Consider the following 143,615-nt stretch of genomic DNA (forward strand, 5'->3'; position numbering starts at 1 on the left):
TCACTTCTCAGGCACTTCCCTCTGGGCATAGGTCACTAACTCAAACACAGACCAGTCCCTCTGCTCACCATGTGCTATAGCTCCCAGATGATTTTCCCCCTGACTTCTCTCAGTGCTGCAGGGAAAGCACAACCCACCTGTTTTCTGTAGCTCCTCTCCAACTGAGCCACTTGCTAAGGTTGCTGGCTTTTGTAATCATTCCATCCCTGCCCAGCTGGGTCTGATAATTGACCAGGGTTGGCTGGCCCCAGGCCCCCTTACCCCCTTTGCCTGGCCATTAAAGGGCTGACCACCCTGTTACACCAGAGTTGTAATTAATGCTAACAAAAATGTTAGAAGGGATATTAATTAAACCTAATTTTTCTGGGCTAAAGTTAATCCAGAACTAGTAGAGCTCAGCAGTCACAGATTTCAAGGCCAGAAGGGACCATTGTGATTAGCTCACCTGATCTCTAGGGTAAGACCTAAACTGCGGGGAAGGTTATTCTAGCTCTGCCTCCTTTGTGATTCTTACACCTTCTCCTGAAACATCTGTCTGAGAAAGGATACTGGCATGGCTGGAGCCTGGACCTCAGGTCTGATCCAGGCTGGCAAATCCTTCGTACGGAAAACACCAAACGCAGTGTAGATGTTACTGCAAACAAATAACAAATCTGATGACTACCATTACCACTACTACTAATCCACCCTCTCAGGCCCCAACAGTTTATGCATAGAGAAAAGATGAGAAGCCAGTTCACTATTCCCTGTAGTTCATTAAAACACCATCCTTCGTCTTTCAGACAAGACGATCCGTCGCAGAAAGAGACGATCATAACTCATTTGTTGCACTTGTTAAATGGAAGGAAAAGCTTGGTTTGGGTTAGTTCCAATGCTGTGTCAGCTTGTATTTTATCTGAACTGTTTCATTCATTCCCTATACAAAGTATGCCTGTCACCCGGTACTTAAAGCCCAAACCTAAAGATGAAGACAGCTGCAGAGGTAGCGGTATTCCTGCAAGAGTTCATAGACTGTAATGCAATAAGATTTCTGAATGGAAAGCATCCTGCAGTGCAATCTGTGGCTCTACAAGTCCCAAAGCATAACAGCCCATATCTGCTAATAGTGTTCCTCTCAACTGTCCCTCCTTCCATTCCATCCCACAGTACCTACATTCCAGACCAACCTGGTGTCTCCTCACTTTTGTTGTGGTAAATGGATTACATCAGAAATGCAGAACTCCGAGGTTATAGTCATTCATATTAAAGGAAGGGATTCATGCAGGACACAGCCGTCAGTGTCCTGCATGAATGATTTATTTATGCGCCTCATTTTGGATCTTTGTCACACACTGCGTTCTATGTTTGGGCCTTGGCAGGCAGAGGGGTATGACTTGGGGGGGTATAGTTCTGCCCTGGCTGGATAAAGAATATTGGGTTAGAACCTTCAGTCCAGCTGAGCTGAGCTTGGTGCAGGGCTCCAGGAGGAGAGTAAAGGTGATGTTCCTCCACCTCTCAGCTCCCCTGATCCTAGGCAAAGATGAGGGGGGGCCAGTTCATTCCCTGGCTTAAGCTGGAACAGCTTCAGGGCTGCTTTAATTTACACTGGCTGGTAACAGCCCACTCGATTGCAGCCTAGGATAGTTAGAGTGCAAGTCACTCTCACCACACTCCCAGCTGATCCTTGTCATGCCCTCAGAATGCTCCCTACTCCAAGGACACCAGAAACATGTGACTACATTAGACAGGATAAAAAGGATGAAGGCTATAAACCCCCAGGCTTTGCTTCAGGGAATGAGCCAACTAGGAAATGGCAGAGGTCAGGGAAGCAACATGAGCTCTGGGCAGATTGTTCCATAACTGTTCACTACAGGGATTCTTACACCTTCCTCTGAGGCATCTCATGCTGCCTTAGGCTGTCAGAGACCAGAGCTGTGTGAATAAGGACTTTACATGTGAAATGTTAACAGTGGCACAGCTGTATTGGTGTCGTACTTCAGTGTAGATGCTACCTGTGCTGATGGGAGGAGTACTCCCTGAGAGGAGGTAGCTAGCACTGTGTACACCCAGGGTTAGGTGGGCTTAACTACACCACTCAGGAGAATGAATTTTTCACACCCCTGAGAGATGTAGTTAAGCCGACTTAATTTTCTAGTGCAGTGGTTCTCAAACTGTGGGTCGGATCCCTGGGGTCGCCAGGGCTGGCTCAGACTTGTTGGGGATGGGGCCAAAGCCAAAGCCTGAGCCCCGCCGCCTGGGACTGAAGCCAAAGCCCAAGGGGCTTCAGGGGCTTAGATTACAGGCCCCCTGCTTGGGACTGAAGCCCTTGGCCTTCAGCTTTGCCCCCACCCCCTGCCTGGGATGGTGGGGCTCAGGCTATGGCCCTGCCACCCGGGGCAGCTGAGCTCAGGCTTTGGTCCCCCCTCCTGGGGTCATGTAGTAATTTTTGTTGTCAGAAGGGGATGGCAGTGCAATGAAGTTGGAGAACCCCTGTTTGAGTGTAACCCAAGCCTAACACATTTTTCAGTTTTTCTGGCTGTTTTGAATGTTGTTTTTAAAAAGCATTTGGGGTTGACTGGAGACAAGACAATATTTTGGCAAGCCAAAAAGGAAAAAAAAAGGAAAAAAGAATCATATTGGGTCCAAGGCAACACTTTGTTCGACCCAAAGTGAAATGTCTTGTTTTGTTTTTGAGCTTTTTTTAAAGGGTTTAAAATAAATTAAAAAAACACCTGAAGTAAATATTGACATAAAAAGACATTTCAAATAGAAAAAAAAATCAAACGGGTTGTTTGGAAAATGTTGAAATGAAATGCGCTGTCGTTTTCAGGTGTGTGTGTGAAACAATTTGGCAGATTTGACAGGAATCAGTGAAATGTTTCAGTTCACCTCAATCTGCATTTTTTTTGGTGAAAAAGGGTTTTGGGTTGAAAAAGTTCACCAAGTTCTCTCAGAGACAGGATAATAGTGTTGATGGACCTGTGGGCTAAGTCAGTATCACCAATTTCTTCTTGTCAAGCAGGAAGGTAGATGGCTCAGGTTACTAATGGACTTCCATCTCTAGGTTATCCATTCAAATGCTGCCCAGGCTAAAGCTGGAGCATATTGGCAGGACATTAGAGAGAAGCTGGAAGAGCTGAGCTGTAACTAGACTTTATTCTCCAGTTTGGTCAATCTGGTGCCTTTAAAAGAGTGATACAGTCACTTTAGACCAGAACCCGGAATTGTCTGAGAAGAAGCTGCATGGAAGGGGCTCTGGTGTGATCGTTCATGCAAAGGCTATGGGTAATCTTACTGGATTCTACCAGAATGCATTTTATAGCAATTGTACACGGCATTGTTATGAGCATAACAGAGCACTCTTGCTCAGGAAGGCTAATGAAGGTGGTCTAATTAAGTTTTCAGCAAGGTACCCTTTCGTGGTCTATTGGTTTGGCCATTTCAGTCTTAATAGCACAGCAGCGGCGTTGTGCTGATATGATTGAACAATTAGAAAAGAAAGACCCATCCCATTAGTGGCTTGGGCACCTAGCGTGCAGGCGTGAATTCGTGTTGTACCTTGATTTCCTGCTCCTGGCGATGATGAGTCTGACCCAGATGCCCATGGGTCCTTTAGTTCCCAGCTTGAATCAGCATCTTGTCTCCATTAGGGATTTTTGCACTGCTGGAATGTACAGTAGTTAGAATGTTAAGACTGGCTCTGCTTGTTAAAATGATCAGCTCTCTCCAAGGCTGGGGCAGTGCCATGGGCATAGCCACGATTGCCGGGGCACCTGCTGGTAAAGGAACACCCCTCCTGCATCCTCCCACCAGTCCATGGGGGTTTATCACATGGGTCCCCTCCACCAGCCACTGCACGAGGCAGAGGAGACAGGACTGAGGAGTGGCAGCATTGAGTGGGAGCCTTGCAGGCTGCATCTCCCCAGCACACATGTCCCTGTCTGAAGTTTGAAGAGCTGGTACTGGGGGGGCAGCCTGGAGCTGGGAACCCCATCCTGAGCCCCACCACAAGCATCATGGGGAAACTCCCTCCAATTCCACACTGGCTAGCGGAGACTGGAAACAAACAGGGGAGACATTGGAACACAGGAATTTCTATATTGGATCAGACCCAAAGTCCATCTAGTCCAGTAGCCTGTCTCAGACAGCGGTCAGCACCAGATACTTCAGAGGAAGGTGTAAGAGCCCTGCAGTAGGCAGATGTGGGATAATCTCCTCCCCCTCCCGCAACTATAGGTCTCAATTCAGGGCTCGAATAGTTCTCAACAAAGAAGATCCATTCCCACCCAGGGAACCCACTGTGCATCCAGCCAATCATTGCATGCCCACAGGATAATTCACCCGCCATCTCCACTCCAGGCAGAGGTGGCAAGACACCTGCCTGCCTCGGCTGCTGCTGTGTGGAACAGCTGCTAGTCCGAGATGCCACTTGGTGGTGCTCGTGTTTCTATGACGTGCTGGAAGGGCACGGGTCAAAAGGGGTGGGCGGTGGAAGGATTGATGGGTTCGGAGAGGTGGATGATTTTCAGTGGAAAGCACATTTGACCCAGGGAATGTAACGTTTCCAGCTGAGCAAGGTGGAATGTTCTTAAGGGAGCTCCTTTGTTAAACTCTCAGCAGCGTATCACCATCACTGGAATTAAGACATTTTCCAGTCCATGTACTCCAGAGCGGCATGTCCTCACTAGGATGGGGATGAACTTCACATGTGCCTGGTCAGGGGATTTAGAAGCCCCCAGATTTCCCCTAGCTCCTGGCACCTCTTTCCTCCCCTCTCCCAACTCCAGTCCCAACATTTTGCGGATTCACAAGGTGGGAATTCTTACCTCCACTGGGTTCTAACCGGCACCATCCCCTCCCATGCCTGCCACTGTGGTTGCTGCTTGTGTGTCAGTCCCCTATTGCACTGCCTGTCAAGCTGCTCCCTGCCTGTTATTTAACTTTCTTTCACTTTAAGTGAGGCTGCCCATTACTCCAGGCCCATCCACGTAGCCATCAAAGGTAGGGGATTATGGCTGTAGAGGCAAGTTATAGTGTCCAACAGGAGTCTTAATTCTCTTCTCTGCCCCTCATTGGATTAATATGGGAGCGAAGGGGGAAAACCCCCTAATCTGTGGCAATCTGTGAAAGTAACCAGAATGGCATCGGATGGGCAGAGGTATTATCATCTTTATTGAAAGTTTACAGAAATACAGTAAGAGTCGGTATACAGGATATATGCAAGTTCTCCAAAGGTTGCCTACGTTCTCAGCATTTGCAGGAGATTCCATGGAGGAGTTTTGTTTTGTTTTGTTTTAAATCTTTGGGGTTTATCGGGAGGCTTCAGGATTCTCCACTATGAACTCCCAAGGATAAAGCTCTCTGGGGACGGGGAATGGTAAGCTATTCTGGCCTTCAAATGAAATTCTATGAAAAAAATGTATAAAAAGAAGAAAAGAACAAAATATCCATGGGACTGAGGGGAAGGGGAGAAGAGAGAGAGAGAGAGAGAGGACGTGGTAGCAGCCTGAACACATTTGATATGTCCTGAATCTGCCCTGCATTACTCCTCAGTTTTATCTCGCAGAAGCAGGCATTTTTCCTCCCTCTCTTGAGCTCTAAATCAGCGCACATACTTCCCGGTAGATCCACAGTTCAGCTCTCCCAATAGGGCTATTTGCTGTTTTCCATCTAAAACACAGCTCAGTGCTTGGGCTGCTTATGTAACTTTCATCAGCGGCTCGTCGATGACACAACGTTCTCTCTGACTCCTCGGCCGCCACCGTGATTGCCGTGTCTAGCTACGCAGCTATTGGCTCATGTTGTGGTTAGTTCTAAGCTTTGCATGTTATCACATACTTTTGTTTATCATGAAAATAAATATTTTTCTGTAAAAAATGTAAAAGTAATTTCTTTTTCTACAGAAGTTCAAACACCAGTCAGGATTGGGGGGGTGGGGTTTGCTTGGTGGGGTTTATTTTGTATTTATTTTTTTGCAATCAAGATGGATTGTTGTTTCATATCCTTGCTGGAGGAAATTCGGTGGACACTTCTGGCACTGAGGCATTTCGGCAGCGGCTGCTGGCCTCGCTCTAATAGTCAGTGAGCGGGTAGCGCAGGAAGATGAAGACGAGGATGATGCAGAAAGTGGCGAGTGCCGAGCTGGTGATGTTAAAAAGCCGGGCTGTCTTGGCATCTTCGACAGCTCCATTCAGGTCATTGAGGAGTTTCTTATCCCGGACCTGAGACAAAAAGAATTTGGAGAGACATATATATATATATATATAAAAAAAAAAAGACAAGCAAACTAACCAGCTTAAAGTGATATAAACAGGGGTTAGTGCATGTGGACGCTTTGTACCTGTTTCTACTGCATTCAGAGCTTGAGTGTAATTCCTGGCACTATCGTGCATTCAGGTATGGATCCTGGGTGCACTATAGGGTGAATTCTAGCACTAGTGCATGCTTCCTATTGTATTCCGAAGGTAGGAGTGTGAATCCCAACACTGATGTGCTGGGGTTTGGGTCCCACTGCCTTTAGAGTGGGAACGCTGGCACTTGTTCCATTGTGAATGTGCTTTCTACTGCATTCAGAGGCTGGGAGTGTGAAATCTGGCATTGGCTCCCACTGCAGTTAAAAGCCATGCACAATCCTACAGCACATTAATATGGCTGGGTTAACGCTCTCCTTTGGCAGGTCCTATGCAGTTTACACCTACCAAGGCTACAACTGGCAGTTTTCAGCTGTAATGTCGTGGTCTGATGTGCACCCTATTTCAGAGGCCGTGACTTTAAACGTGTCCGTGTTGGGGGAGGACAGGATGGCTCTGAAGATTGGTAATGACCTTGTACACTCCTGAGTTTGACAACAGTCCACGCTGATAGTGACCGAATGGTGTTATCGCCCAGCAGCTGGTCAGTAGTTTATGATACACTGGTGCTCTCAGTCCAGTTTGTAGCTGATGCATGTCCACACCACAAAACCACCACCACAACTGACACTGATTAGACCCTGGCCGGCAGTCTCAGCAAACAGGATAGGGACAGAATGGGCCTGGAGATTTACCTCTTCACTCCCAGAGGTGGTCAGAGCGGAGCAGCATGGGAACGCTGTCCTTATTGCACCTGTTCCGTGGATGGAGGATTTCAGCCTCCAGTGCCTGCTGCTTCCGGCAGACCCTAAATTTGCTCTCAGAATGTGAACACGGTTACGGTGCTCCTGTCTGAACACCAGATGTCGCTGGCAAGCCACATAAACCCCTGAGCCTGCACCACAGTCCTACCTAGAAAGAATCTAATGCCTTTATCGACCAAGAGTTTTCCAAAAATATACCAGGATTGATTTAAGTCATTTTTCAGTGATTTGCTCTGTAACTCTTGCAGCACTTACAACCCGACGCTGTCCTGGGAGCTTGACACGACTCACTGGACACAAGGCGGTAACGGCCTCCTCAGTCCCAGCAAATTGCTGTGTGATTCCAGCTCATGGAGGCCTGAAGCTCATTCCAGACCTTGGAGTAACGTCCCATGCATTCTAATATGTGGACTCTTCCACTCTGTTGCCCTGGAGGGGAGGGTCCTTTGCGAACGCACTCCCTGCTTTTATAACGCTTCCCCCGGGCTTCTGGGAAGGAGTCTTTCGCTGACATAAGGGTGCATGCGAGAATCTACGGCGGCGGTCAGTCAAACACGTGGCACATGTATGGTAAGTATCTGTACCTTACTCCCCCACCCCCCACGGTGCATCTAGACCTGGAGAGCGTCTCGTGCCACAACCGGACTGTCGCCCACACCCAGCAGCAACAACTGAGAACAGCAGCAGCCAGATGGAGAATAGTGCACCCAGAGCTGGGAAGTGAGCCACTCTCTCATGGGGCCTGTTGCTCTCCCTGCAGAGCACAGTAAGCACAAGAAAGCTCCTCCTTTTCAGTGCAGGGCCCTATGCAAAATCAGGGTGTGGGGCTTAAGGCAGACAAGCCCTAGTCGCTGCACACCTGAGGTCTGGGGAAGGAGGATTGTGCAGGTTAAGAATACAGGTTTCATTATCTTGGGCAGAAGGGAGTAGGTGTGGGAATCAAGCCCCAAAACACCATGTAATGAGCACCAGAGCCCGCCACGGAGACAATCCTAATCGGTTGGGAAAGCTGCCAGCAGGGATCTCCCCATTATGAAGGGAGCTGGGCAGTATCCCACGGGGTCAGCCCCGCTCACCAGAATGAAAATCATTCAAGGAAGGTCCCAGGCAGAGCTACACTCCTGAGAGGCCAAGGGGGAGAGGGGACAAGTATTCATTGCATGAGACAAACTCCTCCAGGGACACTTCTGCTCCTCCACCTCCCTCCTACTGGCCTCCCCTCACCATTCTTCTCTATTTCTCTCCAGGCCTCTGTCTCCTTCCCCTTCACCTCCCTATCCCCATTCAGATGCTTCCCACTAGTCTCCTCTCCCTCACCTCCCTTTCCCCATTTTTTCTTTCCTCCTTTTCTTCCTGCCCTTCCCCCTCCGACCCCGTCTCAGCTTCAAACTTCTCTCCTTCATTCAGCTCCCATCTTCCCCCTCACCCAGAGCTGCCCTTTCCTCTCTTCCCCACCCTTGGCTCTTCCCTGCCTTTGCTTCTTCCGCTCCAGTTCTTGCACCGCTGAGCACTTTCACAGAGAGTCCCATGACTGCACAGATTACTGTTCTTCTTCCACCTCTGCCCTCCTCCCAGCTCACAAGATCTGCTTCTTCTCCCTTGCCAATTTCTGTGCTCCCAGCCCCTCTCCTCACACTCCCCTGTACCAGGAACGCCCTCCTGGATCCCTCTTCCCAGCACCTTCCCTCCTCCACTTCATCCTCAGCCCCGGATCTTACCAGCTTGCGCATGTGTTCCGAGTGAGAATATCCATCAAGGACGCTCTTCTGCCACCTTCCCCAACCCTTCCACCACCCGTCCCACACTCTCCTCCTTCACCCTTGTTTCTGACTCTGATGTCTAACCCTCAGTGTGCCTTTGATCACAGCCTGTCCTCCTGTCCCCATCTAGTCCTCTTCATCCTGGTTACGTCTCTGATTCCCTCCCTTATCACACTCTCCCCTCTGTCTCCTTCCCCCAGAGTACTATTGATTCTACAGTCCCAGCTGCTTCTCTAATGTCCATCTTCTCCTGAAAACTCCGCCAGCGTGCCCATGATCTTGCCCTCTCCACTCTGGCTTGTGCCCTCTCTGCTCCACCAAAAATGTCTTGAGGGGTGGCATAATATGACCGACCTTCTCCGAGCAAATTCACAGGGAGTCTTTTCTAGCCATACTTTGCTTGAGCTCGCTACCGCCTTCGAAATATCTGAGCTTTCTTTTGCCTTCCGCTTTCTCCCCAAGTTCTCTTCTGACTTCTTTGATGGCTGCTTTGGCCTCCCCTTTGTTGGCACCTCATCCTCCCCTCTCCCTCTGCCTGTTGGACTCTTTCAGGGTTCTGTCCTTGGTCCCCTCCTCTTTTCCCATATGCTCCTGTGGCATCAGCTAGCACCTCTATTCAAACGATTCATTGTTATTCATTATCATTTATACTGTGGTAAAGCCGAGAGGCTCCAACCAACAGTCAGGGCCCCACTGGGATGGGTACTATATTCACATATAACGAAAAGACAGTCTCTGCCCCAAATTGTTTATAGTCTGATTAAGCTTCCTACAGCTTTCTGTCCTGGCCTCTCCTCTTCTGTCTGGGCTCACATCTCCAATGCCCACTTGGCCATAGCCCCTGGCAGCACATCAAAGTCAAGCTCTCTAAGAGTAGATGGACATTTCCTCCCCTTCCCTTCTCTGTCACCAGTAAGGAGTTGCCCATCCTCCTTGTATCCCGGCCTCACCACTGTCTCTCTCAATACTCACATGACCATTACTATGATATTTCAGTGCTCCACAAACATTAAAGCCTGTATCCTCACAACCCCTCTGGAAGGCAGAAGAACAGCATCTCGGAGGCACAGAGATGCTAAGTGACTTGCCCAAGACCACATAGGAAGGCTGGGGGTAGAGACAGGAATTAAAGTCAGAGCTCTTTTGTTCCCATCCAGTTCCTTAATCACAAGTCCATCCCTTCTCCATGTCACTTTATGAATGATAACAGCAATTCTAGAAGGGATTCTACCACAGGCCTTAAACCAACCTCTAATTATTGGAGATTCGGATAAGACCTAATGTGGCGGGCAGATTATCCCACATCTGCCTGCTGTGTGGTCCCTATTCCTTCCTTTGAAGCATCTGGTGGCTAGCACTGTTAGAGATGGGATACTGCACTAGATGGGCCTTAGATCTGATCCAATATGTCAATTCCTACGTTTCTCTCTCCTTCCTCCCCACACCTCCATAGCCAGCCTTTTGTTAAATCCAGTCTTGCACTTTAACTTCACCAGATCCAGGGTCTCCTCTCCAGCTCCACTAATGGAACTTGTACCTGCCTTGGCCAACTTCCCCCCGGACAGTTGTCACCGCCTTCCCAGGCAGCTGCTCACCTCTCTCCCTTCAGCATATCCAGAATGCCAGCACTAATCATCTTACTCTTCTGCTGTTCTGACCACATCATCGTCTGTCCTCTTCCGCTCCTGTTCCTGGCTTCCTGTCTCATAGTTCATCAGCTCCAAGCTCCAATATCTCTGATCTCATTTTCTCCTACTGCCCAACTTTCTCCTATGTGCCTCCCAATACTCTCTCCTCATCTCTCCCCTTTGTCTCTTTCTTGCACTCAGGCTTTGCACCTTCATGTGTTCTGGACTTGGAAGTCTCTTGTCTACTTGTTTGCTTAGTGTCCACTATCTTCTCTTTTTGACACTCCCTTTCTTCCAAGGATCTTTCCTGCCTTGGTTTCCTCAGCAACACTCTCTCCACAAACTCCTTTCCCTGATTTTCGGCCAGGCCTTGTCCCCCTCAGATCCTCAGGAGCAGGGGACAAGTCACATTGTACGGCTGTCAAGTACTGTGTCAGCGTACCATGCAGATACATGCATTTTAATAATAATAATAATTCTGATATGACCGTATCTAATGCTGCTTTGGCTTTGCTATCCAACCTGCTGCTGGTTGCATGTAGGCTGTGTGCACTGGCTGGGGGGGGGGGGGGGGGCTGTAGACCCATCTCCTCCATATAGTAACCAATTTCTGCTTCCCTGCACACAAATAACTTCCCATGTAGGAAAGGAGGGAGAGTCTTGGGTTGCTCTACAAATTGGTTGTAAGACCTCCAGCTCGTGAGCACTTCTGGTACAGACTCTCCTCATGGACTTAACACTAGGATCTTGTCTCATTGGCTCACTCTGTCACGGTACTGCTTGGGAAGCAGCTGGATTTAATTTTAATTCCTGAAAACTGTTGGTCTTCTAAGACAGTTTTTCTCAACGACCAATCCCTGAGATCTTCAGGACTGGCAGGCACTGGTCCCTGAGATCTCCCTGACACCGTTTAGGCAGGCAGCAAGCCGGTCCCTGGTGTCAAAAAGGTTGAGAAACACTGTTCTAAGAGAATAAGAGAGGCTGATGTCTTTTCTCCTGGAGTCGTTACTTCCATACACCTGCCTGGGAACTCAGGAGCTGCAACCTCTCTCATTCCACAGAATCCCAGGAGCTAGACCTCTTCGGCCATTCTAATGCCTTTCCCTCAAATGCAAAGACGCAACAGTCACACCCCTGTCCCCAGCTGCTTACACTCTAAATAGACAAGACTGACAAAATGTGGGAGGGGAGACAGAGAAAGGAAGTGCCCCAAATCACCCACCGGGGCAGAGCCAGGAATAAGACCTAGGTTTCCTGATTCCCAGCCTTGTACCTACTCACTACACCTCACTGCCTCCCTATGGTTAGATGTGCACTAAAACCTGATCTCCACTGGGAAGGAAAGAGGCTCCACAAAGTAAGCTCTTCGTCAGACACAGGTGTTGCTGCACCACTGTTGTTCTATTCATTTTCCTTTCCACTTTAAACTGCCATTAGTAGAGTTGGAGCAGTAAAAGGTACAATCAATATGGCTCCAACACATACATTACTCATATGCAGAACTTATGTTCATTTAAAATGGAAAACAGGCTATATAAATGCAAGGATCTCAGATGCCCTGTAGCTCCCACATGCTCAGTGTGATGCATCTTTTGGCGGTAGCATAGGATCACCTCATGTAACACACACATGGGAAGATATTTTTTTAAATCAGTAAAACCCTGGAACTACGGGTGGACACAGAAAGGAGTCTAGGTTCCTCATTTTCCTGATGTCCATATATGCATCCTGAAATTAGACGTCTAGAATAAAAATGGACTGTGATCCCGGCCTCCCTGATCTACTGCCTTTTTGTGTAATTGGTACATTGAAGGATTTGGCTTTCCCCAAAGGTCTCTTGTGATAAAACTGCTGGTGATTGATCTCTTAACAGGAAGTGCTGATGCATCATTTATTAGTGCTTAGAGCTGGGAAATAGGAGAGAGGGGGGAAGCAAGCTGAATATCCTGGGCAAAAGTCAAGGCCACAAAATTTGCTTTTGAAAAAACAAAACAAAACTCGTCTTCCTAGCCAAGTTTTTCAGGCAGTCAACAAAGCGAGACCGATGTACACCAGCTGAGGATCTGGCCCCCTATGGGTTAGAAAGAGGGGGTATAAGTAAAGACCAGGTGTGCAGATACAAAGCTTATATCAAATCCTTGGCTTGTATGTTGTAGCCCGGGCCCCCTCCCCACTTGGTACGTTTCTCTGACTGAAAATGTAAGCTCTTTGGTGCAGGGACCAATGCACATTTTGGAGCTATTGCAGTCTAACAATCTACACACAGCGAGAGATCTATAGAGCTCTCTCTCCACATGCACCCTGGGAGGCATGAAGACAAAGAAAGATCAGAAGTGAGTGTATTATTTTCGAAACATTTTTAAAGGCAATATTAAAGCACACTAAAGGCCCTGATTCATCAAGGTACTTAAACATGGGCTTAGCTTTCAGCACAAGTAGTCTTAATGAAGCCAACGGGATGCTGCATTTTTGTTATTTAAAACAATGTTTCTTAGGGTTTTAAAAATATTTACACTATTTGAAGTAAGTTTAAAGAACAAAATCTGGGGACCCTAAAGCCTTTAGCGCATTGGCTGCACCCTAGCCAGGAAATCACACAGCTGCGGTTCCCAATGAAGAAACACCTTGGTTTTATTCATAATAGCAGCCCTGGTCCCGCAGCCTCATTGACTCCACTGGGTCTCTACTCAGCATGGTACTCCTTGAAGGACTGGGGCCTAAATCTGCATTGCTAAACTTTGTTTCAGGGGACAAGAAGAAGGTCTAACTAATGACATTTTTCCCAGATATTTTCCTCATTCCAGTCTTTTGTTACCTTATGGGAAAGCCCTACAAAATGTAACAGAGATAGAAATGAAACCAATAGGGCTCTGTAGAAATGACTAACATTCTACAGCAACCAATAAAGAGTGTAGGTCTTTTACACACTCGTGCGTACACACACACACACTCAAAATAATTCCACAGCAGGGATATCATTCTCTATTAAATTCTATAGGATGGTTAAGACAATAGAAATGAACACATTTTCTCTTCCATTCTACAGGCCTTTCCTAGGGGAGTACTTTTGCTACATCCAGATATTCCCCCATTTTCTCTCGTATGCTGTCGTCCCCATCATGGCCTGAAATATCATGGTCACTCTCTCCTTGCCATTCCCTGACTCTGTCCTGTATCTCTGAGGAACGTTATGTTTGCCGTTTTTATTCTGCCAAAGAACTGAAGCTAGCAGAGATAGGAAAGACCTGTTGGGTCATCAAGTCCAGTGTTTCTCAATGACTGGTCCATGGACTGGTGCCAGTCTCCAAGATCTCCCTGACACAGTTTAGGAAGGCAGCAAGCTGGTTCTTGGTATCAAAAAGGTTGAGAAACCCTGGTCTAGTCCATCCCCTGCCGGAGCAGGACTGTGCCCTACAGCTAATTTACCACTGTCTGGTTCAGTTTAGTTGTATATTTCTCAAGTGATGGGGATTACCCCACTTCCAGCAGGAGACTGTTCCACAGACTGATAGACCATGGATTCCAGTAGAGAGTGCCGTCTCCTGATCTTCAGCTTATATTTTCCTTTTCCTGAGTTCAGCCTAATTCTCTTAGTCATTCCTCCCCGCCCCACCAATGTTTCCCTTGTTGGGGAAAAGCATCCATGTTATTAAAGCAAATTTAAGCTAATGAACACATGGGGGGGGCAGGGGAGAGGGGAAAATCCTATTTCTTGCCCTATAGTGGTGTGCCCATCCCACGGAGTGTTATGTGGTAAGCGAGCCTTCCATACCATCCTTGTCTGATGTTGGCAGTGGCCCTAACTGTCCTTGGGACAGCCCTGGCAATGGTAATGCTCAGCACTTGCATAGTCCTTTACAGTCAATGCACTTCACAAACAGCAGTGAGTTAAGCCTCCTGACACCCCTGCAAGGAAGGTGAGTGAGCATTCTCATCCCCATTTCGTGGATGGGGAAACTGAGGCATAGCGAAGGTAAGGGACTTCCCAAGGTCACCCAGTGAGTGGCAATCTGAGTCCCTGTGCTCAGTGGTCTAGGCCACACTGCCTCTGCTATAACAGAGCCCCAGGGCCTGGCTGGTTCAGAAACAGCCTCCTTGTATTCTTGTGGAAATCACAGTCACTGAAGTTAGATGGGGTTAATTGATCTGTTTCTGTGATGAAATCCCTCTGTACACTGGCCTTCCTGTAAATGCTGCCTGCCAAAACACATCCACTAGATTCCTGTCCCTGAGGCAACCCAAATGATGACACATTCAGGGCCACCCAGGAGCCTGGGGCTTGGTCTCATTTACATATATAATTATCTAATTGCTTTTATGAAAAACAACAACAACAACAAAAAACCCTCCAAACCCTCAGACCCTCTCTTCCTTGACAGATGATTGGATACTGCTTGCTGGCTCAGTTCACCAGCAATGAAATCCTGCAGCCCAGCTGGTCTGTTCTGATCGGCAGTTACAGGGAATAATTAAGGAAGGTTTCATGGACTCAAAGGATAGCGTTACCTTATGAGAGTGTTACCTTACAGACACGCAGAGGTCTGGAGCCCTCAGAGAAGAGTAGCAGACTGGGGCAACTGGCCTCTTAGAATCAGACTGACTCCATTTCGAGGGTGATCCAGAAAACAGAGAGCAGGATACAGGCTGGACACCCTTGAACTACACAGGTCCCATTCTCCGTGAGCTGCACACTACATGCCGGCTCCCAGTTCATTCATGCATCTATTTCCATTCCTCCCTTATGAAGCCCTCCACGGTCTTCCCTCACCTTAGTTAGCAGACCTTATTTTCACATTCCTGGCAGGTCTCCAAGGCTGGCCTTATGATTTAGGGGACCCTGGGGAGAATCAGGCCATGAGCTGCTTTCCTCACTGCTGCTTTAGCCAGAGCCAAGGAAGGAAACAAGTTGTTTCATGCCTTTCTGGTCCCACTGCTAGAAGAGGAGGTGGGGCCGTGCTCTGAGTGGCAGAACTTGTAGAGGATAGGATGGGGGGAGACACAAAAAGAGCTGGGGCACAAGTGGCTGCTTGGTGTGTTTGGGCTTAAAGCCAGTCCCATCGGTCTCACAGGTCCTCCAGTTTGCACAGTTGCTTCTCTTTGGAGCCCTCACTATCCCCATACTCCAGAAAGCACTCACTAAGGACCTGATCCAAAGCCTGCTGAAATCAACGGAAGGACTCCCATTGAGTCCCGATTTAATCAGGCCCCCAAGGACTTCTTAAAAGACTGACTTCCTTTTCCAGTATTGGGCCAGATCTTTGACTTAGCATAAGTCACCAGAGCTCCACCACAGTCAGTGAGTCACTGATTTACACCATTTGAGGATCTGGCCCAGTGCCTTTAGCTAAACCACCTTACGCAGAGCCTCAGCATGCTGGTACCAGACTGATGTGAGAGGCTTTAGTGCGCTGAACACAGGACTGCCAGCCAGGATTTCCAGGAGTCTATTCCAAGCTCTCACATGGACTTCTTCTGGGACCATCACCAAGTCGCCACAGTGTTCCTGTCTGCAAGATGGGGAGAATACTATCTCCCCCTTGCCCCCCCACAGAAACATTGCCAGGCTGAATTAAGTTTGATCTGTAAAGTACGGGGAGGATGTAAAGTGCTTATCATCATCATACACCTGGGAGCCCTCAGTAGCCTATGCATTCAGGATGCCTGTGCATTCAGTAGCCTACGCATCCAGTTGAAGCCCTCTCCTATGACGATGGGGGTTGCTCCACGCAGGTCTCCAGATGCTGAGGGATTCTGGCTACCTGGGGAGGAAGTTGTTTGTCCTCCTGTTAGAAAATTCAACTGTTTCTAATTCTCAGAATTACGCTATAACCAACCCCCAGATGAGTGAGAATTGTCAATCTCCAGTCACAATAAAAGCCAATTCAGAGCCATTGTCACTGATTCCTCTCATCTCTCTATCTCAGTTCTTCTGTGGTGCCCATTACCTTGGTATCTGAGTGCCATGGATACCCACACCACGCACAAAACAACATTTCCATTCCCAAGATCTCCCCTGACAATGCGTATTAACATGACAGGGCCCGATCCTCCGCAGGGGTAAACTGGCATTGCTCTGCTGACTTCAACAGCCACGACACCGATTTACCCCAGCTGTGGCTCTGGCTCAGTGCGTTCCCCACAGGGTGGCTTGCAATCAGTACTTACTTTCAAAGAATAGGCCAAGGCGATGAAGCCGAGACAGCAGAAGTTGAGGTATACAAAGTTGAAGATGGACCAGAGATAATAATCATTCACCTCGGTGGTGTCTGGGTAGATCTCAATCACCGTCGTAGGGTTAGTCATTGTCTTCTTCTCGACAGAGTGTTTGCACTGGACAGCTGGCCGCAGGCTGTCCCCTTTGCAGCTCTTGTTCTCCATGAAGCAAACAGCAGAAGAGGGAGATAGGGCAGGTGAAGCTTGCGGGATGGCGGGGGGCTTGGGAATGCCAGCAAAGCAACCCTGCTGGGGGGGTCTCTGAATCCAGAATGCTCCGTCAAAGGGACACGGTGGGCCCAACGGGGGTTCCTGTGTTCTCTCCGTGGTGGCTGTTGCAAATTTACCAGATTGTATCCTGGCAAAGTGAAATCCCCTGTGAAAGATTGGGGGTGGGGAGGGGAGACGGTGAATGACGGGGATGGAATAAAGCAGGGGGGGACCAAGGAGACAGAGGGGGCGAAATGGAGGAGAGAGAGAGGAGAGACAGAAGGATAGAGGAGAGATTGGGGAGAAGAGAGAGGGAGTAGGTGGAGGGGAGGGAGGAGAGCAGGGTAGAGGAGGGGGAGGAGACAGAGAGTAGTATTTACACTCGTGTACCACAAAGGAGCATTCTCCTGCACACTGAGCAGCCTGTAATGAATGCAGCAGTGGAGCAGGGTGTCCCAGCTCCTGCAGCATGCTCCGTCTCCCCCCCCTTGCAGAATAGCCGGAGAGGTCGAGGAGCTTCTGACATCTGTCACCCTCTTCCTCTGCTCCCACTGTTCTACATTATCGTTGCCAAAACCCCCAGCAATAACGTATGTGGCTCTTGCCTCACTTGGCCCCCAATCTCCCCCACCCCCCATGAGCTGGAATGGGAGACAGTGTCTGCTTTCGTCTCTTTATAAGAAAGAAAGAAAGAAAGAAAGAAAGAACAACACGTCTGAAGAAAGGGGAGGGGAGGTTCCGAAGAGAGTTTCCAAACAGATGCCGTTCCAGCGTTTCCCTCCCCCCCAGCCCTGTCCATCCATCCAGCCATCCATCCGGGCCCTGCTGCTCTCTGTCCCATTTCAGGATCGAAGCTGGTTGCTGGGGGGAGGTTAAATGATTGTCAATCCAGCCGGCCGTTCAGCCGCAGCAGAGCTTCTCTCTCTGCTTTTCTCTCTTTTTCTTTTTTTTTTGCTGAGTCCTCATCTCCCTGGGATTCCTGATGTAACTGAATTTCCCATTTCCTTTTGCCTGTCAGCAGTTTTTCCTGCTTGGCCAACCCCGAGGCGAGAGGCGGAAGAACGGGCGAGGACAGAGGGTGGGCTGGGAAGAGGCTGTCTGCTGCTCCCCACCCCATTAGCTGTGTAATTAGCAGGAACCATCTGCCTCTAGCCACCCGCCTGTCCATCCATCCGTCTCCTTGGGAAAGGCGCAAGAGCAGAGAGCGAGGGATACTCACAAGAAGGAATGCAGGGAGTTGCTGCATCTCTGGCTCAGGACTGCCTCCGGCTCTTCTTTCTTAATAACTGGAGTTGGTGAAGGAGGGGAAGCAGGGGGTGGACAGTGGGGGGCTGGGGAGGAAAGAGGTCAACTAGCGTCCCCTGAAACAAACAGTTCAAGGCGCACTTGCTCATTACAGCCTTTGGGCAGGAGAGCACCACGTAATCTCAGTCACCGATGCTCTTTTCCCTCCCGGCCCAGGAGCATGACCTTCTGGTTCACGTTTCCTTGCACCTACCTGCCAGGAAGGCACATCTCCCAGGTGCATGGCTCAAGGGCATGGGCATTGGTGCCCGCGCTCGCCGGGAAGATCACCTCAGACAGATGCCATCCACAACCCCCATCGAGATACTGAAGGAGAGATTTCGATGCAGCCTTAACTATGGAGTCGCTGCCGAGGCCTTGGTAACCTAGACCAAACATATACACGCCGTACAGGGCTGTCTGGTCAACCAAATGCTGGGAGCACAAGCCTAATGTGGGGAGGGTGTTCGGCGGCGTTTGCGCTCCAGTCACGGGGAATGGAGAGATTCTGCATGCAGGGAGAGACACATGCACACGCAATCAAAACAAGAGAGAAGCACCCCCAGGCCAACAGCGGCTGGAAGCACACAGGAAACAGTGCGCTCAGCTGCAGAGAGGAGGAGATGGATGGACGTCATTAAGGGTGGGAAAAGCCAGGAAGGGTTGGGATCTGGGTCCGGTTTTCTGTGCATCCCTGTTGTTGGCAGGGGTTCAATTAAACGGTTCCCATCTCTGCTTTCTACCTATCCCCAAAGCTACATTGAAACAACCCAGCTCACCCAACTTCACAACCTAACGACCTCACTTTGTGGGGTGCCCAATGCAGCAAGGAAACAATTTTCAGATTGTGCCAGAGGGGACAAACCTAAAGATGGTGCCCAACAAGGCCACTAACGGCCCCCTGCAGTGGTGGATCATGATGAAAACAGATTGCATCCGGTCCTCTTTGGCTGGAAGGCTGGTGGCTCCAATTTGTGGCACTGGGTAGGGTAGGGAAAGCAGTAAAAACGAGGGGATGCTTGTGTTGAAATGATAATTAAAGAAAGGACTGTAAGACACATGAGTGGCTAGGTTATGAGAAAAGAAAAGGAGTACTTGTGGCACCTTAGAGACTAACAAATTTATTTGAGCTTAAGCTTTCGTGAGCTACAGCTCACTTCATCGGATGCATTCAGTGGAAAATACAGTGGGGAGATTTATATACATAGAGAATATGAAACAGTGTGTATGGTAACACTCATTGTTTCATGTTCTCTGTGTATATAAATGAGCTGTAGCTCACAAAAGCTTATGCTCAAATAAATTTGTTAGTCTCTAAGGTGCCACAAGTCCTCCTTTTCTTTTTGCGGATACAGACTAACACGGCTGCTACTCTGAAACCTGTCATAGGTTATGAGAGTGGTTCACAAGCACGGCTTCTGAGGTAAAGTTCTCCTGAGGATAACATAATGGCTAACAGAGAGAAAACAAAGAGAAAGAATAGTCTATTTTCAAGATGGTGAAAAATTAACAGCAGGGAGCCACAATTTTCCATGTAAGGATTTGTGCCTTTAATATTATCATTTACAATCTGGGAAAGGGAATGAACAATAAGGTGGGAAAATATTGCAGTGACACGCAATTATTTAGGTAAATCAAGATGAGAGAAGGTACTTGAGACCTAGAAAGCGAGGTGAATGGGCAGATGATTACCACTATTGATCAATGTAACGTACTTTGCAGTGTTGTAACTATGTTGGTCCCATGATTTTTCAGGTCTGAAGAAGCGCTCAGTGTAAGCTCAAAAGCTTCTCTTTCGCTGACAAAAGTTGGTCAAATATTCCCTCACTCACCTTGTCTCTCAGTGCAACGTAATGTACATAGAAAGGGAAACTCTGTACATAGAAAGGGATACTCTGAAGTACTCATACACATTGCTGGGTTCTAAATTAACTTGACATCTGGAAAAATACCTGCGGATAACGACAGTTGAATCAAAACCTCTGCTCAACGAAGAGTGGAAACAAAATGTTGTGATGTATAAGGAAAGGAGTGAAAAATAATATTCAAACTATTGTTATGTTGAAAGGTGCTAAAGGCTGCCACCATGTGAGTCTCAGGCTCTGTCTACACCAACACTTTTATCGGCCAAACTCTTGCCGATCGGGGGGTGTGTGTGTGGAAAAAACACTCCCCTGACCGACATAAGTTTCACCAACAAAAGCACTGGTGTAGACAGTGCCACATCAACAGGAGACGCTCTCCCACCAACATAGCTACTGCTGCTTGTTGGGGGTGGTTTAATTATGCCGGCAGGAGAACTCTCTCCCATCGGCATAGAGTGGCTACACGGGAGACCTTATAGTGGCAGAACTGCAGAGGTACAGCTGCAGCTCAGTAAGCTCTCTAGTATAGCCATAGCCTTAGATCCAAAGGCAATCACAGACCTCAATTAAAGCCAATGGGTGTACTCTCAACAGAAGGAGCAATCAAGCCGCTTTATGTACTAAAAACTACTGCAGACTATTAGGGGTGGAAGACCCAAGGCACTAGGCAGGTCAGAGCGAAGCCATGTGAATTGGGGGTTGCTCCTTCTGTATTCAGGGGAACAGGACTTTTGTGCACACTTTTGGAAATAAACAGGATTGCTCCATCGATACCCGAGTCCTATCATCAATTTCTCCCCCTAATAGAAAACCACCTGCAAAGTCCCAAATACTGGGCCAAGGGCAACAATATTATAGTGCCATTATATACATGAGTGGGATGTCCTCATTTTGAATACTGTGCTCAATTCTGGTCAATCCATTTCAAAAAGTATAAATAGAAGGGGAGGAAATACAGGCAAGGAAAATTATTTGACATATGGGGAGACTTCAGTAGGAGAAAATATTGGAAAGACTAGGATAGTTTAAAAGTATACAGAATAAATTGATCAAAGGAAATACTTTTTCATACTATGTACAATTAAACTATGGAACTCACTGCCACAAGATGTTACTGTGGCAGGATTCATAAAAGGATTAGACATTTATATGGCTAATGAGAACATCTACAGACACATTAGATGGGGAAAAATTATACGGGATATAAACTGGCAAGGGTTAAAAAGAAACTTCCCGTTTCATAATTGTCCTTTATAGCATTATTTGCACCTTGCTCTGAAGCAGCTGGTACTTGCAGTTGTTGGAGGCAGGATGCTAGACTAGATGAAACATAGCTCTGATCTGGTGATGTAGTCCTTATGTTTCTATACAGACAGGGCCATCAGTTCACCTGCATTTGGAGTGCAACACACCAAAAATTACTCCATCACCCACTCCTCCTGTGAAACCTGGAACTTGTTCTGAGGAACAAGTAAGTAGGTGAGGCAAGAAAACTGGAGAGAAATGATAGTGCTGTGGAGAGGGGACTGGTGCAGAGACAGGACCAACAAGACTGCTTTAGAAGTTGAGAGGAGAGAATCAAAAGTGTGGGGGCTGAGGGAGAGGGGAAGAGGCTGGCACCGAGAAAGGAGAATAGGCGGAAAGAAAAAAACACAGAAGGTGAAAAATGGACTGGGGAAGAGAGGCCAGATCCAAACATGTTAGAAAGCGAGGGAGAGAAAGATGGGCCTTTAATCAAAAATAATCAACTAACGGAAATACGGGCACTGAGAACTACTGAATTAAAACCTGAGATGGAGAAGAAAACCTAATGAATAGGAAGAATAAAAGGAAAGAAGAGGAAAGAGCACAGCTAGGGAGACATGACAGGATCTCCTGTCTAAATATCATGGTCTGTTTGCTTTATCCAATATTCTGGCCCAGTAGCTGGATACTGTTAGAAGCCGAGGCTGGTTCCCCCAAAGAAGCGAGTCTGATGTGACGTTGAAGGTAAATCAGGGAAACTGGTTTATTTCTGTGAACAGCCTAGACAGAGAAAGGGCTGAGGTCTGCAAGACAGGGGTGCGAGCCGCCCACGCTCCACAACCACAGCTACCACCCCTTCATCAGACAGGCTGAACCCTTATGCTGCCTGGCAGGCAATGAGTTAGTGCCCCTCCAGGCAGGGCTTCTCAGGTGTTGCACTATCAGGTGTGATCACAGCGAAGGAGTTTAGGCCCAGTGTTCCTGTGCGCTGGAGACAACGTTCATACAGAGCAGCTGTTGATGAGGAAGGAGAATTCTGAAGTGTACATAGCTACAGCAGCTCAGCGTTACCCTGGCGCACTCCAGAGGGACGCTGGAGCTTGTTTGTGGTTGCAGAGATTATCCAGACTGGACTGAGCCAGACTATAATTGGACAGTGACCTGTCAATCTCCCCGGGGCTCAAGTGGGTACAGGATGTGGCAGGGGAGGAAGAGGCTCAAGGAGATAGCCTCCATTCCCCCTTGAGCTCCTCGCCACAGTGCTGCCTGCGGGCAAGGCTTGGAGACTACTGCTTTCGCCTCCCCCTGGTGGCTGGGTGGGCACCTGTGGGAGAAGCATTGAGGGCAGATCAGGAGAGAGTCTCCCTGCCCTCAGGGCCAGCCCCCACCAGCAGGGAGGAGTGACTGCCAGGGAATCCCTGATCCCTGCAGCCCTAACTGGATGCACGAGAAACCAGCTGCAGCTGGAACACACACACACACAGAGACACACACACACGTACATACATACATACGTATGTTTGTATCTGACAAAAAATATTCCTCAGGTAGCCATTTGCATTTTCTTATTTTCCAGATTCTAACAAAAAAGTAAGGCAAGAAATTCAGGCCCCACCAGGGGGACTCAGTCCCATGGCCTGGGAAAACCTGCTTAGGGGATCATTATGGCACGACTGTTTACGACAACAGCAAGAGAGAACATTTACCTGGGTGTGGCTGGGAAGGTGTGCGGAGGAGTGGGGTGACACCGCCTGTCCAGATCTGACTCCATTCCTTTGCTATCCACCTCCCTGGTTTTCTTTTGTGTAAAGTTGACAGCTGACCTATGCTCTGAGATTTATGTGGAAAGCCTCACAAGGAGAAAGCAGCGAACAGCAGCCATGGAATATCAGGCCATATTTCCGTTCCGAAGCAGGTGTGGATGCCATCACAAACTATGGGAGCAGAGTCTGAGTCATGGTAGCCCCTGAGCTGCAATCTCCTCTTCTGTCACTGCTGCAGCTCTCATTTCCTCCTTTCACTAATATAAAGGCCAGCGTGTTTCCCTCAGAGAGTTAGGTTTCCTTTAACAATCTATTGCTTATTGCTATGGAACTGAACGTTTACATTTTACAAGAGTCCCTAATTTGCCATTGTGCCAGAAGATGCATAAAACTCTATAGGCTCTCTGGAACCACAGGTTCAATTGCCAGCAGCATCGACTCATGCCTCCTAAAGACTCCATAGGCCTGATTCTCAGTTACCCTCTCCCTGTGCTTAAGGCAGGGCTGGAGGAGAAGGAGCATAGGTGGCTTTACGCTGTATTCACACACTCGGTCCTCTAGGGTTATTCTGGGGCCTACCTGGCCACCAATGTACGTCAGAGCAGCCTCAGGGTTGCTTGACTTACACCTCTGCTTGCCAGGGCCTTCTATGGTGTTTGAGAAGCAGAGAATAGCCGGAGAGGGTAGTGCACCTTGGCCATTCCCCTTCCCTGCCCTCCACACTGAGAGCTGGGAGTGAGACAGCAGCAAAACTCTGATGCCAGGCCCCCCCCCGCCGCACAGTGGGTATTCTCAGAGGGCTCTTTCCATCCCCTGTAAGGTCCCTTTATGCTGCCAGCGTGCACCTAAGAATGGGGTCCAATGGAGTTTACTACATACATGTGGCTCTTTTAGATGAGACTTTAAAAAACAAGGTCCTGTCTGCTCTGCCTAGGTACCACAGCACCACATACGTCTGCTCATTGGCTCTAGATTCCTGGCCAAAAAAATCCTAGTCACTGCTGTATAGTACACTAGCACCAGCTGGCTGTCTCCAGCCCACGCCAGAGGTGGCAGCTTTTCAACGATGCTGTGTGTCCTGTAAACAAGGCTTGAGCCAAAGCCCACTGAAGCCACTGCTGTGTTTCCTCCCCTGAAAACTTGACCAGTTCAGTCCTTCATAACTCTGCCCAAGAGAGTTATGTAGGATTGAACTGCTCAACTTTTCAGGGGAGGAAACACAGCAGCAATCCTATGGCACCCCTTTCCTAGCCCCACTCTTTGAAATTCTCCCTATTGAATGCTAAGCAAGCTGAACAATAATATTGTTTGACGTTTGGAAGGGTGAGGCCTCCTCCCCCATGCTTTCTCTCTCCTGTCTTCTAGCTTTTAAGCTGCATTCCACTTCTCTTCCCCTCCCAAAGGAACCTAAAAATAAAATAAAATAAAAAAATCAGAGGAAAAAGAAAACAACTAACCCCGAGACAAAAGTGCTTCATCATTTGTTTTTAGTAAAAAGAGTTTCTAAAAGTAAGAGATTGTCTTCTAGATCCTGCCTGAGTGTCTGAGAGTGTTGCCTCCATGACCATGGGGCCAGATCTTCCATTCATTTACATGAGCTCTACACTGGTGTAATTGCATTGACTTCAGCTGATTCGTTGCTTAGTATTTACTAATTCACGGCTTTGCAGCAGGGTCAGCAAGAGGAGAATTGGACTCTTGGAACTAGAGTATCATATTTGCTGTTCTGTACATGTTGTGTGTACTGTTTATCTTCTCTGTGTTAAGTGGAAAATTTTAATACAGATGAAGTTATCAACTAAGTCAAATGAATTTAGTTGTGGAGAGACAATGCAGTAAGTGGAGGGAGGTGGCAGGGGAAGGGCAAATGAAGCAGGTTGTTAATGTTAAAATTGCATTGCAGAAATTAATGAAATAATGTTGCAGTGCAGGACACAGGTTGAGAGTGGTGGTGGGCACTGAGCCACCTGGCCAGCAGGGTAGAGAACCTTGCCCCAGGTGTAAATGAGGTGCAGAGTACTGGAGAATCAGACATCGTGTGGGCATTCTGGTGAATTTCAGGGTGTTTTGATATGAATATGGGAATGATCAGGGCCTCCCAGTGATGGGCTGCAGTGATTGTTAAAGGTTGGCTCCTCTACAAGACCAAAACTGCACTAACCTCCGCTGCCTTGGTGCTGTGGCCCAATGCAAGTTGCACACATGTTTTAAAGCATGAGCTCAGCATGCCACTGGCACAACACTACACCTGGGAGCACCCCAGTGGGGTGAGGAAACATCCAAAAACCTCTGCTGGGGGGGCACCAGGCTGCACAACTTTCCTATCTCCTCCCGCAACGGGCCCCATCTCCTTCTTACCTCATGTCTCCGGAAGGCAGGCTGGTGTGCAAGCGTGAGACAGGCAGCGGCCCTCTGGCCCCTTCCAAGGTGATCCGAGGACAGGCCTGTTCTCCTCTCCTATAGCTTTGTGAGCCCTCCACTCTGCTCTCCCCATCCTGTCACTTTAATGGCCTGATTTTCAGAGGGGCTGAAAATGGGATGGCAGTGGGAGCTGAGCACCTTTGAAAATCAGGCCATTGTTGTGACTCCCCTTCCCTTCTCCCTCAGCCAGCTGTGCCCCCCTCGTCCTTTCCTGTCTTGAGTTTCTCTTCCCCTTCCTTCTCTGCCCTTTCCCACTTCCCTGAAGGAAGCTGAAATCCCACTAGCTGCTGAGGATGAAGAAAGCACTCAGAGCAGTACAACCAGCCACGGAGCAGTAATTACTGCCAGCCTCTGGAGGCTACCGCAGTGAAAACAGCATCTCCTAGTGGCACGATGAGCAAATTGCTGTGGGGAAAACCTGTGTTTTCAGGCCTAGCTGCCTGGAATAAACAGCCTGATCAGAGGACAGCTGCAAAAACCCAGTGCCCACCAAATGGAGCCTGTTAGCTCATATACACTCTGGCATCTAGGGGTAAAGATGAGCCGGGCAGAAAAAAGGGAAAAGGAGGAGCTGTGCTGCTTGGCTAGGTTGTTTTTCACTGGCTCATCCTTTTTATCAATTATTGTTATTTATTTGTGTTGTGGGACTACGTTGGAGTCCCAGGACCAGGACCACGACCGCATTGGGCTCAGCGCCGTACAAACAGACAGTCCCTACCTCAAAGCGTTTACAATCTCTTTTGTAGCAAAGGGCTCCACCAGCTTGACAATCCCATTTCAAAAGTCAAACATCATTCCCTTTGTCACTAATTACACCAGAAATAATTAAAACCAACCACCCAACCAAAACAAGAACCAATCAACCAACCCCCATAAAAATAAAATAAATCTAATTCCCCATTTCCTTTACTGTGTGTTTAATTTTTTCCATTTCTCGCCATGTAGACTCTGAAATGAGTTTAGGCCCAGATTCTGCAGCTAGATCCATGCAAGCAGGCTCTGGTGCCTGTACTAATCCCCAACGGATCGGTTCTAACCTTGTTTATAGCTAGTTTTGTAATTTAGCTCTCATCAAAGGCTAAAAAGATCAGGAAACCATTTCTAGTCACGTTAGGTTTTGTTTCCACTTTTTTTTTTTCAATCTAAATTTTGGGCCTATTCTTAAAGTACGCGCCAGACAGTCCCTTTTTAGGTGAGTTATTTTCTTCAGCAAGGCCTAGCAATCCTACCTCTCCCCTTAATGTTAACTAAGTAGAGGGTGACCAGTAGGAGAAAGATCAAAATGAAACCATGGACCCAATAAGGCATGTTAACATCACTTCCGTCACTTCCTTCCATCTTTCCTTCAAAATGTAACTGCTTTGGCCCCACTTCTGCATGAGTTCACCTGAGGAGCTCTTTTTAGGCTTAGGGCTTTAAAAGGTCTTTGAGGCAGGTACCTTGCCCTCATATTTATATTAATAAACATTTGGCAATTGAGTAAATCTTTTTTCCTGGGCTGAGCATTGTGTGTTTGATAGGTATTTATGGGGACTCCTTTCATACTATAGATGCTAATTTAGGGAAAAAGTTGATTTTGTGGTTAAGGCACACAGCCTTCCTGTGTGACCTTCGCCAAGTCACTTAATCTCTTTGTACCTCAATTTCTTATCTGTAAAATGGGGATAATGCTTCCCTTTGTCTGTCATGGCTGTTTAGATAATAAACTCTTCAGGGCAGAGATTGACTCTTATTTTGTTTGTACAGCACCAAGCACAGAGGCGCTTCATTTTTCGTTGGGGTGTCTAGGCACCACCATAATACAAAAAGTAATAATATGGGCAAGAGGCTTAGATCATACGTTGGATTTTTTATAAAGCTGAAAAAATGAATAGTGCTCTTCCTAGATCTGAATCCCTTAGTGTCATCCCCATTTCATACATCGTTCAACTGAGGCACAAAGACGTTGGTGTGTGACTTATCTATAGGCACACAGTGCTTCATTGATAGAGCCAGGATTATAAACTTGGGCTCTGATCTGTGGCCATTGGGGGTGTGTGTGTCTGTGTGGGTCTGCTTTATGACATATCTCCAACACAATTAGGTCCTAACGCTGGTACAGCTGGTCACGAGAGGATTATCTTACGGTAGGTGGCTCCTTCATTGTGTACTGCCTGTGTTATATTTGCTGTACTGCCCCTCTTCCTGAGGACCACACAGTCGGGGTGCCTGGGCATTCCCTTCCTCTTGACCGTTATGTGACCGAGAAGCTCAAGAAATGGATTATGGCAGTTCTGTTCCCAGCTCTACTACTCGCCTGGTGGGTGACCTTGGCAAGACTCATCGCCACTCTGCACCTCAGTTTCCCAATCTGTAAAATGGACACAACCACACTGCCATCCTTTGCAAAGCACTGTGAGATCTACTGCTGCTAAGAGCTAGGAGTTAGTGTTATAATGGTCAGGGGGAGTGGATGTAAATTAAAGCAGGCATTATGTCAAGCAGAACGGTGCCTACTGTGGTGGTTTCAGAGCTCCAACTTGGCTAGGTCGGGGTGGGCAAACTTTTTGGCTTGAGGGCCACATCTGGGTATGGAAATTGTGTGGCGGGCCATGAATGCTCGTGAATTTGGGGGTTGGAGTGTGGGAGGGGGTGAGGGCTCTGGGGTTGAGCCAGAAACGAGGCGTTCAGGGTGCAGGAGGGGGCTCTGGCCTGGGGCAGGGGTTGGTGTGTGTGTGTGGGGGTGCTGACTCTGGGATGGGGCTGGGGAGGAGTGGTTTGGGATACAGGAGGGTTCTCTGGGCTGGGACCGAGGGGTTCAGAGAGCGGGAGTGGGTCAGGGGTGCAGGCTCTGGATGGTGCTTACCTCAAGCAGCTCCCAGAAGCAGCAGCATATCGTCCCACCTTGACTCCTACGCAGAAGCATGGCCAGGCGGCTCTACACGCTGCCCCATTTGCAGGCACCGCCCCTACAGCTCCCATTGGCCATGGTTCCCGGCCAATGGGAGCTGGAGAGGCAGCGTGTGGAGCCCCCTGGCTGCCCCTACATGTAGGAGCCGGAGGGTGGATATGCCACTGCTTCTGGGAGCTGCATGGAGTCACGGCACGCGCAGAGCGGGGCAAGCCCCCAACCCCGCTCCCCAGCTGGAGCTCTCAAGGGCCGGATTAAAACATCTGAAGGGCCCGATGAGGCCCCGTGGCCGTAGTTCAGCCACCCCTGGGCTAGGTTGTATTGGGTCAGCGCTAGGAGGTTAGCATATTGTTCTACAGAATCTCAACCTAACATTTTAATAATTTAAAAATTCAGGACAGTATGGTTCTATCCCTAGTGGCTGAGAGGTAAACCTTCTGTAACTGACACCGTTCTGTCTGCCTCTGTTTGCAGAGAGCCTGAACCAACAGGTCTGAGATGTGCACTGGCCCCTGCATCTCAAAGGCGTGTTACCTCAGATTCCCAGTGAAGATAATACAAATGTCAGCAGTGTTAAATATTTCACTCCTGCTTGAACTCACGTAAGGAAGGCGAGTAAGGAGCCCATTGCGATGCTCTGCACAATCTGCTCGGATTGACATTTCATAGCAGTGCCACAAGTGGAGTTATCACAGTTTCCTCTGCCCCACTCCTCACTCCCACTCTGACCTGTGGAACTAGAAGGTCAGAGGGGAAGAGCAAAGCCCAGGCGGGCCTCTGAGCACCTTTAAAGGGCAGCCACGCCTGAAGACCCCAGTGGGACATTCAACCCCCAGCATGGGGAGCCTAGCCGGAGAAGCCCACCTGAACATATTTTGAACATACACACAACGTACTCGCAAAAAGAAAAGGAGTACTTGGGGCACCTTAGAGACTAACCAATTTATTTGAGCATGAGCTTTCGTGAGCTACAGCTCACTTCATCGGATGCATACTGTGGAAAATACAGAAGATGTTTTCATACTCACAGACCATGAAAAAATGGCTGTTTATCACTACAAAAGGTTTTCTCTCCCCCCACCCCACTCTCCTGCTGGTAACAGCTTATCTAAAGTGATCACTCGCCTTACAATGTGTATGATAATCAAGGTGGGCCATTTCCAGCACAAATCCAGGTTTTCTCCCCCCCCAGCCCCCCAACCCACTCTCCTGTTGGTAATAGCTTATCTAAAGCTATTACCAACAGGAGAGTGGGTTTTTGTTGACCTAAGTGAAATGTTCACTACACCTTGGCAATTCCAAACCACTTGAAAGAAAACAGCAACACGGTAAAGGGGAGAAAAGACGTTTTCATTTCAATTTTCTATAATAAATCTAGAGACAGGAATTCTGACAGCACGTCAGATTGCCCCAAAAATAAAGTCAAAAAGCATTTCAAGCTCCGGTTGAAAAACACAAGTAAAACAACAAGGGAAAGAGACTGATTTCAGAAGCGCCACAATCTTTGCATTGCAAATGTGTTACATCAAATAAACCACTCCCCCGAGCCTGTCTTAAGATGTGTCTTTTAGGGCATCACTATGGACCAAATTCTTCCCTCAGGTATAAACGTCCTAGGGCATTATATGTTTAACAGCAACTAATGTACAATGGCTCCTTCATATAATGCACTCTGCCTGCTTTGGAAGGGGTTAAAAATAGATCCTTAATAAAATCTAACCTTGCAGTCAATTCCCTGCTAGAGATTTTACCTTCCACCAAATCTAATTAACGGACATCTAAAAAAAGTTCTATGTTTAAGTCACTGTATGGGATAAATTCTTCAGCTCAGAAAGGATTTAACTTCAAACTTTAAACTTTAAAGAGCTCTGGGCACTTGATCAATTTGCGAATGGGACTCTCTGGAGGGCAGCTGAGGATTTGTGTTTGATGGTTTTGGGGAACACACTGTTGTTCCCTAGCTAGGTCTTTAGGCTGTAACAGATGCCTTCAGCTTCTAATCCGAGGCTGCAGCCGAAGAGCATGCACAGACGGCAGGCCATGGTGGGAACAGCGTATTTATCACTCCTGGGGCTGTGCAGACCGACACATATATTAGCGTTACTTCATTCACACCAGTCACAGCTGCCTCAGGCAGCCCCTTCCAGGTGTCTGAGTAACAGTAATGATTGTGAGCATTAACTATGCACCAACGAAACCCCTCCCAGTCTGAGCAGCAGAGGTTGTTATTAAAGCCTGAGTCAACGTTAGCAAACTCATCACAGGGGGTGCAATGGACTGGAAAAGGGTGGCGCTCAGCAGGCTTATGTGATGGGAATCATTTTAGATCTTCTCCACCCCATTCTCTCTGAACATCCTGATGAAGTGGCAGCCCTTTTCTCTCCCCAGATGGCAGGCTCAATGTTGGCTTGGTCCTGGGGAAAAGTGTATGTTCCCTAGTGTGACTAGCTTCCCCCAGGCACATTACTGTTCTCACTGCCTGCTGCTCCCTGGGGGAAATCCTGGCTCCATTAAAGTCAGGGGCCAAACTCCCATTGACTTCAGGGGGGTCAGGATTTCACTCTCTACATTACTCTCAATCCTCTCACCTTACTGCTAACATTGGTGTTACACTGGCTCACACCAGGGCATGATCTGGGTCTTTGCTTTTCTTTTTCACCGTCTGTATTGTGCTCATGCTGCATTATACACCCACTGAAGGCAATGAGAGTCTCCCTGTTCACTTCAGTGGGCTTTGGATCAAAGCCTTGAATAACTCTACCAAGCTCACTCTCTCCCACTTACTCAAAACCCTACTTAAAAATCCACTTTATCCTCCTTCCATCCACCACTTGCTCCTTGCAGTCCCTCCCCTGGACTACTGCCCCATGTTTGTCTTGTCTAAGGGCCCAACTGGGTGAACAGTTTTGTATACATAGCTGATGGCTCTTAACTGGATGAGTGTGGGTCTGTGCGCATGACTGTAAGCTCTCTAGAGCGGGCAATGTGCCTCACTCTATATTTGTATAGCACGGTGTACGTTTACGTGGTTTTTAACAAGAAAAGTAAGCCAGGGTTCAGAAAAGGGAGCGTAGAGTAGAAATGAATTGGCTTCCAGAGGTTCAGAGGCTTGGTAAAGAGAAACACCTGGAACTTGAGATGCTTCCCCAAACCTCTTTGATCTGGAAGTCTTGCAAGTCTCTCGTCTGACTGCTAATAGGCTGGTTTGATCAGATCAAAAATGCCATGAGTAAAATTTTCAAAAGCATCTAAAGAAAAAGCATTCAAAAGCTACTCTGAAAAAAGCATCTAAGTGACTTGAAAGCACCTAAGCCCCATTAACTGTCAGTAGGACCTAAGGCTTCTAGGTAACTTAAATGCTTTAAAAAAAAATGTTACCTCCCAGATCAATAGCTCTGGACAAATTTTCCCAAACCGTAGGACTTTAAGAAAAAACCCCAACCAACCAAACTATTTCAAACCTAAGAAAAGTTTGGGTCATCTCTTATTTATCTGATCTGGTTTGCTCAGCCTTAAGCATAAAGATAGGCCGTTGCAGACATGAACTCAAAGACCATTATCAAATCCTACCATGGTCCCCTTCCCGCTCCCTGAGGGTTCTACCGGCTGGAGCCCCTGTTGTCATCCCTGCCAGGTGAGACACTTCAACAGGGATGGTCACACCACGCCAAGTGCTCCCATTGTGCTGCCGCACAAGAAACTCGGCTAATGTACTTTGATTCTAAACTGTCCCTTGTGCGTTTTAAGGGATGGCTCATGCAGCCATCACTTGACCACCCTCCTCAGCTCCACAAGAAAGCACATTAAAGCAGCACAAGCTCATTGAGAGCCACCAGACTATTGTTTTTCTTCCTCACGTGACTCGGAGCAGCCGTAAGATGAACTTAGCTCCCGCACCCGGTCATTGGTTAGAGAAGAGGAATAAGGAGAAAGTTTTCTGCATGTACATGGAATCCAGAGACTGTTACCAATGTGGGTTCTCTGCAGGAGGAGTGGAATCATCGCATGGATCTCATAAGCTGGCTCTCCTATTTGCGAGACCAGTGCTTGGAGTCATGAGTGGGCATTGTGCAGCTTCAATAGCGAATATTTAAAATGGAGCTGGAAGATCTAACAAGGCAGGGGCTGCTCTAGATTGAGTGATCCGCTACAGCTCTGATTATCACTTATTCAAGAGACGGCAAAGGGTCATTAAAAGGGCACGAATATTGTTTCCTTTTTAATTTTAAATCTATTTCCATTTCTTTTATTTCCTCATTTACTTCCTAATCCTGGTACTCACTCTCTACAGTGCATGCGTGTGGCAGGGGTGGTGGGGCAGGTACTCAGACACATTTGGCAAAGCCAACAGAGTCATTATCACGGTCAAACACTGTGTAGTAGGGGCCAATGAATACATCTCCCAGGATCCACAGCGGGCCCCCGGGAGGTGGGACGTCCAGGGCTGAAAATCCACTCAGGCAGATGGTCTCTCCCTGTACAGAAATCTACAGGAAAGAGTGAGAAGGTCAGTAGAAGGACGAGTCTTTCATCCCTTCCCCTGCCCTCCCACAAGCTCTGCTCTAGGGCACTGATTGGTGGAACTGACTCTACGTGGGGTGAGGTATTAACCGTGATCATCATCATGATCTATCACGACAAGGACTGGCCCTGAGCTCTCCAAACCTGGTGGCAGATGGACTACAATAGTAGGAATCACATGACCTCCTGTCCATTATTGCTCACTCTGCCTCCCTAGTTTCACCCACTGCAGGGGCTGATGGCTTTACTCAGTCGTGTCTTACTACTGCAACAAACCAGTGGAGGTCTCCATTGCTGTCTACAGACCTAGCAGCATGACAACATCCTGATTCTTCAGACTCATGCTTCTCCTCAAGTCTGGCATGCAGGGGTCTCAGCTGGAACCATAGTGCATGGAACCAATTCTGACCACACACACACCGTGGTCTCACTCTCTGTAGAGTTACTCCTGATTTAGACCAGAGTGAGCAAGGTGAGTGTCAGACTCTGTGACTGAAGCTCTGGGCTGATCCTGCTCCACGGATCATGCTTTGGAGTCTTGCCTGCTCTCTTCAAGAGAGCAGGTTATGATGCGGACTCAGAGATAGGACTGGCAAACTGCTAACCTTGCAGCAGTGAACAGGCACTATCCTGGCAGGACTCACGTGGCCACTGGGGTGAAACCCCTGCTCCACTGAAGTGATAAGACTACCACTGACTTCAGAGGGGCCAGGATTTCACCACGAAAGCCCGGCCTCCTACATCTAGGTAAGAACAGCTAGCGTAGGAAAGGGAGCTGGGTAGAAGCTGCTCTGGACTCACCTTGAAGGTGTACTGTTCTCCTGTGAGCCCATAGGGCTTTCCTCCTAGCATGAGAGTGACGACGGGAAGGGACGGCACTTTATCGCAGGGGATCACGTACTGAAAAGGAAACAGCAGCAGTACACTGAAGCATAAGACCCCATGGGCACAGAAAGGCAGCTGGCTGGCAGGCTTAAGGAAAAGGGGGGTCACTAGGGGAGATGGTCAGGCCTCTCCTTCTGTGCTCAGACAACAGCCTTCTGCGGGTTAAGGGGAAAAAAAAAAAAAAAGGAAAGGAGGCAGCCTATGGTAATTAGCACCCTCCAGCCTTAAATCAAATCCGAATGGGTTCCTTGCTGAGGCATGGGCCCCTTACGATCAGCAGGGCTCAGCGCAGTTCAGCGTGCAGAGTTTCAGACAGCCAGTGGGAAGACTAGATCAAGAGGCGGTGTGGACCTGGGGGTAGCACACTGGAGTGAGAGTCAGAAGACCTTGGTTCCACTCCCAGCTCTGCCACGGATCCGCGGTGAGACTTGTGGCAAGTCACTCCATGACTCTGCCTGGCTCTCCTCCCACCCTTTGTCTGCGGTGTCTCTTATGCCGATTCAATGGGAAATGGGACTAGAATGCAGTTGGGCTCCTTTGAAAACCCCACCCTCAGAGCTCCTCACTTTACTAAGTGCACACATGGCGCCTATGAACAATGGGGCCCCTAGGAGCTGCTGACCTATAAAGCACAAAACACTGGATGAGCAAAGCAGGAGCAGGGGCACAAATACAGGGGTTCAAGTACCTCAATCCCTTGGCCAGCCGGGCCCCAAGTTGCTCTCCACAGACCCAGTTTTGTCAATGGGGCTTGTTAAGAGCTATGCTGGGGTATGTAATGGACGAGTATTTGTTTCATTGTATGTCTAGGGAGATTTTTCAAGGGCTTGTAACACCATATTCTTACATCCTGCCTGGGACAGCTGGGGGGTGGTTCTGTTCTAGCACTGAGGAAGCCCTTGGAGGGAGACGCTTTCAACCCCTTTTTGGCACGTCCTATTACTTGGATTGTAAATGCTTTGGGGCAGGGGGTGTCTCTTCATTAGGTATTTGTACAGCATCTAGCATAGTAGGGTTAGGCCCTTCTAGCTGCTACTGCAATAGGAATAGATGGTGTTAAACAAAAACCCCTAGAGACTATGGATAGGTGCAATCCATCTAATTATACATAAATTCTCTGAGTGCTGTTGATGGGGCCTAGAGAGAGCCAGGTCCAGAACGAATGTCACTACATTACAGGCACCCTTATCCCTGCAGAAGTTAATAAGGCTGATAATAAGTTAATAGGTTAATAATGCTCTATACACATTGTTCTAAAACCCTACAGAACTTAGTAGAGAAGGAGATCCTTCCTAGACCTTTATTAACCACCCTACAGAATCCTATACTGGGGACTTGATTCTCTACTAGGTTCTACAGGATGGGAAAAAAGCCCCTGGGAAGATTCTCATTGTACATTAAAACCTGTAGGACTTTTGTGCAAGTGCTCTCAAATGTGAATTTACCTCCGCCCCTTCCCCCACTGCTACAGGGAGGGGATACAGGGTCTGAACCAAAGCCTACTGAAGTCAATGGGATCAGGCCTTAATTCTTGTCCCAGCTGGCCAAGAAACAGTGTGGGAGACTATTAAACTCCAGTCCATTTCCTCACTGGCTGCTTCAGTCTTAGTTTATCCAGAACTGGCATGATCACGGTTCAGGGGGGCTGTGATTTCTCCATGGCAACTTGCTCCTCCCACACAAAGCAGGAGAGAGAATCCAAGCTCACTAGCTGTGGTTCAGGATAGGGAGGAGCAGCGTGTGTGTCTCCCTCTCCCAGGCTGCTGCCCTTAATTCTCTGTATGGGGCTGTAAAGTGTACAGCACCTGGCTCGCCGTGCCAAAGGTCCCTGCCCCAAGGAGCTTGCAGTCTAGAGGCGTGACGCAGGACAGAAAGACTTAAGTGCTGATGGAACACTACCATTGGGTTTCAGGAGCTATGGGCAGGGAGAGGGAGGGGATTTGGGTCATATTAATCAGGAGGTTTTTCAGGAGTAGAAAAAGGAGAAAAGGAATCCCCCCCAAGAGGGGCTTCAGCAGAGCACAGAGAGTGGGAAGGGGCTGTAGGAGGAAAGACAGGTAGAGATGCAGGGAAGGACAGAAATAAGAGATCTACAAAGTAAGGAGAAGCTTGATGTTAACCTGTCTGAAGAGGGGAAGTGTAGAGATTCCAAGGAGTGGGGGCACCAGTATTTTGGAATACTCTGCCCTCCCCGAGTTTCCAATGCACCACCCAGTTTCTCTGCCAGGGTTACCTGTCCTTTGATGAGTGGCTTAGCCCCGATGGCAGCCTGCAGCGCCTTCACCTCCTTTGTTGGCCCTGTAATGAGCGAGGTTCCAGTGTCCACAATGGCTTCACAGCCCCCTTTGCACAGGGTCAGGCTGTTGGCAACATCCAGTCTGTGTGAAGAAGAAGATTCCCAGATAACAAAAGCCCTTTGTAAGTTGGAGCCCAGGTTGCATAAATGAATCAGTTAAACAGGGGAAAAAAAACCCTTGATAGAACAGTATAAAAATACTGGCAAACTTGTGTAGGGGAATTAAGAGTTAAAACTCCCAGAATATGATGAAGTATGGAAAAACCTAGGCCTTAATCCAGCAAAACACTTGAGCAAATACCTCACTTTAAGTGAATAGTCCCATCAACTTCAATGAGAGCACTCATGTGATTGAAGTTATACGTACTTTGCTGGAGTACGGCCAAAGCTGCATTTGTCCAGACATCTTTAATTTCTGCCTGGTGTCCCACAGCTCGCTGACATGCTAAACCTGTTACCAGGGTGAGTTAACCAGGATGATGACACATAAGCCTGTATGTATTCTGGCACTTCCCCTGCAGAAATCTGAATCTGTTTCCACAGTGCTTTATGCAGCAGTATGTACCACAGTGGACGGCAAAGGGTTAAAAGGGTTGTGTAACATTTCTTACTTTAAAGGAAGTGTATTAGGCCGGTGAGGTGGGGACTGGTTTGGCCTTTGCAGATGTTAAGTATCACAATACTCTGCACTGTTATAAAACCTTCCTGTCAAGGGTCTCAATGCACTTTGCAAACATGAAATAACTTGGGGATAATGATACTTAACCCAGGTGCCAGGGAAGGGTGGGAGGCACTTGGAGATCCTTAGATCCTATCTACACTACAAAAGCTTTGCCGGTGAAGCTATACCAGCAGAGGCCCTTAGTGTAGACACAGCATATGCCCACAGGAGCTTTTCTGTTGGCATAGTGACAGCACTTCCCCTAATGACATTAGCTATGCTGAAAGATGCCCTCTTCGGTCACTATCACTGCAGCTACACTGGGAGGGGGTTTACAGTCAGAGCTGTCTCAGCTGTGGCTCTTTCCACACCCCTGACTGACAAAGCTACGCCAACAAAACTTTGTAGTGTAGACCTGGTCTAGAGCTTGGAATAGAAGTCAGGGCTTCCTGGCTAACAGCCCTTTGCTTGGACCACGCAACCAGGCTCAGTCTCTCTCTCACTTCCCTGAGCAATGCAGAGTGATTACTACTGCATGCCTGTAAGAAGAGGGCCCCTTCCATCAAGTGCTGAATTCTTGGAGCCCCATTCAGCCCTTACGTTCAAGCAACTCTGGGGCTTCGTCCCCTCTGGGAACGATAGCAATCGGTGTAGCGAGGCCCCGGGGGAGACAGGTAAAGATGCCAAAAGCCGTGATTTGGTGGGTTTACTCCTGCTTGAAGTTGGCATAAGCTGCAGCTTATAAGTGTTTGCACTGGTGGCTTGTGCCCAGCACAGAGCAGGCCTGATAGAAAACAATGGAATTTACACCCATGTATTCAAGGGCAGAATTTATCCCATTGTCTTCCGCCTCTCTCTACTTCCCAGGGACTAATTGGCTAGGTGTGCTATGGGATTTTGAAGGGTACAGTCCAGACGTGTGTGTGTGTGTGACAGAGAGAGAGAGAGAACGCGGAAAAGGAGGTGGAACTCACTGATCCATGTGGACCTGCCAGTATGCCTTGCGTGTGACATTCACCCAGTTGAAGTCTCCGCTATAATACTTGGGATCAGTCCCCCCCAGCAGCAGCTCCCCTCCAGGCTGAGCTGATGGGTCCCTGAAAGAGAAGAGACAGAAAATCAATTCAAGTAAAGCGGGGGGGGGAGGAAGACACTGCTTCTCCAAGCACGCTCATTCTACAAGGGATCCCTGTGCACTCATGCCAGGGGGTGGGAAGAAGAGAACGCGAGCGCACAGGGCACCCACCTATGAAAGGTATAAAAATATTAAACCACCAACATTGTGGCTTAGGCTGTGAGGAGAGAGGGGATATAAGGGGACTCTAGCGTGTCTTAGGCTAGCTGAGGGTGGAGCCATCCTGTAACAGCTATGGATGTTGTGTTGAGACCTAGAGAAATTCACTGTATGCAAGGAAAGAGCAATGGAAGAAGGATCATTGCTCACTGACAGCCTAGACTGGCCAACTTTTTTTTACCACTAGCTCCAGGACTAAAGAGACAGACATAGACAATTTCTTTATCTCCCTTGCACTTGGGGCTAGGGCAGGGGCAGAATAAGCTCTGTCACCCCATGCACTAGTACAATACCCTGCATCCAGCCAACAACATGTGTTTATGTGGGCAGGGATGCAGCTGATCAAATGATCCGTTGTTATTGCCTGACTCTTGGCCCAGAGAACCAAATTCTCCAGGTTATTTCAACACACAGATTGCAGCTGAATAGGTGTGAGGAAGCATTGCTATGGGGGATTTTTAGCCTTAACTGAACCAGAAACCGCCCCCCAATAAAGAGAGTTTTCAGCCCAAGGAGTCTGGTCTCTCCCAGGTAAATGGAAAACCATGCTGAAGTCTGGAAGGGTGGTGATGGGTATGACAAAACCAGCCAACGCCATGGTGTCAGGGCCTCCTGCTGCCATGATCCCAGTCCTTCCTCCGTATGGTCTTCTCCCACTCCCCTTGAAACTCACAGCCTCTCCTGGTCCACCACAGCACCACATTCAACCCCTCCTCTTAGGAACAAAGCCCCTGAATCTCCCCTCCCTCACACTGGTTTCATACCAATGTAGCTCTGTGGAGGTACTCCCAACTGTCACTGGTGCAAGGGAGAGGAGAATCAGGCCTCAACTCCTTCAGCAAGGCCCACCAGTGATTCCCATCACTACATGCATAGGGCTAATGTGAACCAACTCAGAAGGAATCCACGACTCCTTCCCAGTCCAGAGTTCGACTTTCTGCCAACATATACAGAGCGGGTAGAGTTCTGCACTGAGACCCCATTCCTCTACCCCCTGGGTAGGCATCTGGGTATACTTGGTCCTGCCTCAGTGCAGGGGGGTGGACTAGATGATCTCTGGAGGTCCCTTCCAGCCCTATTTGGCTATGACACTGTTAACGGCACCTGTGCAAAGTGGATGTGAAAGGCTACCATTTTGATCAGAAACAACAAGGAGTCTGGTGGCATTTGAAGAAGTGAGGTTTTTACCCACGAAAGCTTATGTTCAAATAAATCTGTTCAAGTCTTTAAGGTGCCACCGGACTCCTTGTTGTTTGCATGGATACAGACTAACACAGCTACCCCCCGATACTTGCCATTTTGATCAGATGGCATTAACACACCCACTTTGCACAGGTGGAAGTGACTGCCTAAGGGGCCAGACGGGGAAGAAACTTAGGGCTGGACAAAGGGAGCTGCTAAGCATCCTCAAGTCTTTTTGGGGACGCTCATCTCCTCAAAGGATCAGGCCATTCGAGTGCCAGAGCCTCGGGGCAGGACGTATGCAGACTTTGCCCGGTGACAAACACGCTGTAGGCATTCAGGAAAGGGAAAGCTTCGCAGATGATGTAAATCAGCGGAGCTCCAGAGAACTGAAAGAATCAGGTTTTTTTTGTTTTTGTTTTTTTTTTTTAAAAACAACAAAGCAGCTATGTCCGGAGCACCTCAATCAGTTGCCCGATGTCAAGCAACCTGTGGGAAGTAGCTACAGCGAGAGATGAATGCTCACTCTCCCTGCAGGAGTAAGGGACCCTATTGCAGGAATAGGATTCTGGGGCCAGGCCCTCCTCTGGTGTAAAGGGATGCCAATTTCAATACAGCTGCACCCCAATCAGCTGAGGATCTGGCCCTTGGAATGAGGGTGGGAGGACAGGAGGTGGCCCACAGGTTGGAGACAGCCAGACCAGATGTCTCAAGAATGAGCTCCGTGCCCCACACAGCGTCACCTGTTGAGGTAGAAGGAAAAGATGTTCTTCTCCACCAGCTTCTGCTGAATGACGTTATCGAAGAAGGGTGTGACTTTGTCCACAGAGATCTTCGGGAAGGCCATACCCAGAATGCCGTCGAACTTGGCAGCGATGAAGGTTATGCCAGGCTGCTTGGTTGCTTCACCAAAGATCTGGTCCTTGACAACTAAGTCACCAATCTGCAGGGGTGGGGGGAAGTCCACCAAAAACCAAGATGGTTAAAAAGAGACAGACAGTCTCAGAGTACCTGGGTGGGAGAAAGCACTTTCCTAGAAACAGGATGGAGTCAACGTGCGAGAGCTGTTCTAGCATTGGCTAGAGAGATCCTGCCCCTTAATGCGTGCCTCACAGAGAAATCATGGGTGGATCTCAGGTCAGAACGCTATGCTACAAGTACAGGCCACTGGAGATACAACTCACATCTACTGCAGGCAGACCGACATTGGACCCTCTTAGCTCCCTGTGAATGGCATGACAGGAAATGCTTATGCTCCCTTCCCTGGATCAGACTTACTCCTCTAGCTGCTCTCTTATTTCTCTTGGCTCGCCCTCCTTGAGCCCCTCGGCTCGAACTGTGCCCCCTCCACTGAACTGAAACAGCCCAACTGCAGGTCACCGATAGCTTAGCTCCTTGGGGCAGGGAGTGTCTTTTTGTTCAGTGTTTGTACAGTGCCCAGCACAAGGGGGTTCTGGTCCAGGACTGGGGCTGCTAGGTGCTTACTATTATTGTAAGTAACAATAATAAATCCCATTCTCTCCTGGGCTTTCACCTCATGGCTTCCCTGGGCCTGCGCTTTCCCGATTCTCCTCATGTCCTCAGAGTGGTTTTTTAGTAACTTCTTGGCCTCCTCTCTGCCCCACACGATTCTGTATTCTGTCCCCGCTTTGGCATCCCCTAAAGAGAGGGAGTACCTCTCCCACCCATTCCCTCACCTACCACAGCGACCACCACCCCTACTGCCCTCCTCCCTAAGCTCTGCACTAGCGTGTCCGACTCCAGTTCAGACTGGCTCTCAGGTTCCCCCCCAACCACTGGCAGTGCCGTTATCCTTCCTGTCCCCACACACATCTGGCCAGTTGCTGAGTCCTGTAGCTTCTACCTGCCCTTTCCTTGCTATCCCCTTATTGAGGTCATCCCCTGCAATCCACCCCCGCGACAACCATCTCCTGTCTGGCTTGACTGCCTCACTGCTCTCCCCCATCAAAGGCATGTCTGAAGCAACCACTGCTAATGGGAACTTCCATTCTGACCACATCACTTCTGCTCTTTCAGTCCCTCCACTGGTTTCTGGTCACTTACTGCCTTGTATTCGAGTTCCTGTTCCTTATCCTTGAGGCCCTACAGAATCCTGTCCCCAGCTACAACTTCCCCTTGCATTCCCAACGTGCCTCCTCACCTTTCCATTCCTTCCGCTCTCAGCGGCCACCATGCTGCCCCCTACTCCTGAAACAACCTCCCCTCCCCCACCGCTCTCTTTCCTTCTTCAAAACCCAACCTACCTTATTTTCCTAGCTAGAATCTGCAGCCTCCCCTCATGAACTGTTGCTCTGAACGACATGTTTGTCTGTCTAGTGGGATTTGGATGGCATGTCCCTCAGTTTAGGGAAAGTTTCCCCATCTACGTTTACGGCCCTACTTATGCCCTTTGAATTAGGAGACCCCAAACATTCAGAGAGCAGACACCACAGATGCTGGCTCCCACATTTCTCAGGAAAGCAGGTCATGACATTGAGGTGGGCACTGAAGGGCTGTGTTGGGGTGGTAGGAGGGGCAAAGTGGTAATCAGACCGATGTGAATTTAAGGTCAGCGATCTTGCCAGACTCATGGCTAGAAGGACTGACATGGTGTAAAGCACTAGGAGATCAGTTTGGCCCCAGTGAAGTCAACGGAGCTATGATGATTTATACCAGATGGGGATCTGGCCTTTGGTTTCTATCTCTAGCTGTTCACGAGATCTCATGGCTTAAAATGATCACAGGCAATTTTACCAATTGGACCAGGATGCTTTCAGAGTCCTAACCATCTTTCCTCAGTCCCTGCTGGTTGGGTCTGAAACTCCTATTGACGGCATTACAGTGAGATGAACTGTACTGAAAAGGAAAAGCTCAGCCTCTCTGACCTGACATCAGAAAACGATCCCTTGTGAATGACTAAAATCCCCCTAGGGTTAGATAGTGCCTCGCTCTGTGTCAGTGTGTAAGGGTGTGTGCACAGGCCTGCTTTGTGTGCAGAGAGTTCTTATTTTAACTGCACTAAGGACACTTTGTTTCAAAGTGTCATTTGCGTCACAAGAGAGAAAACCCACAGAGCAGGATGTGGGACAGAAAAGACCCGAGTGACATGTCCGGTAATGCACTGAGAAGAGGGAGGTGTTTTCAGAAGTTATAAATGCACCACCACAGAATTACTTCAGTGCTTAAACAAGAGCAATGAAATATTTGACGGGCCCGATCCCCAGCTGGAGCAATGCTGATTTACGCCAGCTGGGAAGCTGACCAAAAACTGCTAACATTTTGACATGCACCAAGGTAGCCAGGCATGCACGCACTTTCAGGCTTGAAGCCTAAGAGCATCTTTAGCAGAGCAAAGGCATTGGGTTACAGAACTTTCCCTCTTTAAGTCACTTGTTTGGCTCCCATCCAGGTACATAATGATCAAAAATCATTACTAGTGGATGCTTGGTTGGTGGCCTCGCTCCAGTTCCTTGCAGAGAGGTCTCCCGCATCACATCCTGCAATTGGCACCATAGTTAGCAGCCTCAGCAGAAAGACCAAAAACTGAAAGGGGCATGAAGGCTGAAGGCCAAATCCTCAGCAGGTGTAGGGCAGGGTAGATTCAATGACTTCAGTGGAGTGGGGTCAATTTACCCCAGCCAGGAATCTTGCCTTGAACTCGCCCTTCCTGCTGTGTGGTTAATTGAGGACTTCACTGTGCAGGGCCATCGGCCTAGCACTCAGCTGTCTGTGTTTTCTGTCCTGTTCTTGTAAAGCACCCCCTAAGCTTCCTGTGAAGCTAGAATCCCCTTGGCAGAACTTGGGATCACTAGCACTCTGGGAGGCAGGGGTTCCCCTGCTACAACTGCATTCATCGTTTGTTACTTGGAGTACGATTCCCACCTCCATCAGGAAGTCAGAAGGTTTTCTACAAGGCTAGTGAATCATGGGAATAGGCTTCCAAAGAAGGTTGTGGAATCCTCCTCACTGGAGGTTTTTAAGACCAGACTGGACAAACACCTGTCAAGGATGGTCTTGGTTGGTCCTCCCTCACTGTGTGGGGATGGACTAGAGGACCTCTTGAAGTCCCTTCCAGCCCTACATTTCTGTGTTTCTATTACCTCTCATGGGGTGTGTTTCCCTAGGATGTTCAATAAAGGTTCAGGATGCCCAGAATTACTGTTTAGGGGCAGGGGTTTAAGGGGAAAGCAGAGAAGGGAAAGACAGTCCTCCATTCCCTCTCAGCTAGTCAGCTGTCCTTGCCAAACACCCGCCAAGGCAGACCCACAGCTGGCAAATAGTGACTTAGCTGGTTGATATCAGCAAAGCTCCATCAGAGGATCTGGCCCAGCTTGATGGCTGCATTTTAGGTCTGGGCTCAGACATTGACAATGGCCCCCATTTCACATCTCTTGTGCATCCCAAGCCTCTCTCGGACATCAGTGGGAATTTGGGCTGTGCAATGAAAGCAGGAACAGGCCCAGCACGGGAAGCCACTTAGGTTTCCAGCATTTAGCGCCCCACCTCTGAGAGTGCCAGGAACCCACTGCAGTGCTCCCTTGGATTGTAAACTCGGCTCATCACAGGACAGACTTCGATCACTTAAGCACACAGGGAAGCTGAACATTGCAAGTTGCAATGGCTGCAGAGAGCTCCCCCCCCCAGGCAGGCTCAGGAACAAACTAATTAAAAAGAAGGCATTCCAATGATAATTAAAAAAAGCTGCAATTTTCCTTCTGACTCATTTCACTCCCTCCATTAAACTGGAGAGCACTGAAACCTACTAACACAATCCCATAAAGCCAGCTGCTTTGGATCACCGCCCCACTCCATCATTGGAGCAGCTCCTTTCAAATTGCCTCTTCATCTCTCCCGTCACCTGCGCCCAGCTCCCCCCGCAATCCTCCAATCCCACGAACAGCAGCCGACTGCACAGGGCAAAAGCAGACATCTCTATTGGTGCTAGACTTTTTTTTTTTTTTAAACCTAACAGAAGTGGAACATTTATTGCTAAATGCAAAATGACTTCATTGGGCAACAGCCACAAAATCCTTGGAAGGGGTTTTAGTGAATCCTAGAAGCTGCAAGGTTGAAATGGAATGACTAGGGTCTAGAACAACTCTTAGAGGTGAACGTTGTGATGCCAGGGATCTAGGCACGGGAGCAGGGACAGAGAGCTAGAATGGAGGGACAGGGATAGCATTGGGCACTGCAGATCTCCCAAGACCAGTGCAGTACTTGGGGGTGGGAATAGGGGGAGGAAAGATCTACTGGTTTTGAAGGTCAATCCTTGCTTATTGTGGGGTGGCAAATCCTCTCACTCGTCCGGGCAATACTGATGGTGAATCTTAGCAAGAGGAAACCTCACTCATGGTGTCATCTGACCACAGTGAGACTCTGCCCATTGAGGATTCATTCTGAATCAGTCCCAGAGTCTCCTGTTGCTTACGGGGATAACACCTACAAGGGAACGTTCTGGTTGTAAGTCAAGTATTTCTGCACTAGTCTAGAAAAGATTGGCAGAGGGGAGCTAGAGTCTAATCCAAGCCAGATGGGAAATTCAATTCAGGCTGTTTTTCTGCTCAGTGTGGGGGGGAGGAGGAGGAGGAGGAGGAGAGAGATCCCCTTCTTTTGATACCAGCAGACTTTGTTAGCCAACTGGGACAGGCACAGAAAATGCCAGTGGATTTCTGGGCCTACCTAAAATAGGTTTATAGATTATCTATTTTGCTAAGCAAGTTTAGGGCTCTCAAGCCAGCACTGAAAACTAAGGCCCAGATCCTCAGAGGTATATAGGCTCCTAATTTGCATGGATTTCAACACCTTTGAGGACCTCGGCCTACGTAATTTGGAAGCCCAAGTCCCAGTGACTTTCAACAGGACTTGAGCTCTAAGTCACAGCTGTGCTTCGGAAAGCCCGGAGCCCACGTTTTCAAGAGTGATGAGTGATTTCGGGCATCTCATTTTCTGAGTGCCTCACTGGAGACACCCTGAAGTAGCCTGATTTTCAGAGGGTGGATGCTCCGCACTTTCTGGTAATCAGGTCCCTTCAAGTTGTCTCAAGTTGAGTGCTGGGGTGAAAAAAATAAAAAGATGCAGTCCCTCCCCACCAAAAAAATCACAGGTCACTTGAAAGTGTAGGCCCCAAGTTTCTACACAGAAGCAAAACTAATGCAATACAGGCAATAGCAGAGCAAGCTTACCCCGGACTGCCTCAAGTCTGATATGATGGAAGTACCCCTAGTGGTGGTAGAATGGAGATTAAACTACACTCGCTCAATGCTTAGCCTCGCCAATGAGATCTGCCAATTGCAACGTGGACATGTGTCCCTAGGGGAGGTGGACTGAGATCCCCAACTAAGGCCCTGACTCAAAGCACTTAAGCATGTGCTTACCTTTAAGGAATAGTGGGATGCAGTCTTTCCTAGAGACTAGAGAACTGGACTGGGAGTCGGAAGACCTGGGGTCTATGCCTAACTACTACTGGTCTGCTGGGTGACCATCGGCAAGTTGATTCCCCTCTCTGTGCCTCAGTTTCCCCACCCTACAATACCGACCTGTGTAAAATGCTCTGAGATCTGATGAGCAGTGCTAGGTATTACTAAGTCCCATTGAAATCAAAGGCACATGCCTGAATTCCTGGCTCAACGAGGGGCTACATGGGTTGCAGAAGTGAAGTACAGTCAATACTAACCCCCACAACATCCTGGCTGAGGTATCCAGACAGGCTCCCGGTTCCATAATGGATGGCGAAAGCTGTGCCGTTCTTCTGGTATGTACTGGATTTGGAGGAGTCGTATTTGTGATGGATCACTGCAGTGAGGAATAGGAACACAGGAGGTACACACAATATGAATGCTGCTCAGCAATTTACACAGTGCGTTGCCTGTCTGAAGCACTGGTCAGGCATTAGCTAATTAACTGAGTGGGTCAAAAAAAAAAAAAAAAAAAAAAAAAAAGCTGTCAGGAACTCCTAGAAATTAATGTCACAACCCACCTGAGAGATGTGATAGAGGATCCTCCTTTTACAAATGGGGGTGGGGGGGGAAGGGGAAGAAGCAGAGAAGTGAAGGTCACACTAAAGTCAGTGGTGGAACACAGATCAAGAAACTCACGACTACCAGACTCCTAATCCCACCCTCATAGCTCCAGATCATGCTCCTTCCCCTGCTCTTAGAAGTAAATGCATGTTGAAGGAGAGGGTAAGCAGAACCCTCATTCTTACATATGCCAATTCCAGAATGCCTTATAAAGCATTTCTAACATGTGAGCAATTCAATGATGAGATCCAATTTAGCAGTTGAATAGGATTTGGCTACCGGATTTGGAGACTAGACTACACATGGCTGATATGTCAGGGGACATTAGAAACCAAGAGAGTGATGCTCAAGTCACCATAACGGCCCCAAGAGGAAGATGCTTTGTGCTCCGGAGAGTTTGGGTGAATTTAAGTATATACAGGTATTAAAACATTAATTTTTGTATTCACTCATTTAGATCACATAGCGTTTCTTTCTTAAAGGTGACCTGGAAAAGATTTTTTTAAAATATAGGTTTTCTGCCCTTCTTTCTAAATAAGGCCTGGAAGGTTTTAGTTTAAAAAAATTTTTAAAAAAAATTGGGGGGGAGGAAGAAGAGGGAAGAAGGATGTCTTTCCCCATTAGAGTGACCAGATAGCAGATGTGAAAAGTCAGGACAGGGAGTAGGGGGTAATAGGCGCCTATTACAAGAAAAGGCCCCAAATATTGGGACTGTCCCTGTAAAATTGGGACATCTGGTCACCCTATCCGCCACGCCTATTTGTTTTATACCTTAGAAAGTTCAGGAATTTTATTTATTTCTTCCCCAGTTTTGCTCAAGGGTCTAAATGGATGTCTCAGCAGACATTGATTGTTTTTAATTATAAGGCTGGAGACAAGAAGTCATTAGCAATGACATCCTTGCTCCCAAATGTTTTTTCATCCCTGGAATTAAATAGGTCAAAAGACAAACAAGCCAAAAAGATGGAACCTGATACATCACTGCCTGGCACCTTGTGCATAATCACATCTGTGCAAACTCAATTCCAGTTTGGGAGCATTTTACATTTGCTTTGCACTAGAGTAAAATGAGCGATGCAAGGTGCAAGTTGAGAATCAGGACCACAGAGCTGTGAACAGACCAGCTAAAAATCTCTTCCCCTCTCAAATGCGCAGCTATCTTACTCCTGGCTCTTGGGTTGTCAACCTTTCCCTAGCTCTCTAGTTGTACAAAATCTCCAAGACAGACCAGTCCTGAATCAGAGAGTCTCCAGCCTAGACAGGGCCCAAATCTCCAATATATAAAAACAAATGGGAAACAAACCCACTAAAAAAAAATAAAATAAATATTTTATATATATGTTATACAAATATTTTATATAAAAATATTCATCCACCTGCCAAACCACTATGTATCACAAAGGGCACAAGTCCAATATTCACCTTCTTCCCCCCGCCCCCCGGCTTTGCAGGTCACCTTTCATGTTTGGAGAAAGTGGAGCCAACAAATATACATTCTGCTTAAGTAGCACATTTGGTGGCTTTTAAAAGGCATTTTACCACAGTTGGGTTTGACATCTTCTTCTTTGGAGATTTATTATACTGTAACATCACCGGGCGAAAACCTTGTAATTTGTAAGCCTTTGGTTCTAGCCACAACATTTTTAAAAACATAGTTATTATTAATTATAGATCCATAAACATGTGCATGCATAGTCTGGGCAGTAATAAACTAGAAACTAGGACAGTTGGTATCAGATCTAGCAAGATAGGCTTTTTTGACAGCATTGAGCAATAGGACAACATAGCTATAATTTGGGGAGAAGCAGAGCGACACATGGAATGGCTCATTACCCAATCAAGGTCATTCCGAAAAGAATTAATGTGAGTGTGTGTGGGAGATGGGGGCGGGAAAAAAGACAGAACAGGAGGAGAGATGGGAGAAGGAAGGGCCATTAACTTGATAGCTCACGGGACCGGGACTCAGGACACACAGGTTCTATTCCTGGCTATGCTTGTGACCTTGGGCACGTTGCTTCGCCTTGTGTGTCCCATCTGTAAAATGGGGATAACGATATTGACATCTCCTTTGTAAAGGGTTTGACCTCTACAGAGGAAAACGGCTGTAAGAGTTGGAACATTATTGGTGTTTCTATTTCACTCACCCATTTTAGGTGGGCCATTGAAAAACTGTCAGCATAGACTTTCCTTGTCCCTTGCTCCTTCAGTCAAAGGGAACAAGGGCGCCAATGCCCAGATATCAGCACTGTGCTCCAATAATGCAGTGAAACTGTCATCACAGGGCAAGAAAAGGGCTTGCTCTGGTGAGCCTGAAAAGTGAAAAATATAAAAGACTACAACCTCCAAACCCCTGGGATTGGACAAACTTAAGGGGAAAGAAAAAGGGGATTCTTATTTTGAAGACCTAGTGGTTGCAGGTGCCAAAGACAGGGACCGTTTCAGTGTATTCCCAGTGCCGTGTCTAGCTTAGCCATGCTGCAGCTGCCTAAGCTGGGGAAGCCATTCTGGGGACTGGCGTGCAAAGGAGAACACAGAGAGCCCTAAAGCATTCAGTGCTTCACTTGGGTTATTCTCCCTGACTGCTCCAGCTGGCCCACTCATGGGCCAAGAAGTCTGCAGGACAGACTTGTTTGGAGGATGCCGGTTGCCTTCTGGGTTTCTCCCTTGAGTGGTCTGACCTTCCGTCCCTGGTTTGCAGGGTGGCTCTTTGGTGCCTGTACTGGATATGCAAGGAACAGGAGACTGCTAAAGGTCATGAAGACAGGCAGCTATACAGCACAAGAGCTACTTACAGCAGGCGATGTCCAGGAGGTTGCAATGGACAGAGGGCACCCAGAGGTTGGACGATCCAGTGTCAAAGACCACGGTGAACTTTTGCGGTGGTGTCCCAATACCAATCTCGCCATAGTACTGAGCCTGGGGGAGAAGAGGAGCGCAGAGAGGAGTGTTAATACAGATGAAAGTTTCTGGGGACAAGGAGGGTATTCTCGCTCAAAATTGAATTGAACCAGATAATCCTCTGGGATTGATGCATAAATAACTTAGTGGTGTAAGACTGCAATTGCAATCCCTACTTCTCCCAGCAGGAGTAGGGAATGGTGTAGACAAGTGCTGGCGGTAGCGAGCTCATAATCACTCCAGTACCAGCCTCTTCCAGAAGGAATCACTTAGAGCGAAGGGCATAGTAGTGGTGAGCTCACAGCTGCTCCAATCCCAGCCTCTCTCAAGAGGAATTAGTGTAGGAACATGGGCTGCAGTAAGCTCACAAACCCAGATCCTCAGTGGTAACTAGGAGCCTAACTGCCATTGATTTCAGTCCTACAGCAGTCTGAGCCTCACACAGCAAGAATCACTGAAAGGAATAGCAGGGAATCCAAGAGATACAGGAGCATCGGAATAGGTTACAGCGTTTGCAGGTTGGGTAGGAGTCTCCCTCTCTCTCCTCCACCCAAGCCACACAGTTACAAAGTGCTGAACAGAGAGATGGACTTGTGATGAAAGCCCTACAGTACAAGTCATAAGATCTGGGTTCTGTTCCCAGCTCTGCTACAGACTTCCCGGGTGACGTTGGCCAAATCACTTGATCTCCTGGTGCCTCCATTCTCCTTCTGAAAAAAAATGGCGGTAATAATATTCCCTTCACCTATCTTGTTCATTTAGAATGTAAAAGAGTCTGTTTCTCACTAGGTATTTGTACAGCACTTAGCACAATAGGGTCAAGGCCTCTAGGTGCTACCATAACACAGACAGAGGGAAATTCCTCAGAGAATACCTGGAAGTTACTACACTTAGACACGGAATGAGACTAATAAAGAAATATTACAACTGGAAGTAAAGTGACTCTGTCATCTCCCAAGTACCCCACCTGCTGTCAGTTCTTAGCAGGTAGTAACTAACGTCAGCCAGGAAAATCCTGTGCGAAACAGAACAGGTCCTTCTAAATCAGTACGTGAAACCCCTGTGTTCTATGCTCTTCCACGTGCCCCAGCATGGATATGGGGCCGTCGCCTTCCAGCTCCTCCCAAGCATAACAAAACTGTACATAGATCAGTTCCTTTGGCAGATGGATGTGCACCTCTGTGGTGGTTTTATCCTGCCTAGACAAGCCTGACATCCCTCTAGTTTCTTACCAGCTCACTCCCACTCATTTAAAAAAAAAAAAAAAAAAACATTTATTTTTTAAAATGTAAAACAAAGCATCAGCCACAAAAAGTTGGCTGCCCGCAGACAGTACCTTGGGCATCCACCTCCCTGAGCTTTTGTTCTAACTCCAATATGCAACTGTAAGTAGGGCTAGATTACACTTGCTTGCTCTGTGTGCTGGGTAGGTAGATTTCCCAGGTTAGGGCCATTAGCTTCTGCTCATTTGAAGTTTTCATTAAAATAAGAAGTTTCTAATCCTTAGGACAGTGAAGAGAATCCTGCAGCTGTGAACCAAGTGTGTACTGATGCAGTGCAGTCTGAGTCTGGAGACAGCCAGGTGCCTCTGCAGCTGATCTTCACTCTGCCAAGCTGCAGCAGAGTGAAACTGGACCACAGGTTCGCCAATTTGCATTGTTGCCATTCCAAGAATCAGGTTAGGTTCAGCCCTGCTGACACTGAGGAAAGTTGTAAGTAGCAGCAGCATACATGAAGCTAGTCACTGGGCAGTGGAGAGGAGTCAGGACTCGTAAACAGGCTGAGATAGAGGTAGAGTAGCAGTGAACTTTCCAAGCACCCTTGCAGCTTAAAAAAAAAAAAAAAATGGTAGGTGTGAGAGTGAGAGAAATGCTCAGTTTCCCTTCCAGCAGGGAGGGGATAGGTATAATAGGGAGTACACAATGATCACCTACTAGACCTGCAAGCCAGGGATTGGTATGAAAGAAGCCCTTGAGCAGGGATCAAAGACAGAGATTCCAAGTAGGACTCCAAGGAGCTAGACATGGGGCTGGCTTCTCACATGGGTAATGCCTTCCCTTCGTTCTTACCAGGCTTTGGCTAGACAAGATGGGAGAGGTAATCTCTTTTATTGGACCAACTTCTGGTGGCTAGTAGTTTTAGTCCAATGGTACACAGAAGTCTGCAAAGATTTTCAACCCCTATTTGTGAGTGAGTGGGAGGGAAAAGATAAGTTAGGAAACTCACAGAGACAGGATGATTTATTTGTTTATTGCAGGGAGGTGAGGGGGAGGGAGAAAGAAAGCAAAGATAAAAAATAGAGGTGAGAAGGCAGAGAAGTGGTGGAGGGAGAGAAAAGGAAGATCCTAGGCAAATACTGAAGACACACCTCCATCTACTATAGGAAAGAAACTAAAAGGTGGAGTGAAGCCAGGAAGGAAACACAACTATTACAAAGTGAAAAGAGGGAGTAAGGTGAAAAAAAAAATTAGAAAGCCAACTGGTATTGTGACAATTACAGTGCACAAGAGTCTTATTCCCGCAAATTGCAAGAGGTAGGAGTGGCAGCACAAGTATTTCCCACCCTGGCTGGCAGGCTAGTAGGGATCAGAAACTTTTCAAGCGGCAAGCGTAGGAGAACACAGCTCCCCTGAGCCAGGGGGTAGCAAGAGATTGCACTAGATGTGCCTGGAGGAGTTTAACGAAGGGGGGTGGGAGAGGCGTTGTCAGTATTGTGGGGAAAGAGCTGGACCAGCAGTTTAGAAGCAACCTTGGAGTCTAGTTTATCAGCCAGCTACATGTGCGAGTGGCTGGATGCCCTGGACTGCAGCATGCTGAACACAGAGATGGCGGTACAAAGTACACCAGTTAGGCAGGCCTGGCGCTCCTGTTCATGCGGCATAGATGGCATCCCCGAGCAGCAGCAAAATTTTGCTTATTGTTATAGGAGCGATTGCAGGGAGGGAAGGGCAGTCCCCCTCCAATTTATGGCAGAAGGAAGTTGAGAGCTGGGACAGCCCTTGGGTGTGAGGCATACAGATGCTCTGGGTTTGCTTACTGGGATTCTCACATGATGGAGGACATCTCTCCACCTTCCTAAAGTTTATTCCTGGTGTTGGGAACTATCAGGATTGGGGGCAAAGGAAAGCCACACACCATGGACTGTTGCACTGTGCGGAGAGGGTAAAATGGGGTCCAGCTGGAGCTGCTCTTCCCCCTTCTTCTGACCCAGAACTATGCAAGGAAGCGCCTCACCCCAAAACACACACTCCGGGGGCACGAGGACGCAGATGGTGACTTCCCCTGGCCCTTCCTCCCCCATGTGGTCTTGGGGAAAAACTGCAGTGAGAAAATCAGCCGGAGGCTCAAGTCTAGCTGGTAGGAGCAGGCACTGAGGCAGCCAAAGTAGGGACCAGACATACCAAGAACTTCCTCTGCTGATTGATCCGACCCTATCCCACTGCCCAATCTCTTCACCCCAGTTCACTCTACACCTGCCCCTCTTAGCTTTTTGTTCTCTGTCCTGCCCCCTCACTCCTCTTCCCCTCACTTTTCTTTCCTCTGAATTTACCCTTCTCCCACGCTGCACCGGTCTGGTCAATTTGGACTGTAAACTTGTCGGGGCAGGGACCATCTGCTACTCTGTGTTTGTACAGTGCCTAGCACAGTGGGGGCCCCAGGCTTGATGGGTGCTTAGTAATAAGGGAAGGCTGGGCAACTAAAATAAAAATCTCAGGCCCTGATCCACAGACAATCAGGACCTTAGAGGGAAAGCTATGAGGAAGGGAGGTCAATTTTTGCCCTAAAACACCCTCCAAACCTCAGGGTCCTGATTAAAAAGGACACTGCATTGTATAGCCAGCTGCAGTGAGGCAGGGTCCTAAGTATTTAGCAGTTTTGTAAGGCAGCTCAGATCACTAAGGAGTTAGTGATCCATTATAATAAACTGTAATGGGGAGGCAGTGGTGCTTTCCGATTATTGCTAGAACTCAAAAAAATTAACCCCTTATTGCAGGCAAGGAGGGATTAGCACGGGACACATGCCTGACTACATCAGTTTATGGAATCCTGAGCATGATTCTCTACTGCCTTGCCCCTGCTGTGCTCATTTATACTGTCCCCAAGTGCTAGCCAATAAACATCCCACTAACTTACAGTGGAGTAGGGTTTGTAAGGCATAGCCACATAAGGAGCAAGGTAGCACAAGGTCAGTCTTCCCCTGACCAGCAGTTCTGGGAGACGGACCAGGAAAGCCCATTACTAGCAGCATGGCAGTGGGCTGAATGGAAGCATAGCCAGAGCGCAGCAGGGGAGGCTAAATAAAATGAAATGCAGATGGAGCGATGTTGGCTTTTTGTTTTTTAAATTGCCTTAACTGAAGGGGTTTCACACACAAGAACTCATCTGATCAGAATAGCCCTGGACCAGCTTTCCACCGGGTTGCCAGCAATACGCTGACTTGCAGTCACAAGGGAAGGCAGCGTAGATGGGCCAATGATTCAGCACTTCTCCTGTGTTGTTTTCTATGTTTTTTATTTTGCACGGTCACCAAAGTTTGTCCAAACCCAGCACGCCTCAAAGGTCACCCAACAGCTGTGCTGAGGATTTTCACTTCTCTGCATTCTTCCAGTGGGGAAAAGGAGCCACTAGACAGTGACCCAAAGATCAGCTTACTTTAAAGCACTTCCTTAATACTAGAAGAGAATGACCCTGGGTCGATGCAAAGACCTCATCTACACCTTAACTAGAACCAAGTCAGGGGACCAAATTACAATCTTGCCCCGCGACCAGATTACAAACACAGATACTAGTTGATGTAACCAACACGTAACCCTGTAGTAATTGAGTCAGGTGATCAAAGTGTTGTAACAGGTACTTGACTGGGTTAAAAAAATAGAAGTGGTCACAATCTGAAGAGAAAAATCTCCCAGTCCTTTCTCCTTTATTTGATCTTTTGAAGCATCCTTCTGTAACACTGCAAATACCTCTCCACTAAGAGTGACAGATTTCCACTTGTCACTGACAGTTATGGTCAAATCCCCTCCATGTAATGGGCTATTTAAATTTTTGCACATTGCCAGCCAGAGCACTGTAAAAGCCTAATCTGTTAGCAAGGCAACAAGGTGGAGGAGGTCGTATTTTTTATTGGACCAGCTTCTGTTGGTAAGAGAGAGAAGCTTTTGAGCTACTCACAGCTCTTCCACCAACAGAAGATATCCCCTCACACTCCTTGTCTCGCTAATATCCTAGGACCAACATGCCTACAACACCACTGCAAATAGTAAGAGGACAGACAAGAAAAGCTTTGCAGACTCCCTGACCTCCAAAGGGAGCTTGAACTTTGGGAACGGAGCTGATCTTAAAACAAAAAACAAACAAAAAAACCCACATGCCAATCCTACAAGGCTGACTTTGTACTGAATTTGCAGCAAATCCAGTACAAAGTACTTAAAAACTAACAGATACTTAAGTGCTTCGCTGGGTCAGTCTCCATCACAGGATTAGCTGGGCCTATATGGACTAATGCCTTCAGTCACATGACTGTCACCTGATCAAAGTGTAGGCTAGAACTGGGGGCTTGAATCTTTGACAGGCCCAACTCACCCTATGACAGGGCCACAGAACTTAGACTCAGGGTTTCTTTAAGTTCTGCCGGCTGCAATGGAGCCCCACTGGGCTGTTCTGGGACCTGAGACAGGAATGCAGCTGTACATTAGCCACACACCCCTTCTGTACGTCACACCCCTATGTTGGAAGTGGGATGGGCGGCCCACAGCTGCTAGGCCAGTTCTATGCCATCTGGAGATTCCTAAGGGGAAATTCTTAAGGTAGCCGGTTAAGCTGGCTATAAGATTGCACCAGTCTCACAGCGCAAAGCAAAGCGTTTTCCATGTGAGCCATGATCTGGCCAGTAGACGCTGCTCAAGGAACTAGACAGCTAAATGTATACACTAGAACCAAATAGATGCTGGGAAACCCAGAGGAAGTGCTATGTGCTTTAATACTGATGAGCTTCACGGAAGAGGTGCTTGAAGACCTGAATGCAGAGATACTGCTTCCCTTGGCCAGGGAGGGCATCCTAGGTGTAGGGATGCAGGAGAACTAGGTCAATACAGTTAAGAAAGCCATGGACATACCACCTGTCATGTCACTCTCATGACATGACCCACATCTCAATGGCATTGCAATGCAGGGTGTGCAGTCTCCATTGTGCATCATGTCCAAATGGCTACTTCTGCTGAGGAGGTTTAGAGGCTCCCCCAGTCTCCTAGCACTTTGGGTGGGGTTCTGGCACACTGTCAGGGTCTCCCTACCTGAAGGCAAAGGTACAACTGACCCCCCCCACCCCATTCCCCACTTTCTTGCACCAGAAAGGGAAAAACCAAAACAAGCCATTGGAAACAATACAAAGCTGACTTTAAGGCATGAGTTGTCCATTAACAGGAACAGACGCAGAGTATCCCCTTACGAGTCAATACTGGGTACCATTCTGTACCATCTGTGGGCCATAAGTTCTGGGGGGAGGAGAACAAAATGAGTCACCGGCATCCTGGTCAGCGGCAACCAAAACTCTGAGAGGGGCCTCTTCGGGAGACTTGGGCAGGATCTTCTGCCCATCTAACCAGGGGACACTGTCCAGATTGGGGTGACAAGCAGCAATGAGTGGTAGAAGGAGGGTATATTTCAGGGGAAGGGATGAAACCTTGTTATTTTTAAACTCTTCAGTCATAGGGCATGCAGAGCTGGGTGGGAAGGAGAGGGGACATTGACTGGAAGGGAAAAAAAAAAAAAAAAAAGGTGGGGGTGCGCTAAGAAAGACACAGCTGATATCATGCACAAGAACTACAGTGATCCCTTCTGCGAATCCTCTCCCACCCAGTGGTTGGGCCCATGCTACATGCTCTTTCAGATAGAAGGAGAACGTGGTCTGAGCTACATCACTGCCCATCACACTGACTAGTATGGTCTCATTATTTCCTTTAACCACCCCACGCTCATCTGTTTCCACCTGTTGTCTCTGGCCTTTTTGTTAGATTGTAAGCTCTTTGGGGACAGGGACTGGTTTTGCTGTGTTTGTACAGTGCCTAGCACACGGGGGTCCTGGTCTATGACTTGGGCGGCAAAGCGCTACAGTAAGACAAATAATAAATCTGCCCTGCCACAGCTCCTGGGGTCCAGTGTTCTAGCCTGATGTCACAAGAGCAGCACAACCAAATCCCTCTGACTTTCTTGTGACTTGAAAATAAACCAAAAGGGGGTTGAAATAATTTCTAGCAACAAGATTTGAAGATGGAAAAAAACAGCACCTGAGAAGTGACTTAAGTGTCAGCTCCCAACAGGCAAGAGCTGAAAATGAGGAAAAAGGTCTTTAGAAGAAGCCAGAAATGTTTCGGAATCGCAGCCCCACTGTTGTGTAATCTCCACCTCCCTCTGTTTTGACATCGCTGATTAACCAATTGCGGTCCCTCCTTGCTGATCCCAAGGAAGTTGAGGGAGGAAGAAATTGGAAATCTGACAAGAGCCCAGGGGGCTGGGGAGTGCAAGTGAAAAGCTGCCAAGATATTCCCGTTCCCAGGAGAGCACTCCACATATGCAGGACGCGACATGTATGGTTGTTCATAAGTCTGATGCCTTCAGGTCTAGGAGCTTTAAAATTCCACCTGTCCTGTAGGAACCAAGGCTGAATTGCCACTGAAGTTTAGAGGTCTCATGTTTTGGGTGCCCAACCGGAGGCAAATTTTCAGAAGTGCTGAGCACCCACATATTCAATTGAAGTCAACAGCAGCTGCAGATGCTTAGCAACTCAGAAGGAAAAAAAGAGATGAGGCCACTTATTCACATTCAGGTTGGGTGTTTAATTTTCAGCACCCCAGTTAGAAAAGTTTGGCATAACTAAACAGTCTAAACCTCCTGTCTGGGGAGCAGCGTGTCCGGAAGGTCTGACGAAGCGAGTGAGAGAAGGAACTAGGCAGGGGTGAGACTAGCACAGCTGTGGGGCAAGAGGTGCGATGCGATACGAATCAAGGGCAGAAACATGGGCAGCGCCAGAGCTGGGCAGATCACCGCAGCTGCGCTGAGCCCTGTTCTGGTTACGTGAAGCAGCTAATAGGTAACTTTCTAGAGGACAGCAGCATGGCTACTACGTAGGAGAAAGAACCTGCTTCAAAGGTGGGCCCTTCTGGAAGGTTCTGCCTGCAGTATGAGAGCTGAGTCATTTACTGAGGGTGGATAAAGCCCTCGAATGAGGGTCTCTCACAATGAGGCCCTGTTTGAAAACACCTGATCCAAAGCCCATTGAAGTCAATGGGAGGCCTACATTTTTAAGAACCAGGGATAATGCTGTCAAGGGTGATTCAGCAGGATCCAAGCTGCGGAGGTGGGAAATGACCTCTATCACGGCGGAGGGTTGCCTCTCCTATCCTCCCCTATCATTCAGGCACCCATTGCCTCCCCGATGTTTGCAAGGCATTTTCTTTTCCATCTGCAGGGAAAACACTTGCCTAGATCCTGGCTGACAGTGTCACACAACAGCCCTAATCACGTTGCTGATTCCCCATCAGATGACCCAAGCTCACATCCCCCTTTTGTAATCTGTTTCCAGTCATGTGCCAAGAGGAGACTTCAGTAAACAATTGCGGCCTTGAATGCTTGGGGTTTTTCCCTCATGCTATAATCAAGGGGTTAATATTATAATGAGCATGTGTGCCAATGCCCCCTACTGGATGGAAGAGGACTATAACCATGTTTCATGGATCCTATACTGCTAAAAGCTAATGCAGGTTCCCCTTAATCCACAAGGGGACAATTCCTTTTGAAGTGGGTTCTGAACCTCCCTCCAGCATTCAAGTTACATAAAGTCCCTAGCGAGGCTGAGGATAGGCAGCTTCCTGAATATCCAACATGTAATTTGCTCCATTAATGAACTACAAAGCGTCTGTGTTGTCCAATGCAAACCCAGGTAGTGAGCTTTGATGAAAGGAACCCTGCACTCTCAAAATATATGCAGTGTTTTACTAAAGCAAAATGGCACATACATTCTGTTTCTGGATTCCCTTTTCACTTGACCCTCATCAGTGCTGCTGCCAGTGTGTGGGTGTGTAACATCTGCCTTGTTGTTTTCTTGAGTGCCCAATCTCAAGTGCACTCGACAAGCCAGACTTTCCAAAGAGCTCATGGCCATTTTGACAAATGCTCAGCACCCCCAACTGGGGCCAGACTTTCAAAACAACTCAGCGCCCAGCAGCTCCCATTGTGATTCCTATGGGCTTAGGCTCTGATCCAGCAAACGATTTAAAGCACATGCTTAACTCTAATGGGACTACTCAACAGCTTAAAGTAAAGCAGTAATGCTTTGCTGGATCTGGGCCTCGAACAAACAGCAGTAATTGTTCTTTTCATCCATAGATAGCACGGCACTTTACAAAGGAGATCAATATCATTATCTCCGTTCTACGGATGGGCAAATCACTTCCCACCTTCATTTCCCCAGCAGCTCAGTGACAGAGCTGGGTTCTATTCTTGGCTCTTACAGATTCCAGCCCAGTGCCCTGGCCACAAGGACTAGTAATACTAACAGCTACCTCTCCCTCCTGCTTGACGCATTCAGTGAAAAACTACAATTTGTTATGCCCTTGCATCACAGACAGCGGATTGTGGCATCACCAATCAGGCAAGAAGTTGAAAGGTCTGATTATAAAGGAGAAAGCTTCTTCTGACAGTCAAAGTTTGGGTAATTAGCAATGAGGGGAAAAGAAATAGGTTACTGAAGCTGTGAAGACTGTTTTAAAGCTCTCTTGGGTGTGGCAGCGGGTTTATTAAAACTGCAAATAGCTGTAAATAAGAGGAGCTCGCCCTTCAAACTGTTGGCTCCTCCATTCCCTGGGAGTCTGTACTGCATCTGTGTACTCATGTAGTGCTACACTTAAAGGCCTTCTCCTCCCCCTGAAGCCAAATGAGGCATTGCCATTGATGTCTGTGGAAGCAGGACTAGAGTCTAAAGGATCAAATCTTCAAAGAGAGAGTTAGGCAATCCCTGCAACAGCTCTGTAAAGGAGGTATTATCACTGTTTTACATGTGGGTAAACTGAGGTAGAGTAAGGAGCTTGCTGCAGAACTGAGGCCCTGACTTTGGCAGGGTGAGTTTCCTCGGGAGTGGATTTCCACAGCACTGGATGAGAGAATGTGTCTGCAAACAAATACTGCCCATGTGCAGGGGCTGTCGAAGGGATAAGGCCTGAGTGCAATTCAATATTCACAGCAAAGAGTCAGGCACTTGAGAAGCATTTGCAGCAGGATGAGTCAGCTATCACTGTGGGCAAGCAACAGCCTCTTTTTCCCGTCCTTGCATGCTGCAAAGAGGTGCCGATGACAACAAGTTTCCAGGTTAATGGTAGACCCTATGCATTGAGACAGGGAACTCTCTGCAATACCATGCTGCCAAATAGAGCAGTGACCCTGCAGAATCAGCTGCTGTACTTACATCCATGTAGTTCTTGAGGGTCTCCGGGGTGGGATCCCCTACGCCAGGCACACCCAGCTTGTATTTCAGGAATTCGCCCATGGCATTCAGATCGGGGATTTCGCTTCCGGCTTCATTTAGGATGCGGCGCACCGAGGGGAACTTAGTCAGCGGGATTCTGTTTGGGAACGAAAGAAAAGCACATTGCCAGGTAACGCAAGTAATCCTGCCAATGCCACACAACAGCATCCACCTCCCCTACAGGCAGGGCTGGGCCCCATGCAAAGCAAGTGATCGTCTGGTACGCAAGGAGCGCTCAGAGGTTCAGTAGCAGTCTTACAAAAATCCAGAACATGCTGCTGTTTAATGTTCTGAGGGACAAAATTTTCCCTCCTCCTCCCCTCTCCCCAGGGTGACAGCACCTGTTTCTGTTGATCTGTGCATACAAAGAAATGCACACCAAGGCCTATAGGGTTCTCAGGAACACAACTTCTGCTGGTGCAAAATGGCACAGTTCCATGGGAATTAACGGATCTGCCAGTTTACATCAGCAGAGAATTTGGCTCCTAATGTCAGCAATGTTTACAGCGCAACTCCCAGCCTGGGGCAAACTTCGACAAAGTTTATATTTTTCTGAAGCCTACTGTCGGGTCTTCTTTCTGGAGCCTTAATAAGAATACCTAGCTCTTGGTGCTTTTCATGTGTAGATCCCAAAGTGCTTTACAAAGGAGGAAACGGCAATTATCCCCCAAGATGGGGAAATTGAGGTAACTGAGGTACAGAGACTGACTTGCCCAAGGTCACACAGCAGGTACTTGGCAGAGCCAGGAAGAGCACCCAGGTCTCCCAAGTTGAAGCCCAGTGCCCTATCCAGAGAGCCATGTTGTCTGTCTCTCTCGATTCCCAAGGCCTGTGCATGAAGAGAAGCACTCACTGCTTTCCATCCGGGGCACGTCTACTACACTTCCAGCTGGGGAAGTGTGCGTCCTTGAGCTTGGAACGGCACCCCAGGTCCTACTGTAGACATCCCTGAATGAGCCAAACTTAAGGTGTGTCACAATCCAGCATTTCTAGCATGGGCTGCTTCTAAGAGTTGGAAGCCTCACCTCAACTTCAGTGACCCACGTGAGTTTGTCTGTGCGTGGAGGGGGGGTGGGCTACCAGCACCAGAAGAAAAATAAAATATCAGGACGTTTGAGTATCACCGTTATTTCCTTCTCCTCCTTCCTTCCCTCTTTGGGGAACTCCCCTTGTTCTTTAAGGCCCTCTTCATACCAGAAGCAGAACCACGCTAGTTCTAGCTATGTTCCAACACATAGAACAGGACATTGTTTTCATGACAAAGGCCTGGATCCAAAGCCCACTGATGTCAATGAGAGTCTTTCCATTGACTTCAGTGGGCTTTACACCAGGCCTCCCATTAGCAGGGTGCTGGATGAATATAGAAAACAGAACATTCTTGCCCTGAAGGGCTTATAAAACCATGTTTGGGGAGGCGGCAGGAGTGGTGTACAGCGCTGTTTAGTTTGGGAAAAGGATTCCCTGTTCACTTGAATTAGGGAACCATGCTAACGATAGTTACTGATCCAGCCTCCAGATCCCAGCATAGGCGACGCCTCAGCGATTTCACTCAAACAGGGAAAGCACTTTAATGCTCAAGGCCCCTGGGCTACTAATGATCTTCTGGAGCCAGTGGCTTTGCTCAAGAAAGTTGCCCCTTAAAGTGTGGCAATCAGCCTGCTCAAAACCATCCATTCTCCTCTCCCAGGGAGGCCATGCATCTGGATGCTGCTGTGTGTAAGGACTCTGCCAACTTTTCTGGAGTTTCTGTATTTCAGGCCCTGTCCACGCTGGGAAACTGACAGTGTTCTTGCCAGCGGTCAGGTACCATGGCTGTACTGGTTGCTGATGGCCAGCAACAAGAGTATAATTTTGTTGAAACAGTTGTTGAAAACTGCTCAGAGTCCAGAAACAAGGGAAGCACAGGAGGGGCTCTATGCAGCAAACAATAGCTCCAGTATCAGGCGGTTTCCCTAGGATCGAAGAGTGGTAAAGTCAATACTTATGTAAAGGCACTTCCTTTGTTGGTCATGATCCCGTGCAGATAAGAAAAGTTAGTATATTGACAGAAAGCAGACCACAGCTCACAGAAAATGAAATAAAGGAAGACAATTTACAACTATTTTGCTTATGATTTAGAACTTTGTAAAGACTCCACTGAGGTTCAACTTGAGAGGACAACTATCCCAGCTTGGCACTCCCTAGATCAGACTCCTGACTCACAGGCCCTCATTCACTGCTGTCCAGCACCTAGAATAGTTATTTTCACCAGTTGGGAGTTGTGTGTGTACACTACTATTCTGATTGCAAAGCATTTTACACACATTTTGCACTGGTGAAACTGACTGTGCAAAGTGCAGGGCCACAATGATCAGGCTCCTAATGTGTCCGGAAACTCCCACTTCTGTATCACAGATCAAAGCAACAGACTTCAACAAGAGGGCACATTGTTTCCACAACACAAATCCCCTGGTCAAGAGCTGCTTGCTGCCAACAAATCCCGCAAATTCACTGCTACCTAGTTCCAGAATAAATGTATATTTTGTGGAGCGTTTTGTTTGAAGTTAACATATTGACTGCCAGTTTCAGCAACAAGAGAAGAATATTCCTGACCACTAAATAACTCTCAAATCTTGATGATCTCTCAGACGTTCCATTGGCCTTCACAGGAGCCAAACCTTCCAAGCCCTGATTTTCAGAAGGACTGAACACCCACAATTCCAGCTGAAATCAATAGCAGCTGCAGGTGCCCAGACCTTCTGAACAATCAGGGCTTGGAAAGTTTTGCTCCTGTAAAGGTCAACAGAACTTCTGAGAAATCATCAAGACTTGAGGTTTTACTTAGTGGTCAGGAATTTTCTCCTCTTGACTGTCAGTTTCAAAAACAAGTGAAAGTTAACTCAAAACAACCCCCCCCCCCCCAAAATATACATTTACCTTGGAACTATGCAAGAATGAATTTGGGTGAGCGACCTGAGCCCGACAGGTTTGTTTCCTGAGGACCACATCCTGCTCGACGCCGTGCACCCTCAACTCTAACCAGTTTCAATGGGCAGTTGAGAGTGCTCAGCCCGTTTGCTGGATTTGGCCCTGGGGAAAGGTGACTGGGGAAACAGCTGCAACACATCCAGGGTGGCACACTACATACACCTAACTTCTGCTTAGCAGTAGGAAGACACTATAAAGCGCACCTCATGCCTCTTCATAAGGCGAAGTGTGCCCTTGGAGAGGCAGGTGCATTTCCCAGGGGGGAAGCCCATAGAAAAAGTCCGGGTCTAGCCCAGGACCAAATTTGAACTCACGCTGGGTCAGATTTTTTTTTTTTTTTTACTTCTTTGCTTAATTCTCCCATTTCCAGCCCCTGCCGGGATGCAGGGAGGCCGGCTCTTTGATTTGGTAGGAGTCTACCTCAGTCTGCAGCTAATTCCTCACGTCAAGCCCTAATCCCCCATGAGCTCATGATGGCAGAGAGAAATCGCAACCGCCCAGGAGCGAGAGACACACGCACATTCCTAAGCAACAAAAACCCTGCTTTCCTGCAACCCTCCCCAGTTACCGCAGGCAGCCGGGCAATGGGCAAGCCCAAGCAGGAGGGCTTCTAACACATACGCCCCCAGCAGCTCTTTGGCGGAAGGGGTGAGCGGCTGCTGTAGCCATCGGGCTCCCAGCCAGCACCTTTGTTTACAAGGACCCCACCCCGGGAGCCCCTAGCGCCTGCTGTCCAGCCGTGCCCAGCTGCAGCCCTTCCCTCACCTGATCAGCGCCGAGCACGGGAGCACAAGGGCCAGGAGTAGGAGAAAGGAGCGGAGCCCCATGGCTGCTGCGGAGCGGGCTGCTGCGGAGCGGGCTCCCGGCGTGAGCTGGGCGGCAAGCCGATCCGTGCGTTATCCAGGGCAGGGGATGACTGAGCATGGAACCCTGTGACTTTGGGATCAGCTGACGGGCTAAAAGTGCCACTCCGTGTCACGTGATCACCGGGGAGGCGGCAGCTGGGGAAGGGATTTAACCCTGCAAACGCCAGAGTCAGGCGGAGGGAGGTAGCTGAGGGCTGCCTGCGGCCAGACTTTCCGGCAGCAGTGTCGCTAACCCAAGCCTGCAAACACCATGAGTCAGCCCCTTCCTCCTCCTCCCCCCCCCCCATCCCGCCACAGAATATCACGAGGCTGCCTTGGATTGCTTTGCTGTCTGGCTTGTAATCTGGACCTTGGTCACAGGTTTCAGGCTTTTCTCTGCAGTCAGGAAAGCTCAGAACTTAAGAAAAAAAAGTGAAGAGTGCGATGCTGGTGGACTCACACTGTTTACGAAAAACACCGAACGTGACAAGACTTGCACTGCGATTGCAAGAATTTGCAACACTGGTAGAGAGATTGTGCCATGTCTACCTCCCACTCACAATCATATAACCTTCCTGTGGCAATCAGGGCAGCTACTGGCATGGAAAGATGAGATCAGGGAAGTATTTAATGTATTTGTACCTGCCTGTTAGTCTCTCCCAGCGTATGCAGTGTGCCCAGCCATTTCATAGCCTCGTTATCAGTCAGGTGAGGAGCCCCTAGCTCACCGTGGAAATAAGTCAGGGGGCACTCATCGAGGATATGCCACATAGCCCGAAGTTAACTGCATCTACCTGGTGGTGGGTCGTTAGAGGAACCCCCTTGGAAGAGACTGGCTGCACAATGGCCCTGTCCTGTTCGAAATCGGTTCAGGGATGACCCCAAGTGTCTTGGCAGGTCAAAACGTGGTGGGCAGATGGCGAGAGTGATTATTAATGACGGTCGTCATCACAAACCTCTCGTTACGCCAAGCAGATTCCACCATGTCTTGTGGTGGCCCAAATGACCACAAAGGGCACCTAGAAGATTGGTGAATTGGCAGGTGGTTGAAGAGGTCAGAGTACTGAGGCAAGTTGCTGTTCTCACAGCAGGAGAGTCCAGGAGCATGATGTAGGCCCCTTCACGGCGAATATGGGGTGGTGCAATGTTGCTAAGTATTGGCAGCCGTGGCAATGGAGTTGCACAAAAAGTCCCCATAATATGCATAGCTTTGTTAAGCTCTACATCGAGCAGCCTTGTGTGAGACAAGCGACACCAGACAGGAGCATGCACTCCTAGCAGAGGGTAAGGACCGACGTTCTAAGCATCCCTGCGCTTCGAACTAAAGATTGTTAGTGCAATTTAGCAGCTAGAAACGAGGAGGAGGAGGGGACAGCAGCACGAGAGCTGCTAGCTCCCTGCAGACCACTTGCAAGGGCTTTGTGGGACACCCATGGTGTATGGACCACAATTTGGGATCCCTGCTTAGGACCTTAGCAAAATTGCAGTACCTAGACTCCCTGGTCCTGTAGGTTTGAGTTTTTGTTGGGCAGCTGCCCCATTTCAAGGCAGATAAACCAGATTCCCTGGATCTTTTAGAGAATACCCTGAAAAGCCAGGTGTAGTCTGGTTTGCCTGGATGTTAAAGGTCTTAGAGCACTTTTTAGGAAGAAAGGGGCCTTTGACCATAATTTTAACCACTCTGTAGTTAGGGGGCATGGGGGGAAGAAGGGGTTGTGGCTGCTGCCCTCCAATCTAAAGATAGTAAAACAAATCTTGGCTGCATAGACTAAAGGGATCCATCAGGATGGGATGTGCTTTATAATGGCTAGCTGCAGGCCTCCTGCCGCTGAGAGAATTGGGCTCTAAGCCCATCTGCGAAGCCCTACTAGAGAATCATCTGAGTGGAGGGAGAGGAGAACCTCCAGCCCTGTCCACATAGAGACTCCTATGCCACTCCCCTTACCTACCTTGGCCCCTGGGGGGCTGGAGGAAAAGGAGTGTAGCCAGGATGCTCCCCTACATTACATTGATCCTGGGGTCCATTTTCATCCTCTTGATTGCTTAACAGCTAGCATAGAGGAGTAAGAAAAACATCAAATATAATTAGGGACTGGGATTTTCACAGCCTGAAGCACCCCCGGAAGCGTGGCTCCTTTCCCACACCCCCACCTTGCTATTATTATATTTTTCTTGGAGTAGTAGAGAAGCCATTGTAAGGATTCTTTTTTCCCTGCACAGTTGCATTTGGAGAGTTACTCTGCGGTCAGTGAGAAAAGCAGGACTCCCAGCAGGAATAAAGGCTTGGCAGGAGATGCGGCTTTGAGAAGCACCAACTTTGCAAGGGGACTTTCAGGGAGGAAGGGGCAGAGGTCTAACAGCTGGGAGGATACTTCTGCTAAGGAGATTGTCTGTGAATTTGAAGGATGGCTAGTGGTGCCAGACAGACAGCCATGGCTGTTTTTAAAAAAAAAATCTACAGCACACGTAGAACAGGGGCTTCTCCAAACTTATGGGAGAAAAGGGAGTGGAGTTTCCAAGCCCATTCAGTTTATGGCCTCCACTGAGGCTGCCAACAGGGATCTCCATTAATAGCAATTGGAGTGGTGTGCTTGGTGTTATAGATACTCCATTCCCTGAATCCCTCTATCAGCCTCCATCAGATTCAAACACCTCATCCCGTAAGGCCCTACAGAATCTCACCCCCACCTCCGCTGTCATTTCTTCCTACTCTCCTGTGTTCCTCCCAGTTCGCTCTCCTTCCTTTGCCTTTTCTCCCACTCTCAGCGTCACATCCTTCTTTGTACTCCCCCGCCAAGTTTCAGAGAGTCAGCCAAGTGTCCTTCCTCCACCTTCAGCCCTGCTGCTTCAAAGAATTTGTCCTGCCTCGCTCTCTGTACAATCTCTGCACACCCTCCCCTATATGAACTTTTATACCATCTTTTGCCTGGGGTCCCCTTGTCCATTGTAATCTCTTCAGGGGAGAAAACATGGCTCCTGCGTGTTTGTAAAATGCTGGAGGAAAGAACAGTTCTATAAAGATTAATAAAGCAGATAAGCCAAGATTTTCAGAAGTGACTAATGATGGGTGCTCACCTTGGGATTAGAGCCAAGCATGACAGATATGTAATATTCTGGATAAACCCTCTTGAATTAGGTTTAATACTATTGGGGGCCACTGTATTAAAAATGCAACTGTTTGTGTGTTATTGTGAGATCTGGTCTACTTTACACACTTACATGGATATAACTGTCTCTCGGGTGTGAAAAATCCACACCCCTGTGCAATGTAATTATACCCACCTAACCTCTGCTGTAGACAGCACTAAGTCCGTGGAAGAGCTTCTCCTGTTGACATAGCTACTGCCTCTCACAGAAGTGGATTAATTACGCTACCGGGAGAGCTCTCTTCCATTGGTGTAGAGGGTCTTCATTAAAGCACTACAGGGTGCAGCTGCATCTATGCGCTCATGCAGCAGTTTAAGGGTAGACCTGCCCTGAGATTGTGTGTAACTTCACTGGGAGGCAGGGGTATGCTAATGTAATCCCTTGAGTTATCAGCCCTTTGAAACTTTGTCCTGGGAAGGGGATCTATTGTCTGGCTCATTACCTAGTCACACTCTTCAAAAGTTCAAACTGGATTCTCTAGATTCCAGCCCACAAAGAAAGGATGTTGGGATAAATCACCTGGTGGTAAACAGACTCAGGGCCTGCTTTCTGATCCAGCAAATTGACAGGACCTCTGGTCGACTGAAGGTCCCAGTCCTTAGGGAAGAGTTGGAAGGACTCTAGCCTACTGAGTTCCCATAGGACTGCTCTTGTGCTGAGCAAAGGGTATGATGAAACCACAGGAGAATCCCTAAGGAGAATCCCACCTTGAAACCACAGGAGAATCCCTAAGTGAGTTTTGAAGGACTGCTCCTGCCAGAGCCCCTGTTGGAAGCAGGGGATGATCTTGGGTAAGCTTATTAGCATGCATGTAGGTTCATTTATTGTTTTTAATATGTTTCCTCTATAGTGCTTTTGCCTTAAGAATAAAATAGGCTTGCTTAGAAAGAGCTGTGCACTAGCTTACAACTGTAGCAATTACATGGTGTACTGCCTCTGAGGAAAGAGAAGCAGGACTGCTTAGAGAGTCTGTCTTTTGCTGGGAATAACAGAGGGAAGGCAGGGAACTCTTGAGCCTGGAAATAACCCAGTCAGGAGGGGGAAGAGAGAAGTTGGTCTCCATCTAAGAAAAGGAATAGTTAGGGAGCCTTTGCTGGGCCACTGAGAGGAAATACAAAAGTTCAGGTGCCCAGAACTGTGACACTGGGCAAATTAATTTTTTCCCATTAGAAATTGGCTATTTAAGATATATTTTTTTGAATTTTAAGCAAAATTAATGAAAAATGCAATTAGGGTTAAAGAAAATATTTTATGATTTTTTCAGAGTTTACTTAAAAAATAAAATTTAGGCATTCCAAACAAACAAAAAACCAACAACTTTCAGAAGCATTTAATTTCAGAAATGCTGAAATGAACAATTTCAGCATTTTGGGGGGTGGGGGGGGAGGGACCAGAAGTATTGGCCAAAAAAATCAAGCTGAATTCACAGTTTAAGTCAACCTGAATCTGGAGACCCAGGCTTGAATCCCCACCCTGGAGCAGGTGTGTGCCTTTGCCACTAGGTGTGGAGTCATTCTCGCCCTCTGCCCCAACAGCTGCTCAAGTATTTTATAGAAAGTGTAACGAATTGCACAGGAGAGACTGCAAGCTACTTAACCCAGAATACACAGCCCAGTGCTTTGGGCATCACACTGGGCTAGGGGAGACATGGCTTCAAATATTTGTGTGGGGATTCCAGCCTCAGTCTTCCCCATCCCAGGTGGGTACCTGAACCATTAGGCTAAAAGTTATCAGGGAGGCACCTCTTCCCCTAAATGATTTGTGAATCTAGCCCCCAAAGTTCTTTCTGGCCAAACCTATTCAGCCAGTTTGCAAATAGTTTCAGGTCAACTAAAACTGCATTTGTCAGTGAATAAACTATTTGCCTAAAACCTTTTGCCCAGTGCCGGGCGAGTGCTCGGCACTGCCTGCAAATGTGGGCCCTTGGCAAGTGTTTCTGGCTGGACACCCAAAAAATCATTAGTCACTTTTAGGGGGCAGGGGGAGGAATCTTGGTTCTCAACCCACATTGAGCCCCCAGACTAGAACTTTGCTGATTTTAACAGATATTCAGCCCCAGCTGCTCTCGGACATTAACAGGAGCAGAAGGGCTCAGCCCCTCTGAAGGTCTTGCTGCTGGTTTAGGTGCCCGGAAGTAAGCGGCTTCCCAACCCCAGCCAGCACAGAACTGCACCGGTGTATAGTCAGGAATCACCCCTCTGAGGTCCGACCGATTAACAAAGAGCAGCTGCCAAACTAGTTCTACATGAAACTCCCATCTTGGCTGGCTGGCGAGGCCCTTCAGCCTCAGGCTTCTCCCCCACCTCAATGCCCTTAGCATTCCTTTCCTCAGGGTGGAAGTCTGCCAACCCCCGTTCACCCACTGCCTGAGAGAGCAACTCCTACCTCCCTTGTATGCTCTACCAGTGACTCAGCAAAACCCTCAGCATGTAACTGCCCTACACCTTAGTGCTCTCTCTATTCCCCATGTCCCTTGTCTGCTGTAGCAATGTCAGCAAAACCCACTGAAAACTTTCCCAGAAGGCTGAAGACCTGCTAACAGCTTGGGGCGTCTCAGGCAAACAGTGCCAGCCTGTTACATTCCTCCCTGCTTGAGCAAAGCCCAGGCCACCCTCCTTAGTTTCCTCTCTGCAGTGATCAGATGCAAGCACCCCTCAGTGACCCCTGGAATTGCCAAAGAACCTGGCCACCCTTCCACCACGGACACTACTCAGTTCCAGGCTGTCAATTCATCCCCTGACCCTCAGGATGTATGAAAAAGGTTTTCAGGTAACATCCCACAATAACAGCAAAGGGTAACAAGGGGGCCACCCCTTCTGAGTCAGACTGAGGTCCCTTCTCCGTACAGCCATCGGGAATTACAGCCAAAGGGTATGAGAGGCGGACTCCCAGGATGCAACAGGCTCCTCAAGCTGAAGGAGCTCATGGCAACCACTTCCTCCCACCTCAGTGTGTAGTTGCACCCCAAGTCCAGCAGGCTATTTACTCTTTCTCCATCCACCTGCATGGGCACAGTGACATCACCAAAGACCCCAGACTCTCATATTGGTCAGTTGCCTCAAAGTTGACCTCAGTCTAGGGGCAGAACTGAGAGTGCTACAGCAGGAACATACGATCAGAGGTGCTTGGGGCTCCCGCCTGTGGTTATCAACCTTTCCAGATGACTGTACCCCTTCGGTCTGATTTGTTTTGTGTACCCCAAGTTTCATCTCACTTAAAAGCTACTTACAAAATCAGACTAAAAATTACAGAAGTGTCACAGCGCATTATTCATGACAAATTGCTGACTCTCATTTATACCATATAATTATCAAATAAATCAACTGTAATATAAATATTGTACTTACATTTCAGTGTATAGTATATAGAGCAGCATAAACAAGTCATTGTCTGTATGAAATTTTAGTTTGTACTGACTTCTCTACTGCTTTTTACGTAGCCTGTTGTAAAAACCAGGTAAACATCTGGATGAGTTGATGTACCCTCTGGAAGACCTCTGCGTACCCCCAAGGGCATGCATACCCGGGTTGAGAACCACTGGGATAGGTAAGCAGCCTCATCTGATTTTGCTGCAGCTTTGAGCTCACCAAGCCCTTCTGTTTCCTGGATAGCTCTTCTGCATCAGGCACTAGTGTCTCTCGCCAGTTGCTCTGCCTGCAGATCCTTCTCCATTACCAGTGGTGCCTCAGCCAGCACAGACTGTAGGAGTTAGTGCACCAAAGCCTGGACCTTCCCAAGTAGATGGTCTCAATACTGCTCTGCAGGCAGCAGCTCTGTTCGCTCCCCTCAACACTCTCTGCAGCTTGAGCCACCCAGTCTGATGTCAAACCAGTGTGCACAGTAATGTCCCCCTGAACAGTCATCAGTGCTCCTTTTCTGAGAGTCCCAGCCCAGGGGGGATGGCAGCTTTCATAGCTCATTTGGGCTGCCTCCTCACCCAGGAGGTGATACGTTGCTTGTCTCTCCTTCATTAGGCACAGAGATAACTGGATTGGCCAGGACTCCTCCTCCCATTGAGCTGCAGTAGCCACCCATACAGACATAACCAGATATGCCCCTGGGACTATCTTCCTGCCCCCTTGTGGCTACAGATGGGCTGGGACTTCCAGGCAGCCTGGGCACTGCCCCAGGTTCACACATTGTTGCCTCCAGTTTCCCTTCCTGGACTGGAGAAGGGTCTCCCGATGGTACCAAAGAGCTGTCGTTTGAGCTTGCTGCTGGTCCATTAGCACCTTAATTTCCCCCTTGTGTCTCTTTTGCAGAGACAGTCTGAAAAAGTCTAAGTCAGGGCAAATCCCGCTCACTCATCCTCTCAGTCCCAGCAGAGCCGCATGGGTCCGCTGCATAGAGGGAGGCGGGCAGCATCCTTACTCCCGCCCAAACAAAACTACACTCTGAGTCTAAATAAAGTCATCCCCTGTAATGGGCAGAGAGTCTTCCCCATTTAAGGCAACCGGGCTGACCCCAGCCTAGCACAACTGCCAGAACTGCCAATCATGGAGGCATGCACTCATAGCTGGGCCACTAAGGAAACAAGCCCAGGTATAAAGGAAGGGTAACAGATTGCGATGGGGAGGCAGGAAGGCCTGGGATAGTGGATGGGCAATAGCCCCATGCCAGGCTGTCCCTAGGAAACAGACAGAGACAGAGGAAGACTACAACCCCTGGAATTTAAGTGCTGATCGACTCATTTTAGATTAAATTAATGGATTGGTCTAATTTGAGATGAATAGAGGGAGACCAGTTAGGATCTCTAGAGAGACTGCTCCAAGAACAGTTAGAAATCTGCTTTATAAACAAAAAGGGACTTCCAAAGTAAACCTATGCAAGGCCCCATCCAAATCCATCACCCCCATCAGGGTAGTAAACTGTACCTTACTTTACCTCTTACCATCTAGCTCACACCTTAACTCTATGCCCAAAGGCTACACCCTTGTACCCTTCTATCCAGGCAGTGGAACAGGCCACAGGCACTGCTGACTCAGCAAAACCCAGCAGGATCATTGAGGGGGTGGGCACTGGAACGGATATCAACTATCACTCTTCAACATCTAAGGGTTTAAGAGAAAACAGTCTCTGTGGGCAAGTGTAAAAGGCACATGTTATCCCCACCCCATCCTCCCTGTCTTAGTCTCCCCAATTGGGTCATCAGTAAGATCAGCCAGACTTTCATGTATTAGACAGCACCCCTCTTCAGAGGGTCTCAGTTATTAATAGAAAGCTCAACAGAAATACAAGGCAGACCTTCACCTAGGCAGACTCCACCTGAAGTTATCAGTCTTACAACCATGCCCTTGACCCACAACACATTGCCCAAAATGGCCCCCAAGGCACTCCTTCCCTGGAGCCAGGGCCTTCCCACAGACTGCAGCTCTTCTCCAGGCAGCATGGAGCTCCTTGAAGAAGAGGTCCTGCAGCAGTGATCTGGGAGGTCCATTTCCTTGAAAGTTATCCTGCTTTAGCCCTTGGGAACATCTCTGTCTAGAAGCACCTCTCTCTAACTATGCTGTGGTAGTCCTTTATCAGGTTCAAATACTCATTAGCCATTTAGCTGCCAACCAGCCACCTAGGCAGTTAATTACTTACAGGTGGGTGAAGATGGGCCTCTTCTCTTTAAAGAAGTCTGTCACAGGTAGACCGGGCCCTGACTCCCCTTAAAGGGATCAACCCACTGTGACAGCAGAACAGTCCATAACAGGGTGTGACAATCAGGGTCTAGACACCCCAAGGAGAGACCCCATGGGGAGAACTGCCAAAAATAAGCAGGGAAACCAACTGATTGCATACTGTATTATTGTACTATAAAAATATATTGAGTAAGGCTTTTTATGAACGCTTGTAATGTTCTGAACTTGATGGTCATTATGAAATATGTATACACACTGGTTATGAATTATGTATTTGTGTACATAGAAAACCGTGCTCACAATCTGGGGTGTAACTTCAGCTGCACCTCACAGCAGGGCGGTGAGCAGTTAAGCAGGGAAAGGCACGTCCCGAACATGAAACTGGCATCAAGTAACTATCCCTTGGCCAGCCTAGGAAAAGACCATGATGGACCATTAGAGTTAACTGAAAGACATTGAGACAACTCCAAATTGTGAAGAACATCCCAGCTCTCGAACATCCTGCTCTGACTAACCGTGAGTCTAAAAGGAAAAAGTCTTTTAAAAGCAGGCTTGGAAGTGAGGTGTTTTTTTTTTAAATGGGGGAGAGGCTCAAGGCTGTCTGTAAATCCTAGATCCCTCCTCTAGCTAGGGGTGTGCTGGGAAATGGACATAGGGAAATCAGTAACTTTTATTGGAAAAGGGATTTTATCTAATATGAAAGTGTAAAGCCTGAGGTTGTGTCATCTTTTGTATTTTCTATGTAACTGGCATATATTTGCTTTCCCTTACTTTGATTTTTCTATTAAATACTTCTTTTTATCCCAGGCAGGTCTCTGGTGTGCAAGCTGTGTGGAGCGTGTATGCCAGAGGGAGCTGATAACTGGGGGACTGAGGTCACCTTTGCGGGCGATGAACCACAGAGGAATGGTGCGAGTGTCTGGGGTTAAGAACTCAGGAGGACTATTTGGAGAGACTCAGGACTTGAAGGGCTGTTGGTATCACAATGCAAAGAGTAACGGGGCTGGTGGGAGCCAGGGTGAGACCTTATGCTTATGGGCTGGCTACTGGCATTAGGGATCTGAACCATAGCTGCACCGCACGAAGACCCCCAAGGTGACAGGTCAGGCAGTGATAGAACCCCTCACTGGTCTGCGTGATTCCCAAAATATCACACAGGGGTTTTATTTTTTTTCCCCACCTTCCACTGAAGCATCTGGGACTGGCCACCGTTAGTCAGGATACTAGACTAGAGGGACCATGGGTCTGATTTGGTATGGCAGTTCCTGTGCCAACAGAGCGCTGCATTTCAGGCTCATCAAACCTATCACAGTGCCTAGAAATTATGGAGCTGGCTTCCCAAACGTGGCCTAGAACTCTGTTTGATAGAGGGTCTTTGCATTGTTAAATAAAGTATTGAAAAGCAAACCAAATATAAAGATGCAAACAACATGACAAATCAAACACAGTACAGGAGACATTTGGACAAGGGAGGGATGCTGAATCCCTCGTATACAAAACAAAGGAACCAGGATGAATGAGTAATCTCTGAAAAACAAAACTAATAATCACCCCCAAAAAACCCAAACCACGCACAGCAAGAAGAAGGGTGGAGAAAGCGGAAAAGAAAAAGATGGTAATCAAGGTGGAGAATGTGATGGCATAGGAGGACCTGGATCAACTGCTGCGAGCTAGCTGTGGAACTCAAAGCTGTCACTCTTATGCACAATAAAAAATCGTGGCTTTAGGCTCTGCCTACACTACAGACCTTACAGCGGCACAACTGTACCGCTGCAAGGCCTCCCAGGTAGCTGCTCGATGCACCCCCAACGTGCTGCAGTATCTATGTTGGCAGGAGAGTGTCTCCGGCCGCTGTCCCACCCTAGATCGACATAAGTTTCACTGACAAAAGTGCTAATGTAGACAGAGCCTATGTCAAAAAAGAAAAACTAATATGTCTGATGCCTATTGTATGATCCCAGGAGCAACTGGAGGCTTTCCCAAGATCCAGGAGTGCAGTGCGTCAGAGCTGGCTTGTGGGCATATTTTTTTTTAGATTTCCAAGGAACTTCAGTATCATAGAATATTAGGGTTGGAAGAGACCTCAGGAGGTCATCTAGTCCAACCCCTTGCTCAAAGCAGGACCAACACTGATTAAATCATCCCAGCCAGGGCTTTGTCAAGCCAGGCCTTAAAAACCCATAAGGATGGAGATTCTACCACCTCCCTCGGTAACCCATTCCAGTGCTTCACCACCCACCTAATGAAATAGTGTTTCCTAATATCCAACCTAGACCTCCCCCACTGCAACTTGAGACCACTGCTTCTTATTCTGTCATCTGCAGCCACCACTGAGAACAGCTGAGCTCCATCCTCTTTGGAACCCCCCTTCAGGTAGTTGAAAGCTGTTATCAAATCCCCCCTCACTCTTCTCTTCTGCAGACTAAATAACCCCAGTTCCCACAGCCTCTCCTCGTAAGTCATGTGCTCCAGCCCCCTGATCATTTTCATTGCCCTCTGCTGGACTCTCTCCAATTTGTCCACATCCCTTCTGTAGTGGTGGGACCAAAACTGGACGCAATACTCCCGGTGTGGCCTCACCAGTGCCGAATAGAGGGGAATAATCACTTCCCTCGATCTGCTGGCAATGCTTCTACTAATACAGTCCAATATGCCGTTGGCCTTCTTGGCACAAGGGCACACTGCTGACTCATATCCCGCTTCTCATCCACTGTAATCCCCAGGTCCTTTTCTGCAGAACTGCTGCTTAGCCAGTCGGTCCCCAGCCTGTAGCGGTGCATGGGATTCTTCCGTCCTAAGTGCAGGACTCTGCACTTGTCCTTGTTGAACCTCATCAGATTTCTTTTGGCCCAATCCTCCAATTTGTCTAGGTCACTCTTAACCCTATCCCTACCCTCCAGCATATCTACCTCTCCCCCCCAGCTTTGTCTCATCTGAGAACTTGCTGAGGGTGCAATTCATCCCATCATCTGGATCATTAATAAAGATGTTGAACAAAATCGTCCCCAGAATCATCCCCTGGGGCACTCCGCTTGGTTTTCTATTGGGAAAGCTACATGATTTTGTGTTGTGTCAGCCTTATGTCATTATAGTTGAAATGCTGGGATATTTCAGGGGATAGTGGCATTAGAATTCTAACCATAGCTGGTATTTGCAAGGGGACTTCTCACCAGAAAAACCTCTGCAATTCAGGATGATTCAGTCCTACTCACCTACCCCTTTCTCAGCCGAGTCCGTGTGGTTCTGCTGTCCTTGAAAGAGATATGCCCCATGCACTCTGCAGAACTCATCTGCAACAGACACTGTGCACTAGGGTGTGGGTCAGGTTTGAGGCCCTCTGAATGGTTACAAGTGCTGTGACCATAGAGCTCACTCCATCTCCTGGACTGAAACGGTGGCTACACGGCAGACCTACTGCTCTGTAGAGGGCAGGGGTGATGGGAGCAAGTAGGATTCCCTCCACCCTGCCCCCATAGAAATACTCAGCACTCCTCAGTTACTTAGGACTTTCATGAGAAAAGGGGAACATATCAAGCTAATTCTCCTCTTGGTGCTCATGACAGAGACACGAGGCAGGTGCCTCTAGCCAAAGGAGCCAGCCGAAGAACCACATTAGAAACCCTGTGAAGAAATTCATCATCTGGTGACTAACATGGGAGGAATTCCAGGCCTGCTGGAACTCATCTCCTCAGCCAACCCAATGGCATTCAAGTTCAGATCATTTGTCTAAATGCAGCATCTCTTAATTTACGAGTACAAAGACCGATGAAGAATGTGCAGATCCTAGCGGCTGGACAAGGCAGTGACTAGTACAGCGTCCTCCATATAAACGCTATCCCAATACTTTACAGTTAAAACGTTAACATGAGAGAGGGATTTTAATACTATCAGACATGCACCTCCAAATATCAGGAACGTCTTCTCTGCAGGTCAGGCAGCTGTCATGTGGGATAGATTGAGTTATGGCCCCTTACCATCACCTGGGCTGGGCACTGGGATAGACACTGTAAAAACTACACATTAACAAGAAGGTTTAGAATTGTAACAAAAAGGTGGTTAAATAAGGAATTGCAGACTCCGTGGGCCAGACGGTTAGGTCCTTACTTCACTGTGTTTTCTGATGTACTCAGGATAAACTCTCACTGACATCTGTGGGAATTTTCTTGAATAAGGACTGAATAAACATCCAAAGCTGCCTGCTATTAGAGCTAGTGAGCCCAAGCTCCACTATGCAGACCGTGATTGTTCTTGGGGAACCCAGGACTGTGCGTCACTGTGTTTCCCCCCATTTGTGTGAGGAAGACATAGTGTGGTGTTAGCTCCCTGCCACCGCCAGCTTGAGACCCTAGCACTCTCCTCTGGGCTAGGCCAGCTCTTACTTTGCCTTGCACGTTCACAATAGTTGCACCCAAATTCTCAGCTTTGAGGAATTCCCCTGTAGTACCCAGCCCCTTATCCACTGAACACACACAAATACCTGGTCTGATGTCCCCAGGGGAACAGCATACACACCAGCTTGTGAGAGTCAGGATCAGCACCTTGCTTAATATCACCGCACTGACATATTTATCATAAAAACAAGGATAAATTTACTACCAAAGATTCAAGAGATATTGAGTAAGGATAATAGGAAACAAAGGTTACATATAAAACAAAATCATAACGTGTTGTAGAGACCTAGGTTAACTATTAGGTTGATCTTTTGTCTGATGAAGTCTATCTCACTCAAATCCTGCAACCAACTGGTTGTGATCCCATTTTCATGAATGTAAATGCATTGCCTGTTTGCTTCCTACGTGCAGGATGACAGGGGCTCTTCTTTGTTCCCCAAGTATAGTCCAGGAAGCCTTTGAAGTGTATCTCAACATAAGGTTCTCTTCCCCTAGGTGTTTTTATCCCTGTTCGCTCCTGTCTAAAATTCTTACAGTCCTTCATCTGCATTCAGTTTGGATGGGTGGTGGGAGACCCCTTGCGAATGAGACAATATTTAATTTACATTCTGACAGAAAGACAGGCAGATAAACAGCTTTTGTCTGACAGATGACCTCTTTCTCCACCTCTGCTATGACACAGAATCGAAGAACATATTTTCAGTACGCATACAGACCTGCTTATATAATATCCGTACATACATTTCACAATGATATTAATGACCAGCATGACCCTGGCTTTTAAGACCTCACATGACATTCTTTGCTGACCCAGAATGTACCTACCAGAATCAGGACATTCTTGTAACCTCTGTGCCAGTTGGCACAGACAGGTTCTTGGGTCACACAGACACACGAAAGTTCAGAAATGTTTGGCTCTGGGACGTGTGGGAGATCAACAGAGGTGATCTTAGTGTTCACGCCTGACCTTAATGTGTGCTGTATATTTAAAATGGAGGGTGTGGGATGCAGGTCGTTCTGCAGACTAGATCATTCCAGATTGCCCAATATCATCTTCAAACGTTAAAGTGGCTCTATTCAGAACACTTCTTGGTGCCTTGAGTTTTCTGGATAGCTCCCCTTGTTTACTAGGCAGGCTTTATAGATCTGTAGAGATATTCACTGGGCCAAATTCAGAGGTGATGTGTAAGGTAGTGTTAGAGGGTGACTATATTTCCGCATGCTGAATACGGGACACCTGCTAAAATTACTCATATTCAAGTGAGTTCAACGGCAATCAATCAGATCTATGCAGTACAAACGTTCAAATTAATATCAAGTTGACTGAGCTCCTGTTAAAAAGAAATACTGCGTAGTTGGATTCTTTTTATTTATCTTCTTATCTTTAAGGCTTTAGGGTTCACATGGGGAGGGGTGCCCCCCCCACATGGGGAGAGGTAACACACACACCCCTCCACCTCTCTCACACAGGAGGGGGTGACTGACTAATCCTCCCTTCTTGGCGCTCACCACCTGCCATGCTTGGCTGGGCTCCCAGCATGGACCCGCCTCTTTGGCACCGCGCCATCCCAAGTCAACAGTAGGGGGTGCACACAGGGTCCCATGCCCCCCTCCCCAGACTTCTGCCAGGGTTCACACCAGAATGTGGCCAGCAGCAGCCTGTTGGCACTGTGCGGGAGGGAAGGGATAGGAGCTGCTTCCAGCCACAGGGGAGGAGCGGTGAGGGAAGGGATGACCTGGCCCGTGTCTTTGCAGAGCTCATCTCTTCTTTCCTCCCACCCCCCAGCAGCTGGAAGCAGCTTGTCCCTTCCTGCCCACATAGTGCTGCTGCCGGTCACCAACATAACCCAGCCTGCTGAAGTGGGTGAAGAGGGCGCTAAGCCTCTGCCCAGGGGCCTGCCGGGGAGCCTGCAGGGCTGGGGCGCAAACAGGCTGGAAATTGCTTTCCCCCCCCCGCCCCTCCAGCGCTTAGCTGAGGAGCGGACAGACTTCGCCATGCCAGTGCTCTGCAGGGCTATGGCATATGCAGGGCTCGGCTCTTCCTGGTCAGTGCCCTGGACTGTAGGGTCTTGGGCTTTCCGAAGCCCAAGCCAGAGGCAGTGGGAGAAGGAAGCGGAGTACAAACCAACCGAGATTGCATGGGTATGTACTTGGCGCGGCTAGCCCATGCTGCTGCTTGCTGCTGCCCTGGCTATGCTGCTATTTTTAGTGTGTTACTCGAGGCGTGCTAGCAGGAGTCGATCTACATGAGTTGGGAGTCACAGCTCTAGCTCCAAGTGTAGACATAGCCTAAGACACCCTGACACTCCAATTCCCTTAGATCTGCTTGCTTCCACTTCCCAGTGTGCAAGGGAGATGACGGGAATACATGGACCGGCGCCAGAAGGAGCTGCCAGGAGTGGCCTCCTTTAACTACTCACATTGTTATTCACTCTAGTTCATTGCTTTCCTTGCTACATGTTCTCTCCTGGCCACAGGCGGGATGTAAGGGTGGAGTGGGGATGGAAACTACAGGTTGGAAAGTGGGTGTGTGCCTAAATCTAAGTGAACTTAGATGGAGTCTAACTTGATATAAAATGAACATTGAGGGGGCTGCAAGAAGGCGTGAATTACACAACCCTAGACTCCCTCTAGTCAGGTTTGACTCACTCACCCTGAATTTGGTTCATTGTTTTAGCTGAGATGCCTTTTAAAAGTTCTTTCTATTGAAGGCACAAAGGCCCAGATCCTCAAAGGTATTTATACCTACAAATCAATGGGAGTTAGGCACCTAAATACCTTTAAGGATCTGGGCCGAAGTGAATGCCATCCATGACCAGCCATTGTGAATTCCGGATTAGGGGAGACTTAGCTCTTTCCATTTAAATCGCAAAAATTCTTGATTAATTAGATCTCTCTAGTAACAGTGACCCCAGCTATGACAGCAATGAGCATGGAATAAGAAACTACCACTATCTTGGTCATGACTGGGAACCTCTCTCTGGAGCAAGGAGAATCAGAGTTGTAGGACTGGAAGGCACCTCAAGAGGTCATCTAGTCCAGTCCCCTGCACTCATGGGAGGATTAAATATTATCTAGACCATCCCTGACAGGTGTCTGTCTAACCAACGATGGAGATTCCACAACCTCCCTAGGCAATTTATTCCAGTGCTTAATCACCCCTACAGTTAGGAAGTTTTTCCTAATGTCCAACCTAAATTGCCTTTGCTGCAATGTAAGCCCATTGTTTCTTTTCCTAACCTCACAGGTTAAGGAGAACCTTTTATGTACTTGAAAACTGTTATGTCCCCTCTCAGTCTTCTCTTCTCCAGACTAAACAAACCCATTTTTTCCCAATCTTCCCTCATAGGTCATGTTAACCACAGCTTTGGCGATGGAGTTCTCGGAGAGGGGTGTTTTGGAGTGGGGAGTCTGAAGGATCCTTGCTGCATCCAGAGGGCCTAGGAGGCTGGACAGCAGGTTCCAATACTTGAAGGAGGGTGCTAGATAGAAGGTCTGCAACTGAGAGTGCACCTAGGGATCCTGAGATTGGGGCAGTGGCTGGACTTCAGTCAGGTTCCAGGAGCTGAATACACCCCTGGGAATCCCCTTACAGCAATCCTAGAGGGTGGCCAGGGAAGGGTGCTTGCTAGGACCTGTGACAACAAGTGCGATGGGGCTGACACAGAAAAAAAATTGGTAGCTAGACTGTGAACTGAGTGTTGGCTCTGAGCACTGGGAATCAAAGAGCTCTCCTACTGCACCATGCCACTGGAGGTCAGTGGGGTTTTACCAAACATGATTCCAACTGAGTGATGAAAAGATCATGGGCTCAGAGATCCTGGGATGTCAGTGCAGCTCAGAGAGGCTGTGTGTGTACAAAGGAGGCTAGAAGACAGCTCCGAGACCCCTTCTGGCTGCCAGCCCAGTTCCCAGCATAAATTGGAGCAGCCACAATGCTGCTCTCACACAAGCAGCCAAGGATCACGGGGTGTAGTGACATTCCAGCCATGACCACTTCTTCCCATGCTGGGGCAATGGGGATCCTCAAAGAGCCAGTTAGCCTGGCTCTCTGGCTACATTGTACCACTGGAATGGTGCAAAGCAGCTGGAATCAGGAGGTGGATCTGGCTCAATATGCCTTGACTATCTGAACCCAAAGTTTGGGCCAAGGGTGGCTTCCCCTTACTCATCTGAATATCCCAATGGGCTTACTCCTGTGATCAGGGGAGCATGATTTGGTCCTTTATGTATTCTTCTAGGCAAAGCAAGTCCAGGGGAGCATATCTACCTATCACACACATCTAGGTCAGTGAGCTGTTACTTGCAACTTCTCTGGTGTCAGCATGGGGGATGAGGAGAGACAGAGAACCAAAGTGATAGCACCAAACGGTGGGTGCTTGGACCAAGCTACAGCGCAGAGCACTGGGGATTCAGAACTGGCTGGCCAAACTGCTAGACTTGGGCAAAGGACACCCACACCCATACACCAGGGACTGAGCATGAGCTCACTCAATACATTACTGAGGGGCCGTCAAAGAGTGGAACTACAAATGCTCCCTTCAGTGGAGGAGTCACGTAGACAACACACAGTGTGGCAATTGGGGAGGTGTGTACATGAGGCTGTTATGGCAATTCTCTGCAGTATCCTACACAAACCTTACTGAAATACTACGATACCCACACAAGGAAATAAGGAAACAGATCAACAGAGCCAGCTGTGTACCCAGAAGCCTCCTGCTGCAAGACAAGCCCAAGAAAGAAACCAACAGAACTCCACTGGCCATCACATACAGTCGTAAGCTAACGCCTCTCCAATGCATCATCAGTGATCTACAACCCATCCTGGACAATGATCCCTCACTTTCACAGGTCTTGGGAGGCAAGCCAGTCCTAGCTCACAGACAACCCGCCAACCTGAAGCATATTCTCACCAGCAACTACACACTGCACCATAGTAACCCTAACTCAGGAGCCAATCCATGCAACAAACCTCAATGCCAACTCTGCCCACATATCTACACCAGTGACACCATCACAGGACCCAACCAGACCAGCCACACCATCACCGGTTCATTCACCTGCATGTCCACCAATGTAATATACGCCATCATGTGCCAGCAATGCCCCTCTGCTATGTACATCGGCCAAACTGGACAGTCCCTATGTAAAAGGATAAATGGACACAAATCAGATCTTAGGAATGGCAACATACAAAATCCTGTAGGAGAACACTTCAACCTCCCTGGACACACAATAGCAGATTTAAAGGTAGCCATCCTGCAGCAAAAAAAACTTCAGGACCAGACTTCAAAGAGAAACTGCAGAGCTTCAGTTCATTTGCAAATTTGACACCATCAGCTCAGGATTAAACAAAGACTGTGAATGGCTAGCCAACTAGAAAAGCAGTTTCTCCTCCCTTGGTGTGCACACCTCAACTGCTAGAAGAAGGCCTCATCTTCCCTGATTGAACTAACCTCGTTATCCCTAGCCTGATTCTTGCTTGCATATTTATACCTGCCTCTGGAAATTTCCACTACATGCATCTGATGAAGTGGCTATTCACACACAAAAGCTTATGCTCCAACACGTCTGTTAGTCTATAAGGTGCCACAGGCCTCTTTGCCGCTTTTACAGATCCAGACTAACACAGCTACCCTTCTGCTACTTACTGAATTAAGTTAATCCTAATTAAATTAAGTTTAAGTATCTTAGGAGCAGATTGTATTAAAATGCAAATGTTTGTGTGCTATTGTATGTAACTTCCCTAGGAGACATGACTCATGTAAACCTTGGGAAATACTATGAGCTTCAAAGGACTCTTTGAAACACTGTGCTAGACAAACAAAGACAAGTGGGGTTCCCAGGAAACACATAGTAGTGCAGGTTATGCAAAACCCCAGCCTTTTGAAGCTTTGCCCTGAGGAGGGGACCTTTGTCTACAAATTATGTATTTCCAGATCAAAGGCCCAAACAGTATAAATGAGAGACTCACAAATTCATGAGTGTTCTTGTTTGCAGTGAAAGGAATTATGAAATTGTAACCACACAAACACCCTTTGGTGGTGTTTGAAGGACAGTTCAGTGGCCAGAGCCCTTGGTGGGGTCAGGGGGTGATCTCTGGGCAGCTTATTAGCATGTGTGTAGGTTTGGTTAGAGTTTTTTAAATATGGTCTCTGTAAAGCTTTTACCTAAAGAATAAATGTGCTTGCTTAAAAAAGAGCTGTGTGATAACTTATACATGTGGGCAATTATGCAGTTTATAGCCTCTGAAGAGAAAGCAAGGCAGAGACTTAGGCCTGCTGAAGCAGTCTGTTTTGCTGGGGAATTCATAGTATAGGCAGGAGACTGTGCAGCCTGTAAATAGCACGGTCAGGAGGGACAGAGACATGGGTCTTCGCCCAAGAGAGCTGATGGCTGGGAAGCTGGAAGCCTAAGCGCAGGTGCCCTCATTGGAGCACAGAGGGGGAACACAGGTGCAGTTGCTCTGACCTATGAAAGGGTACCCACATGCAGGGGGTAACACAAGGGGCCAGATCCCTGCTGGAACAAGTGTACAACTCCAGGGTAGACAATAAAACTACACCTGCTTTGGCCAGGGGTGAGTTTGGGCCAGAATGTTATATCAAACCAGCAAAACAAAATAGCTCTGGGTCAGAGCATCAGCCAGTGTGAATGGGTACAGCTGCATTCATTTCACAGCTCTCTGCACTTCACTGCTGATTTACACCAGCTGAGGACCTGGCCAATGTGATTTTGCAGCCTTTTATAGAGATCTAAGGGGAAAAATAAAATACCACTCGGAGGGCAAAGCATCGCCTCCTACACATTAGCAAATTATGTGGAGGACAAGATGAAACAAGCCCTGGTGCTACATGGGTGTGGGAACATTCACACACCAACCAGAAGAGCAAACTACTCACACTGAAGGGAGAAATTAGCTAAAAAAGGACATGCATCCCATGGCAGATTGCCTGCATACCAGCACCCAATAGACACAGGGACAATCGGAGGCTATGTCTACACTAGCACTTTTGTCGGCCAAACTTTTGTCAGTCAAGGGTGTGAAAAAACAAACACACCCCCAACCAACAAAAGTTTCACCAACAAAAGCGCTGGCGGGGATAGCGTCTCCCACTGACATAACTACAGCCTCTCATTGGGGGTGGTTTAAGTATGCCGGTGGGCGAGCTCTCCCCACCTGGCACAGAGTGGCTACACAAGAGACCTTACAGCAGCACAGCTGCAGTGGAACTGTGCGACTGTAGGGTCCACGGTGTAGCCATAGCCTGAACCTGCTTCCCCCGCCCAGAAGTCAGAGTAAAGTTGTAGTGATCTCTCCAGAGGGGTCTCAAGAGCCACTCCCAGGAACTGTTCCAGTCACACTCAGTATCAATGAGGGGGAGGAACACTTTGAGCCAGCTGCTATCAAGTGACCAACTGCTTTATATCAGCGGAGCATCTTGTCCTTTGTGTTATCGTTATTTGTATTAAAGTAGTGCCTAGAAGTCCCATCTTGCTAGGCCCTGTACTCAGACACAGCGAGAGAGAGTCTTTGATCTGAAGAGCTTACAGTCTAAATAGGAAAGAGACAAAGAGCAGGACAGGAAAGAGAAGCACAGGGAAGGGGAGTGACTTACCCAAGTCACCCAGCAGGCTGGTGGCAGAGCCAGAAATAGAATCCAGGGTTCCTGAGTCCCCATCTAACGCCCTGCTCATGGGCCATGCTGTTTCTTAAAGGTAATGGGTTTGCCTAGACCATCAGAACTGAAACTTCAGCCTCTTTCGCAGACCAGCTATTAGTGGGCTGTGATGACTTAGGGTGGGGAATATGATATGGCAAATTCAAACATGTTCAAATTAAGCTTCATAGAGCTCCTTCCTCATGCAGCAGATGAAATCCTCCAACAGAGACAGAAGTTCTAGCAGCAGTTTGGACAACTGGGCAGTTCTCTCTCAATGGATGTCAGTGGCCATTTATAGCTTATTCGGCTCATAAGTCACTGTTTTTTGTATCTGAAAATCCAACATCCAAACCACCAGCTAAAACTGAGAGGTGGACATCTCACCTCCATCTGTATGAGGTCACCATAATTTACAGGACAGGGACCAAAAGCCCTACAAACAGGGGTAAACAGAAATGCTGCTGAGGAGTAAATCACTTTCACGGCTGTACAGGTGATGCCCAAAACCAAAACATTGGCTAGACATTAAGGCCTCCTTCCTCCAGTACATTGGGGCTGCTTTGTGTTGCTCCAGTTGCATAAAGCTGGAAGACCTCACTGTCAGAAGATTCCCCTGGTACAGGGGAATCTTTGGGTGGCAAAGAGCCATGGCATTAGTTCATATGCCATCCCCTGTCCCTGCAGTCTGTGCAGGGGGGTAGCCATGGAAAAGGGGCAGTGGCTGGGGAATCCGGTCACCAGCTGCTGGAACAACCACTTATGGCAACCGGCACAAATCAGAGTAGCCTTCAGCTTCAGTCTCAACCTAGATGGCAGGGAGTAATGACTGGACACTGATGGAGGTGGTAGCAGCCCCACAATGAGCACTTTAAGTCAGTTCTATATGGCACGTGGCCTACTAAAGATCCATTCGTTAATGCCACTGGGCCATATTCATCAGCATAAGGGGTGAAGTCCTGGGGACAGCCAAGGGTATGGGCAGTAAATGTTCTTCCACATCATGGGCAGGGAAAGGAGAGCCAGGCGGGGACAGGGGACAAGAGGCAAAGTCCAAGTCTCCCTTTAGCCCTATACAGTGTCCCTCTGCCACTGACCAATTCTCCCTCCAGCCTGCTGCTGAATCTTGTCAACTCTGGGAAAGCAGTTATCTGTGCCTTAGGAAGCATCACCTTTGGCAAGTAGAAACTAAGGGTCACCTGCGAATTGTGGTCAGGATGGTCAGCAAAAATCTCAGTGCTCACAAGAATCCCTCTGTAGTAATTGCCTCGCATTATTATGTGGCCACCTGCAAGGACCAGAACAGTCCCTTTAGCAACTAAATTTCCATTTAAATCCCTGGGATTACTGCTTAAAGCTTCAGGCGGGATCAATCTGCTTTCTCCTATGCCAAGAGGTCAGCAGTGTTGGGGAGTGGCTGCCATAGATAGCCAAGTGCTTTGATTCCTTGTGACAGGGTGCTCAACTCACCACTAGGATCCTCCTGGTCACTATGGGGAATAGCCCAGGAGACCAATGCCCCTTCCCGCAGTTGCACACCATCCTCCGCCTCTCTCTCTGGGTCTGCAGCACCTCTCTTGCTCCTCTTTGTGACTCAGACCTCCAGCCAAGTCACTACATCCCTTTTCCCCTTCCAGGGTACTAAAGTCTTCCTTCAGCAGTCCTAGGCAGTCTTCCCATTCACTGCCTTGTTGTGCTACCCCTTCAGTGGCTGGCAGGGGAGCCCAGGCCCGCTCTCTACTCCGGTTCTGACTCAGGGACCCTCTAGCCAGCAGTCCAGGCCTGTTCCCATCTAGATCTCACTGCCTTTCTCTGAGCCTTGTTCTACCCTCCTAGCTTCCCCCACTCTTGGTTTTCCAGCCTAAACACACCTCCTTTCTCCCAGGAAACAACTGCAGACTTTCCCAGCAGCCTCCTTCTGCTGCCAATTTCCCGCCTTTATAGTCCCAGCCCAGCTCATTCCTCCTCAGCTGGATTTCCTCATTCAATCAGGGGATTGCCTAGTCACCTGATTCCCCTCAGCTGTGGCCTGTTGGGTTAATTAGCCCCCTTTTCAGTCTGCCTTAACCCTCTCAGGGCAAGTGTGGGGAGAACACGCCATCACACTCCTAGATATATCCTGGGTATCTGATCCGAATCTTAATACTGATTTCACTGGGCACTGGATCTGACCCTAGGAACTGATCCTGCATGGAAGTCATTGACAAAATTCCCATTGGCTCCCATAGGTGCAGTGTAAGGGGTGAAGGCACATAGCCAATGGCTCACCTACACACATGTTAGCGCTATCAGATTTAACAAAGCAGGTTACCAAACCCACGCTCTGGACACTGAAAACACCTGACGTGACCCAGGATATTTTAAATATGCATTCAACCCCTTTTGGGGCAATGCATGGAAGTTTCAAGAACTGTTCTCCCCTGTGGAAGGCATGCAAAGCAGGAGGAAGAGCTTATGCTGTGGACTCCCCTCCTTTTTCCTGGAAGGTATCACAGAAATGATCTGAGGAGAAGCAGGAATTTGCTGAATAAGCATGGGAATGTTGTTCAGTCCTGATCCCTAGCCATAGTAACTTATCCTGTTCTAGCAGCATCAGCAAATATCAGGGGCGTGTCACCCAAGATAAAGTTAATTGCTTACTATGATTATAACTACTTCTATTTATCCCTCTGTAGTGCTAAGAGGCTCCAGCTGAGATCAGGGCCTCATGAAGCTGGATGCAGATTTGCAGCAAAGGACATTCCCAAAGAGTTGATGCCAACATGTAGGGTGCGAGAGACAAACCTAGGGGGTGGGGCGGGACGGGAGAATGAGTTAATAGCAGAACAAGGATGTTTTTTCCTAGACTAGCTGTAAGCAGATCAGTGGGAGTGGTCTCCCCTCCCTACCTGTCTGATTATTTTCGTCTGGTAACACACCATAGCACATAGCAGTGAGTCCCAAGCAGGGAGCTGATGAAGGATAGTGTGGTGGGTGTACAGGGCCAGATTTCTAATTAGGCACTGTAGGCACGTGCCTTGGGGCACCAACGTTCTAGGGGTGGCTTACCTCTCTAAAACTGTGTGCAACACGACAGTCGGTGGTAGGCAGCGGGGGTGCTGAAGATGCTGTGCCTAGGGGCGTGTAAGGTGTAAATCCTGCCTTGTGGATGCATGGATTGTATCAAGGAGGACGTTCAATAGGTATGGGGTGATATGGAAGGAAGGGCAGAAGTAGACAAAAGTCAGCTATTGTCCAAAGCGATGGTGAGAGCAGTTGAGGATGTGATAGGTGGGGTGGGGCTAAGTAAGGAGGACAAGAAGCTTGTGATTGGTATGGTGGAGGAGGGGGAAGGACTCAGGGAGGGAGGCGATGTGGTCAGAGTGATGGGTTAGGAGGAGGATCTTAGCAATGGAGTTTGGAACTGTCTGGAGGGGGCTGCAGGCATGAAGGCCAGAGGGAAGGGGGTTGCAGTAGCTGAGACGCGAGAGGTGAAGGGCCCGGATGAGGGTGTTGGTGTTGCAGACACAAAGGAAAGGCAGGATCTCTGAAGTGATGAAGGAAAAGCAGCAAGATTTAGGATGGAGGTTCGCCGGCCAGAGCTGAGCATACGGGGAACAGACACAGAAGAATGTTGGCTGCTCAGAGTGGGAAGCTGGCCCAGTACCTGCACATTTCATACCTGTGCTCTTACCTTTCCATCAGCCTTCCAGTCACCCAAACTTTAAGGGGGCAAATAAGTTTGAAATAGATGTGCATATGCAGGGGTGATATTTTTGCTTCGCTCGTACCTTTGATAACACACGATGGGGCAACGTGATGATTCTGTTTGAGATGAGCTAACTTATATAGACAGCTGGGCTAGATCTTCAGTAGCTATGTGGAAGTCAATAGGTCTGCACAGATATACTCCACCTGGGAATGGGTTCCCAGAATCAAATTGCACTCCCCATGTGACCCTGTTGAAGTTAGTGAGAGTGCACAGGATGTCATTCAGAGCAATATTGACAGGTTTCAGAGTAACAGCCATGTTAGTCTGTATTCGCAAAAAGAAAAGGAGGACTTGTGGCACCTTAGAGACTAACCAATTTATTTGAGCATAAGCTTTCGTGAGCTACAGCTCACTTCATCGGATGCATCCGATGAAGTGAGCTGTAGCTCACGAAAGCTTATGCTCAAATAAATTGGTTAGTCTCTAAGGTGCCACAAGTACTCCTTTTCTTTTTTCATTCAGAGCAATAGTTGACCCTTAGCTGGGCATCTAGCTAATTCAATGCCCTCTCATTTCCCTAGTGTCCCAGCAGCACTGTCAGCTTCCTTGCCTTCCATGAGCCAGCCCCAGAATCCATTAGGACAACTGGTTTCTGCAGTGGCTGCAGAATTTTCCCTCCTGTCTCCCCTGCAGGGATGACCTGCTTTTCTGAGGGCGGGAGTTGGCCATCCACACAGACAGCTTCAAAGAAGGTTTAGCCCTTGTCCCTGTGTTTTGGAGGTAAAGGCGTTTGACCCAAATCTAGTTCTTTGATGTCTTGTGCCTGCTAGATAACTGGCTGGTTGCATCCAGTTCTGATACAGACCTGGGGATAAGCCTGAGCAAATAGTTACTCTCAGCAGGAACTGCAATGACCTCAGGGAGTTACTAAGTGTAGCTGCCAAACCCTTGTGCTGGATCTTAATTATCCCTTCTGTATCTCTCTCACTGAGGGCCCGATGTTGCTAGTGGCTCCTGGTGCTGAATGGCCTTCATTCCCACTGTCATCACACGGGTGGAACTTTCCCGCGAGCGGAGGACCAGCACCAAGCCTATGTACCACTTAATCTCATCTAAGCCCTCAGGGCGCAGAGCAGCCTTCTGAACAAGAGTGAATTTCACAATGAGAGTCAAAGGCTCTCAACACCTCGTGGGATTAGGCTGTATAACACAGCGATATGCCCTGCTCCTTTGAGGGGTGCAGCTGTGCCTCTGTTTCCCCTCCTCCTGCACCCTTCAAATATTCCCATGCTGGCATTTCAACTGAGGTCTCCCCTTTTGGGTTCTGTCTTATTAGTGTTATTAACAATAACTATTTTCCCTTCACCCTTGTATCTGGTCTCCTCAAACTGTTTCCAGCCTTTTCTCCCAAGGCTTCACAGTCACTTCTGTATCAGAGCTCTGGCTAGTCTTGCTTCTGATCTGGGTTTCCAGCCACTTCGGACTCTAATCCCAGACCTTCTGGCTGGCCCTGGCCTCTCCCAAGATCTCTCTTATATAGTCCCCACAGGCAGTTACTTGATTTCCTGGTCATTTTACTTTTCCAGTTGTGTGATCCCTCCAGTCAGATGCTTCACCTGGGGAGCTACCATAGGTAGAATTTGATCTTTTAAAGGGCCATTGTAACAGGTGTGTTGTCCAAGCATGTGCTTAAGGACCAGTGCCTGGATTAGCATCAGGAGTTTGGTCTTCAGATGAGTGACATTGGGCTATTATTGGCAACAAGACCTGCTTTTGACAATGGCTGGCCTTGCTTTAATGTGTGTAGATGGGAGTGGGGGATCTATCCTCCATGACAAAAGCTTTTCCAGAGATTGTGCATCCCCTGCTATGAACTGTGCCAATGCCTTATGGATGTAAAATGTATCCAGGCAGCTGACCCATACCGTCCCCTTAAATATATGTCAGCATCCAGAGCATCTTCAAGTCCCTTTGGGGTAAAGCCCCAAATATTACAAATGTAAGTTCCAGATGCCTCCATTCTATCTCCTTCCCCTTCTCTGTCTGTGGGGTAAAAGAGTTTCTCTCATGCTTCCTCCATGACACCACTCTGGGCCTATTTAATGCCCTGACTGTCTCTACTTCCCATCACCGACTCGTTTCTTGTCAGCCTATGGCACCCAACACTCTAATTACACCCAAAATTAACTCTAATTAAATCCACTCATATCCTCCTAGCCTTGGAGCTCTCTGAAACTTGGCCACTCTGCTCTTTTTGTCCCAAGAGCCGCCAGAGATACAGAAACTGCCTGCAGGACATATTGTCCCCTGGATAGCTCTCCTATCTCCACCCAAAACAAAGTTGCCAGAGAGCTCAGATACTATAGTGATGTGGGTGCACATAAGCATATAGCTACCTAATCTTCCTTTCCCCCTACTCAGGCCATATCTCCTTACTACTCCAATCCCTGCACTGATTTCCCCTGCCCTTCTGCATCAAGGCCTCAGTCTAGCAAAACACTTAAGCATATGCTTACCTTTAAGTACATAAGTAATCCCAATGACTTCACCAGGACTATCCATGTGCTTAAGTGCTTTGCTGGCCAAAGTTCCAGGTTCTCCTCTTCGCTTCAAAGCTCTCCACAATTCTGCCCTGCTAAAGTCCCCTCAACTCCTACTATACTCCCTCTTCTTCCCTCCGTTCTGCCTTCGCATCCTCATGACTCTCTTTATCTTTCTTCCATGCCACCGCCATAAACTCAGAACAGCTCCCACGCAATGTAGGCTTTGCTGGCTCCCAGCCTTACTTTCAAAGAATGCATCCGAAGACCCACCAACTGTAGTAAGCATGCCGGCTATAATGAGCTGACAAAATCCTGTGTTTGTTTTGCTTTGTTCTGTATTGTGCTTTCTGATTCATCCGCTCCTTGGGGCAGGCTTTGTTTGTGTCAAGGTTCCTTCTCCACTCTGAACTCTAGGGTACAGATGTGGGGACCTGCATATAAACCTCCTAAGCTTACTTTTACCAGCTTAGGTTCAAACTTCCCCAGGTACAAATTATTTTACCCTTTGCCCTTGGACTTCCACTGCCACCACCAAACGTTTAACCGGTTACTGGGAAAGAGTTGTTTGGAAATGTCTTTCCCCACAAAATCCTCACGAAAACCTTGCCATCCCCCTTCCTGGGGAAGGTTTGATAAAAATCCTCACCAATTTGCATAGGTGACCACAGACCCAAACCCTTGGATCTTAAGAACAATGAAAAAGCATTCAGTTTCTTAAAAGGAGAATTTTAATAGAAGAAAAAGTAAAAAGAATCTCCTCTGTAAAATCAGGATGGTAAATACCTTATAGGGTAATTAGATTCAAAACATAGAGAATCCCTCTAGGCAAAACCTTAAGTTACAAAAAGACACAAAAACAGGAATATCCATTCCATTCAGCACAGCTTATTTCCTCAGCCATTTAAAGAAATCATAATCTAGTACATATCTAGCTAGATTACTTACTAAGTTCTAAGACTCCATTCCTGTTCTGTCCCCGGCAAAAGCATCACACAGACAGACCCAGACCCTTTGCTTCTCCCACCCTCCAGCTTTGAAAGTATCTTGTCTCCTCATTGGTCATTGTGGTCAGGTGCCAGCGAGGTTATCCTAGCTTCTTAACCCTTTACAGGTGAAACAGTTTTTCCTCTGGCCAGGAGGGATTTTAAAGGAGTTTACCCTTCCCTTTATATTTATGACATGCCCCCCAAATCACAGCTAGGGTGAAACGCTGTCTGTGATTTCTTATTGGAGCTCTAGGAGAAAACAGAGTTAATAAGACACATGCACCTCTAAATATACTACTAACTGCATGAAGACTAACAATATTTTCCAGATCTCAAGGACAATTTTAACCAGTTGATTCTTGGAAACTTTCATGGGAGAGTGCATCAGCCACTTTGTTAGAAGCTCCTGAGATGTGTTGGATGTCGAAATCAAAATCTTGGAGAGCTAAACTCCACCGAATAAGTTTTTTGTTATTTCCCGTGGCAGTATGAAGCCACTGTAGTGCAGCATGGTCGGTTTGTAGGTGGAAATGCCGTCCCCAAACATATGGGCGTAGCTTTTCCAGAGCGTAGACAATGGTGTAACATTCTTTTTCACTGACTGACCAGTTGCTTTCCCTCTCAGACAGCTTCTTGCTGAGAAACACTACAGGGTGGAATTCTTGATCCGGTCCTTCCTGCATTAAAACTGCTCCCACACGACGCTCGGACACATCTGTGGTTACTAGGAACGGTTTGTCAAAGTCTGGGGCCCTTAGTATAGGGTCAGACATGAGTGTCGCTTTAAGCTGGTTAAAAGCCTTCTGACACTCTTCAGTCCGCTGAATGGCATTTGGCTATTTCTTTTTGGTTAGGTCTATCAGTGGGGCGGCGATTTGGCTGTATTGCGGTACAAATCGTCTGTAATAACCGGACAAACCTAAGAAGGATTGAACCTGTTTCTTTGACTTTGGATCAGGCCACTTTTGGATAGCATCCACTTTGGCCTGTAGGGGGTTGATAGTTCCTTGACCCACCTGGTGTCCAAGGTAAGTCACTCTGTTTAGGCCTATCTGACACTTCTTAGCCTTAACAGTGAGTCCTGCCTCCCTTATGCGCTCAAAGACTTTTTGTAGATGTTCCAGTTGTTCTGCCCAGGAATCCGAAAATATGGCCACATTGTCAAGGTAGGCGACTGCATATTCTCCTAATCCCGCTAGGAGACCATCTACAAGTCTTTGGAAGGTGGCAGGTGCATTCCGCAGCCCGAAAGGGAGTACATTAAATTCATACAGCCCGACATGTGTGGTGAAGGTTGACCTTTCCTTGGAGGATTCATCTAGAGGTACCTGCCAGTACCCCTTCGTTAAGTCCAAGGTAGAGATGAACTGGGCCTGTCCCAGTTTCTCTAATAGTTCATCTGTGAGTGGCATTGGATAGTTGTCTGGGCGAGTTACAGCATTTAGCTTATGGTAGGCCACGCAAAAGCATATCTCCCCATCTGGTTTGGGAACTAGAACCACTGGAGATGCCCATGCACTGCGAGAGGGGCGGATTACCCCCATCTGTAGCATATCCTGGATCTCTCATTCTATACCAGTTTTAGCTTGAGGAGACACCCGGTAAGGTTGGACTTTAATTGGGTGAGCATTACCGGTGTCAATGGAGTGGTATGCCCGTTCAGTCAGTCCTGGGGTGGCTGAGAACATCAGTGCATAGCTAGTGCACAGCTCCTTGATCTGCTGTCGCTGCATATGCCCAAGGGTCATGGAGAGGTTCACCTCCTCCACGCCACCAGCACTTTGCCCTTCGTAGCAGACACCTTCAGGCCACTCAGCGTCATCTCGTCCCTGCGCTGTAAACTGACAAACCTTTAATTCTCTGGAATAAAAGGTCTTTAGAGAATTAATATGGTACACCTTAGGCTTTCAGTTGGAGGTAGGGAATGCTATGAGATAATTAACACCTCCCAGGCGCTCCTGGACCGTGAATGGCCCTTCCCACGATGCTTCCATTTTATGAGCCTTGAGCGCCTTTAAGACCATGAGCTGGTCTCCTACTTTGAAGGAACATTCTCTGGCATGTTTATCATACCAGGCTTTTTGCTCTTTTAGAGCATCCTGTAGGTTTTCTTTAGCAAGGGCTAGAGAGGGTTGGAGAGTGTTTTGTAGGTTGGTTACAAAGTCCAGAATGTTAGTTCCTGGAGAAGGTGTAAACCCCTCCCATTGCTACTTCACCAACTGCAATTGCCTCTTAACCTCGTGGCCATATTCCAGTTCCAATGGTGAAAATCCTAAACTGGGATGTGGTACAGCTCTGTAGGCAAAGAGCAACTGCTGCAACACTAGGTCCCAATCATTGGAGTGCTCATTTACGAATTTACGTATCATGGCCCCCAAAGTTCTGTTAAACTTCTCCACCATGCCATTTGTTTGATGCTGGTAAGGAGTGGCAACCCAAGTGATTTACCCCATGAGCTTCCCAAAGGTTTTCCATAGTTCCTGCCAGGAAATTAGTTCCTGCATCTGTGAGGATGTTGGAGGGCCAACCTACCTTGGCAAAAATGTCTGCTAGTGCCTGGCACACACTTTTAGCCCTGGTGTTGCTTAGAGCTACTGCTTCTGGCCATTGGGTGGCAAAATCCATGAAAGTCAGTATGTACTGCTTTCCTCTGGGTGTCTTTTTCGGAAAAGGACCAAGAATATCCACAGCTACTCACTGAAATGGAACTTCAATGATGGGGAGTGGCTGGAGAGGGGCTTTGACCTGGTCTTGGGGTTTTCCGCACTTTTTGGCATACCTCACAAGTCTGGACATAGGTAGAAGCATCCTTGCCCATTCCCTCCCAATGGAATGACCTCCCCAACCGGTCTTTGGTCCTGTTCACCCCAGCGTGGCCACTAGGATGATCGCGGGCTAAGCTCAAGAGCTTGACCCAGTACTTAGTTGGAACTGCCAACTGTCTCTGAGGATGCCAGTCTTCCTGGTGTCCACCAGAAAGGGTTTCCTTGTATAAAAGTCCTCTTTCTACAACAAACCTGGATAGATTAGAAGAGCTGAGAGGCATTGAGTTTCTCCGTGCCACCGTCCAAGCTCTCTGGAGGCTTTCATCTACTTCCTGTTTGGTCTGGAACTGTTCCCTTGATGCTGGAGACATCAGTTCCTTTTTGGATTGTGGACCTATGCTTGGTCCCTCTGGAAGCGATGTAGGGGATGGGGCTGTTTCTGTTGACTGTGAACCGCTTTCTGCTGGTGCACTATGTTGGGGTTCAGGCTCCGGCTGAGCCTCTTGTGTAGAGTTATCAGCTGCTGCCGGTTCAGGTTCGGTGGGGCCCTCTGGTGTTGGGGTTGCAAGTACTGGATTCAGTGCTGGCAATGGGTCTGGTGCTAGTTGTTCCACCGGTTCCGGTTCTGGCTCTGTCTGGGTCTCTGGGACTGGATCCACTACTGCTGTTGCAGACATTGGCCTGGTGTCCGGGTCCATCACCTCTGACTGGGTCCTGGTAGAAGTTTCTGGAACAGAGCTAGGCGTGATGGCTTGTTTAGCCTGGCTGAGGGTGACCATTCCCACCCTCTTGGCTCGCTTCACATGATTGGCCAAGTCTTTCCCCAACAGCATGGGGATGGGATAATCATCATAGACTGCAAAAGTCCACGTTCGTGACCAGCCCTTGTACTGGACAGGCAACTTGGCTGTAGGCAAATCGAAAGAGTTTGACTTGAAGGGTTGAATCATCACTTGGATCTCTGGGTTGATTAAATTGGGGTCCACTAAGGAAGCATGGATAGCTGACACTTGTGCTCCGGTGTCCCTCCACGCAGTGACCTTCTTCCTGCCCACACTCACAATTTCCCTCTGCTCCAAGGGTATCTGGGAGGTATCTGGGCCTGCGGATCTCTGGTGTGATTCCGGTGCAATGAACTGTAATCTGTTGGGGTTCTTGGGGCAGTTGGCCTTTACATGTCCTGGCTCGTTACATTTAAAACATCGTCCAGCTGACGGGTCTCTGGGACGAGGTGGGTTGCTGGAGAACAGTGTGGCAGGACAATAAGGTGACTGGAGGGTTCCTTGGGTGGTAGTTGGGGCCTTGAGCGGCCCCCGGTAGTAGGGGGTGGTCTGAGGTTGTCCCTTCTGGTATCCGCTCCAACTGTGACCAGTTTTTTTCTTTTCTGCCACTGTCATAAATATAAAGGGAAGGGTAAACCCCTTTGAAATCCCTCCTGGCCAGGGGAAAGCTCCTGTCACCTGTAAAGGGTTAAGAAGCTAAAGGTAACCTCGCTGGCACCTGACCAAAATGACCAATGAGGAGACAAGATACTTTCAAAAGCTGGGAGGAGGGAGAGAAACAAAGGGTCTGTGTGTCTGTCTATATGCTGGTTTCTGCCGGGGATAGACCAGGAATGGAGTCTTAGAACTTTTAGTAAGTAATCTAGCTAGGTATGTGTTAGATTATGATTTCTTTAAATGGCTGAGAAAAGAATTGTGCTGAATAGAATAACTATTTCTGTCTGTGTATCTTTTATGTAACTTAAGGTTTTGCCTAGAGGGGTTCTCTATGTTTTTGAATCTAATTACCCTGTAAGATATCTACCATCCTGATTTTACAGGGGGGATTTCTTTATTTCTATTTACTTCTATTTTTATTAAAAGTCTTCTTGTAAGAAAACTGAATGCTTTTTCATTGTTCTCAGATCCAAGGGTTTGGGTCTGTGGTCACCTATGCAAATTGGTGAGGCTTTTTATCCAACATTCCCCAGGAAAGGGGGGGGGGTGCAAGTGTTGGGAGGATTGTTCATTGTTCTTAAGATCCAAGGGTCTGGGTCTGTAGTCACCTAGGCACATTGGTGAGGCTTTTTACCAAACCTTGTTCAGGAAGTGGGGTGCAAGGTTTTGGGAAGTATTTCGGTGGGAAAGACACATCCAAACAGCTCTTTCCCAGTAACCAGTATTAGTTTGGTGGTGGTAGCGGCCAATCGAAGGACAACGGGTGGAATATTTTGTACCTTGGGGAAGTTTTGACCTAAGCTGGTAAAGATAAGCTTAGGAAGTTTTTCATGCAGGTCCCCACATCTGTACCCTAGAGTTCAGAGTGGGGGAGGAACCTTGACAGCCACCTTCACCCATTTGGCTCCAATCTCCACCGCCTCAATTACAGTTTTGGGCTTCCCATCTAGGATGTACCTTTCTATTTCCTCAGGAACAGCCTCTAAGAACTGTTCCATTAGCATTAGGAAGGGCAAATTTACTGGAGATTCAACACTTGCTCCTGATATCCAGGCATCCCAATGTTTCACAATGTGGTAGGCATGTCGGGTAAATGACACGTCTGGTTTCCACCTTAGGGCTCTGAACCACCGATGGGAATGCTCGGGGTTTAGCCCCATTCTGACTCTCGCCTTGGTTTTAAACAGTTCATACTGGTTCATGTGTTCCTTAGGCATTTCAGCCGCCACCTCAGCTAAGGGTCCACTGAGCTGTGGCCCCAGCTCTACCATGTATTGGTCTGTAGAGATGCTGTACCCAAGGCAGGCCCTTTCGAAGTTTTCTAAGGCGGCCTCGGTATCATCGCCTGCCTTGTAGGTGGGGAACTTTCTGGGATGGGAAGTGGTACCTGGAGAAGGATTGTTAGGGTTTGTTGGTATATTTTGCTGAGCCTTTGCCTTCTCCATCTCCAGTGCATGCTTCCTCTCTTTGGCCCTTGCCTCCATTTCCCTCCTGTGGGCAGCCTCCCTTTCTTTTCCCCTTGCCTCCATTTCTTTCCGTATGAGTTCTATCCATCTTTCATAGTCCTTTTGTTTTTCCTCAGCCTCAAATCTGGCTAATTCCAGCTTTTGTTGAACCTGGAGTCTGTCATCCTAACCTCTCTGTTTTTAACTAACTTTACACCCGAGAGTTAGAAAGAAAACCAAAACAAAAAAATTTGGCTTGTAAAATTTTGCTGTGCTGTCCGGATACCTCTGTTCTCTTATAGTGATTGTCAGCCTACAGAGAAATCCTAAAAAAACCCCTAACACCTTTGTCTCCAGGCAAATAGGCAGAAAACCCCTCTAGTTACTCTTAGGAGAAGAAAAAAACAAAAAACAAAAAACTTCAGGTCTGTGAAGACTTGTGAATTTCCCTGCAGGAGGTTAACTACCCTGCCTTTAGGTAGAGAAAACTCCAGCTAACAAAAGACAATTCCCTTTTGTCTCTGCTCTGGCCCCAAAGCAGAGAAAAAAACTCCAGCTGCTTTCAGTTGGAAACCTGCTTTCCAGCAGCCCAAAGGAAAAAAAAATTCCCTTTTAAAATCTGTGTTTCTGGTTCAAAAAATCTCAAATTGATCTCAAAATGATTTCAAGTTAATCCCACCACTCTGCCACCATGTCAAGGTTCCTTCCCCACTCTGAATTCAAAGGTACAGATGTGGGGACCTGCATGAAAACAACCTCAGCTGGTAAAAGAAACCTTAGGAGGTTTTCATGCAGGTCCCCACATCTGTACCCTAGAGTTCAGAGTGGGGAAGGAACCTTGACAGTTTGCCTCACTGTATCTCTTGTGGAGCAGTAGGTAAAATGATGGGGTTGTGTGCACAGTTAATAACAACATCATCATGTTATTGGCATGTTCAGTCTATGACTGGACAAAAAGCTACTCTGTGATCATAATGAATAAACAATGTTACAGGACTATAAATGGTCATGATTGTTCATCTTGTCTTCTCCTCTCGTGATGTGATGGCAACCATTTCAAGGCTAAGTAAGCTCTAAACCCACAACCACATCACCATGCCCATGGCATGCTCCTTCAGAAGGCCTTGTCAGATTGCACTCTGACAAGTGGCGCAGCCAACAGTTGGGTTGATGTTGCCAGTCTACTCTGTGAAATGGATGGACAGACGTTTGTATTCAGTCATGTTCCACAACTTCCAGCATGTACCTCATACAGTCTGACACATTCCCCCATTTCTAATGTGCACCTTGCTTCCCAGTGTCTCTCTCTCCATTCCGGGTGAGTTCCCCCGTTATCCAGTGAGTTTCCCCATTCCTGACATATATCCCCTATGAACGCTCCATTCCCAGCACATACCCCCTATTCTCTCATGCACCCCTATTCCTGACATGGACCCCCATACACAGTGTATTTTCCCGCTGCCATCACGTTTCTATTGCTGTGGAACAGCTAACTCTCAGCCCACATAAGGACTAAGGAAGTACAAGTCCGTTTAAATGCAATAAAAAATGGCTTGACTTTCTTCCCAGAATTTCAACCAAACCTGAACTAATCTTTTCTGCGGGCTGAAGGTGATTTGGCTAATTCTCCTCTGAGTATTTTTCATTCTAACGTGTTCCTAGTTCCAGCTGGGACAAGCAGCAAAGACCTATGTGTATAATCCACACAGATTACATGGAGTCCTGTGTGGATTAGCCTGACAAAGTACAGTTTCTGGGCGGGGGGACCATTACTGGCATGGGGAGTGAAGAAGACTCACCTGCCGTCTCAACCCCCGGACTATGAAATGTGGAACCGTGACCCTCAAAATGAGGGAAATGAGGAACACAATAAGGGCCATACATTTTGTTATTGATTACTGTTTTATTTCAAAATATATGTAGGAACAAACCTGCAAGCAGCCTGGAACATATTATAATGAGACTAAATGCTGATTCTGTGTGCCAGAAGCATGCTTTCCACAGAAAGCCACTTCTTCCAATAAAAGAAATCATTCATTTGCTCTAATATGCTCACTGTTATTGTATTTTGTGGTTGCTTTTTTTTTTTTTTTGCCAACTCCAACACTTCCTTTGGTTGCGGTGCCTCGCGAGTTTGTTCATTTGAATAGAAATTAGTGGACAATCCTAGAGGTCATTATGCTAGGTCAGCATTTGAGTTTTTTGAGCTTGCATGCTCACATTGAACTGAATAAAGAAAATTAGATAGATGCAACAGAACTCCAGCAATGCTAGTAATCTTGCAAGTTGTTTATGGCCTTTATGCCTGTACTGCCAGACATGGTATCCATAAGATGCTAAGGTGAAAATTATGCATGCTCTTGACACTTTAGAGACTGGCACTCAGTTGCAGCTGTTGACCTTCATATGCCATGTTGCCTGGCCTTGCTCCACTTGCTTGCAATGCGGCAGTGACTGGTTGTGAGCGTGAGACACGAAGACATCATGCACCAAGGACGCTTGCTGAGCAGGGACTTGGCATTGGGCATGCAGGACTGTGGGACAACTTTAAAAATAGAGGCCAGATGCGGGCTGTGCCCCGCAATGTGGGACACTGGAGAGGTATGCCTGGGGCCATGCGGCAGTGGGAAAGGCAGACTATGGGAGAATAGACGCACCCAGCAGGGTGCACTGGTGGGACAGGGAGACACTCCCTTGTAGGGACAATAGAGGAAACAGGATAACTAGATTCTCCCCACAGGAGCAGACATGTCCAGCACAATGCAGTGGCAGTAGACCTTTGCTGGCAGAGTAAGAGGAGCAGACTTGTCCAGTACAGCCGTCGGGTAGCTGGACCCTCATTGACATGAGCTGCAGAATAGATTCATCTCGCAGACTACAGCCCAGCTCATTCTTTGATAGAGTCCAAACTGGTTTCTTTCAATTGGTCACAGCAACAATACCCATTCCTCCTCGTGCCCCTCAAGTTCACCTCTGCTCCACACAGACATGAAGCTGACCCAACCAACTTTGACTTTGGAAATGCTGAATCATGACCTGGAGGGGACAGGAAATGCTGTGTCTGTTGCAGAAATGAAGCCCACAGCATTTCCAGCTTCCTCCTTTTCTCGCTGGTGGTTTTTTTTTTTTAAATTTTTTTGCTGTGTCATGTGCTTCCAAAGGGCTGAAATTTCTGCCTCGGGGACTTGAAAGCAAGTGCTCAAGGCACTTTGTTTGAATTCCATCACATTTGGAAACCATTTACAGTGAGGGGGGGATTGAACAGCATCAGAGGTGCAGCCACTAAAGAAAAAAGTTATGGAGGAGCTGAAGTGAAAATGCATGGCCATTCCCAGAAAGCAGCCACGCGCTGAGTGGATGCAGAGAGAGAACTACCTTCTCACCCTTAGTGGTGGTTCTGGCAGGGAAGTGTGGGGAATCTTACCCTGCTAATGCCTGTCCCATGGAACATTTGCCTGTAGCCTCCATGGCTGTCAATCCTTTGCTATTTGCCAGCACTAAATTCCCTTTGACATTTTCCTTTAATTTGCATTTAAAGTTGTCCTGATAAAGATCACAATTTATCCTGCCAAGACTCCTCCACATTGAGGAACACCAATCACACTGCAGCTGGGACTGAGCCTCCCAGACCGGCTAGACAGACTCACGGTAGCAGAGGTTGAACGAGTGCGCTAAAAATAGCTACGTGGATGTTGCAGTTCAGACTGGAGCTCAGGCTCGCAAGCATAGGGGTCAGGTTGGCTTGACAGCCTGAGCTGCTATAGCCACATGACTATTTTTAGTGCACTAGCTCGAGCCCCACTAGCATGGGTCTGTCTACCTGGTCTGGGAGGCTTGCTCGCCATCATAGTGTAGACCAGCGGTTCTCAACCAGGGAGTCCGGGGCCCCCTAAGGGTCCGCAAGCAGGTTTCAGGGGGTCTGCTAAGCAGGGCCAGTGTTAGACTTGCTGGGGCCCAGGGCAGAAAGCTGAAGCCTTGCAAGGTGGGGCTGAAACCCAGGGCTCCCAGCCCCGCCACCAGGGGCTGAAGCCAAAGTCTGAGCAACTTAGATTTGCGGGGACCCCTGTGGCATGGGGCCCCGGGCAATTGCCCTGCTTGCTCCTCCCTAATTCTGGCCCTTGCAGAAAAACAGTTGTGATACTGGTGAGTCGGAGTTTTTATAGCATGGGTTGCGGGGGGAGCTCAGAAGGGAAAAGGTTGAGAACCCCTGGTGTAGACATCCCCATGGAGCCTTCTCCAGCGTAGAAACTGGGATTGTAAAATGAAACCACTCAGGTTTCAAAGCAGATGTTTGGGATGGGGAAAAAAAAAAAATCACAGCTAGACTCAGATGGTCCCAGGACTGATGCACGCTAACAGACTAGTTACTTACTAATCACTGGTTTCAGAGTAGCAGCCATGTTAGTCTGTCTCCGCAAAAAGAACAGGAGGACTTGTGGCACCTTAGAGACTAACACATTTATTTGACCATAAGCTTTTGTGGGCTACAGCCCACTTCATCGGATGCATAGAATGGAACATATAGTAAGAAGATATATATACACATACAGAGAAGGTGGAAGTTGCCATCCAAACTGTGAGAGGCTAATTAATTAAGATGAGCTATTATCAGCAGAAGAAAAAAACTTTTTGTAGTGATAATCAAGATGGCCCATTTAGACAGTTGACAAGAAGGTAATATCCTCACACCTTCCTGTCAACTGTCTAAATGGGCCATCTTGATTATCACTACAAAAAGTTTTTTTTCTTCTGCTGATAATAGCTCATCTTAATTAATTAGCCTCTCACAGTTTGGATGGCAACTTCAACCTTCTCTGTATGTGTATATATATCTTCTTACTATATGTTCCATTCTATGCATCCGATGAAGCGGGCTGTAGCCCACAAAAGCTTATGCTGTAATAAATGTGTTAGTCTCTAAGGTGCCACAAGTCCTCCTGTTCTTTTTTCTAATCACAGCACTTCACCCTGCGGCAGAGGCCCAGAACAAGGCCCACCAACCCTTGGAACAGCCTCTCTACTCAGATGAATTTCACCGGAGTGAGAGCAACAGTCAAATAATCTAGATCCTGAGTCAGGACTCTTCTCTGAATTGATCCCAGCCTTCTGGGCACCCAGGCATTGTATGGAAATTGCCACAAGCTCATACTTGACAGCTCTGGCCAAAAATTTCAAAAAGTGACCTCTAATTTTGCGTGCCTCAGTTTATGGGTGGCCAGTTTTGAAAATTCAGCTTCTGTGCCTTGATCATCTGTCATTACCTGAATATGAATTGCCTCAACTAGTGTATATACTTGTCTTCCTCAGTATATGCTTGATTGTATACTGTGGCCAAGATTTTCAACCCTGGATGCCTAAAGTTAGCCTCTTAAATTCATATTTAAGCACCTAAATAAATATCGGAAGGGCTTTTCCCACTGCTTCAAAGGGATTTATGGGTATCTCAGCACTTGCTCAATATTAGGTCACCTATGCTAAGGTGCCTAAACATGGTTTGACTATTTATATTACAATCATGCCTGGCAGTCCCAGCTGAGATTGGGACTCCGTCGTGTAAGTCCACATAGTAAGAGACAGGCCCTGCCCCACAGAGCTTACAATCTAATAGACCCAGAGGGAAAACAGGCACAAAGAGGGGAAGTGACTTGCCCACAGTTGCCCAGCAGCAGACCTGGGACTAGAACCTGATGCTCAGAACGCCTAGCCCAGTACCCAGGCCACGTTACCACTCTCCCTATACTCCATGGGCCCTCTCTGATGACCATAGTAGTAGGCACCCAAGTTTGAAAATCTTGGCCAGTGCATTCCTGTAAATAACCATTTGAAACATGAACAACTATGTTGTTTCTTGTGTCACAAGTAGCATCTTCGTTGATTATTCACTGGGAAAGGAGTCTAAAAATTGTCTTTAATTGTCCCTGCTCAGGCTCTGGTTTTACTTTCTGCCTCTGGTTGCAGATGGAGGTAATGTCTTCTGCTCCCATGGCTATTTGGGCATCCCCTAGCACCGAGGAGTCTGAGGCAGATTCCACGGCTGTGGACTGACTTCAGCTGACGGCAAATGCCCTTGATCGCGGGGAGGTTCATTCAAGAGCTTCTCTCTTCTTACCAGCATCACCTCTGTGTTACTGGGTTCCCCGTTAGCCACCTGCTCTTTATCCAGGCCCTGGTCTACACTACGAGTTTAGGTCTAATATAGCAGCATTAGATCAATTTAACCCTGCACACGTCCACATGATGAAGCCTTTTTTTTTTTTTTTTTAATTTAAAAGGGCTCTTAAAATAGATTTCTGTACTCCTCTCCCAATGAGGGGATTAGCGCTGAAATCGACCTCACTGGATCAAATTTGGGGTAGTGTGGTCGCAATTCTACGGTATTGGCCTCCGGGAGCTATCCCAGAGTGTTCCATTGTGACCGCTCTGGACAGCACTCTCAACTCAGATGCACTGGCCAGGTAGACAGGAAAAGGCCTGCGAACTTTTGAATCTCATTTCCTGTTTGGCCAGCGTAGCAAGCTGCAGGTGAGTGCAGATCTCATCAGCAGAGGTGACCATGATGGAGTCCCAGAATCGCAAAAGAGCTCCAGCATGGACTGAACGGGAGGTACGGGATCTGATCGCTGCATGGGGAGACGAATCTGTGCTATCAGAACTCCATTCCAAAAGACGAAGTGCCCAAACATTTGAAAAAAATCTCCAAGGGCATGAAGGACAGAGGCTATAACAGGGACCGGCAGCAGTGCCGCGGGAAACTTAAGGAGCTCAGGCAAGCTTACCAAAAAACCAGAGGCAAATGGCTGCTCTGGGTCAGAGCCCCAGATATGCTGCTTCTATGATGAGCTGCATGCCATTCTAGGGGGTGCAGCCACCACTACTCCACCCCTGTGCTTTGACTCCGTCAATGGATTCTCATGCAACAGGGATGTGCATTTTGGGGATGAGGAAGATGATGATGATGAGGAGGAGGAGGTTGAAGATAGCGCACAGCAAGCAAGCGGAGAAACCGTTTTCCCCGAGACCCAGGAACTGTTTCTCTGGACCTGGACCTGGAGCCAGTACCCCCTGAACCCATCCAAGGTGGGCTCCTGGACAAGCCAGACGGAGAAGGGATCTCTGGTGAGTGTACCTTTGTAAACATAATATGTAACCCTTCTGCCAGGCCCAGTTGATAGCAGCAAGGGCCGGGTTCAGTACATAGGGGTTCCCTCTCAACAATGCAATGCAAAACTGGCTCGAGCCCCCACCCAGTGATCTGGGAAAATCTTACACACACCCCTGGGCGCCTCAAAGAGGCAATACTTCCCCTCTCGCAAGCACAGAGTCTCGGTGTAGCAGAAAATCTTTACTAACGTGAGATAAACAACATCAGCATTAAATTGGGAAAACACCACAACTAGGGTTCATAAACCAAACCATGAGCAAAGACCCACCCCAGCAAATTGGGCCATGTCCTTTCCCTTTGGTTCTTGAGTCCAGCAACCCAAAAATCACCCAAAGTCCCAAAAATCCAACAACCCAAAAGTCTCTGTCCCTGGTCAGTACAGCCCCAGAGTTCAAAAGTTTATCTGCAGAGTTCTACCTCCCAGCCTGGGTGGAAATGGGAGAGGGGGGTTTTAAGGGGCACCTTACATGGTCCGAGGCCAACTGCACTGCTTCTCCATGGGGTTCTGCTACAGTCTTCACTGCCAGCCAGCCCGCTCCCCTCCACCAGCCACCCTGTGAACTGCTCTGCTAGCCGCTCCACAATATATCTTCAGGCCCCCCACTACTTAATGCAGCACTCAGTGATTTCAGCTTGTAGTAGGGGAGCCTCAGTACTGGTACACCCTTAGCCCAAAGTGAATTCAGCTCAGCAACCTGTAACTAGACTGGAATCAAAATTAGCTCTGATATTCCATAGTAGAGAAAGGAGGCAGTACAACTGATGTTTCAGACCCTCAAAACAAGCCCCTAACACAAATACCTATCCCCATCCTTCCTCAATTCACTGGGCTTTGGAACCCATGTCCCTTGTCTAGTGAGTGCTACTGAGTTGATGGCGAGTCCCTCCATCATAAAACAGTTCCACTGTCCTTGAGTCACATAATCAGGGTAACCACACTTTATTCTTCCTGCCCCAATAATAGAGAAACTGGGGATCCCACAGCAGCCAAAGTGACCATTTGGGCTGCTATGGGCTCATGCTAGGTGGGGTGGGTGTGCCTATGCAAACAAGATCAGCCCCTGAAGTTCTTTTCCACAACTTGCCACAATTCACCACCAGATGTCAGGGTAGAGCTCATCCTGACTCTGCTTACAAATACATGGTTTAAAAGCAAGCGTGTTTAATGATTAATTTGCTCTGAAGACTTGGGATGCATTCGCGGCCAGTACAGCTACTGGAAAAGTCTGTTAACGTGTATGGGGATGGAGCAGAAATCCTCCAGGGACATCTCCATAAAGCTCTCCTGGATGGTCACTCCTCATGGTCACCTGGCTGAAATAGGGTAATTTTATTAAGGGGGCATTCAGAGGTGGCCGTTCTTGCTGGGCTGTGTGCCTGTGGCTGAACAGAAATCTTCCCCGGTTAGCCATGCAATGGGGGGAGGGGTGAAGCGGTCATCCCAGAGAATTGGGTATGTGTGTGTGTGTGTTAGTTGGATTTGTGCTGCACATTAACCTGAAAACTGCAGCCCCTCCTTTTAAATGGCCAACCCAATGGCTGCTTGGTATGGGAAAGGAGGGTGCTGCTGTTTGAAGCCACTCCCACATGGTATGAAGGTTAAAGAAGCCAAAAGACTGTGGCTTACCATGGTGCCTGCGGGCCGAATTCCATTGCTCGCTGGCCCTGCGTGTGTGATCTCCCACACCAAACCAGCAGACCCTCAATATAAGAGGCAAAATGTGACCTTGTACTGAAAGCACATGTGCTATGGGACGTTAACAGCAAGGTTCACCGTGAAAGTCTACCCATAGTTCTCTAAAATGTGTCTTTTTAACTACTACTCTCCCTTTTTTCCCCTCTCGCAGCTGCAAAGGATTCAATGCTCACACTATCATCTCCGTCCCAGAGGCTAGCGAAGATTAGAAAGAGAAAAAAACGCACTTGCGATTAAATATTCTCTGAGCTCATGCAGTCCTCCCGCACTGAAAGAGCCCAGCAGAATGCGTGGAGGCAGACAATGTCAGAGTGCAGGAAAGCACAATGTGAACGCAAGGACAGGTGGCGGATTGAAGATGATAGGTGGCGTCAGCTTGCTGACAGAAAGCAGGAGGCAATGCTGAGGCTACTGGAGGATCAAACTGATATGCTCCAGTGTATGGTTGAGCTGCAGGAAAGGCAGCATGAGCACAGACCCCCACTACAGCCCGTGTAACCAACCGCCCTTGTCTCCAACTTCCATGGCCTCCTTACCCAGAAGCCCAAGAACGTGGTGGGGGGGCCTCCGGGCACCCAAGCACTCCACCCCAGAGGACTGCCCAAGCAACAGAAAGCTGGCATTCAATACATTTTAAAGTGTTGTGTGGCCTAGTCCTTCCCTCCTCCCCCACCCCACCCGGTGCTTCCCTCCTCCCCCACCCCTCCTGGGCTACCTTGGCAGTTATCCCCCTATTTGTGTGATGAATTAATAAAGAATGCATGAATGTGAAGCAACAATGACTTTATTGCTTCTGCAAGTGGTGATCGAAGGGGGGAGGGGAGGGCGGTTGGCTTACAGGGAAGTACAGTGAACCAAGGGGGAGGGTTTTCATCAAGGAGAAACAAACAGAACTTTCACACCGGAGCCTGGCCAGTCATGAAACTGGTTTTCAAAGCTTCTCTGATGCGCAGCGCGCCCTCCTGTACTCTTCTAATTGACCTGGTGTCTGGCTGCACATAATCAGCAGCCAGGCGATTTGCCTCAACCTCCCACCCAGCCATAAACGTCTCCCCTTACTCTCACAGATGTTGTGGAGCGCACAGCAAGCAGTAATAACAATGGGAATATTGTTTTCGCTGAGGTCTAACCGAGTCAGTAAACGTCCAAATGCACATTCTACCACCATTCTGCACTTGCTCAGCCTATAGTTGAACAGCTCCTGACTACTGGCCAGGCTGCCTGTGTATGGCTTCATGAGCCCTGGCATTAAGGGGTTGGCTGGGTCCCCAAGGATAACTATAGGCATTTCAACATCCCCAATGGTTATTTTCTGGTCTGGGAAGACAGTCCCTTGCTGCAGCTTTTGAAACAGACCAGAGTTCCTGAAGATGCGAGCGTCATGTACCTTTCCCGGCCATCCCACGTTGATGTTGGTGACATGTCCATTGTGATCCACCAGTGCTTGCAGCACCATTGAAAAGTACCCCTTTTGGTTTATGTACTCGCTGCCTTGGTGGTCCGGTGCCAAGATAGGGATATGTGTTCTGTCTATCGTCCCACCACAGTTAGGGAATCCCATTGCAGCAAAGACATCCACTATGACCTGCACATTTCCCAGAGTCACTACCCTTGATAGCAGCAGCTCAGTGATTGCTTTGGCTACTTGGATCACAGCAGACCCCACAGTAGATTTGCCCACTCCAAACTGATTCCTGACTGACTGGTAGCTGTCTGGCATTGCCAGCTTCCACAGGGCTATCGCCACTCGCTTGTGAACTGTGAGGGCTGCTCTCATCTTGGTATTCTTGTGCTTCAGGGCAGGGGAAAGCAAGTCAAAGTTCCATGAAAGTGCCATTACGCATGCAAAAATTTCTCAGCCACTGGGAATCGTCCCAGACCTGCAACACTATGTGGTCCCACCAGTCTGTGCTTGTTTCCTGGGCCCAGAATTGGCATTCCAGGGCATGAACCTGCCCCATTACCACCATGATGTCCAAATTACCGGGGCCCGTACTTTGAGAGAAGTCTGTGTCCATGTCCTCATCACTCTCGTCACCACGCTGACGTCACCTCCTCGCCTGCTTTTGCAGGCTCTGGTTCTGCATATACTGCTGGATAACACGCGTGGTGTTTACAACGCTCATAACAGCTGGGGTGATCTGAACGGGCTCCATGCTTGCCATGGTATGGCGTCTGCAGGAGAGCAGGAGAACAGAGTGGCAGTGGAAGCGGCGGGTGGATGACGATGCTGACAGCAATATGGCGCCCGCGTGGAAAAAGGTGCAAAACTATTGTCGGCCGTTGCTTTCACGGCGGGAGGTGGGGAGCAAGGGGTAGCCTGGCAGCAGATGGTGCAGTACGACTGCTAGCCGTAGTCATCTCCTGGGTGCTTGCCAGCAGATGGTGCAGTACAACTGTAGCCGTCATCGTTTCCAGGCAGACTGAATCTCCATGAGACAAAACTTCAGAAGAGAATGACCTGGAGTCACTCACATTTATGTCCAGGCGCCCCTGACCGACCTCACCGCGGTCAGCCAAGAGCACCCAGGAGAGGACGATGGCTACCAGTCATACTGCACCGTCTGTTGCCACAAGGCAGTACCACTTCTGCCAGCACCCAGGAGACATACGGTGACGGTGAGCTGAGCAGGCTCCATGCTTGCCGTGGTATGGCGTCTGCACGGATAACCCAGGAAAAAAGGCATGAAACGATTGTCTGCCGTTGCTTTCATGGAGGGAGGGAGAGAGGGGTGGGGGGCCTGATGACATGTACCCAGAACCACCCGCAACAATGCATTTGCCCCATCAGGCATTGGGATCTCTACCCAGAATTCCAATGGGCAGCGGAGACTGCAGGAACTGTGGGATAGCCACCCCCAGTGCAGCGCTCCAGAAGTCGACACTAGCCTCAGTACTGTGGACGCACTCCGCTGACTTAATAGTCTTAATGGTCTTAAGTGGGGACACACACAATCGACTTCTATAAATTCGACCTAATTTCGCAGTGTAGACACAGGCCAAGTGCTGATGTTGGCTCAGCAGTGAGAAGCTGGGAGGTGATGGTTTATGTGGCAGTGGAGCAGGCAGCCAGCTGGCCTGTTCTCTCAACAGCTCTCTCAATAGATGCTGAATACTATGAAGGAGAGAGTGGTAGCTGTGGGGATCCCCAGATTAGGGCTGTGAAGGTGGAGGAACAGTCACCCATAACAATTCTAGAGGTTCCATCACAGGACGAATGACCTGAGCCAATGTCAAGGTGTTTGCATTTGGCCCTGCAGCTTCTTGGAGGCGGGACGGGCATAGTTTTAAATGCCACAGAGATGTCAAGCAGGCTAAGTGGATATACCTCCCATGTCTCTGGCCTGCAGGAGGCCATCCACCAATGCACCAAAGGCTGCCTGAATCCCATGCGCTAGTCTGAAGCCTGATTGAGATGGATCCAAGATACTGGCTGCTGACAGGCAGAGACTGTCTTTTGCTAGCTCCTTGATTAGCTTGCTTAGACAATGGACGTTATACACCAGGCAGTAGTTTGCAAGGTCTCCAGTGTTGTGTAAAAATTTCTTTAGCACTTTTCAGACTGCTGTATGCTGTAGGGCCAGGATGGGGGAGATTCCTCTTTTCCAAAAAGAAGATTTTTAGTTTAATTCAATCCAAAGAAAAAAGTGGTTTTTGGACCCTCAGCCTGGACCATAGGGAACATCTATTCATATCATAAAAAGCCCTGCCATCCTGGAATGGCAGGGGTGAGGGTGAATTACGATGGTGAGGTCCACATCGAAAGACAAGGTCTCAACTTCCCAGACAGGGCTAGAGGACAATGAGAATTCCTGGCCACAGCTGTTCTCCAAGGCTCTGGGAGCTGCTGAGAATCCAGTAAGGCCAGTGGGTAGGGTGTGAAGCTGATTATTAAAAGGTGGGAGTCATTATTGTTATATAGTATATAGCATGTTATATTATATGTATAGCATGTGTCAGCCAGCTTGTCCTCCTCCAAACCCCTATCCAGGTGAGACACTGGGAACTTCGATCAGCAACTCCAGCCAGCTCTGATGAAATGGAGACTTAACTATGTGTCAACTGCAGACTGAAGGCACCACATACCACACATTCTCTCCCCTGACAGCTTCACAGAGACACTGGACAGGAAGCAGATGACTGTGGTACCTGAGGAAATAAAGAGCTCTCAGGGGAAACAAATGGTTACTTACTATCACCTCCAAGGAGCAGAAAGGAAAGGAAAGAACAGAACCATTCCAAAATGACTGCCACTGGCGGGGTCTGCAGCATCTCAGCGAGACCTCCTGGACAATGTTACCAAAGGCTGCCAATAGATCTTAAAGAATCAGAATGGATGCTTGCAACTAGATCTTCAGCTGGTGTAAATCAGCAAAGCTCTATTGACATCAAAGCTTTATTAATGATGCTGATTTATACCAGCTGATAATCTGGACCTTGATTTCTGTCCATTGCCAGGAAAAGGGTACTGATCAGTGAGATGAGTGCAGGCTCCATACTATATCCAGACCTAAAAACCTGATTGACCGGAGCCAGGGGAAGCTGGGCACTCCAGTTATTGCCAGAGTTCCTTCTCTGCTTCCCCCCGAAAAGGGAGAGCAGAAGCTGGGAGATAATCAGCAAGACTAACAATGTCAACCAATTGTTTATAGTTGAGCAAGGGCCTGCATAATAGGGTTTCCAAACCCTACACTAAGCATGGGCACTTATAGGCAATCAGGCTAATCCCACGCCCAACCAGCTGCCAGAATTGCCAGTGCGGGAGACATGCCCCCACAGCTGTGACCAATAAAGACAACAAGCGGAAAGGCCTGGCATAGGAGAGGGGCAACAGCTCCATGCCAGGCTGCCTGTGAGAAGCCAACCAGGAGATGAAAAGAGACTAATCTATGGAGATTAGGAGCTGATAGACTGAATTTAGGAGAAGAGTTTACAGACAGGTCTAATTGCGGATGAATTGAAGGGGACCAGTTAGGGGAAAAAGCTGGGCCCCCGACAGCCTAACAGTACCTTCTTTAACAGATACTGTCCCCTGCCCTCTCGAAGGGAAGTGCTGACAATCTGCACCAAGAATGGACCCAGTGGCTCCCTTTTAGGTTCTAGTAGCCAAGAGGGACAAGGCCTGGGACTCTTGACTGATTAAAGGGATGCATTGCTGGATGTGTTGCAACCCAACTACTCTTTTCAGAGTAACAGCCGTGTTGGTCTGTATTCGCAAAAAGAAAAGGAGGACTTGTGGCACCTTAGAGACTAACCAATTTATTTGAGCATAAGCTTTCGTGAGCTACAGCTCACTTCGGTAGCTCACGAAAGCTTATGCTCAAATAAATTGGTTAGTCTCTAAGGTGCCACAAGTACTCCTTTTCTTTTTGCCAACTACTCTTGTAATTAAACTTCTAGCATATGCCACTCACAGTACTAGCTAAATTAAATGAAGCCTGAAATGCCAGGGGAGTTAAAGAGACTGGGGCAAGTGGGCGGATGGTGGGGGAGTAGAGAGAGGATAGATAGGCAATGGGGTAACACCTGATACTTTAGCCTATTCAGAGGGTCTCCAGTTCAGTACAAATGCAAAGCAGTTTTGGAAGCCTCTGCTTTGTTTCCTAGGGAACATGCATCCAAGTTGCAAAAAGCCCTGCTCCAAATGGCATGTATGGGCAGCCCTTGAGCTACAGAGACCCAAGAGCTACAGGTGATTCAGATGAAGGCTAAATACCCATAATGCACCTAGCAATACTGCTCCTGGGGGACAAAGGTCCTTCCTATCCCCTGTAGGTGGTCATCTTATGTCCAGAACCACAAGATTTCTGCCTGTTTAATGTTTGGTGTATGGTATCCACAGGGGTCTCATGTTTTGGCTCCAGACTTCACATGATTGCTCGGCCTACTCTGAGCATCCAGGCTTCTTGGCAGAAAGATATGGCTGTTTCCTGTTTCCTTTTGACCATGCCTTTCCCTGCAGTCAGCGATGGAACAAACATAAAATGGCTTCAGATGTACTGGAGTAAACAGTGCTGCTTTAAGAGCCAATGACGTAGCCTCCATGATGATCCCTGATCTTGGCAGCTGCTTTTAGACCCAGTGACCTAGGCCAGCAAAATTTCAAGCTGACTCACCAAGAGATGACTGGCACGTGAAGGACTCATCGCGTTCTTTCACAAACACCACAGTACTCTACTCTTTGTGCTAAGGGGTGTGCTGAGCTGTGTCCTCGAGCCCCTTATTAACAGGCTGCCCTGTTACTAATCCCTGGGGAATGCTGGGGAAAAATCCTTGTTTGAGAAAACTCTTCAGAGCACAAGGGCTAACCATGAAACCCAGCTGTGGCCCTAGCGAGATGCCCAGTGGCAGCACAGAGTACGGCGGCTGCAGGTTTGCTGTGGGTTCACCACTGGGCTGCTCCGCTTACTTCAAAGTGGTGCAGTATTGGAAACTCAGTGCTCAGAATCATTTCAGCGCGTAAGCAGGTTACTAGTGGATTTTCCACAATTACTCTAGGACACGGCAGTGTTTTACCAAGGACAGTATTTCACACTGGCTGTAGTATTTTACTGGCTCAAGCTCTTCTTTTGTGTTTTATCTAGGAAGGCAGGAGGGGCTCAATAGACACCACTTGTAAATGTTTTCTATAATGAATTCAAATGATGATCTTGTGCGTGAAAAAAGGGAAAAACACACATCCACGCGAGAGCACCCACCCACCCAGGGACACACATACTGTGTACACATGCACGCACACACACAACATATGCATATATACGCACACGCAGATGCAGAAATAGTCACACGCACAGAGTACATGCGTACATGCACAAACACAGTCCGTCTCACACAGAGTACACACGTGCGCTCACAGTCTCTCCCTCACACACAGAGTACACACGTACTCTCACAGTCTCTCCCTCACACAAAGAGTACACACGTGCGCTCACAGTCTCTCCCTCACACACAGAGTACACACGTGCGCTCACAGTCTCTCCCTCACACACAGAGTACACACGTACGCTCACAGTCTCTCCCTCACACACAGAGTACACACGTACGCTCACAGTCTCTCCCTCACACACAGAGTACACGCGTGCGCTCACAGTCTCTCCCTCACAGAGTACACACGTACGCTCACAGTCTCTCCCTCACACACAGAGTACACACGTACGCTCACAGTCTCTCCCTCACACACAGAGTACACACGTGCGCTCACAGTCTCTCCCTCACACACAGAGTACACGCGTGCGCTCACAGTCTCTCCCTCACAGAGTACACGCGTGCGCTCACAGTCTCTCCCTCACACACAGAGTACACGTGTGCGCTCACAGTCTCTCCCTCACACACAGAGTACACACGTACGCTCACAGTCTCTCCCTCACACACAGAGTACACACGTACGCTCACAGTCTCTCCCTCACACACAGAGTACACACGTGCGCTCACAGTCTCTCCCTCACACACAGAGTACACACGTGCGCTCACAGTCTCTCCCTCACACACAAAGTACACACGTGCGCTCACAGTCTCTCCCTCACACACAGAGTACACGCGTGCGCTCACAGTCTCTCCCTCACACACAGAGTACACGCGTGCGCTCACAGTCTCTCCCTCACAGAGTACACGCGTGCGCTCACAGTCTCTCCCTCACACACAGAGTACACACGTGCGCTCACAGTCTCTCCCTCACACACAGAGTACACACGTACGCTCACAGTCTCTCCCTCACACACAGAGTACACACGTACGCTCACAGTCTCTCCCTCACACACAGAGTACACACGTGCGCTCACAGTCTCTCCCTCACACACAGAGTACACACGTGCGCTCACAGTCTCTCCCTCACACACAAAGTACACACGTGCGCTCACAGTCTCTCCCTCACACACAGAGTACACGCGTGCGCTCACAGTCTCTCCCTCACAGAGTACACACGTACGCTCACAGTCTCTCCCTCACACACAGAGTACACGCGTGCGCTCACAGTCTCTCCCTCACACACAGAGTACACACGTGCGCTCACAGTCTCTCCCTCACACACAGAGTACACACGTGCGCTCACAGTCTCTCCCTCACACACAGAGTACACGCGTGCGCTCACAGTCTCTCCCTCACACACAGAGTACACGCGTGCGCTCACAGTCTCTCCCTCACACACAGAGTACACGCGTGCGCTCACAGTCTCTCCCTCACACACAGAGTACACGCGTGCGCTCACAGTCTCTCCCTCACACACAGAGTACACGCGTGCGCTCACAGTCTCTCCCTCACACACAGAGTACACGCGTGCGCTCACAGTCTCTCCCTCACACACAGAGTACACACGTGCGCTCACAGTCTCTCCCTCACACACAGAGTACACGCGTGCGCTCACAGTCTCTCCCTCACACACAGAGTACACGCGTACGCTCACAGTCTCTCCCTCACACACAGAGTACACGCGTGCGCTCACAGTCTCTCCCTCACACACAGAGTACACGTGTGCGCTCACAGTCTCTCCCTCACACACAGAGTACACGCGTGCGCTCACAGTCTCTCCCTCACACACAGAGTACACGCGTACGCTCACAGTCTCTCCCTCACACACAGAGTACACGCGTGCGCTCACAGTCTCTCCCTCACACACAGAGTACACACGTACGCTCACAGTCTCTCCCTCACAGAGTACACACGTACGCTCACAGTCTCTCCCTCACACACAAAGTACACACGTGCGCTCACAGTCTCTCCCTCACACACAGAGTACACACGTGCGCTCACAGTCTCTCCCTCACACACAGAGTACACACGTGCATGCACACATAGTCTCGCTCACTCACAGTACACACGCACATGCACGCAAGTAGTTAGTCACACACACAGAGTACAAACGCACACTGACTACCCACATACATGCAAACATACACACACATACATTCACTGTCACACATATAGTAACAAACATAAAGGACACACATAGAAAGTACACACATGGAGAACACACACACACTTGTGCATGCTTACAGAGTCACACACATATACACACAGAACACTCAAATGTGTGCACACACACCATTTCTCTCTCTCTCTCTCTTACACACACACACACACACGTCTACCTGCTTTTGCCTTGTCAGTTTTGTTTCCAAAACAGTCTCAAGTTGCAGCCAAAAGTTAATAAAGCCCTGAAATTTCTTGGACACCATCAATGCAGCTGTCAGTTAGCATGTAAACACCTGGTGTGCTGCCAGGCCCCTCCACAGCGCCACCATTTCATAAAAAAGGAGCCTTTCCTTCTTTTTCTTTCAAACTGCAATCACACTATTGCAACAAGCCCAGGTCAACTAGTACTGTAGCCCACGAAAGCTTATTCTCAAATAAATTGGTTAGTCTCTAAGGTGCCACAAGTCCTCCTTTTCTTTTTGCGAATACAGACTAACACGGCTGTTACTCTGAAACTGAGAGACTTTAGGAACACTAATCTCATGTGCCAAAGTGCTGGGGCAGCTGGCACCTCCCCCTGGCATCTGGATGGACAGGGTAGTCAATGTTTTCCTCCAGTCTTATGATGACTAGGAATAAGGGGCAAAGAAAGGGGATTGGGGACATGCCTTAGGCAAGGATCCTCTCTAATCTTCCCTAGCCCAGCAGAAACAATATCCCACTGAAACAGGTTTCTTCTGATTTCTCAGTTGGCCTGTCACATGCCTCCACAGAACAAAGCTGGCTTGTCTGGCTCTGGCTGAGGAGATCAATTCAGCCTCTTAGTGGGTGCGAAACAGAGCATATCTAGGGAGCCAGGATTTCAAATACCAGCCAATGGCGCACTTCCTGCAGACACCATGGGCGTGGGCAAGGGCTGCCAAGGCTGACCTCATGGGGAGTGTCTTTTTGTGTCTTTAAAACACACAACTTGCCCAAATGGAGTTGTTTTGCTGTCCCAGGGAGAGTTGGACGGAGCACACCTCTTTATAGGATAGGTGTAGAGGCACGGTGCAAGTGTCTGAGGGGGCAAATGTGCACTATTCGTGAGAGAAATGAACTCACCCATTCAGAGCTCCCTAGAGGTCCTGGTGCCCCCAGCAGGCCGTGCACGATCCTTGGGTGTGCGTGGTTTGCCCTGGCTTCCTCCTAAGCCACTGCTGCATGCAGCCACGTGGTTGGAGAGCCCGGGGTATGGTGCAAGTCTAACCAACGGGTGCTAAAGTAAGGGTGGCTGTAGGGCAGTACAGCTTCTCTTTCTCTGCTAGTAGAGAGACTGTATTCCCTGTGTAACCCACACATGCTCTGGGTGTGGTGTTCTGTCCCATCTAGTGGCACCGTGACCACTTAGAGAGAGTTAAATGAGTCTGTGCTACAGCCTTAGCTAACAGCTCATGCCTATGCTGTAGAGGCTCATGGACTAAGTTCCAGAGGTCCCCCGTTCAATCCTGCCCACCGACGACTTGGGTCTGTCGGCGTTACACCTGCTCTCCTTCCTGCTGTCCTCAGGCAGCCTTGCTGCCCCAGCGCTGCCTCTCCATGCTGCCCCTGCAGACCCTCCACCTGGCGATGTGAGGAGCCTGTATCAGGCAAGGGCAAGGAGAAGTGACCCTGAGTCCCTCTGCTTGCTATCTAAGCAGGAGCAGAGCACTTACTTAGAGCTCAGCCTGACTCTTGCCAGGGTTCCCCTCTTCTGGGACCTTCACGCTAAACCACAGCCCTGCAACCAAAATTGTAGAGCTCTCCTCCTCCACTGACCTGGATCTACTGCAGCCCCACGTCAGAGGATCCAGTGAGATAGCAGAGATGCACTTGTGTGTGGGTCACTGCTGGTGGCAGGAGACTAACTGAGCCGTTGAACTCTCCCAGTATGGCAAGCCCAAATTTCCTCCCTGTTATCCAGGGCTCATGAATTGATGGCATTTTACAACATGGATCAGCATTAGGCTATAACCTCCACTGGGCCTGTAATTTACAAAATATCTTGGTCCACGGAAAGGAGATGTGGCCTAACTCCTTCTTCGCCAATGTAGCTTCATTCCCACCCAGATGACAGATTTTGATAGTCCGGTTCAGTGACCCAAAGAGTCTCAATTGCAGAACGGGCTAGTGACTGTGGTGATCATTTGGCTCAGCTTTATGTATGTCACACTGATATGCTTTAGTTGGAGCTGGTGGAAATTTCCCACATATGAGTTTGTAACAGTGTTTTTCATCAAAAATTAGAGTTCAGAGGAAAACTTTCCCCCTCCATGCCCTCCCCACCCCGAAAGCTTGGATGAAAACCTGTGTTGCAAAGTTTGTGGGGTTTGATCAGCTATCCAACTGGTCACATTTGGGGGTGGGGGGAGATTCTTTTTTTTTTTAGATTAAAAAAAGCCAAACAGTAAAAACGTTCTCCTGCAGCTCACAACTGCCTCACCCCTTCTGCTATGGCTAGCAACCTCCTCCTCTTCTGTCTGTGCTGAGCCCTGATGCATGGTCCAGCAGCACGCACTCTGAGCCACTGGAGTGCTAAATAGTTTTTGGAGCAAGCTAAAGGTTTGGTCACTGAAAATCTATAACTTAAAGACCAAACACGAAATGTTCAACTCCAGTGGTCTTTGCACCTTAACATATGGATGTGACAGCTGGAAATCCACCAAAGGTACAGACAGATGTCTCAATGGCTTTAAAAGGAAATGCCGCAGGGAAATACTAGGTATTAAATGGATTGAATTTATAATAAATGCTGAGATTGGTCAGAGTGTCCAACAACCACTTATCTTTAAAGTTTTCCAGAAAAGAGAATGGACATATCTGGGACATGTATTAAGAACGAAGCCAGAGGATCTGCCATGGTAGGCATGCCATTCAGCAGACGGAGGAACATGTAAAAGGGGCCGACCGAAAGAATCCCTCCATCAGTCACTCTGCAGAGAAGGCAAAAATTTATGGGAATTAACAACAGGGAAAACATGCAAAGAGCAGCCCAGGATAGATAGGGATGGCAGAGCCTTGTTTGTGCTACGAAAGACCTCTGATGGTTCAGGAAGGATTCAGATTCAGATTCAGAAGTTCCATTATGTATTGGAGTGTGAACAGTTCAATAGTAACTGGGCCTAGGATCAGAGCCAGCAATGGAGGATGGGCCCAGAGTCCCTCACTTAGATGGGGAGAGGGAACCAAAAGCAGAAGTGCTAGCATGGCTGGTTTGGGATGAAGCAAGACCAGTGGCTGAGTGTTCCTTCCCCTTCTCTATTGCAGGTATGTTTTGCCTCTTTCAAGGTCATCGCCCCTTGTGCTGACAGCACTGGCCTGAAAGCACATGGCTCCATTACCCCATCCTTAGCAGTTTATGCTGTGTAATAACCACATGCATCTCTGTTTATTCAGGGTGAGCAGAGGCACCAGATTGCCCACCCTAAATTGTGGGTAGTTTCTCTTCCCCATTATGCATCTGGATAACCTCCCAGTGTCCTGCCTGCCTGCCAAAGATTCAGATCATTCCTGAGTCAGCTAATCCCTGCTTGCTGAGATATTTGACTGTCAGTGTTAAACTCGACACAAAAGCCTAGGGAATAGGGATTAATTAGGAAGTCTCATTCAGTGCTATGTGGAAATTCTAACTTCCCAGCAGTGTTATCTCCAAGGTCCCAGCCTGGTACAGCTGAACGGTGGTGATAAGTAAGCTGGTGTGGCAGTGTAGTGGGGGTGTGACACAGCAGCATCCTTCCTGGGAAAGGTGGATGACAAAATTCACAAGGCAGCAAGAACTAATGGTTAGAGCAGGGGACCATGAATCATGACTCCTAACTTCTAACCTAGTCTCTGACACTGACTTACTATGTGGCCTTGGGCAGCTGCTTAAGATTCCCTACAGCTCAGATTCCCCGCCCCCCACCCCCTTGCTCTTTGCATTGCTTAGGTGACAGAAAGTGGCCCTAGCTGGCCAGCACAGAATTCTCTCAGGACAGGGGAGGTCTTAGCTGGAGTTAACTAGCATAGCCTGTGTCTACGCCAACTGCTTTTCACATCCCTTAGTGTCACGGTGCAGCAGACCACACTTGAACTCTGCCAATTTGGAACTGGCATATGGTCTCCTCGGGCTCATAGCCAGCTAGCGTCAGTTAAAGCAGCTGTTAGGCTGTTCTAACATCTGCTGGGGCTGGGGGCCAGAGCAGGTGCATTCTGAGAACCAAGGGGCCAGTGCGTGCTGCCTCCCTGCCTCCGCCTCTGCTGCAGTGAACAGAACTCAGCGCAAGCCAGAATCAGGGCGTATGGCTCAGTTTCCTATGGTTAAATCTGGGAGAAGTATGTTTACTTACCTCCCACGGGAGTTGGGAGGGTTCATTAGCTAGTGTTTGCTCAGTACTTTGAAGAGGAAAAGTACTTAGCATTATTAAGGGTGATTACTTGTGGGTGCTATTTGAAAATAGCTAATGTCTGCACCTGAATTTACAAACTGTAAAGTCTAGAGCCAGATCCTCAGCTGGTGCAAGTTGGTGTAGCTCCACTGATGTCCCTTTCTATCAGCTGAGGATCTGGCCCTTTATGTATTTATTTTACAGATCTGTCTTTAAGCAAATCTCGGGATCCAAACGTGCCTGATGTTGTCTCCAGATCTGAACTTGGACGCCAGTCCCTCATCACCTTGCACTGTAAGACATGTAAAAAAGGAGAGTGGCACCTACTGGTGAAACTATAGAACTGAAAGTGATTTTCACGAACAAGAAAGTTCACGAAAAAGACTGAGGCTGGGGAATTATTTCAAGTCCGGATGTTCCTAAAGAGATGACTCCATGTTTGGATTTTACATAATAGGAGGCACTGGTAGAGACACTTCTAGCTCAAGTTGCCCAACACAAGATCCTCTTTTCAGTTGCTTATAACTTCGCCAGACTTCAATTGTTTGAGCTGAAATTTTCCATGCCGGGTGTTTGCCTCCGTTTGAATTATTTATTTTTTTGAAAGCTTCCGCAAAAACAATTCAGCTGTTTATAAAAGCAAGATCAGGGGAAAATACATTATCGTGCCCATGTTAAAAATATTCCAACAAGCATTTTTGTAGAGAAGCTCTAGCACTTGTGTACTTTGGAGTAATGGCTTGAAATTGGACAGGGGAGTTGCCCTGATGTCAGAAATGTGCTTTTGACATGAAAAACTGCCTACATTTGGCCATGTGAGAGCCCTTTGAAAAATCTCAGTTTGCAAATGCTCAGTATGAACTGGTTGGGTTTTGGCAGCCAAGTTCTTTGAAGATACCATCTGCACCCCGCTCAGGGCCACAGGGGCTGAGCAGCATTTTCTCTGCAATTGGTACTCCAGTGGCAACAAGCACCAGAACTGAAAGCAGGGGGAGATGGTCTCTCCTGTGTTCTCAGTGTTCCCATGGCTAGTACCAGGTAGGGTGGAGTAAGAAGCCACCTGACTTGAATGCAGAGAGTGTGCAAGAACGAGGACAGCGGAGGGCGTGAATTGTGATAAGGAGCCAGGGAGTGGGGAGGAGACTGAGGGTATGTCTACACTATGAAGTTAGGCCCATTTTATAGAAGTTGATTTTTAGAAATCGATTTTATACAGTTGATTGTGTATGTTCCCACTAAGCGCATTAAGTTGGCAGAGTGCGTCCTCACTACCGTGGCTAGCATCGACTCACGGAGCAGTGCATGGTAGCTATCCCACAGTTCCCGCAGTCTCTGCCACCCATTGGAATTCTGGGTTAAGCTCCCAATGCCTGATGGGGCAAAAACATTGTTGAGGGTGGTTTTGGGTACATGTCGTCAGTCTCCCCTCCTTCCCTCCCTCCCTCCTTCTGTGAAAGCAACGGCAGACAATCGTTTTGCACCTTTTTTCCTGGGTTACCCATGCAGATGCCATACCATGGCAAGCATGGAGCCCGCTCAGCTCACCACTGCTGTTGTGAGCATTGTAAACACCTTGTGCATTATCCTGGAGTATGTGCAGAACCGGGCTAAGAGACGCCAGCACGAGGACGATTGTGATGATGACATGGACACAGGCATTCCTGAAAGCACAGGCTGTGGCAATTGGGGCATCATGGTGGCAGTGGGGCTGGTTGATACAGTGAAACGCCAATTCTGGGCCTGGCAAACAAGCACAGACTGGTGGGACGCATAGTGTTGCAAGTATGGGATGATTCACAGTGGGTGTAAAACTTTCGCATGCATAAGGCCACTTTCCTTCAACTTTGTGAGTTGCTTTTCCCCACCCTGAAGCGCAGGAATACCGAGATGAGAGCTGCCCTGACAGTTGAGAAGCGAGTGGCAATAGCCCTGTGGAAGCTTGCAACGCCTGACTGCTACCGGTCAGTCGCGAATCAATTTGGAGTGGGCAAGTCTACTGTGGGGACTGCTGTGATCCAAGTAGCCATGTAATCACTGACGTTCTGCTATCAAGGGTAGTGACGCTGGGAAATGTGCACTTCACACTGGATGGCTTTGCTGCAATGGGATTCCCTAACTGTGGTGGGATGAAAGATGGAACACATATCCCTATCTTGGCACCGGATCACCTTGCCAACCAGTATATAAACCGCAAGGGGTACTTCTCAATGGTGCTGCAAGCACTGGTGGATCACAAGGGACGTTTCACTGACATCAACATGGGATGGCCAGAAAAGATGCATGACGCTCGCATCTTTAGGAACTCAGGGCTGTTCGAGTAGTTGGAAGAAGGGACTTACTTCCTAGACCAGGAAATTACCATTGGGGATGTTGAAATGCCTATAGTTAATTTTGGGGACCCAGCCTACCCCTTGCTCCCATGGCTCAGGAAGCCATACACAGGTAGCCTGGACTGTAGTAAGGAGCAGTTCAGCTACAGGCTGAGCAAGTGCAGAATGGTGGTAGAATGTGCATTTGGACGTTTAAAAGCTCACTGGCGCTGTTTGCTGACTAGTTTAGACCTCAACGCAACCAACATTCCCATTGTTATTGCTGCTTGCTGTGTGTTTCAGAATATCTGTGAGAGTAAGGGGGAGATGTTTAATGAGGGGTGGGAGGTTGAGGCAAATCGCCTGGCAGCCAATTTTGAGCACCAGGGCAATTAGAAGAGCACAGTTATGTGTGCTGCGCATCAGAGAGGCTTTGAAAACCAGTTCCATGACTGGCCAGGCTATGGTGTGACAGCTGTGTGTGTTTCTCCTCGCTGCAAACCTGCCCCCTTTATTGATTTTAATTCCCTGCAAGCCAACCACCCTCCCCGCTTCGAAATAAAGTAACTATTGTTTTGAAACCATGCATTCTTTTTTTATTAATTAAAAAAAAAAGTGAGATAACTGACAAGGTAGTCCGGGTGGGGTGGGGCGTGGGAGGAGGGAAGGACAAGGCCACATTGCTTATTGTAGCCACACTACAAATCAAAACTATTTGAATGATAGCCTTCTGTTGCTTGGCCATCCTCTGGAGTGGAGTGGCTGGTACCCGGAGCCTCCCCCTCTGTGTTCTTGGGCATCTGGGTGAGGAGGATATGGAAATTGGGGAGGAGGGCAGGTTGTTATACAATGGATGCAGCAGGGGTCTGTGCTCCTGTTGGCTTTCCTGCAGCTCCACCAGATGCCTCATCATGTCCGTTTGCTCCCCCATTAGCCTCAGCATTGCCTCCTGCCTCTGCTCTTTGCACTCACTTAATGCTTTCCTGGCCTCTGCCACTGAAAGCCTCCATGCATCAAGCTGTGTCCTATCAGTGCGAGAGGACTGCATGAGCTCGGAAAACGTGTCATTGGAAGTGCGCTTTTTTTGCCTTCTAATCTGCGATAACATCAGGGACAGAGATGATAGGGGGAGCATAGAAACATTTGCACCTGTGGGGGGGATAAAAAAGGAGAGTAAAATTTCAGATGATACATTTCTGAGAACAAAAGGGAGACTCTTTCACAGTGAGTCAAGCAATTCACAGCAGACAGCACATGTGCTTTAGGTACAAGGTCGCATTTTTCCTTTTATATTGAGTGGCTGCCCGTATGGTGACACATCACACATGGCTTGGCAACAGAATTCAGTTTCCAGGCAGCCTTTTGGTACGTGGGGTTGGCTTCCTCCGCCTTCATAACATGTGGGAATGGTTTCAAACTGCAGCGCCATCCTTTCCCATAGCAAGCAATGCTGGTTGGGTTTCACATTTAAAAGGAGGGGCTGCAGTTTTCGGGTGGATGTGCAGCACACACTTCCCCACACCCCACCGCCTGGCTATTGTCTAGGATGATCACTTTTCCCCTCCCCGCGCCGTGTGGCTATTCTCCGGGATGATCCCTTTTAGCCAAGCACAAAGAACTCAGCGGGGTCCTTTTACTGTTCCCTTACAAAAATTCCCCTATTTCAACCAGGTGACCATGAATGATATCACTCTCCTGAGGCTAACACAGAAAGATAAAGACCGAATGTTGCTTGAATGCGACCAAAACGCAGGACCATTCGCTGCCATGATTTGTGCTGCAATGATTCCAGACTACTTGCTACTGGCTTGGCGTGGTAAAGTGTCCTATCGTGGAGGATGAAATAAGGCAGCCCTCCCCAGAAACCTTCTGAAAAGGCTTTCAGAGTACCTCCAGGAGAGCTTCATGGAGATGTCCCTGGAGGATTCCAGCTCCATCCCCTGACACATTAACAGACTTTTCCAGTAGCTATACTGGTCGTGAATGCATCCCAATTCTTCAGGGCAAATCAAACATTAAACACTATTGCTTTTAAACCCTGTACTGTAGTTAAAAATGTGTACTCACCAGAGCTGCCTTCTCCGGGTTCAGGGTCGGGGATCCCGCCTTGGGAGGGTATTGGCTCTAGGGTGATGAAAAGGTCCTGGCTGCTGGGGAGAACGGATTCACTGCTTGTCTGCTGCACATTCTCCTCCTCCTCATCTACAAAATCCTCCTCCCTGTTGCGGGAGACTGCCCCCTCGCAGGTGTCCACAGACAGTGGTGGGGTAGTGGTAGGGTCCCCCCCTAGAATGTCATGCAGCTGTTCATAGAAGCGGCATGTATGGGGCTCTGACCTGGAGTGACCGTTTGCCTCCTTTGTCTTTTGGTAGGCTTGCCTGAGCTCTTTGACTTTCACACGGCACTGCTGTGTGCCCCTGTTGTAGCCTCTCTCCACCATGCCCTGTGCGATTTTGGCATATATATTAGCATTTCTTCTTTTTGATCGGCGTTCGGCCTGCACAGATTCTTCTCCCCATACAGCAATCAGATCCAGTGTCTCCCTTTCGGTCCATGCTGGAGCTCGTTTGCAATTCTGGGGGTACTGCATGGTCATCTGTGCTGCTGAGCTTGTCACGCTGACCAAACAGGAAACGAAATTCAAAATTTCCCGGGGCGTTTACTGTGTACCTGCCTAGTGCATTGGAGTTCAAAGTGCTGTCTAGAACAGTCACATTGGAGCACTCTGGGATAGCTCCCGGAGGCCAATACCATCGAATTACGTCTGCACTACTCCAAATTCAACCTAGCAAGGTCAATTTTAGGGCTACTCCCCTCGCCGGGGAGGAGTACAGAAGTCAATTTTAATAGCCCTTTAGGTCGACGGAACGGGGTTGGTTGTGTAGACGCATTCGTTTTAAAACTGACCTAACGTGGCTAAATTCGACCTAACCCCTAGTGTAGACCAGGGCTGAGACTGGGAACTAGTGGGTGGCAAACTGAGGTAAGATGAGCAGATGGGAAGGAGCCTGGGACTGGCTGGGAAAGCAGACTGGGACAAGGAACCTAGAGTGGGAGACTGGGGCTGGGCAGGGGGAGTGAGATTGAATGAGTCTGGGGGTGGAGGGAGACTGGGATGAAGAGTCAGAGTGGGGAGAATATTGGAACTCTGCCAGGGAGACTAGATTGGACAGGCAAGGAAACAAGGCCTAGGATGAGGAACACAGGGGAATGAAGACTGGGAGTAACTAGGAGAGGAGACTGAGCTGAGGAGGCAGGGAAGGTGGGGTGGGAAAGAGCCAGGACTGGGACAGGGACAGACTAGAATAGAAAGGGGCAGAAGGATCTGTGACCACTAAAGAACTCCCCCCTCAGAGCTGGGAATGGAGGGAGGGAGGAGACAGAGAGAGAGAGAGAGGGGACCAAAGTGTGTATTTCTTAACCTACAAAGGCCCAAACGTGGGACATGACACTTGACAAAGACCAAAATGAGGAACAGAAAACAATCATTCCTGCAAGAAACTGAAAATGTGGTGGGCTCTTCTAGCGGGAATCACTCTCTCTACCTTGGATTCGTCATTCATTCTTGATGTAAATAGGAGTTTCCGAGTTTATTTGTAATATAGGCAACTTGGGAACTAAAATGAATGACCTCTCTTCTCAGAGCCATGGCACCTGGGAAAACACTTTTTAGGAGCAATGTTACATCGCCAGAGGTTTTATGTACTTGCTTCCTTAAGGGGATGATCCAAAACCCTTTGAAATCAATGGAAATCTTTCCCTGGACTTCAGTGGACTCTGAACTTAATAAATTGCCTGACGATGTGCATGCATTTAATAAAAATCTTGAATAAACACTCAACTTTCCTTTCAAGTGTACAACAGGATCGTAAGAAATGTTAGGCTGTTTTCTACCTTTTTATTCACAAACACACACGTGGGGAAAAAATTCTTCTCACCATCAAATGATGTTCATCCATCTGTTTATTTATCTGAGAAAACAGCATTGGCAGGAGTGGAATTTGTAAATCATTTTTCAAAAGTTGTTTTCTGATCACATTGAAATAGAAACCATCTACCTTTTTTCCTCCTCTCCCCATGATCCTTCTCTTGTTCATTCACTGGGGCTAGAGAGTTTGTGCCTAGAATCTGCTGATCTCATGTTTCCATGTTTTTCTCATGCTTGTGTGCAGCATTTTGCCTCTAATGCACAACACCCTCCTCGTTCCCTGGGACTGTTAACATTTCGTTATCAAACTCTGACCAGTTCCAAATGCATCGATGCCCACAGCAGTGTTACCATAATTCTTATCCATGAATTTTTCTTGGCCTCTGTCATCATGAAAAATAAGACCAAAATTTAAATACTAACAGCAAACAACATTCATTTCTGATGGAGGCAATGGTTGATCATGTGCAATGTTTTCCTATTGGATGGACATAAATATGCACCAGATGGAGAGACACCGTGTGGTCCTTTGACACTGAGTGAACATGGGATGACATTAAAGAGAAGGAAAACTTAGGCTGAATATCAGAGAATATCCATATTCGCCTATGGAACAATGATGGAAACCTGATCCCCTGGCACAATTTAAAATAGACTGGATGAAACACGAGACGCTGTGCTGTACGGAACAATTCTGCACTGACAGGCATGACCTAACAGGCCTTTTCCGTTTGTGAAATCTATGATTCACCTCCTTTTTAGGGACTGGCGGAATAAAACCTTAGATTTCACTCAGGAGATACTCAAGTGATTCAAAGCTGAAACAGAGGCAGACTGAATTTGTTATCTCATTGGACAGTAGTCACTGCTACTCGTAACTACAGCTGGTTGTAATTTTTCAGTTGAATTTTTTTTCCCCCAACCAAAAAGTACAGTGTTGGTGAAATGTGTCCCCAAAATGGTTCAATTTCCACTAAACTGTCAATGAAAAAGATTCAAACCAAAAATTGTCATTTGGCTTCATTTCTAACTGCAGTTTTCGTTTCACTTTGATTTTTGAAAACCAAGACAAAATGCAAATCTAAAATCTGAAATGTACCAAACATTTGTTTTGATTTTTTTTGGGCAAAAACTTGACATTTTCCATGAACCACTTAAAGACAAGATCTTTGTATTTGACATTTTTGCTGAAATAAAATGAGATTTTTCAACCAGCTCTCCTGTGCCATGCAATAGTCTATTACTGGATGTCAGAGCCTTTCTGCACGATTGCCTTCAGCTCATCACTCATCAGCAACACTGCACAATCAACCAGAGACGGTGCAGGGAAGGGCTACTGTGATAATCAGAAGAACCGAGAGCCTACCTTATGAGAGGAGACTTAAGGAGCTTGGTTTTTTTCTGGCTAAACAAGCCAGAGGTTGAGGGGTGACATGATTGCTCTCTATAAATAAATCAAAGGGATAAACACCAGTGAGGGAGAAGAGCTGGCTCAAGAACAAATGGGTATAAACTGGCCACCTATAAGTTAGGCTTGACATTAGACAAAGGTTTCTAACCATCAGAGGAGTGAAGTTCTGGAACAGCCTTCCAAGAGGAGTAGGGGGGAAACAAAACCTAACTTGTTTTAAGGCTCAGCTTGATAAGTTTGAGGGGTGGTATGATGAGACTGCCTGCAATGGCATATGGCCCACCTGTGATTGCGATTAGCAAATATCCCCAACGGCTGGAGATGGGACACTAGATGGGGAGATCTCTGAGTTACTACAGAAAATTCTCTCTCAAGTGTCTAGCTGGTGAGTCTTGCCCACATGCTCAGGGTCTAACTGAGTGCTGTATTTGGGGTTGGGAAGAAATTTTACCCCAGGTCAGATTGACAGAGACCCTGGGGTTTTTTCCTTTCCTCTGCAGCATGGGGCATGGGTCACTTGCTGGTTTGAATTAGAGTAGAGTAAATGGTGTATTCTCTGTAACTTGAAGTCTTTAAATCAAGATTTGAGGACTTCAGTAACACAGCCAGAGGTTATGGGTCTACTACAGGAGTGGCAAGCTGAAGAAGACTATTGCTTTAGCCATCTGTCAGGGTTCCTTCCCCACTCTGAACTCTAGGGTACAGATGTGGGGACCCGCATAAAAGACTCCCTAAGCTTATTTTTACCAGCTTAGGCTAAAAACTTTCCCAAGGCACAAACTTCGCCTTGACTTTGAACAGCATGCTGCCACCACCAAGTGATTTAGACAAAGAACAGGGAAAGGACAACTTGGAGTTCCTATTTTCCCAAAATATCCCCCCAAGCCCTTACAACCCCTTTCCTGGGGAGGCTTGAGAATAAACAAGATGAGCACAGATCAGCCTTGGATTTTTAACACCCAAAAAACCCAGTCAGATTCTTAAAAAACAGAACTTTATTAGAAGAACAAAAAAAGATAAGAGAACAGCTCTGTAAGATCAGAATGGAAGATAATCTTACAGGCAGTCAGATTCAAAACATAGATAATCCCTCTAGGCAAAACCTTAAGTTACAAAAAGACACAAAACCAGGAATACACATTTCCTCCAGCACAGCAAATTTCACAAGCCAAAACAAAGAAAACCTAACGCATTTTCTAGCTTGATTACTTACTAACTTTACAGGAGTTGGAGGGCTTGCATCCTTGATCTGTTCCCGGCAAAGGTATCACACAGACAGACAAAACCTTTCTCCCCCCTCCAGATTTTAAAGTATCTTGTCCCCTCATTAGTCATTTTGTGTCAGGTGCCAGCTAGGTTACCTGAGCTTCTTAACCCTTTACAGCTAAAAGGACTTTGCCTCTGGCCAGGAGGGATTTTATAGCACTGTATACAGAAAGGTGGTTACCCTTCCCTTTATATTTATGACACCATCTATCTACAAAAGAGATAGTAGCAACTCCCCCTTCCTCAGTATGCAGTGGTCCACAGTATTTCCACTAGAGGTTGGGAATTCTTCCTCACTACCACCTTACATACATTTCCCTACTTTAACATTCTCACCTTCAGTTTCTCACAGTGCAGCCAGCATCTTTCTAGCCAGGGGAGTGATTATGTGTCAGTCAATGTCACTCCTTCCATCAACCACTGGGGAGGGAAGGTTGCTTTCGAGCAACACTCACTCCTGTGTATAGCAGTCCTGCTTCTGAGCCCCTACTGGTTCAAAAGGGGAGAGCTCAAGGTGAAATCCTGGCTCTACTGAAGTCGATGAGGGTTTTGCCATTGACTTCAGTGGGCCAGCCAGGGGCGCCACTGCAGATTTTGGTAAGGGGGAGCCACCTTAAACCGTGAATCCTGGGGATACTTAGGCACTTGAAAACTAATTTTTTGGCAGATAACAGCAATTAGCTGACAGGAGCTCTGTACCTAATTCCTATATAAAAGAAAGAAAATTAAATAAATATTAGACCCACTCAGCTCTAACAACAACGTGTTCTGACATTTTGTGGTAAGTCACTTAAGGGACACTGGTTAGGTTTAAAATTTAATGTATATTCTGACTTTATTACTAACTCTGTGACGAGAGACCCCATCAGGACTCCTGGGTTCTATCCCAGCTCTTGGAGGAGAGCGGAGTCTAGTGGGTTACAGTGGAGAGCAGATACATCTGGGTTCTTTATAAGAACATGAGAATGGCTACGCTGGGTCAGACCAAAGGTCCAGCTAGCCCAGTATCCTGTCTTCCGACAGAGGCCAATGCCAGGTGCTTCAGAGGGAATGAACAGAACAGGCAATCAAGTTGCCCTGTTGCCCACTCCCAGCTTCTGGCAAACAGAGGCGAAGGACATGCAGAACAGGGTGTTGGATCCCTGCCCACCCTGGCTAATTGCCATTGCTGGACCTATCCTCCATGAACGTATAGTTCTTACTGGAACCCTGCTATAGTTTTGGCCTTCATGACATCCCCTGGAAAAGAGTTCCACGGGTTGACTGTGAAGAAATACTTTTTTTTTTGGTTTTAAACCTGCTGCCTATTAATTTCATTGGGTGACCCCTAGTTCTTGTGTTATGTGAAGGAGTAAATAACACTTCCTTATTCAATTTTTCCACACCAGTCATGATTTTATAGACCTCGATCACATGCCCCTTTAGTCATCTCTTTTCCAAGCTGAAAAATCCCAAGTCTTTTCAATCTCTCCTCATACAGAAGGTGTTCATACCCTTAATTATTTCTGTTGCCCTTTTCTGTACCGTTTCCAAATCCAATGGATCTTTTTTGAGATGGGGTGACCAAATCTGCATGCACTATTCAATATGTCGGCGTACTGTGGATTTTTATATAGAGGCAGTATGATATTTTTCTCGTATTTTGTCAATTAAACATTGTTTTTTACCCACTGCTTGTAAGAGCCCCTTTGAAGCAAAAATCTAAGTTCTGTTTGCCCTGATTTTGTGACCTGGCCGCATGCTACAGCAGCAATGGGATCAATTGGCCAGCATGCCTTTTTCAGTAAGGAGCAGCATGGTGGCCTCTGGTGGTGAATGTGTGCATAGACAAATTGATGAAATTCAGCCCTTGGAAAAAAGAAAAGGAGTACTAGTGGCACCTTAGAGACTAACCAATTTATTTGAGCCCACTAGTACTCCTTTTCTTTTTGAGAATACAGACTAACACAGCTGCTACTCTGAAACCAGCCCTTGGAAAGAAACTGCAGGTTAGCAAATATAAATTAGGCTCCGTCCTGCTGCTTCCTGCCCAGTAAACAATCCAACATATCCCAAACCACTCAGGACAGGCTTCAGATGCTCCAGCGCCAGCAAGAACAATGCTGCAGTGTAATCAGCAGCCCCTGTTACAGCCAGCAAGAACAAAAGCTAATGGCTGTTTATTCGAGAAGAAACAAGGAATGTGTAACGCAGAGTGCTTAGAATAAGGCACTCGGCTAAGCCCTCTCCTACCCCAATACTCTGCTGTTATTTTTGAATCTTCCTACCCCTTTTGAATAGTTTGCTGAGATTCAAGCACTAAAATCGAAGCGCTGTTGCTGGCAAGAGCGCACAGGAACTGGAGTGCTAGGTCATTACTGCAGCATCATACATGTAGGGCCAGATTCTCAGATAAGTTGGCATAGCTCCTTGAGTCAAAGGAGCTACCACAGATTTACACCAACTGAGAAACTGGCCCATAATTTATATCTATCTATATCTATGTAAATAAACATACACACACAGAGGATATAACCCTAGTATCCTATGTATATTATGTCTATACGAGGGCTTTGCACCATATTTGTGTGCAGATATAACCAACCCAGACTTAGTTCTTTAAAAAAATTATTACTGGAAAATAACATTGGAATGATTTGTCTTGGATACTAAGTGTGAATGACCAGATATACTGTGGGGCCTGCCATTCTTACCCTATTCTCAGCACAAACATACTTGAGATACTGTGAGAAAAGCAGCTTTGCAGTGTTGTGCATTATAAATTGACAGTGACTTGATCTTTCTGTGCCATTTAGAGGGGAGAGCAGCAGAGAGGCTGCGTGGCTGGCAGGAAAAGAGAGAACTGAGCAGAAAAGAGATGTGGGAGAGAGAGGTTGACATTAAATTAACTACTGGATATTATGGACCGGATTCTGATTTCACTTACCCTGGTATAATTCCACTGATTTCTGTGGAGTTACTCCTGATTTACACCAAATGGGAGATCAGAATCAGGCCCAACGTAAGGCATACCTACAAACTAGAAACTGTGAGAAGACAGATTTCCTGGTCCCTGGCACTCAAATCCTGGGAGGTGCTGAGCATCTGAAACTCCTGCTGAAGTCAGCGGAAGATGCAAGTGCTCACTAGTTGCTCAGCATCCCTCAGGATTTGGCCACATATATATAAAACATACACACTAAAAAAAAATAGTTTCCTTTGAAAAAGCACAATCCCCAACAAATGCAGCGTTTAGAGGGCATCTTGGCATTTGAATAGCAGTACTGGCCCAAAGCCCCAAAGACCAACTCCCATGCCTGAGTGCAGCCTGAGCTTACACTGCCTGCCTCTTACGACAGTGACATGCTGTCTTCAGCTCACATGGTCTCATCGCTAGAGCTGTGGTTTCAGTGCTCGTATGACACGAGTAGTGGAGCACATTAGCCCTAGTGGCTGGAAGGGTTGCAGTCACTGAAGAGATGGCTAAGGCAGATCAAGAGATGTGCGTAATGGTTACATTTCGAGAGTCCTTCCTTCCTGTGGATTTTTGACTTCTGTTGCCACATCCCCAAGGTCAGATGGACCCTGTCTTTGGAACTAAGAGAGCGACCCAAGAGCAACAGATCCAGCACCACATCAACACACAGCATCTTCTCTCCCTCTGCCCCAAGCTTGCTTAGCACAGGTTTAGAAATCCTCCCTTATCCCTTCTGGCAGAAGCTTTGTCCTGGTGTTCTCCCATTGCATTTTGGGAGGCCTGATCCTTGGATGACCTTTGCCCCTTCATCCCTGCCCATCAGCAGTTACAGGGGACCAAGGCAGAGGGTATGCCAATATCCTGAGCCCCCTGGATGTTATGAAGGCCATCGTCAAAGAAGATGTGGGGTTGGATCTGGGAGAGGAGAGGGCCCTTGGGAGCCCCGTCCATGAAGAAGGCTTCATCAATCGCCAGCCCCCATTCCCGGAGGGTCTTGATAGCACGGATGCCCATATCACGGCCACTGCGGGCAGTCACCAAGTAGGTGCGAATAGGGGAATTCTCCTGGCTGAACTTCTTGCGCATCTTCCCAAGATGCATGGCAAATGCCTTCAACGGACCCTGGAAACCACACAGGGATTAGAGGTTGGGAGTACATGAGGAGGGGTTAATTTCACCTTTGCACAAAAGTAGCCAGAAAAGAGAGGTCAAGGAAGATTGAGCGATTTCTCACAGAGGCTAGGAATGTAGATTCCTTACAGCTGCAGATCTTGAACTTTTCCAGTGCCTGGACCACAATTTACTAGAGGGATGGTCTCGTGGACACTTCCCCACTCATCAATCATAAAACATCCCTGTAGCAATGACAGCAATTGCTTACATGGAAACGTGACTTTAGGAAATCAGTTTATGCTTTGAATATCATAAACCTGTCATAAAGCCGAATAGCATGAACCTGTCTTTTAATGCAACTTAGCAGCTAGAAACAAGAGGGGGCCAGCACTGTGCCACCAGTCAGCTCTCCTCCGGCAAGTGGTCGGCAGAGCACCAGTGGTCTGTGAACTGTGCCATAGGGTGAACTGTGCAGTAGCACAGTGGGTTAGTGCTCTAGCCCTTCACTTTTGAAGACTTGATGTAACCCCAAGTAGGGCAGAAATGGAAGTGAATGTTGTGGCCTTATCTCAGTCCCAAGTGAGCAGATGGACATGTTCCAACAAGCAGCACCACAAAAGTTGGACCAGTTGATTGTGACAAATGACAGTGAATTTGCTAATAAAGGTTTGCAGACTGGAAAGAGGGTTAGAAATAGAGCAAATATTCACAGGCGTCCCATCTGATTTCAGTGCAGTGCCCGCGTCACAAACCTCATCTACAGGAGAAGAGACCTATGGTCTGTTACAGCATTCACTGAAACCAATGAGGGACTCTCCAATGCCTTCAGCGGGGTGTTGGATCAGGCCAAAGCAGTCAATGTATAGGCCAGAGGCCACCCATGAATGTTTGTGCATATTCTGCTGCAAGGGGTTACTGGTGAAACCCTAGCAGGAGGGCTCACTCACTGGTCACTGTGGGTGAGTGTAACACAACCAGACTGAGCAGGTTGGAAGCAAGTGTAGGGACTAGGAAGCCCATTAAGGCAGGACAAGCGAACATACCTCTCCCATGGGCACGGCTTCCATTGCCCTCTCATACTCCAGAGCCCCCGACAGCCCTTTCTCTCGAAAAACCCGTTCTGTCTCATCCGAGAAGAGCACGGCATCCCCGTCAAACACCACTCGCAGTTGGGTGCAGGGGGCCTGCACCTCTTGCTGGAAGATGAGAGCCGCCGACACTCCTGTGGGACAGAAAGACGCGTCACTGCCCAGCTGAGGATGGGAACCAGAGAGACTGTGTCCATGCTCTGGTGAGGGCCCCAGAGTACGAGTCCTGGCTGCCTGGTGATGCTGTTCACCCTTGTGCTTGCATGCAAAGGAGGGCAGGCTGGGGAGCAGTCAGCATAGGCACAGCTTCTTTCAGGAAATTGTTATAACCTCACCCAATGCCCACTGACATCCAGGGAAAGACTGCCCCTGACTTCAATGGGCTTGGGATCAGGCCCTTGCAGCTTCCGGTCCCCCAAGTGAAAACAGACGATAGATCTCTTAATAGGGCTCAACTAGACATCTGCAGAGGCAGAGCCATTGTGGGGGTGGGAGAGAGAGGCAATGGACAGATGTCACTGTCTGGAGACACCTCCGTAGGTGCTGTGGGGAGCGTGGCTTGCTGCCCCTATGCACCAAATACACCCAGCACTCTCCTGCCTGTGCTTATCCTACCCTGCCAAACCCAGATATGCTCCCTTGGTGCAGCTGGTGAAACTGGCTGGCACCTCCACTATATTCTTCTATGCACCTGGCCTAATGCTGGCCCTCTTCCTGCACTGGAGAAAAGGGGTTCTCTGCCCACTCTCACATACTGGTATTATAGCCAGGAAATGGGTTTTAAACAAGGAATGTTACTCAATCAGGCAGCTTTAGGGTTTTACTTCACCGCAGAGAAAAGATTTGTCGTTCAGATGTAAGTTGCTTGTGGATTGTGTTGTTTGCCTGAAAGAAGGAACCTCGACAGCTGGGCGAGATCCCAGTCAAACCAGCATTGTTCATGAAAAAAGACTCTGGGCCTGATCCCCCTGAAAGTCATTGGAAAGACTCCTACACCCTGATTGAGGGTAAGTGCATGCTTATGTCCATCCCCATTCAGGAAAGCACTTCAGCATATGCTTAATTTTAAGTGAATCACAGAAAGGAAATTTCCAATTTATAATCAGAGTGCTCTGCAAACCTGATTGTAACAGTGACTCATTCAACCGGGGAGCAGGAACAGCTTGAATCTACAATACTGGATGCTCGTAACAACCAACTTATGACCGAATTCATGAGCAACAATTATTCACACGCACTATTTGATGTATAGTTTAGAATAATGAATACATCTGAGAAAACGCATGGTCTGTTTGTGGGTATCTGGTAAACAGAAAGAGACTAAACTCTTCAGCAACAGATGAATTATGAGTTACTTGCCCAGTTGCACTGGAGACCTGCTAGTTCATCTGACATGCACCACCAAACAGTTACAAGATGGTTATGTGTGACTTCTAGACCCTGCTGAACTGTTAGGTTCTGAATTGTTTCCAGGCTGAGACCTAACGTGTCAAGATCGAGACCAGAACCACTTCTCTGAATTGAGTAATAAACCCCTCTGAAAAAGCAAGTCTTGAAGTAACTTCATCTTGGGGGTGCTGGGGGGGGAGGCGGTGTAGGGCCCAGGTGTAAGAATGAAATCCCAGGCTGGGTGAGAGAGAAGGAGAAAGCACACCTCGCTGGAGTGCATTGCACACGTCCGTCCTGTCGGCCGAGAGGAAGAGCTTGACATTATGGGATTTCAAGTACTGGGTGGAATCTTCATCGCTGACAAAGCAAAACTTGGAAATCTCCAAACCTTAACATCAGAAAAAGTAAATGAAATCAAAAGAATACCTAGCTCTTACACAGTGCTTCTCATCCGTGGATCTCAATGTGTTTTACAAACGAGGTCCGTATCATTATCCCCACTTGGTGGGAAAGCCGAGGCACCGAGCAGGGAAATGATTTGCCCAAGATCACCCACAAAAAACGATCTCTAATTTCTATTTCCAGCCTGCCTTGTGCTCCAGCCCACACACTGACACAGCGCTCCCTACATCTCCTGCCATGGCTGACACACCCTAAAGCAGGGTCCCTTTGTGCAACTGATATCCTGACCCTGTCAGGACAACAGCTGCTCCAGATATCAGGGCAATACCCCTTTCCTGCTGCCTTCCACTCATGCAGTGACCCTCAGCATAGCCACCATTATCTTTCCTCCCCACCTCAGCACAAGGTCCCTCACAATGTTAAATCTTCACTCCCTATCTCCCACGTTCATGCAACATCCTTCTCAGGATGCCAGCCATTTCCCACAACATCACCTTCACTTCATCCCCTTTTTGTGCTACCATCCCACACATAGCCTGTGTCCTTCTCCTTCGATACCACCTGTCCCCAGATGGGCGTGTATCCCCCCTGGACCCACCTCCTCATCTATTTCACAGCAGTCTCTGGAGGACCAGATGACAGTTTTCCCCCATTCACTGAATGTGGGCTGACTTCAAATGAGAGGTGGGATCTCCTTACCATGTTGCTTAGCACTGTTGATGATGCGCATGCCACTCTCTGGGCTGTTGTTGGAGAGGATGATGACATCAAAGAGGCCCTTCTCCTCTGGGTTTCTCTCCAGGAGTTTCTCATTCACAAACTGCATGGCCTGGATGAAGCAGCCGGAGACACGACACTGTTTTATAAAGGGCTGTTCTCTGAGCTGTATACTTACAAACGTACCCACAATCTGCTGCCACACAATTTCCAGCACTCCTCCCCTGCATCCAGGAGACAGAATCGCTCTTGTTGGTGTAGGGAAATGTAGATGACAGTGGCCCTCTGCAACCAATGGGGAAATCACTCAAGGAAGGGCAGACAAAAGCATTGCCATGCACTTTCCCCTCAGGAATTCTGTTGCGGAGGGGATGGCTTTAACTTGCCCTAGGGCATTACAGGAGTCCTGTGGTGGATCGGCTAACATTAGTGATTGTTCTAGCCGTGTCCCCTCCATGCAGGGCGCCCAGTTGCAGAGAGAAGATTGCAGCCTTTCCACCGCCAACAGCCCGGACCCTGGGCTTAAACCAGAAGAGGCCAAATTTAGCCGTGACCTATTGGTTGCCATAGTTACCCTCTCAGTAATTTGGTTTTTGTACTTTAAGCCTCTGGCTAACCCAAAGCACTCCACTCCACTGTGTAAATGAGAGTCCAACATTGCCCACAGTCTCATTTCTTGGATCACAGCCCTCCCGTGAGGCTCTGTGAGTTTCCTCTCCTCCCTCGGGGACAACTGCAATGCCCCCTGCTCTGCTGCTCCCTCTGAGTCAGCGGAGTTCGTGCCCTCTCTCTTCTTCAAGCTCCAACCTTCAGGCCCTCAACAGAGAAGCCGGTGTCAGGTCCAACCACCAACTCTGGCCCCACTTCACTTCCCCTTTCATGCCACTTCCTTCACTCTGCAACAGGCACCCCCTTGTTGGAGTGATTCACCCCACCCTCTGGCTGTCTTCTCTTGGGCCTCTTCCCAGGCCCTTTGACCAGAGAGACCTGGAGCTCTTGCCCTTCTCCAAGTGTCGCTCTTTCTCCTAGCAGGGAGACGAACAGCAAGTCTTATTCTCTCCCCAGTGTATCGCACACTGATGAAAAAGGGACCTCCTTCTTGCCCCTTTCCCAGCATGTATTGCTGCGTGGCCTACAGCTCCCCTTAGCCATGGGAATGACAGCTCCCCAGATTCCTTATTCAGGGCCACATCCTTTTCCATTGACATATGTCTGGCCTGAATTTAGCCTATTTTGTCTAATTACACATAGTCCATTATATATGCACTAAGTATATATAATTCAATTTGCCTACCCACTTTCAGATGTCACCAACCTCTGCTGGTGTCATCTTCCCTCCAAATTGCTGCTGTTACATCCTTGCTCAAGAAGTCACTTCATGGTGCTGATTTTGCTCTGTCTCTAACCTTCTACGGTAAGGTTACTAGGATGGTTGTGATGAGGAAACTAGTGTCATAGTTTTCCTTGATTCCTCACAGTCTGTCTGCCATCCTGGGTATGGCAGGAAGGCTGGTATTTATGCTTTAAACACTAAATGATTTTTAAAAATACCATAGTGATGTGGTGCCATCCAAGTTGACCACCATCAGTTTTGGAATGGTGCCCTGATGGTTTATGTGTCCGCAATGTATCCCTCCACAAAACAGAACAACACACAACTCACGTGTATATTTCATTGTTCCAAATAAGGGCCAAGAGTCACACTCCGATGCACGTCTGAGGAAGCACCTCACCTTGACTGTAGCAAAGACCACACCTTATACTGATAAGAGATAAGGCTGGAAGCATCTTGACCTCACAAAAGCCAAGGTCTCACCTGGCTACGGGCAAAGGCCCAGACCCTCAAAGGTATTTAGGTGTTGTTTTAATGTAGAATCTGGGCCAAAGCATCTCACCTGGATGAAAGCATACCTCACCATGAGTGAGGCACAACTCTTTGCCTATGTCAGAGAGAGATGCCCCAGCCAAAGAGCACAAGGCTTGAAGGAAGTGGGGTCCATTGCTGGCATCTCACCTGAATGAAAGCGAAGGCTGTACCTTGCTCCAAGGGCTTATCCTCATTGACTTGCTGATACTTCACATACTCTTCCTTGCCCTTTGTCAGGAACAGCTGATGCTCCTCCTCCAGGTTGAAGATGGCCCTGGTTGTCACGGCGATGACCAGCGCCTCATTTGGGTCTTTCTGCGGTGGGCAGTGGGAGATCCCAAAAGAAGAGAGGGGTGGATTTAAAAGAAAGAGATGGCAATGATCAATGGGGAGAGGATGCTGCAAAGGAGCAGTGGGAGCTGCAGGCTCTGACATCATCTCCCTTCTCCCACACACTTCCTGGGGTCCTAACTACCTGGGGTAGCCTTGCAATTGCCCCAACCCCCCACCACAGGCAGCCAATTCCTGCGGACGTGGGGCTGTTCAGTGCCAAGACTTGAGCAGGCACAGTGATTGACCGTTTCCGTCCAGCTGATCTATAGAGCACCACCAGCGTCACAGTGTTGCTGCACACCTTTTCTCACCTGTGGGTGTTGTCTGCAAGCTGGTGGGTGGACACTGATAGCGCACTTCCCCAGTTAGTGGAGTCCCCCATTCAGAACCTAGATGGTGTGTATACATCTTGCACATTACAGCAGCTGGGACAACGTTTGTTTCAGGTGGAAGTTATTGGATGAACGGAGCTGTACGCTGGGGTCAGACCAGGCAGGAATAGATGTGGGATAGGACACCTATTCTACCAACAGCTCACTTGTTACATGTATTTGTTGACTAGGATGAATTAAGGCATGATGCCTGAGATTTAAACCCCACCGTGGCAGCTGTGCGCATTGGATAGCATGACACACTTGATTGCTGTTGGCCCTGCACAATCCAGGGAAGAGAGGGACCTAGGGAGAAAGAGATGCACCCTGGGTCTATGGTGTTCACTCTCAACCCCTCAGATCACAAAAGATAGGGCAGGCAAAGGTTGGAGGTCACGTCACTCCCAACTTGGCAGCATGCATGATGCATACTGTTGTCTGTCTGGTTTCAGAGTAACAGCCGTGTTAGTCTGTATTCGCAAAAAGAAAAGGAGTTCTTTTCCATTAGTTAGTCTCGAAGGTGCCACAAGTACTCCTTTTCTTTTTGTTGTCTGTCTGTGACAGTGTTGGGCACCTGCTCCATAATTTTGGCTGATCTGGACACAGTACAGCCTCATTCCACTACTTGTGCAGAGCTGTAAAGAGGGGACACATGCTTTACCAACACCATCCACAGTTTCGTGCCAACACAGACTAGCTTCACTGCACATCACCAGCCCCACCTCCCTTCACAGGCATGTTTCACCTCAGTTTGTCTCCACTCTTGCAAGAAGAATAAAAAGTCAATCATGTCCTTCATGGATGCTACCACTTGTGAGTTTTCATTTCAGCCACTGCAAAGGCAGGCTTTTCCAAACAAATCAGTCTCACCCTTTCTTTATACGACCAAAAACAACAAGGAGCCCTTGTGGCACCTTAGAGACTAACAAATGTATTTGGGCATAAGCTTTCGTGGGCTCTTATAACTTCATTGGGAGCTTCAGGTGCTCAGTAGTTCTGAAAACCAAGCTGCTTTTATTTAGGTGCCTGAAGATAGGGATTCTTTAGTTCTCCCGGCATGAACATTTTAGCTCCAACTTTGGAATCAAAATTAGATTTCAGGAGTTCCTAACTCCCATTCCTGTGCTCAGATCTCTAGATCTTGCTTCTCTTTGTTGGTGGGTTTTGGAATATCACACTGACGATAAGTGCTTGAACGATGAAATATAAAGTGATGTAACAAATAACTTCTTACCTGTTTCACATTGGTGTTTATAACTGTGCTTTCAACCTCTGCCATCTTCTATCTCCAACCTCAAACAACAGAAAATAAATTATTAAACTTTGACAACAATGTTAGATCAAATTCAGACTCAGGAGATGTTTTGCTCTTTTCAAATTTTAATCAACAAGTGGCATGGCAGTAGAGGATGTGGTGGGGGGAGGGGCAGGGTCACCCCCCCAGATTTGCTGCTTGCCTTGTACTGAGCATGCTCACACGCACTGAGCATGCTCAGTAGCACTGCAGAAGCCACTGACCTCACTCCACCCTCCCCCGCTATCGGCAGGCATGGGTCGCCTACAAAAGAATAAATGTCTGATCTAACCATTTCCGTCTAATCTGATCATTACCAAATTGATCCACATTGGCTCCTATTCAGCCAATGCCAGATCTGATACTTTTTAAGGGTTGGTTAGCTTCAGAAATCCAGTAATTAGCACTAGAATAGAACTAGTCACTAAAAATAGTCAAGACAACAGAAGTTGTGATGAAAATAAAAATGGACCCTTTGCATTTCAGGCCTCTGTGCATAGTGTTTTTAGGGCTAAGCCTTTATATTCTGAGATAGACTGGGATGGAGGTGCTGGATGGAGGAGATCTGAGTTCAGTTCCTGGCTCTACCACAAACTCCATCTGTGACGCTGAGGAAGTCCCTTAAATCTCCTTCTGCCTCTGTTGCCATCTGTAAAATGGGGATAATACTTCCTTAATTCACAGGGGCATGTTGGCTACTATATAAGAGACTAGATTGGGTTAAATTCATTGAACAGCTAAGAGACAAATTCTGCTTTGATTAATAGCCCTTGCAATCTCCACTGGTATAAATCAGGACAAAAATTGAACCAAAGGTTCTGGTCCCCTGGATCTTTCTGCCTCTTTCTCAGTAAGAGGAAAGGTGCTGGTGCAGTAGGCTGGGAAATGTGGAAATGAATTAAGCTTGTTAACCTTGTACTTTCCTAAATTGAAAGTCTTTTTTTAAATTTACCAAGCAAATCTATATCAGACATTGAGGTGAGTCTATATTAGATCACACCCATTTACTGAACCAGTGCAGAACACGGACAGTAAAAACATGGAGTGAAATCACAGATCTAAGTAAGTTGGTAAAACTCCCATTGACTTCAATGGGCCAGTCTTTCAACCATGGATCTTATTAGGGCTGGTCGAATACTTTACAATGAAACTATTTTTTCATGCAAAACTGGGTTTTTGACTGGAGACTTTTTTGAAGAAGCATGAGCTTTCTGAAGATAATTTCAATTTTTCATCAAAAAATAAACTGAAAACTGAAAAAAATTCACTATTCAGCCAAAACCCAAAATACTTTAACTGAAAACCAAAATATTTTTATTCTAAAATGCCATTGTGGTGCCTCATGGGAGTTGTAGTTTGGGTGCCTCATACTCTCATTCTCCTCCATTGGCTAGGCTGCCTACCTGGACTTGATCTTCCATGATGCACTGTTTGCTGTAATCAACCATAAAATATTCAGCACTTTCATTACTAAAAATTCAATAACCTTGTTATGATTTCACTGGGCAAACATGTTTCACTGCAAGAGTTTCATTTTATAGGTCTCCTGCCAAAGCTGAGAGTACTGCAACAGAATAGAGCTGTCCAAAAAACGGTTTGCATCCAATTCATTAAACAGGGTTGTTATTATTACCGTTAGTATTTGTTATTTGTGTTACTGTAGCACCTACAAGCCCAGTCAAGGGCAAGGGCACCAATGACTGGAGGATAGCTAATATGATGCCAATTTTTAAAAAGGGCTCCAGAGCTGATCCCCGGCAATTACAGCCCAGTAAGCCTGACTTCAGTACCGGGCAAACTGGTTGAAACTATAGCAGAGAACAAAATTGTTAGACACATAGATGAACATAATTTGTTGGGGAAGAGTCAACATGGTCTTTGTAAAGGGAAATCATGCCTCACCAATCTACTAGAATTCTTTGAGGGGGGTCAACAAGCATGTGGACAAGGGGGATCCAGTGGATATTGTGTACTTAGATTTTCAGAAAGCCTTTGACAAGGTCCCTCACCAAAGGTGCTTAACATAAGAATGGCCCTACTGGGTCAGACCAAGGGTCCATCTAGCCCAGTATCCCATCTTCTGACAGTGGCCAGTGCCAGGTGCCCCAGAGAGAATGAACAGAACAGGTCGCCACACAGGAACAGAGCCCAGGTCTCCTTGCTCCCAAGCCAACACTATCGACTGGGCCAGGTTACTTCATAGACTGATCAAACTCGGCTATGGGGAAGTTCATGCTGCTGAGACCCTGGCTCTGGGGAAGCATAGGTGTTTAAAGTGCATCTACTCCTCACACACAGAAGTCCTCTGCTTGCCCACAGAATGGGCCCAACATGGACAGTGGTGATGTAAGTACAGCCTTGTCTGTCAGCCCTGGGAATGGAACAACCAGGGCTGCTGCAGGTCAGAATTGAAGGACATGAGTTTTAACTCCCTAGCTGCTTGCTGAACTGTCTGCCAGGGAAAGGTGGGGCACCATAATTAACCATAATTCATTGAACATTAGCCAGCATTTGTGCAGCACTTTGAAGTGGTAAAGCACCATGCACGATAACTGTGCAGAATCATAATTAGGTGCATTGGCAGAGCTACGGGGGTGGAGGAATAACAACTGGGGATGCTGTGGATCAAGAATAAGGAGCATTGGTGGGGCTGTGAGAGGGCCTGGAATAGCAGAGGTCATTGCAGATCAGACCTGAGGATCAAAGCTGTTGGGGGCTCCACGACTGGAATCCCAAGGCATGCAGCAAGTCAGGATGGAGGTGTATTGCTCTTAACCACTTAGTTGTTAAATGACATATCAGATCCAGCTAAAAAAAGCAGGGTGGGCCCAGTGTTCCTGGCAGACAGCTGTGATAAATCCCGAGATTCCAGACAACAGAAGAGAAATTGCATTCACAGTTGGGAACATAAGAATGGCCATACTGGGCCAGCCAAAGGTCCATCTAACCCAGTATCCTTGACAGCCAACGCCAGGTGCCCCAGAGGGAATGAACAGAACAGGTCATCATCAAGTGATCCATCCCCTGTCGCCCATTCCCAGCTTCTGGCAGACAGAGGCTAGATCGGGACACCATCCCTGCCCATCCTGGCTAATAGCCATTGATGGACCTATCCTCCATGAACTTATCTAGTTCTTTTTGAAACCTGTTATAGCCTTGGCCTTCACAACATCCTCTGGCAAGGAGTTCCACAGGTTGACTGTGTGTTGTGTGAAGAAATACTTCCTTTTGTTTGTTTTAAACCTGCTGCCTATTAATTTCATTTGGTGATCCCTAGTTCTTGTGTTATGAGAAGGAGTAAACAACACTTCCTTATCTACTTTCTCTACACCAGTCATGATTTTACAGAGCTCAATCATATCTCCCCTTAGCCATCTCTTTTCCAAGCTGAAAAGTCCCAGTCTTATTAATCTCTCCTCATACAGAAGCCATTCCATACCCCTAATAATTTTTGTTGCCCTTTTCTGAACCTTTTCCAATATATCTTTTTTGAGATGGGGCGACCACATCTACACAAAGTATTTAAGATGTGGGCATACCATGGATTTATATAGAGGCAACATGATATTTTCTGTCCTATTATCTATCCCTTTCTTAATTATTCCTAGCATTCTGTTTGCATTTTTGACTGCCTCTGCACACTGAGTGGATGTTTTCAGAGAACTATCCACAATGACTCCAAGATCTCTTTCTTGAGTGGTAACGGCTAATTTAGACCCCATCATTTTATATGTATAGTTGGGATTATGCTTTCCAATGTGTATTACTTTGTATTTATCAGCATTAAATTTCATCTGCCATTTTGTTACCCAGTCACCCAGTTCTGAGAGATCCCTTTGTTGCTCTTCACAGTCTGCCTGGGTCTTA

At 47.9% G+C, this 143,615-nt stretch overlaps 3 protein-coding genes across 6 annotated transcripts in view; all 3 read right to left on the reverse strand.

Annotated features, from left to right (window-relative positions):
• Positions 1–6,050: 6,050 nt before the first annotated feature.
• On the reverse strand, positions 6,051–18,587 carry IFITM10 (interferon induced transmembrane protein 10). The gene is made up of 3 exons (XM_077819946.1): positions 18,403–18,587; positions 16,647–17,070; positions 6,051–6,200 (listed from the first exon to the last, which is right to left on the reverse strand). The coding sequence occupies exons 1-3, from the start codon at positions 18,585–18,587 to the stop codon at positions 6,051–6,053; spliced, it is 759 nt and encodes a 252-aa protein (XP_077676072.1).
• Positions 18,588–29,701: 11,114 nt separating this feature from the next.
• On the reverse strand, positions 29,702–63,567 carry CTSD (cathepsin D). The gene is made up of 9 exons (XM_077818258.1): positions 63,380–63,567; positions 59,588–59,744; positions 49,023–49,146; positions 45,885–46,003; positions 39,955–40,154; positions 37,710–37,832; positions 36,012–36,156; positions 33,695–33,793; positions 29,702–32,859 (listed from the first exon to the last, which is right to left on the reverse strand). The coding sequence occupies exons 1-9, from the start codon at positions 63,439–63,441 to the stop codon at positions 32,698–32,700; spliced, it is 1,191 nt and encodes a 396-aa protein (XP_077674384.1). The 5' UTR covers positions 63,442–63,567; the 3' UTR covers positions 29,702–32,697.
• Positions 63,568–127,929: 64,362 nt separating this feature from the next.
• Positions 127,930–143,615, reverse strand: part of LOC144265564 (cytosolic 5'-nucleotidase 1A-like) — an 18,456-nt gene continuing 2,770 nt past the window's right edge. For 3 of the 4 annotated variants that reach the window (XM_077818259.1, XM_077818261.1, XM_077818262.1), the window contains 6 exons: positions 139,689–139,747; positions 137,898–138,065; positions 135,866–135,995; positions 135,030–135,152; positions 133,331–133,509; positions 127,930–132,296 (listed from right to left, as the gene is read on the reverse strand). In XM_077818259.1, the coding sequence (XP_077674385.1) occupies positions 131,994–132,296; positions 133,331–133,509; positions 135,030–135,152; positions 135,866–135,995; positions 137,898–138,065; positions 139,689–139,733 (948 nt within the window). In that variant the 5' untranslated portion in view covers positions 139,734–139,747 and the 3' untranslated portion in view covers positions 127,930–131,993. The remainder of the gene's footprint in view (positions 132,297–133,330; positions 133,510–135,029; positions 135,153–135,865; positions 135,996–137,897; positions 138,066–139,688; positions 139,748–143,615) is intronic. The other variant, XM_077818263.1, reaches the window with a different exon arrangement.

Source organism: Eretmochelys imbricata, chromosome 6 (genome assembly GCF_965152235.1).
Source record: "Eretmochelys imbricata isolate rEreImb1 chromosome 6, rEreImb1.hap1, whole genome shotgun sequence".
Lineage (NCBI taxonomy): Eukaryota > Metazoa > Chordata > Testudines > Cheloniidae > Eretmochelys > Eretmochelys imbricata.

What these genes read in the sequence shown, in the direction of transcription:
- IFITM10 (XM_077819946.1), bottom strand. Translation starts at nt 18,587, where the DNA reads ATGTTTGGTCTAGGTTACCAAGGCCTCGGCAGCGACTCCATAGTTAAG. An exon ending in GAGATGTGCCTTCCTGGCAG is followed by an intron (nt 17,071 to 18,402) that starts GTAGGTGCAAGG and finishes AATCTTTCACAG; the next exon opens with GGGATTTCACTTTGCCAGGA. An exon ending in CCTTGGCCTATTCTTTGAAA is followed by an intron (nt 6,201 to 16,646) that starts GTAAGTACTGAT and finishes TTTTTGTCTCAG; the next exon opens with GTCCGGGATAAGAAACTCCT.
- CTSD (XM_077818258.1), bottom strand. Translation starts at nt 63,441, where the DNA reads ATGGGGCTCCGCTCCTTTCTCCTACTCCTGGCCCTTGTGCTCCCGTGC. An exon ending in CCCTCAAGAACTACATGGAT is followed by an intron (nt 49,147 to 59,587) that starts GTAAGTACAGCA and finishes CTTCTCCCCCAG; the next exon opens with GCTCAGTACTATGGCGAGAT. An exon ending in TGGCAGGTCCACATGGATCA is followed by an intron (nt 36,157 to 37,709) that starts GTGAGTTCCACC and finishes TTCTTCACACAG; the next exon opens with ACTGGATGTTGCCAACAGCC.